Source organism: Spermophilus citellus, assembly GCF_964194105.1.
Source record: "Spermophilus citellus genome assembly, chromosome: 14".
Lineage (NCBI taxonomy): Eukaryota > Metazoa > Chordata > Mammalia > Rodentia > Sciuridae > Spermophilus > Spermophilus citellus.
The window spans coordinates 39,596,600-39,740,778 of NC_138194.1; the positions used below are offsets into that span (position 1 = coordinate 39,596,600).

Below are 144,179 nucleotides of genomic sequence, written 5' to 3' on the forward strand. Positions count from 1 at the left end.
AATTCAGGAGATACATGCTTCAGATGATCTGGAGTCTCAAGGAAGACATCAGACAGCAAAATCAGACAATGAAAGATCTCTTCAACAATGAAATACATAAACAAATCCAGGAAGCAAAAGATCAACTATACAGGGAGATAGAGGTTATAAAAAACAAACAAACAGAAATCCTAGAAAGGCAGGAAGCAATAAACCAACTTAAAAACTCAATTGAGAATACTACCAGCAGAGTAGAACACTTAGAAGATAGAACATCAGACAATGAAGACAAAGTATTTCAACTTGAAAAGAACATAGACAGCTCAGTAAGACTGTTAAGAAACCATGAGCAGAACATCCAAGAAATATGGGATAACATTAAAAGACCAAACTTAAGAGTCATTGGGATACAGGAAGGCACAGAGCTCCAAACCAAAGGAATAAACAATCTACTCAATGAAATAATTCGAGAAAACTTCCCAGACTTGAAGAACAGGACAGAATCCCAAATCCTAGAAGCCTACAGGACGCCAAATGTGCATAATCATAAGAGATCCACACCTAGACACATTATAATGAAGATGCCCAACATACAGAATAAGGAGAGAATCTTAAAAGCTACAAGAGAAAGGAAGCAGATCACATTTAGGGGTAAACCAATCAGGATAACAGCTGATCTCTCAACACAGACTTTGAAAGCTAGAAGATCCTGGAATAACATATTTCAAACACTGAAAGAAAATGGGTTCCAACCAAGAATTGTGTATCCAGCAAAATTAAGCTTCAAGATGGATGATGAAACTAAAACCTTCCACAATAAACAAAAGTTAAAAGAATTTGCAGCTAGAAAACCATCTCTCCAAAAAATCCTCAGCAAAACATTACAGGAAGAGGAAATGGAAAATAACAATGAAAACCAACAGTGGGAGGTAGGAAAGTAAAGGGGGGAAAATAATCAAAGAGGAAAACAAACCATATTCAGTAACATAAATAAACAAATATGGCTGGGGGGATAACCCATATCTCAATAATAACCCTAAATGTTAATGGCTTAAACTCACCAATTAAGAGACACAGGCTAGTAGAATGGATCACAAAACATGACCCAACAATATGCTGCCTACAGGAGACGCATTTGATAGGAAAAGACATACATAGACTGAAGGTGAAAGGTTGGGAAAAATCATATCACTCATATGGACTTTGGAAACAAGCAGGAGTATCCATACTCATATCAAATAATAGATTTCAAGCCAAAGTTAATCAAAAGGGATAAAGAGGGACACTACATACTGCTCAAGGGAACTATACACCAACAAGACATAACAATCATAAATATACGTGCCCCAAACAATGGTGCAGCTATATTCATCAAACAAACTCTTCTCTAGTTCAAGAGTCTAATAGACCACCATACAATAATCATGGGAGACTTCAACACACCTCTTTCACCACTGGACAGATCTTCCAAACAAAAGTTGAATAAGGAAACTATAGAACTCAATAACACAATTAACAACCTAGACTTAATTGACATATATAGAATATACCACCCAACATCAAGCAGTTACACTTTTTTCTCAGCAGCACATGGATCCATCTCAAAAATAGATCATATATTATGTCACAGGGCAAATCTTAGACAATATAAAGGAGTAAAAATAATACCATGCATCTTATCTGACCATAATGGAATGAAACTGAAAATCAATGATAAAAGAAGGAAGGAAAAATCATGCATCACTTGGAGAATGAACAATAGGTTACTTAATGATCAATGGGTTATAGAAGATATTAAGGAGGAAATTAAAAACTTCTTAAAGTTAAATGAAAACACAGACACAACATATCGGAATCTATGGGACACATTGAAAGCAGTTCTAAGAGGAAAATTCATTGCTTGGAGTTCATTCCTTAAAAAAAGAAAAAAACAACAAATAAATGATCTCATACTTCATCTCAAAATCCTAGAAAAAGAAGAGCAAAATAACAGCAAAAGTAGTAGAAGGCAAGAAATAATTAAAATCAGAGCTGAAATTAATGAAATCGAAACAAAAGAAACAATTGAAAAAATTGATAAAACTAAAAGTTGGTTCTTTGAAAAAATAAATAAGATTGACAGACCCTTAGCCATGCTAACGAAGAGAAGAAGAGAGAGAACTCAAATTACTAACATACAGGATGAAAAAGGCAATATCACAACAGACACTTTAGAAATACAGAAGATAATCAGAAATTATTTTGAATCCTTATACTCCAATAAAATAGAAGATAGTGAAGGCATCTATAAATTTCTTAAATCATATGATCTGCCCAGATTGAGACAGGAGGATATAGACAACCTAAACAGACCAATATCAATTGAGGAAATAGAAGAAACCATCAAAAGATTACCAACTAAGAAAAGCCCAGAACCGGATGGGTATACAGCAGAGTTTTACAAAACTTTTAAAGAGGAACTAATACCAATACTTTTCAAGCTATTTCAGGAAATAGAAAAAGAGGGAGAACTTCCAAATTCATTCTACAAGGCCAACATCACACTGATTCCTAAACCAGACAAAGATACTTCAAAGAAAGAAAACTACAGACCTATATCTCTAATGAACCTAGATGCAAAAATCCTCAATAAAATTCTGGCGAATCGGATACAAAATCATATCAAAAAAATTGTACACCATGATCAAGTAGGATTCATCCCTGGGACGCAAGGCTGGTTCAATACACGGAAATCAATAAATGTTATTCACCACATCAATAGACTTAAAAATAAGAACCATATGATCATCTCGATAGATGCGGAAAAAGCATTCGACAAAGTACAGCATCCCTTTTTGTTCAAAACTCTCGAAAAAATAGGGATAACAGGAACATACCTCAACATTGTAAAAGCAATCTACGCTAAGCCCCAGGCTAGCATCATTATGAATGGAGAAAAATTGAAGGCATTACCTCTAAAATCTGGAACAAGACAGGGATGCCCTCTCTCACCACTTCTGTTCAACATAGTTCTCGAAACACTGGCCAGAGCAATTAGACAGACGAAAGAAATTAAAGGCATAAAAATAGGAAAAGAAGAACTTAAACTATCACTATTTGCAGATGACATGATTCTATACCTAGCAGACCCAAAAGGGTCTACAAAGAAACTATTAGAGCTAATAAATGAATTCAGCAAAGTGGCAGGATATAAAATCAACACGCATAAATCAAAGGCATTCCTGTATATCAGCAACAAACCCTCTGAAATGGAAATGAGGACAACCACTCCATTCACAATATCCTCAAAAATAATAAAATACTTGGGAATCAACCTAACAAAAGAGGTAAAAGACTTATACAATGAAAACTACAGAACCCTAAAGAGAGAAATTGAAGAAGATCTTAGAAGATGGAAAAATATACCCTGTTCATGGATAGGCAGAACTAACATCATCAAAATGGCGATATTACCAAAAGTTCTCTATAGGTTTAATGCAATGCCAATCAAAATCCCAATGGCATTTCTTGTAGAAACAGAGAAAGCAATCATGAAATTCATATGGAAAAATAAAATACCCAGAATAGCAAAAACAATGCTAAGCAGGAAGTGTGAATCAGGCGGTATAGCGATACCAGACTTCAAACTATACTACAGAGCAATAGTAACAAAAACAGCATGGTATTGGTACCAAAACAGGCGGGTGGACCAATGGTACAGAATAGAGGACACAGAAACCAACCCACAAAACTACAACTTTCTTATATTTGATAAAGGGGCTAAAAGCATGCAATGGACGAAGGATAGCATCTTCAACAAATGGTGCTGGGAAAACTGGAAATCCATATGCAACAAAATGAAACTGAATCCCTTTCTCTCACCATGCACAAAAGTTAACTCAAAATGGATCAAGGAGCTTGATATCAAACCAGAGACAAGGCATCTGATAGAAGAAAAAGTTAGTTGGCTACGACCTACACACTGTGGGGTCGGGCTCCAAATTCCTCAATAGGACACCCATAGCACAAGAATTAATATCTAGAATCAACAAATGGGACTTGCTCAAACTAAAAAGTTTTTTCTCAGCAAAAGAAACAATAAGAGAGGTAAATAGGGAGCCTACATCATGGGAACAAATCTTTACTCCTCACACTTCAGATAGAGCCCTAATATCCAGAGTATATAAAGAACTCAAAAAATTAGACAATAAGATAACAAATAACCCAATCAACAAATGGGCCAAGGACCTAAGCAGACACTTCTCAGAGGAGGACATACAATCAATCAACAAGTACATGAAAAAATGCTCACCATCGCTAGCAGTCAGAGAAATGCAAATCAAAACCACCCTAAGATATCATCTCACTCCAGTAAGATTGGCAGCCATTATGAAGTCAAACAACAACAAGTGCTGGCGAGGATGTGGGGAAAAGGGTACACTTGTACATTGTTGGTGGGACTGCAAATTGGTGCAACCAATTTGGAAAGCAGTATGGAGATTTCTTGGAAAGCTGGGAATGGAACCACCATTTGATCCAGCTATTCCCCTTCTGGGTCTATTCCCTAAAGACCTAAAAAGAGCATGCTACAGGGACACTGCTACATCGATGTTCATAGCAGCACAATTCACAATAGCAAGATTGTGGAAGCAACCTAGTGCCCTTCAATAGACGAATGGATAAAAAAAATGTGGCATTTATACACAATGGAGTATTACTCTGCATTAAAAAATGACAAAATTATAGAATTTGGAGGGAAATGGATGGCATTAGAGCAGATTATGCTAAGTGAAGCTAGCCAATCCCTAAAAAACAAATGCCAAATGTCTTCTTTGATATAAGGAAAGTAACTAAGAACAGAGTAGGGAAGAAGAGCATGAGAAGATGACTAACATTAAACAGGGATGAGAGGTGGGAGGGACAGGGAGAGAGAAGGGAAATTGCTTGGAAATGGAAGGAGACCCTTAGGGTTATACAAAATTACATACAAGAGGAAGTGAGGGGAAAGGGAAAAATAATACAAGGGGGAGAAAATAATTACAGTAGAGGGGGTAGAGAGAGAAGAGGGGAGGGGAGGGGAGGGGAGGGGGGATAGTAGAGGATAGGAAAGGCAGCAAAATACAACAGACATGAGTATGGCAATATGTAAATCAGTGGAAGTGTAACTGATGTGACTCTGCAATCTGTATACGGGGTAAAAATAGGAGTTCATAACCCACTTGAATCAAAGTGTGAAATATGATATATCAAGAACTATGTAATGTTTTGAACAACCAATAAAAAAAAGAAAAGGTCACATAAAAATTAAAAAAAACAATGAAAAAAAAATAGTATTGTTTTTTTTTAAATCCACAGCAAAATATTACATCTTTTTGGCATTTGACTAGACAGTCTTCTTTCCCATTGTTACTGTTAATTATCAAGGTAATGATGTAAAGGTCTTACAACGTATGCTGAATGCTTGGTAATAATCAGAAAAGTAACTCAAAAACAAAACAAAACACAGTTCTCTTTAAGTTGTACTGATTTTTGAGAACTTTCTTGAAAGTCTTGTCCCATAAAACTTGCACAAACTAAGTTAAAGTTTACATTAACTGGTGTAATGAGCTAGTGTCATGAGCTAAGTTAAGATTTACAGAGCAATTCAAAATTTCACCACGGGAGGCTGATCAGGGTTTTATCCCAAAGAAGATTGCAATGAGGGAAGCAGAGGTTCCTGGCATTGCCCTCTAAGCAGAGATCTAGTGATAGCTGCCATCCTTTTGGAAGACTCAGCACAGGGGAAGGCTCTGTAGGCAAGTCGAGTTATTTTCTTGTGGGCTGTTTTATCAGACAATGCAGAAAACCCTGCAGTGGAGGAATTTCATAGATCCGTGTGAACAATCAGGACAAGGGAGCGATGCTCCAGGCCTCCTTCAGCAGACTGATCCTGAAGCCTTTGCTGAATACACGACACTAACACTCTCACAACCCACGATACATATTTAGCCTTCTCATCCATGGCATGGGGTTTGCTCCAAAATTTTATTTCCTGTTTCTGACAACTTCTGTATGGTCCTGCTCAGGCCAAAGCTCTTGAGCCTGCCACTCCTCATCATGTCTAAGACACTTGTGCAAACACACACACACACAGACACACACACACACACACACACACACACACACACACACACACACGTGCATGCACACCTTCCAGGTATTTTGAATGGCTGTAAAAACAATTCACATCAGCTGTCAGGATTTCTCTGATTTTGACATTCTTTTTTCTTTCTCCAAGGCTGAACTTCCAAGGAAATGGTGAATGACAATAGATGGGATTTACTGAGCATTTGCTCTATGCCATACACAGTGCTAAAACCTTTACATCTAAGTTCACTACAGTTCTTAAGAAGCTACTTCTCCTTGAATTTTCAGAAGCATCCTGTTAGGGAGGTTTTATTATTATCTTGTAGATAAAGAGACAGAGGCTCAGAGACAGCTTCTGCAGGGCACAGAGCTAACCAATCCTGCACTTGAACATAGGACCGTAAGACTTTGATGTTTGCATCCAGCCATGCTGCATTCTGGATTCACAGAAAACTTTTTGCTATGAGTTTGGTGTTTGTTCTTTTTTTTTTTTTTTTTCGTTTTTGCCAGATCGAACCACAAGTTAAAACAGAATAATCCTCTATTCCCCTCTTCCTCACTCCAAAATGATGTAGTGCCTTCATAAGCTTCAGCCTCTACAATTTTGAAGACAGGAATAACATCATGATTGCTTCTGACTTTTGAATTGGAATGTTTTGCAGAGAACAAAAAAAAAAGAAAAATGTTACCTCCATTGAATTTGATTTTGTTGTTGAACAGAGCCACTTTCATTTTACCTTCATTCAGAGCAGACAAAAATCAATTTCTGCCTATCTAAAAAAAAAAAAAAATAGCATGCTCCTCCAGGAAAACAAAGGCACATCAAAAAAGGAAGCATCTCAGGTTTTATGTTACTGTCACCAACAGTGGAGACTACCAAAGGGGAAGAAAGAACAAACTGGGAAAAAGAGAAGCATCGAAGGCAGGAATAGTGCTGAGCCGCTCCTAGTGGCTGCTTTAGATGCCCTTTTTGCTTTCCTTTCTTTGTGGTGAAGAAGAAAGTTGTCTGATTTACAGGGTCTCCCCCCCCCCCCAAGCTCCCTGGATGTTTACTCTTAAAAAAAAAAAAAAAAAAAAAAAAGACTGTTAAAGTCCCTGTAAAGATGGAAAGATTCAGTTATTTCTCTGCCTCTAAACCTCAACTAACTGTATTGGTGCAATTTTTGCTTAAAAATGCTCCCCTTACCAGTTTTGTGACCCTGCCAGGTGGCCTAAATTCATCCCTTCCCCTGTATCCTTGAGACTACCTGATTCACAGGACAAGTTCTGGGGCCATCATTTCTGCAGGGACAGATGGACAGTGAACACTGCAGGCAGTACTCAGAGTTTCTAGGCAACCTCAGGTTCCTTCACAAACCCAGAGGCCACTGGACAATTTCCCTGGGGCTGACACAGAGCCCTGAGCATGGACTGCATCCTTCCCCAGTCTCTCAGCTCCTCCACTGTGGTACAAACCTGCTCTTTGGTTTGTTTTTTATTCATATTATGGGAAGGTTTTATTTTTCTGTCTACCTGGCCAGCTGCCGAAAACCAAACAAAACAGCACTTCTGATTTTCTTCACACCCTGTGACCCTGGAGAAATCCTTCTCTTGCAGCCACCATCTGGGAGAAACCATGTCTCTCATTTTACTTGTAAACATTTTGAAAAAGCCTCGGAAGGCAGCCATTTGGCACAGCATTGTGACTGCTTTCCTGCAAACATTGAGACTTCAAATTTTAATTGCAGCTTCTTGATTAGGCATCATAAGTTCTCATTTGAGCTGGCAGTTCTAAAATGTGGATCTGTCCATTTAAAATGCTTATTTGGGATGGTTCAAATACTAAATTTGTATTGCCCATTTTGAAAATGTATTGCCATTATGCATGGAGAATATACTTTGGTGGTTTAGTAGACAAGTGTGAGAAATAGAAAGTCAGATGGTCCATTTTTAAAGTATAGTATTTAGCCTTAATTTGGATATATGGTCCAATTGTCATTATAATGATAACCCTTCCCTTTGCCAGCCTCAATTTTAAAATTAGCCAGTTGCATAGATTGTAACCCTGAGCTCCTCCTATCAGAGCAAGGGGCACCGCTGCCTTAGGGGGAAAACGGGCAGGACTTTAACCACACAAGTTTGCTTGCCAGATTTTCTCTGATTGCACACCCTTCTGCAGAAGTAAAGTTTGTCTTTACGAGCTACTTCCAAGCATGGGTTTGATTCCTTGCAGCACCCGGGTAGTTCTTATATATGGAGTCTTAGTCTTAATACTCACCACTTTCAGATAACAGTGGTGCTATTGACTGAATGCTTGTGTCCCTCTAAAGTTAATATGATGAATACCTGATGCCCATCTCAATGTTATTTGGAGATGGGGCCTTTGGATGGTGCTATAGCTTGAATGTTTGTGTACTCTTCAAAATTCATGTTGAAACTTAAACCCAATGCAGTGGTATTAAGAAGGGAGCCTTCTGGAGATGAAGAGTGCCTTATGAACTAGCTAGACCTTTTGCCATGGTATCTTTAGACATGTGAAGACTCAGTAAGAGGCACGATTTTGGAAGTAGAGGGAAGCCTTCCCAAGACACTGAATCTATCAATACCTTGGTTTTGGACTTCCCAGCTCCAGAACTGGGATACTCATGATAGTATTAGTACCTTTGGGAGAAAAGAGAGAATAAATATCTCTTGATGTTTCTACCAAAGATACAACAAGAAGGCAGCTGTCTGTGAACCTGGAAGTGAACTGTCACCACTCACCAAATCTGCTGGAGCAGATCATAGACTTAGTCTCCAGAAATGTGAGAAATATGTTTGTTGTTTAAGCCAGTCTATGGTATTTTGTTTTAGCAGCCAGAAATTTTTAAGAGATATAAATACTATTAACCCCATATCAGCCAATAGAAAAAGAAGAAGCATAAAAGAATGTGGAAGGGGAAGTTTTGAAGTATCCTCTCCCTGAGGTCTGTATACCATTCCCAAGGGAGAACAGAGATTGGGATGTTCATGTGAAACATATGATCTCCTCCTAAAGTTCTTCAACTCTTCATTCAGTCTCAATAAACTCCAATGTTAAAGACCTCAGATATGAAAATTGACAAGGAAAGGGTCAGTACTCTACTGTATCACCCCTCATAAGGGAAAAATATGAGTTGGAAGCTATTGCATTCAGTAAGCATTTGTGAACCAATTGTTCTATGTTAGGGACTTTGGAGGTCCCAGATGAGTCACCAAAGGGTTCTTGTACTCAGTTCGTCCTGAGTGGAACTCCTCATCTTTCTACTGTCTCCCATGAAAGGCACACCCTGGGCTTTCGGGCTCTCCCACACCACTTGCTCCCCCCACACAATGTCCTGTGTGGCACAGGAACACCCAGCCCTCCTCAGACTTGCTCTCTTGCTTTAGAAACTGTGAGGGTCAGGCTCAGTGTAGCACATTTATAGTCCTGACTACTCAGGAGGCCGAGGCACAACCCAGTAGGATCATGTCTCAAAATAAATAAGGGTTGGGAGTATAGCTCAGTGGTAGAAGACCCCTAGATTCAATTCTCAGTAATATATATATATATATATATATATATATATATATATATATATATATAGAGAGAGAGAGAGAGAGAGAGAGAGAGAGAGAGAGAGAGCGCAAGAGTGCAGGGACTTTGAAATCAGGTACTCTAGACTTCAAACTCTTCCTCTTTCTAACAGTGGGATCTTGAAAGAGTAACTTAACCACACACAGCGTTGTTGTTTTTTTCTTCACTAAAATGAGAATATCTACTTCATAGGATCCATGTGAAGATAAGATAATCTAGTAAAGAATATAGCTCAAGGCACAGCATATATTCAATTAATCTCAGTTTTAGCATTCTGACTCTTTCCCATTGTGTAGTAAAAATATCTAAAAAATAAAAGGCAGAACGTTTATTTTGACTTTTGGTTTTGGAGATTTCAGTTCATGGTCACTTGGCTTCATTGCTTTGGGCCTGTAGCAGTAGGTTTATCATGGCAGAAGTACATGGAAGAAAAGGATACTCATTCCATGGTGGCGGGGAAGCAAAGAGAAAGAGGAAGGGACTGGAGTCCCAATAGCCCTTCAAGGCCATACCCCAATAACCTAACTTCCTCCAAAGAAACCCCACCTCTTAAAGGTCCCACCACCTCGAAATAGTGCCACTGGCTAGTACCAAGCCTTTAACACAAGGGCACTTGGGTGGGGGCACGTTTCAGATCCAAAGCATAGCACACATTTTCTGGTTTAGTACCCTGGCCTCTGTCAGGAGCTACCTTTCTAAGGCAGCCATGTTGCTAACTACTTTCAGAAGGCCAGCTCCTACTTCCCCAGCCTCTCCATTGCCTTCCTGCCACCTAATGTATATTCAAGAGTTTGTCTCTGTCTCACCACTGGTAGCCAAAGCTTTAGATTTTCCTTACAAGTGACAGAAATCTAATTTTCTCAAACATTATCTGGTAATGTACTGACTCCCACAACTGAGAAGTTACACCCTGGCTTGTCCAGGACTCCCATAATGTCACCGGCTTTCTCAAGTTCCATTTCTCATTTCTGCTTTCCTTTGTGGGTTGGCTTCCTTCTCACCAGCTTTAGATTCTTATGACCAGCCAATAAGGTTTTTAGCAGCCCCGGATTCTCCTCCTCCCAGCACAGCCACAGAAAGCAGCTTGAATACCTGGTCCATCCTAGGAAGTATTAAGCCATGACCCTGATCCTCTGGGCTGCTTTGCTCAGTGCTTTCTCCTGCTGGGCCAGAAGTGAGGCAGTCTCATCCTTCCAGATGGGTGAAAGCAGAATGCAGGGAGCTAAGTCTTATCTGTGTCATTCAGCTTTTCATCACCGTAACCAAAACATTTCACAAGAACCACTTGGGGAGGAAAGTTTATTTGAGGCTCAGTGTTCCAGAGATTCAGTTCATAGATGAAGGACTCCATCGCTCTGAGACTGAGCCTGAGGTGACACAGAACATGGTGACAGAAGGGCATGGTGGAGGAAAGCAGTTCAGCTCATGTCAGCCAGAAAGCAGAGAGAGTTTGAGTGCAAGGAGTCAGGGACAATATAACTCCTGAGGGCACAGCCATAGTGACCTACTTCCCCCAGGTTCACCCCACCTGCCGATGATTATCACCCACCGATTCATTCAAATTTTTAATCCATCCAGGAGATTAATCCACGGATTAAGTTGTAACTCTCATAATCTAATCATTTCACCTCTGAACATTTCTGCATTGTCTCACATATGAGTTTTTTGGGTGACACCTCATATCCAGGCCATAACTACATCTTTCAAGGGGTTCATCTCACTGACAAAGGACTCCCTGACTGGCACCTTGCACTCAGTTGACTTTTTTTCTCTCTCCCTCTTTCCCTCCCCCATCTCTCTCTCATTTTACACACACACACACACACACACACACACACACACACACACACACACCACACACACTTTGGGCAAGATACAGGCAGGTACTGTGATGGAGATATTTACCAGGGACATGTCTTTAGAGAGAACCAGAGAGTTATTTGGCCTTTATCAGGTGCCTTTTATCTGGGATCACAGGAATACCTTTGAAATACTTAATTAGGTTTCAAATCACATCTGTGAGGGAGGTATTGTTACCCACCTTTCTCAAATGAGAACACTGAAATGGAAAGTTAAAAACGACTTTACCAAAGCTACTCAGAAGTGGGAATTTTAGCAACCGTGACAGTCACAGATCCTGAGCACAGTCACCTTCTCACCTCCCCCTCCACCCTCACCGCACTCAGTCCTAGCAGCCAAAGGGCCAGACCCACATGGTTTCAGCTGATAAGGCTGCATTGATGTTATAGAATGCTGAATTCCCATGGAGGGAGAGAATTTTTAAATACAAAATGTATTTTTAGCTTAATCTCAAGGTCAGAATGGAGGTGGTTTAATCCATTTCTTATTCTAGTCCTGAGCTACCACATTCTCTTTGAATATATCCACTTAAAAGGAACTGTCTCCAGAAAGAACTAGTTCCAACACCAGACAGCTACAGTCCTTAGAACATCCTACCTCACATTGCGTTAAAGTTAGTCTCCCCATAACTATATTCCTCACTTCTACTTTTTCCAATCCTCTGCCTCTCCTTCCTTCCTCTTCCTCTTTTTGGAAATTTTTGAAAATCAAATTGCTAAATGTACTAATCTAACTACTAGGCTCAGAAATTTCTTTATGGATCAGCTGACATTCTCCTTTGCACCCAACATTCTGATTACTAAGTATTCTCCTCGTTGACCTGAACTAATTCCACAGTAGAAACACTCACATATTTTCTCACTTCTGAGAAATAAAAGTGCCATCAAAACAAGTGAATAATCTAGAGGCGGCTCTGTTTTTATGAATTTGGCTTCAAGATGAGGTCGGGCTATCTAAAGCCCTTGCTCATCATTTGAGATTTCCCCAAGCTCGGGGTGAGATTTGCATTGAAAATACCTGGTTAACTTCCTCTCTCGGCTGGTAACTCCAACATGGAATTTCCAGATCTCTTCTGTTTTCATCTTACCTGGGAATCTATTCATCTTATAGAGGGGACTCAGTAGAAGGCGGTCCTCCTTAAGTTTATGTGTTAATAGGATTGTTCCTGACCTGGTACAATCAATTCAGTCACCAGGAGAGTAACCCAAAGAGTGTGTTGAACCTCTTAAGTTCAGATATGACCCCCAAATAACGCCTAAGGTGTGGAAGAAAACTAAGGTATTAAATCGCTGAAATTTTCCAGTCCTAGATGAGTGGCAGAGCTTCTGATTTAAATTGAATTTGTTTCTATCTCAACATATTTTCTCAGACCTGTTGTTATTTTCGTGCAGTTCAAAAATGTTTACTTGTTTCTCATGGCTCATTTCAACATGTTCTCCTTTGTAACTTACTAATGAAAGTTCTCTTCACCATCAACCTCAAACCTAAAATCTATTTCCTTGCTAAGTGCTACGTTATTTATATATATAAATGCTCAAGTATTTTAGATTTTCCCTAGATAAATTTTGTATAAGAAGTACATTTTTTTTTTTGGTATCAGGGATTGAACCCAGGTATGCTTAACCACTGAGGCACATCCTGAGCCCTTTTTTATATTTTATTTAGAGACAGGGTCTCACTGAGTTGCTAAGTGCCTCACTAATCTGCTAAGGCTGGCTTTGAACTCGAGATCCTCCTGCCTCAGCCTCCCAACTTACTGGGATGACAGGCGTGCACCACTGCACCTGGCGAAGTACATTCTTTAAAAGAGGGGAAAGTAGCATTCTAAGTCAAGCAAATAAACACCTTAAGGTTCAACCCACACTCAGTAAGAGTTAGACTGAATTCGAGCTGCTACGGAAGAGAAGAAAAGGGGGATGTAGTTGAGAGTGGGTGCCAGGACACAGCCTCCAAGAAAGAGCTCTGGGTAGTGCAGAGGATCTCCCTGGAAATGTGAGAGCTGTTCATGAAACCCACCCACCACGTCCAAGGAAAGCATTCTGTGGAGGACCTGTTGATAGACAAGATACATTCCCACCACTACCACCAAGGATTTGTGAAGGGCAGTTAGGAAATATATCATGGTGAAATGAATGATTATAGCCAAGTCAGAGGACCTGTTCTTGAAGGATTGCAGTTCAACAGATCATTCAGTTGTGGTCCTAGGAGATGATATTACTAATATTCCGAAGGCTCAGAATCAAGAGGAGAAAAACAGGATGGCTGACAGGGAACATCATTGAATTGGGGGTGACTTTGGGGCCATGCTGACTGAGCATCACAATAGTGTGGAACCATGTCCATATGTGTTTCCCATGCTCCTGGGCACTTCTGTGACTTGTCAGAGGGGTTGGTCATTGAAAAATCTGGAGATGGCTGAGGCAGCAAAGGATGGAAGAACATTCAGGCTCAAATGACTGGCCTGGACCAGGTTGGCAAACCAAGGGCTGCGCCACACTTGTCCACACACATTCAAAGCTACCCATCTAGAACTACTTGTAAGATGCAAATACGATGATGCATCTTTGTTTTTCATCTATTTAAGAAAACCAACAGAAATGAAATAGAACCACTGTCCCCATATTGTTCTGACCTGACTCCATTGTGAAATGTTTTCTTTTCAGCCTCCTGACAGCTGTATCTATGTTGACAAATACAATAGGACCTTCCCGCGTCCCTGACTATTGCTCTGATGTATGACAAAATGACTCTGAAGTGTGTAATCAAAACAATTCTCTCATATAATCAAAACATCTGTCTCAACAGGGTCTTTCTGACCTACATGTAGCTCAATTGTTCTTGTGGTTTTTGTAGGTTTTGCCTTTTTATAAACTCTATTTCCAAAATCCAGGTGCTGGGAAATTCTTTGAGCCTGCTCCCAGCCGCTTCCCTGCCATGTTCATTAAAAGACCCTTTTCCCTTTTAATTTGGCTTAATAATTGTGGTGGTCTAGAACTATTGCATACTTTGTAACACCAATTGCATGCTGACCCCAAAGTTTTTACTTCATGAAATGCATTTTTTAAAAATATTTTTAATTCAAAATTGTGATTGTGGCTTCTGCTTTGTCCCAGTAAGTATGGTGGGTCTCTCCCCTTTTTTTCTTTCTGTTTTAGGATTCAAAATAATCCAAATCTAAGGATTAAGATAACTGCCAGACTGAAGTTGGGGCTCATTAAAAAGAAAAATACTTAACTCATCTGATTTAGGTCATTCAAATAAAAAAAAGTTACCAATATGAGTACTTTAATAAAATGTTTTGGGTCTGTATCTTATTCTTCTCAGGTAGATAATCCTATCTTCCTCATTTTAGTAAAAATATGTCCACTCAAAAATGTCTAAGAGACCTGAAAGATAAATTCGCTTGCTTAGTGAAAATATCCCCGGATCCAAACAACCAGGGAGAAGCAATCCCTTGTGGCATAAAAGGATATAGATATATGTTTCCCCCTATTCACTACAATTGGAATTTTGTTCTTGTAACTTCATGGTGACAGGAAAAGTGTGAAGTCACTGCCCTCTGTTTCCACCATCCCCCACAAGGTTTCTACCATCCCCCACAAGGCCTAGACACACAGCACAGCCTGGAGAAAGGACAGGTGACATGCTGCTGAGCAAAGCAAGCAGTCTCACCTTCACTTGCTTTGTGACCACTAGACACAGGTGTCATTTTCTTCTTCCTCTGTTCTCTTGGTTATGATTTTCAACCAGTCATCAAGATTCAAGCCAGGCCCACTTGTGGCGAGGTGGTGTCCTTACTATTTTGAGAGATACAAAATGGGTACACACAAGTTTACCATCCATACATGGGACCTGGACACATCAGAAGCCATGCTGTAAAGGCAACTCTTGAGAAAAAACACCTGTGTCTAATAAGGAAAAAAACTGGGGGCCTGAACATCTAGAATGTCCCAGAAAGCAGAATCAAGGTCAATGCAAGCTCAGCTCAAAATAAGAGGACGTTTTTAAACCCAGTGTACCAGGCTGACTCTGGAGTTGTGTCATCAGGCTGACTCTGGACCAGCCCCCTATTGTGGAGAGAAGACAAGGACCAATATGTCAAAAATTATCAAATCGGAGGTGGAATGAAACCAGCAAAAACTCATCTGATTCTGATATTCTATACAAAGATAACTTATTGAAATATGTAAATATGTATTGAGCTTCCCAAAAGAGCTTTGCAGAAGTAGGTAGTACTCAGCTCCTATAATACCTATTACTATATATTCACCTCTAGAAGTGAAGGGAGGAAAAAAACAGACAAATTGAGTTTAGGGCTTCACTTCATATACATGCCAAAATGCTGACTGGTGGAGCAGGATTCAACATGCAAACAAATGTAGAAAGAAAAGAGAATACAAATATATGCATATATCATTTCCTAAACACTGTGACTTTTCTTAAGTATACAACTGAGGTTATAGGGCAGGCCTCCATTGTTTCAATGTTTATCTATGTTCTTCCTGATGAGGTTGTTTGAAGCTGTAGGAGACAGAGAAAGAAGGAGAGAGAGAAGAAAAAGAAGAGGAGAAAGAGAAGGAGGAAGAAAGTCAAGGTCAACATTATGGAGGATGTTTTAGTCAGCTTTTTCATTGCTGCGACCAAAAGACCTTACTAGAACAATTTTAGAGGAGGAAAAGTTTGTTTGGGGGCTCATGGTTTCAGGGGTCTCAGTCCACAGACAGCTGGCTCTATTCCTCGGGCTCAAGGTGAGGCAGAACATCATGGCAGAAGAGCGTGGTGGAGGGAAGCAGCTCACATGATGATTAGGAAGCAGAGAGAGACTCCACTCTCCAGATACAAAAGATATACCCCAAAGGCACACCCCCAATGATCCAACTCCTCCAGCCACACCCTACCTGCCTTTAGTTACCACTAATCTGTCAAGGGATTAATTCATAGACTGAGTTAAGGCTTTCATAATCCAATCATTTCACCTCTGACTGCTCTTGCATTGTCTCACACATGAGATTTTTAAGGGACCCCTAAGATCTAAACCATAACAGAGGACCAACTAGATGGTAAGTATTTTATATACATTTTACTTTATATAAATTTGCATCCATGATGAGACAGCTATTATTATTCTCATTTCCCTTTGGAAGAATTCAGATGAATTCAAATAAGTCAAATAATGTAATCAGTAAAAGGCATATCTGTGTATCCAACCCAATACTGTCTGATCACAAATCTCTAATCTTTTCACCACCTATTTGCTCAGTAACAAGGAAAGAGCTTCCTGACTCACTGGAAGTCCTCTGGCTGTAATGATCATGAAGGAGACAGAAAATTTTTTTTCAGGATATTTAATTCAAAGAAGAAAATTAAGGTGCATGTACCTAAATATGCTTTGGGCTCTTAAACTACTTTCAAGCATTTTCATTGCCTGTGCCAGGTGGGAATGTGGCCATACAACCAAACCCATCACTTCTAATCGCACAAAAGAAATACTTCACTTCCTATCCAAATCACACAGTAATAGGCATTTGATAGTGTTCCTGATTACCAGACAAGAGGACTTTCATCTATACAAGGCCGTGAGTGTGGGCAAAATTGGGGAACTGAAGGGTAATCATCCAGAGGGAAGAATCAATACTGTCTGTAAAGAAATAAAGTACACTGGGAACAGCAAAGCTGCTGTTTTCATAACAGCAAGGAACCTTCGACGGAGGATGAAATTATTATTTAATCGGACTGAAGAAGGAGGACCTCACAGCAACAGCCTCCCGCCCAGTTCTTGCAGCCCCAGTTTGCTGTTCTCTTCTTGGTCTCTATGGAATGTGCCCCTTCGGACTGATTGAACTTGGACAGCCCGAGGACCAGAGTGGAGACACAACTCAGCCTGTCTCCTGCAAGAGCTCTGCTGAGGGCCAGCCCAGATTCTGGAACACTGCCTTCACACCTGCTGCGTGGAAACAGAAAATGGAGACACGGAGATGCCTTCCCTTCTGGCCACCTAGGAAAGGATTCGGGGCGACTTTCAGCCTCATGCTATGCTCAGGAATCTGTCACTGCTCTGGAGAAGCAGGGAAGGGAGTGGCAGGGCGCTGGCGAGTCCGACTGAGAGGATGAAGGACAAAGAAAACACTAAAGCTTTGCTCCTCAAGCTCTCCAGCTAAACAGAACCAATATGTCACCAAACCCTCCCCTCATCTCCGCCCTCTCAGCTCCCTTCATGGCGTTGTGATGGTGCAGCGCTTTCCACCTGACCACAGCCAGCCTGGGATGGCGCCCGCATCCTCAGCGACCTTAACCAAGGCAGCTGCCTCCTGCCCTCCTTCACAGGTCCTGGGTTCCCAGGCCCTCATCTAGGCTGGCTTCTGCCTTCATCTCTTCAGTGCCCCCTGCCGCTGCTGGCGACACCCCCACATAAGCTTCTTGTTTTCCCAGAGCGTAGTGGCAAAAAAAAAAAAAAACGAGTTCACCAAGCCGCTGCACTAAAACAAAACCATCCTAAGGCTGGAAGAATGTGTCACCGACCGATAAAATGCTAAATGAGAACGCATTTTCATTTTGCAGAACAAAATTGTTTAATATTTCATTCCTATCACCTGCTCATTTTCGGGCAACCCACACACGGCAGGAGAGGCTCCCTGGGGAATTGCTTAAAAGGTTTGAGCCTCCAACAAGCGTGGATCCTGCAGCTCCGCTTCCCCGGGCGCGGGAAGGCTCCTTTCGTTGGTGTCTCGATGCTGCCCTCTGCTGGAGGACTGCGCCACTGGCAACGCCTGTTTCCTAAAAGGAACGGAGGCAAAACCAAAGACTTAGGGGGTTTTTGGTATGTGAAGTGGCACAACAGTAATTCACCTCCTTTGAGGGTATGCTGACTTCCATAGAAGGATGTTCAACGGCTCTTTTCGCAGCACGCGAACTTCACCATATATATATATGGTGAAGTTGCTAAGGTCTGCAATACAATAATTTGGAGAGGAGACAGACTACATTCACGTAACTTTGGTTACAGCATATTGTTAGAATTGTTCTATTGTGCTCTTAGTTATTGTTGTTAACTTCTTATTGTGCCTAATTTATAAATTAAACTTTATCATGGGTCTGCATGATAGAAAAATATAATAAATATAGGGTTCAGTACCTTGCACAGTTCCAGATATCTCCTGAGGGTCTTGGAAAGCATCTTCCACAGATAATGGGAGACTACTCTATGGGAGCTAAATTCTGGAAGGAATTTTGACTCATCTCCCTCTCCCACCCCCTATCCAATCGTTCTTGTTTCTTGGTCTCCCTGCCTCCAGTCTTTCCCCTTCCAGGCCCATCCTCCACTCTGGGCTAAAGATAACTACATTATATGGCTCAATTAATGTGATGTTCTTAAAATAGTGTTTGGCACGGGGCAAGCACTTGAGAAATTTTAGCTGTAAATTCATTTAAATCTGATCAGCTATTCCCTGCCCAGTGGACACTTTAAGGGGTTCCCCAACCATTGGATAAAATTAGAAGGTGCTGGCCTAACTCAGCCTCGTCTTCAGTGTCTCAAACTGTACTAGCCAGTAATGTAATTTTCTGGGGTTCTCCCTGCATCGTCTCTGTTGCAGATAAAGCTGGCCTCTTTGTCTAATAGGCTATCTCCTAGCTTCCTTGCTTATTTATTTGTCTTTCAGGACCCCAACTTTCCAGAAACTTTCCAACTTTCTAGAAAGTTTTTCCTGACTGGCATACTCAACCAATCATATTGCTTTAGGCAAACTTTTTTGCATTTCCCAAAATCTCTATCCTTTATTAGAACTTTCTCAGAGTTGCATAGTTGTCTGCTTTTGTGTGTATCTATTCTCTGAGTCTGAGCTTCTTGAATTCTAAGACTACCTAGTCAATCTTCAAATCCCCTATAACTGATGAAACTGATAGATGAATAAAGAAAATGTGGTATATATACACAATGATATTACTCAGCCATAAAGAAGAATGAAATTATGGCATTTGCTGGTAAATGGATGGAAGTGGAATTGATGGTGCTAAGTGAAATAAGCCAATCCAAAGGAAAAATAAAGGCCAAGTGTTCTTTCTGATATATGGATGCTAACATATAATAAAGGTGGGGAGGAAAGAACAAAAATTCACTGGATTAGACAAAGGGGAATGAAGGGAAGGAGTGAGGATGGGAAAAGGAAAGATGGTAGAATGAATTGGATCTAACTTTCCTTTATTCATATATGAATACATGACCAGTGAAACTCCACATCATGTACAATGTAAGAATGAGATCCTAATTAGAATAAGTTGTAATCCATGTATGTATAATATGTAATATAATACTCTCTACTGTCATATATATCTAAAAAGAACAAATACATTTTTAAAAATTTTTTTAAATAACCTATAACTAGCTGAGTCATATATTTGAGACTCAACACATGGTCATCATATAAATGAGTTGGCAAATGCAAGAAAGAAATGCATGAGTGAGAGGTCTCCTTTGCACCTTCCTGTGACCTGCCATCTGGAGAATCCTGTGGCTTTCTCTGCTTCTTTGGGAACTAGGTAGAGCAAAGCAATTACCACTTGGAAGGCTCTGGCCTGTCAAGTTCATCTAGAACATCAACTTCATTAGATGCTGATGGCAACATCAAGCCTAGCTCCTCAGAAGAGGGAGGTTCTTCTTGGAGGAGATGAGGAAAGAGAAATTCTGGAAACTGAGGAACATGGAGGGGAAGCATTCTGGCAGAAATGCTAGACTTCAGACTCAAAAGGTCTATGTTACAACAGTAGGCACAAAAAGAAAGGTTAGTACTGAAGTTTAAGAGATGGATTAAAAAAATCAACTTTTAGGTACCAAGTATTTCTTACATTCTGTCCTTTCTGATGCTACAACATAATACCACACACTGGATAGTTTATAAAGAACAGAGATTTAATTCATACAGTTCTGAAAGATGTGAAGTCCAAAATCAAGGTACTTGGATACATTTGGTGAGGACCTTCTTTGCTGCATGTAACATGGCATAGGGCATCACATGGTGACATAACGCAAGAGTATGTGAGCTTGGGTCTCTCTTCCTCTTCTTACAAGGTCATGCATCCCATCATGGGGGCCTCATCCTCATGACTTTGTCTAACCCTAATTACCTTCCAAAGATTCCTTCTCCCAATACCATCAACGTGAATTTGGTGATTAAGTTCCTAACGCATGAATTTGGAGGACACACTCAAACTATAGCTTATTCACACCAAACCAAAGAAGGCAGGCATTACTATCCCCACTTTCTAAGTGGGGAAAATGGAGGCTCAAAGGGATTTGACTCCATAGCTGAGGTCACAGCAGATAAGTTTTAGCCCCAAGTCACAAACTTAGGCCCTGGGAATTCCAAGCCCAGGTTTCTTCTCCTGTGAGAAGAAAAGCAAAAAGTACCTAGAGCAGGCAGTTACTGACCCCCTACATCTGGGTAAAGAAGTCCAGACTTCCTTAAGTCCATCCTCCTCTCCATCTTAATTAGGTATGCTGATGGGTTTCCCTGTCTCTGCAACGTAACTCGTTGAATTTGGGGCTATCACTTTGCAACTGTGTGACTTCAAATATGGAATCAAATCCTTCTGAGTCTCCATTTTCTCATTTAGAAAGTGGGGATGATAGTAATCTATCTTCTCTGATTTGGAATGAATAAGCTATGGTCTGAGTATTTCATGTGTCAGAAATTTAATCCCCAAATTCAAGATCCAATGAGTCCCATGCACCTCCAATATGACTTTTGACAACATTCAAAAGTAGCTGTGTAGGAGCAATTGTTCTCAAATTTTTGTGCATACCGTAAACATGTGGAAGGCTTATTCAAAACACAGATTACTGGGTTCCACAACCACCAGAGTTTCTCATTCAGTAGGCCTGGAGAAACCTGGAATTTGGATTGTAACCAATCCCCACATGATGCTGAGGCTCCAGTCCAGGGTTCAGGACTCTCAGGTCAACTCCTCCCTCCTCCCTGTGTATTCTACATCCCATCATGAGGTCCTGTTATGTCTACTACTTAAACATATCTCAGAAGAACCCATTAATTGTCCCCATCCTTCATCATCAGGATTCTCCATTGCAATGACTCCTAAAGCTAACCTTCAAAATTCCAATCTTGCCACTTTCCGATCCTTCCAACATATTTTGCAGTGTGACCATCTGCAGAGATGAACAGATTGCTATGCTGCTCCTTGATCTAAAGCCTTTCAAGTTGTCATTTCATTCACAAGATGATGTTCCATCTTCTTAATGTGGCCGCAAAGGCCCCCCACACAACCTGGCCCCCACCTGACAGTCCAACAGCTATAGTTCCCACCTCCCTGTCTATTACCTTTCATAAGGGGATACAGTTGTTCCTGGATATACTCTGGGAACTGGTGCCAGGACCCTTACAGATGCCCAAATCCAGAATGCTCAAGTCCCTTAAATGAAATGGTATAATATTCACAGATAACATATGCACATCCTTTCATAGACTTTCAGTTATCTCTAGATACTTATATCTAATACTATGTAAATGCTAGGTAAATAGCTGTTACAATGTATTATTTAGGGAATATGACAAGAAAAAGTCTGTATGCTCCATACAAATATTTTTGATCCTCTATTGGCTCCATGGATGTGGAACCTGTGACATGCAAGGACAACTGTCCTTGCAATTTTAAGACACATGTTATTTATACCATCATGTCTCTGTTCGCATCATAGCTTATTTTTTTTAAAAATTTTTGGTTTTAGTTATAGATGGACACAATATCTTTATTTATTTATTTTATGTGGTGCTGAGGATCGAACCCAATGCCTCACATGTGCTAGGCAAGTGCTCTACCACTGAGCCACAACCCCAGCCTCATAGCGTACTCTTGAACTTCCATGTCTGCTTGTCCACTGGTCAATTTATATTCATTCTTCAAAAGCCCACTCAAGGACTATGGTGTGGCTCAGTGGCAGATCTTTTGCCTAGCAAGTGTGAGGCCCTGGGTTTTATCTTCAGCATCACACACACACACACACACACACACACACACACACACACACACACACAAATCCCCAGTCAGGAGCTACATACTATGGGGAGATGTCCATTAGCCTGGCTCCTCTGTCCTCCTGTGTAGAATTGATGACTCCCTCTTTGTTCATATCCATGTCTTTTTATATCTGTCCTTTATGGAGATGTGTTTAACTTCATTGAAATAGTTTTCTTTCCTGTCTGCCTTCCTGTAGGCTAAAGGATCCTGGAGGGAAATATGTCATGATGATCCCTTGGGTGACATTTCCTTGGCATTTGTAGATGCTCTAACTTGTGGACTGACAGGACTCTCCCTTGGGACGATGAAAGAATGCTGCCTCTTGCAGGACTCAGATCTTGGCAGATACCATTGCTCCCATTCAAAATCTCACTGCTTTTCATCCACTGGGGCCTTTAGATAAGAGGAGGCCAGTCCCAGGTGAGGCCCACCTAACAAAAGGCTGCCTCTCATGCCTGGTTAGGCGGCAGCAGCAGGATGATGGTCCAGCCCCGTGAGGTGAAACCGAACACCCTGTGTCACCTTGCAACTAATGACACACTGCGTGCCTTCTAAGCTGGCCCTTTGGTATCATTTACTTATGGAGTCAGGCATCACATCCCAGCAGGGTTACTAGAGCCCCTGTCACTCAGCAGCTTACCCAGGACACATCCACGTGGGGGCATCTAAGGTTCCTGAAAGAACCTCAAACTTGAGGGCAGCCCTGGATCAGTCGGTCACTGAAACCTCGCTTCCCAGTCATTTCAGGGGGTTGTCCCCATGACAGAAACCAGCAATAGGCCTGAACTCTGCCACACAGAAGGGAAAATGCTCCAAGATGCTATCGATGATGGAAGGGAGGGCGGCCCAAGACAGGTGTTCTCATTTCTCTTTTGTGAAAGTTGGGACAGCTGCTCCTTGGGATCAGGTGTCTGACAGCCCTGGAAGCCTGCTGGGCTCACCAGTCCCAGGTCCTTCTTGTGTCCTGCACAGCCTCATCCTGAATTATTCTCAGGAGTGAGTTTCTCCAGCACCAAGTGAAAAGCCCTTTTCTGGAAAAACCCTTCAGACCACGCCTACCCTGAATAGCTCCTCCTCCCAGCTTCCAAGCTCTGCAACCTGTCCCAGCCCCTAATATAGATTTGCACCATCCTCAGCAGATCCTCCCCTCACCTCCCTACCCTCTACCCCCTGCAGGACCCCCCTCCCCAGCTCCCTCCCAAAGGAATGTAACAGGCAAGAAGATGAGACCAATCCAGGGTTGGGTTTTCATATCCTATTTTCACCTGTTGAAAAACACAGCACAGTAAATCTCCCCACACGTTAAAGTCAAAGACTCAAAGCATCCTAGGGGGAAAAAATGGGGCAGGTCTGGCCCCATTATTTCTCCAAGCAGGCTCCATGGGCCTTTGTAAGAGGTACAGTTCTTTTTCATGTGAGTATTTAAATGCTGTTGATCGCTTGGCATCCATGATCTCCACCCATGAAATGCCAGAGGTGTCCCCAACCAGTCATTGCGGCAATCAAATTACCCCTTTGCATCCCCATATGGCTTTAGGGGAAGAGCCCCTAGTTATGATCCACCTCTAGGAAATCCCCTAGCGGCAAAGTTCGCGCCATTTCAAAACCTCCAGTTCCTATTCGCTCACATCTCTCCTGGCTGAGAAAAATGAAAATAAAAAGCAGGTTCCTAGGCCCGGGCTTTCTACCTTTGTTGTGATCATTCATGCCTTTGATGAGGCACTTGATTTAAAATGGAAGTAGTCCAGACTTTTAAGAGGTTACACTCTCTTAATTCTTGTTATTTGAGTAACAATAGTTAAAGAAAGGATCTGCTCACATCCCATAAAAAGAAGTCGTTTAATGTAGGCTAAAGCCCTGGGTAAGTCCTGTTTCTTCTCTGCCATTAACAAATGGCTACATTTTCTACAGAATATCGAGGAGCAGCTTTCCCGGGTTCTATTTTTCTTCCACCACCCTGCTCAAGCCCCTTCCTTTCTCACCTAGTATTGCTTCCAGCCAGTCACACTCCCATCCACCCACCCAGACAGAAACACTCAAACGTGGTGTATCTCAGTGCTCAATATTGCCCCAGTCCCCAAACAATTCATGCAATTTGAAAACTGGTTCTACAAATGCATTTCACCTGCACAACCTCTGCCCTAATCCTGCCAGCCTGGCCTCACACCTGGCCTATTGCAGGGACTCCCCCCCCCCCCCTGGAGTCCTTATTCATTATCTCTCTTTGGGGAATCCATCTCCTCACTGCTACCAGAAGAGACTTCCTGAAATGCAGACTTGCTCAGGCCAAACATCCCGGATGTTAACAATCTTTGTAGATACATTGTTGTCAAGGTAATCTCTCAACCTCAGGGCCACAGATGTGGAGAGTCACCCTAGAGGACAATGTTAGTTGGTCAGCGAGGGACGTCTAGGTGGCCAGCCATTGTAGGCTCCAGTATAGAACCTTTATATAGAAGTATGCAGTTCAGCACACCCAGGAACAATCCAGAAGAAGAAAAGAACCCAGAACATTTGTATCTAAAATGAAGACCTAAAATAAATACTCCTCTGAAATTCCTTCTAATCTTAGGGTTAGTGGGATTATCATGATATGATGCATATGGAATTTCAGATACATCTTGGGCCTCTCCTCTGGCATCATTTTTTCAGAGAAAGGAGGAGGCTTAGGGAAAACACTTTGGATCCCCATAGCAACAACCTTATTTTGGGGGGGGGCGCGCAGGGAGGGTACCAAGGATTGAACCCAGGGGTGCATAATCACTGAACCACATCCCCAGCCCTTTTTTATATTTTATTTAGAGACAGGATCTCGCTGAGGTGCTTAGGGCCTTGCTAAATTGCTGAGACTGGCTTTGAACTTATGATCCTCCTGCCTCAGCCTCCTGAGCTGCTGGGATTACTAGCATGTGCCACTGCGTCCCACTAAAAATCTTTGACTCTCTGAGAGGATTCCAATGTTCCTTCTGCCGTGAGGGGCACAGTGGACTCTGCAGCCTGCATATACCAAACATTTGACTGGGTGTCTCCTAATGCGTTTCAGAAAATATTCTCCATCTTCGCCTTGTCACCAAGTCATGCAGTTATTTGAATATGTATAACTGCCTCTTAACTAAATTATATGTACAAATAAAACAAAACAAAGTAAAATAAATGCTATACTAATTATATTTTAGGAACATATTTCCTCACCCAAGATGCCAAGTTATAACTCATTCTGTTGGCTTCTAATCTATTTAGTTTAAAAGCTCTTTTGATTGATGACAGACATGTGAACTCATTCATTATATATTCATTCATTCATTCTGCGACTCTTTACTGTCCATAGAATCCCTAGTATGATTGGGCCAACGTGATATGCATGAAAGCTCCCTGCTGCTTATGACATGTCCCTGAATATACTGATATCCACCTCGACTTTATAATGTGTGTGTGTTTTAAACAACAACAAAAATATTGATCCATCCATATCACCAAAAAAAAAAGACAATTTTTTAAGATTCAGAATTAACAAATAAGCATTGTCTTAGAGAGGTGAGGTGTTTTTCAAATTATGTCTGCAGATTCTTTGACACTCTGGTCACTAAAAATTAAAAGTCTGAATCCTCTCCCTTGGACCCTGTCCCAATTGTGGTGACTGACTGAATAACAAGGATTGCTAGAAATGGTGTTATGGGACTTCTGAGACTGGGTCAAAAAGGTAATGTGGATTCCACCCATTCCCCTGAAACACTAGCCTTCATGTAGAAAGTCCTAGAACCCTGGGGCCACCACTGGTAAGGAGGCCCCAATTAGACCACATGGAAAGGCCACATGAGAGGCCCTGTGACAACACAAAGACAGAAAGAGAAAGATGCTTCTGCAGTCTTCTAGCTCCCTGCTGTATCTGCTGGTGACTATTTGGTAGACCCCAAGTCAAGTCTACCTAGCTGAGCCTTCCTGAATCCTGATGCTCAGAAACAGCGATTGGTTATAAAGCCATTGCTGCTAGAAGTCCATTACTTTTGGGAGTGACTTGTCACAGTCATAGAGGACCAATAGGGAAAGAAAGGGCAGGTATTCAATAAGAATCTCTCCTGTTGTCATAAGGAATGGTCCATAAAGCATTTTCTCTTCACCACAACAAAACTAGCCATGTTCCTTGTTTAATATTTGTCCAATTATCTCTCTGAGTAGTTAATGTTTTGTGTGCTTTCTGTAATACAGGGTCTCTATTCATGCTTGACTCTTAAGAAGAGAATTATTCATAGACAGCTAAAAACTCTGCTAAGATCTGAATGTTGGTGTCCTACCCCAATCCCCAGGTGATGGTATTTTAATGTGGGGCCTTTGGAAGGTGACAAGATCATAGATAGGGTGCATCCCTGGTCAATGACACTTATACCCTTATAAAAGGGACCTAGGAGAGCATGCTTGTCTTTCCATGACCTGAGGATGAAGATAGAAAGTATCTCTATGAAGACTGGACCCTCCCCAGATGTGAAATCGACCTTGGACTTACAGCCTCCAAAACTGTGAGAAATAAATTTCTGCTTTTTATAAACCACCTGGTCTATGCTAGCTTATTACAGCAGCACAATTCAGCTGAGAGAGACTCCAACCTGCCTACATTTTAAGAAGAGAGATTTAAAGGAAGAATCAACATCTGGGATTTTTTGTTAACCTCCTGATCCCTATGGTAGCAAGACAGAGAACCTGGAGCATTTTGTCCTCCTTGTAACAGCTGCACAGCAGGGGCACAAATCAATGCTCCCTAATCACTACACAACCTAAATGGCCAAACTTCATTCACCCACAGGAAAAGCTTCCGCTCTGTCTCTCCTTTTCCAAGACAGAGTAATGTGATAAATTGCTGTTAAATTGTCAGGGCAACAGCGACCATGAGTTACTATCTATATAGTTCCATTTAGCCTCAGACGATTCCATCTCTCTGTGTGGCTTGCCTATGACCTACCTTGCAACAAATGAATCAGCTGAGGGTTATCATTCTAAGGAAACCTGATGTGCTTCAGAAAGGGGATCTTGTTGGTGCAGAAATACGACTCAATGAGCGTTATCCTGGAAAAAAGCTCAAACAGTATCTAATGCAATAAGAAAGAAATCATTCACTAAAGCATCAAGAATCTCAGTAACAACTGAGAAGACTTATGGGGAGAGCAGTGGAATTTGTCTCTTTAAAGACAAAAAGAAGAAACTGCTGAAAGAAAGACTGTAAATTTATCTTCTATTCTGAGACCAGGTCATCTCATGATGGTGAGATCACGGGTGTATTGAGTGGCTTGATATGGGAGGTGTTGGTTCAAAATGCAGTTCTCAAGGGGTTGGGCTAAAGAGTGAAAAGGAGGGTATATACTGTAAGAAAAAAAAAAAAAGGAAAAAATGAATTCATGTGTGATTCAGCCACTGAACTTCAAGCCCAACAGAAAGAGCATAAACAGGTGGAGAAGCACCAGGGTAGAGACGAAAGAGCACAGATGGGGGGAGGCCACCCAAGTGGCAGCCCTGGCACTAAGCCTGTGTCCCATTCTCCTCCAGAATCCTGGATTTCATGCCACCTGACAGAACCTACAAGTCAGGCTTCTCATGGTAGGAGACTGTCATAAGATATAACAATCGTTAAAACAACAACAACAAAAAAAAAGATATGGAGAAAAAAGGTATCTTCCTCGTGGAAGGGAAAAAAAAAATCCAGAAAAGGCGGAGATAATGAAGATGAACTGGACACATTCCATTCTGCAAACTGCTCTAAGAGGTTAGGAAGTACACACCGTCCCCAGTTTATGAAGTCTCTACTTAAATTTTTCTACTTGATGGTGAGAAATGTACCCATAGGACCATTCTGCTTTGTCATATCAGCACAGTATTCAATAAATGACATGAGACATTCCACACTTTATTTTTTTAATTTTCATTTGTTATATATGACAACAAAATGCATTACAATTCATATTATACATATAGAGCACAATTTTTCATCTCTCTGGTTGTACACAAAGTAGAGTCACAGCCTTCATGTTTTCATGCATGTACTTAAGGTAATGATGACCATCGAATTCCACCATCTTTCCTACCCTCACGCCCCCTCCCTTCCTCTCCCTCTCCTTTTCCCCTTTGCTCCTCCTAGAGTTAATTTAATCCTCTCATCCTCCCGCCAGCAGCATATTATGAATCAGCATCCTTAAATCCACCCTTTATTTTAAAATAGGCTTTGTGTTAGATGATTTTGCCCCACTCTGGACAAATGTAAGTATTGTTAGCATGTTTAAGATAGCCTGAGCTAAGCTATGGTGTTCAGTAGGTTAAGTGATTTGATACTCTTCTGAGTTAAGATATTTCCAACTTGCAATGGATTTAGTGGGATGTAACCCCATCAAGAGTCCAGAAGCATCTGTAATTTATTTGAAAACATACAAAAGACCATGAAAAACAAACCTAATCCATGTGGCTAGAAAGTAATTTAAGCTTCACCCCTCAGTATCCAAGTAACATCCTGGAAACAAATAACATTACTATTACTTTCAGACTAGATGTATTTGTGCATAAATCTTGGTATCATTGCTAGGAAATCACTTTAGAGATATTAGTTTTAGGTAGTCATCCACCGTAAATATTCAAAGAGTCAGAAAATTGGTTATGCTGACACCAAACATCTTGCTTTAAAAAAAAAAAAACAAAAATGAGTGAAACCAATCAACTGAATACCCCAATCCAGCTGGTTAGTGTTTTCAAAATAACCATTTTCCTCACTATTTTTGCTTTCTATATATTCCATGCTTATTTAAGACCCATCCAACAGGCATGGTTTGCTAGCCCCAGTGGCAATAACCAAAACAATAAGTGTCTCTTGTCCTATCTCCTAACTGGAATTGTCCTCTAATCATAACAGTTTTGTGATAAAGAAAGATGAAGAAAGCATTCTTCATGACAAACTTGGTTTTTAGAACAAAATATACAGCTAGAAAAAAATGAATGAAGGGAAAGGGTGGTTGTTTAGACTTTGCAAAGGTATTCTTTGAAAATAAATATCCACTTGGAATGTTCAACTAAAACTGTATATAAATCTAAAGGTATAATACATCTCAATGATTTATCAATTCATCCTAAAGTACTGAGTGCTAGCCAATACATATACAAGATTTTAGAAGAGATCAGGCATACTGTAATTAAAATTTTATTATAAATGTAATACTTGTTTTGTTTGCCCACACTTTGTAGATACTTTTTCATCTTAAAACATGTCAATCTGGGGCTGATTTCTAAGGTAAATCCATTTATTTATTTATTTACTTACTTACTTACTTAATTACTTATTTTAAAGAAAAGGACTGTGAGAACTCTGGTTGCTAGAGTTCTTTAGACAGCATACTGACCAAATCCCTTTTTATGGTTCCTTTGGGGTGCTCGTCTATCATGGTAAAATCATAACACTCATCTCAAGACCACCAGCAACCCCATTCCCACCCTTTAGCAGGGGAAACATCTGTAGGCCAATGGTGGAACCAGTACCCATGGACCCAAGGATTGGCTCAGAGTGGTCATGGGATCCAGGTTGGCCAACCAGAGTATTCTGCACTACTCATCTACTCGGCTGGGAAGGGAAACCTACCTTTTCTCTTTTTACCTGATATATAAATATCAACACAAGACTTTTCAGCAATGTAGAGAAAAACTGTAGGAAGCAGAAAAAAAATCCAACATGCAAAGAAAAGACACAGAATCAAGAGGAGCAAGAAATAATAGGAAGAGGAACAAAGGAAGTGCTAACATTATATGAACCTCTGGATTCAGCCATGCAAAAAAGTAAATCTTTGTCTGGACTTCAAATTAGATGTGTCAATAAATCCCCCTTTGCACATAATTGTGTTGGAGTTCTGTCTCTTATAATGCAAGATCCCTTATTCATACAACTTGTATGATTATTGTGCTTTATTGCTTCTTAAATACTGTCAATTCACTGGATAAAAAACTAATATATGATCCCAGTCTTATAAAATAATAATGTATGTGATAATAATAGTTATAACAATAGCAACATCATTGACCACCTAGAAATGTGTAAGGTGGACACAATACTTATTTTATTTATTTATTTTTACGTGGTGCTGAAGATTGAACCCAGTACCTCACACATACTGGGCAAGTGCTCTATCACTGAGCCACAACCCGTGTATGCACTCTTGTATGAGTGTGTGTGTGTGTGTGTGTGTGTGTGTGTGTCAAGATAACGAGAAAAGTGAATGTAGGATAGTGCCCCCAACACGGGAGGGCATGCTTCCACAAGGCTCATCCTGGATCTGTAAGGAAAGCTAGGAAAGCTTAGAGTCTGAGCAGTGATATCCATTTTCTTGTATCCTTATTGAAGTTCATTACCAAATCTTCCACAACCAACTGCTCTACATTTAGAATTAGAAAAGAAAAAAAAATGTCCTTGAAAAATACTCCATTCCATTTATCAAGCCAACAAGGCTATTTCTCATTAATTGTTGTTTTAATATTAATTAAGAACATTTATATAACATTGAAAAATCAAACTAAAATATATTATCTGTCATAGTATTTCATTTTGTGTGTCCCATAGCTATGTCTTCCTATTAATCTCCCCAGTATATTTGCATATCTTGTTTCAATATTCCCTCCTAGAAAACCTCTCTGGGTACTAAGTAGGAATTTATTCTGACCCTGGATTAAACAGTAAAGTTCTTTAGAGAAAAATTTCTTTGGACTGTATTTAAACAATAGCTGAAGGTTTAATGCTTGTTTATTGAATCCCTCCAAGAAGGAGGGAATCCTTCCATTTGCTCCTATTGTGTGACTTACTATTCTTTTTACCTCGGGCTTTAAAGGGGTGTTAAATTTTTTTAAATAATAAATCTGTATTTGGGGTAAAAATGGGAGTTCATAACCCACTTGATTCTAATGTATGAAATATGATATGTCAAGAGCTTTGTAATGTTGTGAACAACCAATAAAAAAATAAATAAAAATAAAAAATGAAAAAAAAATAACAAATCAAAAAAAAAAAAAAACTTCACCATTGGCTTTTTCAGTCATCTTGAACTAAGTAAGAAAAAAATATATTATCTGGAAGAGACAAACCAAAATGAGGAAGTAAACTGATGTCATGATTTTAGTTTTGGTTTTGAGTAAACCTTACGGGTAAGGCCCACTTGGCCCGGGGACCACACTGTTCTCTCCCTCTGGCTCACCCCATTCCTAGTACCCTTCACAGCTACATGTCACTGCCACCCTGGAGAAGGCAGGCACATACTGAGTGCTTCCAATAATAAAGCAAAGAAGAAAGCAACAGCTTTAGTGCTTAAACAGGAGAGTCCCAGGTGCTATTGGCTAAGGTAGAATCCCAGGGTTGTCATTTCGGTGTGTGACCCGTAGCAAGTTGCTGAATCTCTATAGGCCTCAATTTCCTCATCAATTTGGAGATAATAATAATAACTACAAAAGATATATGTTGAAGAGATGAGATGAAGAGTCCTTTGAGTGCCCAGGCCCAGTACCTAGCACATAGTAAAAATCTCATGCTTGTTTGCTATTATTATAAGCCAAGTAAACATTACTCACTCTCCTCTGTTGGTGTTCCCTGGTATCACTGACCAGCTCTCACTTGGTCTATGAGGCATTTACAACATCTTAGGACATTTATGTCATTTATATTGGTGTCTCTTCACCACAGCAAAACTCACGATGGCAAGGATCATGTTATATCTGTCTCTGTCATTGTGCCCCCATGCCCCTCATCTAGGAGACAGTTGTAACTTTTAAAGAAATGAGTGGATAAATATTTGGCTCTCTAGCAGATGAGGAATTTGAGGTTTGGCAGTCATAATTGGCTTTCATAAGTTCACGAGCTGGTAAGTACCATTTCCATGCTTTTATTAAAGGTCAGAAGGAGCAAGAGGAGTATTTTTAATGTCTTAGAAAGAATAGATAAACTTGACTGTAAAAGAGAAAAGATTTAAAAAATAACCAATTTTGAAAACAGAAAAAAATAGCAAATTTTGATCAACCGTGACAATAGCATGCTCCATTTATAGGCAAGGAAGGCCTTGCCTAGACATGCTCGAACCAGCTTTAAGACAAAGAAATGCAATCAAGCCCAGTCAGACAAGTGACTACTTCAGAACCGATTCATCCTGTTCCAGGGAACCATCAGCAACTAATCCTGGAAGCTCATGTGAAGTAGGTTGCCTGTTTTTTAAGACCTTCTAAATATTGTTGTTTGATTATTTAGTCCCTGCTTAAATTCCAATCATTGTCTTAAAACTCATCAGTGATTTCAGATTGAATGATGATGTTCTTTTGCAAAGATCTGAAGGTGAAGTATAACCAGCAGGACATGGTGATCCTGCTCATTGCTCACCATGTGGATATTTTACTACAGTGTCAGCAGCTTTTGTAAAATGATTGATTCTCATCCATTTCTGTTTTGTTTTATTTATATTTTTAAGACAGATAATTTTTTGCTTTGAAAGTAGGTTTTGTCTCTGTCTTTGTCATGCCAGAACAAAACATTTTTAAATCCTTCTTTGAGAAGCAAACCGAAGTCCATTCTTTCTTCTTTTTATCTTTGGTGCTAAAGAAAAAAAAAAATGAGGAGGAGGAGGAGGAGGAGGAGGAGGAGGAGGAGGAGGAGGAGGAGGAGGAGGAGAAGAAGAAGGAATTGCCTCTTCCCCTGGCTACCCTTGCTCCAACTCCTTTGTCTGGTTTGATGATCAGCCTGTTTCAAAACAAATGCAGACCTGCAGGGGAAGAAAGTATGCCCAACAGAAAGAGTGGGGGTTTCTTCCACCCCATGGCTGTTCCAGCAAAGAGTTTAGTCCCTGGAAACCAGTTGATCTGAAAGCTAGAAAGTTCTACAGAAGAATGAGCCAAAACGAGCCTGACATATACATCTGTACTTTTCTGAAGCAAAGTTTCCTAAACTAATAATAAAGAAAACAGCATTTCCAGTGATTTTGAAACCATGGAAAGTTTTTAACATTTTAAATTTTTTTTTAATTTGAAACAATTTTTGATTAGAAATGAAAATTTGGGAAACAATTTGAAACATATTTACCATATGTACATTTTATTTGGTAGCATAAAAATGCATTTGTTGTAAACACACACACACACACACACACACACACACACACATCCCATAAAAAGTTACAGCGACTTTGACTCTAAGTCAGGAAACAGGGAAACTTTAAATAGTTACAAAGTAACTGATGGGATTTACTTTTAAATATCTTTTTGATTTCCAGAAAGAGGGGCCCAAATGATAAACTTTTTAAAACAGTAGCTATCTTCTTGGTTTTTACCAGTTTATGAAAAGCAGGCAAAAATATGAAAACTGAAAAAAACACAAAGAGTGTCACTGAGCTTGGAAAGTCACATTTGTTGGTACTTAGAGCCATCACAGGGTCAAATATTGTTTTTCATCAAATGAGCTCGAAATCTGCAAAAGGGCTGGGGCTACTTGAAAGCACCTTCATCATTGTGGCTAGTAGCATCGAACCAGGTTTCTTTTCTGAACCATCTCCATGTCAGTCTTAGCCTCCTCTAGTACTAAAGTTTTATCACTTTCATGGGCTTCTGAGAAGTTCTAAGATCAGGCTCTTCACACTTTCACATGACCTTTCAATTCTTGCTTTTGCTGTTTTATTTAGGCCAATGCCTCTCACATGTTCTAAGAAATTCGAAAACAGGATTCAGCAACAAGGGGAGTCAAAAGTTGTATTTGAAAAGACTTGGTGCTCAGTGTGTCATGGGTTTCCTGACAAGTTATATTCCTACTCTATGTACCTGGAAGTAATCTGAAATCTGCAATGATTTTAAGGATCCTGAGTTCAGGCCTTATTAGCCATTGGTAGTGATGACACGATTTCAGAAACTGTCTTTGGGTCCTGCATCCAAATGGTATGCAGTAGCAAGAGCTTGCAACAAACCCATCACTGTCTTTATGATGGTCTTTCTTTCTTCTTTGCTCTGTACTTATAAGCAGATGTAGTTTTAGAGTAAGCAAATCATCTCTTTAACCTAGCTCACTTGTCTAAGTCCATTCTCTAGTGGAACCTTTAAGAGTTAGTTGGAGCCTAGTGAAATATATTCAGTTCACCAGAGCATACCTCTCAATGAGATAGTAGGACCCCAGAGCCATCCTTCTCTCTCTCTCTCTCTCTCTCTCTCTCTCTCTCTCTCCTCAGACATGATGTCAAAAACTTTCCTTCACCATGTGCTTCCATTATGAGATGCTGCCACAGACCCAAAACATCAGGGCCAACCAATCATGGACAAGAACATCTAAACTGTGAACCAAAATAAACCTTTCCTCTTCATAAGTTGATTATTTCAGGAATTTGTTTTAGCAATGGAAAGGTGACTAATACACAGTTATAGCTAAATAAATAAATAAATAGCTTCGGATTCTTAAAGTTTTATAATTAAACCAAGAAAAGATTTTCACCAAAGTTTAGTGGGGTTTTGTTGTTGGTGGTGGTGGTGGTGTTGTTTACTTATAGGTCCTTCAGTACCTTAGTTCTGACTCTTTACCTTCCACCTGGTTGAGTCTCACTGTTGCCTCGCAGTGTCTTTATTTTCCTAGAATCCTTTTCTTCTGGAAGGCAACACCTCCAAGAGAGCAGTTTTTGCATATTCATGCATCTTTCTATTCTGCCCTGACGCTCTCAAGAATTTCTATCCTGTGCTTTCTTAAGCAAGCATAAGCCATAGAATCTACATCCAACTGCATCTGCATCTGCAAGGGTGGGCGTGTTTTCTGTCCTGATCTGTCCTGCTGTTTTTGTGTATACTCAGCTTTGACAGTCAGCAAAGAGCATACATAAAGTCAGCAACTCTTCGATTTCTCAGGCCACAGTATCTCTTCACTCAAATTTTGGTTCTTCTGCAAAAAAATCTGATGAACTGTGACACAATCACGAAGTCTGTATGAGAGCTTTATTTCCCAGAAAGATCCATCCATGAGTGCTATGAGATGAACATCTTTCAATGATTCTTTCTTTTAAGAATATTTTCAAACACAACACACATCTACCTATTCTCTCTCTCTCTCTCTCTCTCTCTCTCTCTCTCTCTCTCTCTCTCACACACACACACACACACACACACACACACACACTTCTAATCCAAGAGTTGAAATAATAAGAATTGTCCCTCTTTTGAATCCTGACTCTGTACCAGATGCTATAATAAATGTTTTGCACACAGTATTTCACTTTATTTCACAATGATGGTGAAAAATAACTATTATCAGTTTCCTTTATTCATAAGAACATTATGGTTTAGAGTAAGTTGTCCAAAATCACAAGGGGCTAAGTAACAGAACTGAATTTTGAGGCAAGGGTTCTGTGCTACAAAATGTGCCCTAAATGCTATGCTTTAATGTCTCCTCTCCCAGGTCTGGACTGGTTCCAAAAATGTCTGCTGGGAAAAAAAAATAAATACAATCATTTTAGCAATTTACTAATGTCCAGCTTCTTATGCCCCTTCTGGAGATGAAAATGACAACCCAGAAAAGACATGACCCTTTTTAGAGCTTCAAGAGCATTTTCTGATCTTTTCATGCCATCCTTTACTAACATTATGATCCCAGAAGATTTTTGTTTTCACTTGTGTTTGGTGGGTTGGTTGCTTGGTTGGTTGGTTTAATATAGACTTGCATGTGGCAGTCAGTGACTTGAGAAACAAAAGATGAATCTTGAGGTTTGAGAGAGTTAAAAATATTTTTATTCACTTTCTTTAAGTGTTTCTATTTCATGTATCAAGAATTATTTTAGCTATTCTAGAACTCTCAGTAAATACACGTTTTATTTGTGTCCATGTTTTTTAACCTTAGATTGATATATGAGAAGGTAGTTTCACCATCTTGTTCAAAGAAGAAATATAGTTTAGCAGTTAGATTGCTGATAAACACTGATTCAACAATGCAAAAAAGTACTGAGTATTGGGGATATAGATCAGTAGTAGAGCATGGGCCCTGGATTCAATTCCCAACACCACAAAAAGAAGAAGGAAGAGGAGGAGGAGGAGGAGAAAAAGGAAGAAACAAAGAACCATATGGAGAGTTGTAGTTTTTCTTTTGAACTATTACCCACAAAAGTGGTTTTATTTAAAAATCTGGTCTTTTTTTTACATCATTTCTGTTAAATTCATTCTTATAAGCACTTACATAGAAGATCCAGCCAGCTTGGAGGTCTTTCTGGGCCACTTGTCGTGGATGATGCTTTACTAGATTTGCATCAAGTTCTTCTGCTATTTAATTATGTCTGTGGGTGGATTTGATCTTACCAGAGGACTATACAGTGACTTATAAAGCAAGTGGGTGTCTCTGGATAAAGCAGGGTGATAAACCCATGGTCTACCAACTTGTTGTTGGAGGCCTACAAACAAGGAATGGCTTTTCCCTCATTTCATAGCTTGTGAAAATTATCCAAGATTCAAAGTTCAGTATCCATACATAAAGTTTTCCTGGGACACAATTAAGGTCATTCATTTACGCATTATCTGTGGTTGCTTTCACAGAATGAGAATAGAATTGAGTTGCTGCTAAAGGACCACAAGGCCTAAATACTTACTCTCTGATAACTTACACAAAAAGTTGGCTGAACCCTGTTGTAAACAATATACACAATTATCTGAATGACTGTTTTATATATCAGTAGGCTTCAATACTTTGGTTAGTCCCCCCACCCCTTCCTGGGTAGCTTTTGAAATGTGCAGTTTAAATAGCTTAGCTCTTTCTGTGGACAAAGAATCCAAAATCTTAGCACATTAAATTGTTACACAAATTATAGAATTAATTAACTCGGAGACAGGAAAGAGCCTTAGAATCATCTCTTGTGATAAACATGCCAAGAACTGTCTTGTCTTCCGAAAACAAATTCGCTGGCCATACCACAGCCTTTCCCTATTGACTGGGATCATCTTCATGCCAGCTGTGATCCGAGGTAGGGGTGGAGCTGGACGCCAGTACAGGGGTCATGAGCAGTGTCGTCCCTGCCAGATGACGCTACACTGCATGGCAGCTGACTCTGGAATTTGTTTCTGTGAAGCCAACATGTTTTTCACTCCTTGGCCTCTTTTACAGAGATGGAGTGATCCATGGGCTGCTGGGCAATCTCCCGGATAATGTGACAAGGAGCTGCCTTCCTGCAGATGGAATGAGTCAAGGTCAAAGCTAAAACTGGATTTCCCACCTGGCTGTACCCACCACCACCATCTCAAAAACAATCCTCTTTTCTTTTGCTCTCAGTGTCGATTGATCCAACTCTTGCACACCACGGCAAAACCTAGTGCTTCTTCATCTAAATGTGCCCCAAAGCTACGTACCCTGTGGATGTAAACAAGGTCATTTTACCACATTTAACCCAAATCACCTATTCTTGGACTGCTTCTCACAAAGAACTTTGGTCCCCACACAGTCCCCCAACACCCCCCAATGTATCTCTAAAAGTCTCCAGAAATGTCCCCATGGGCTCAGGGGCCAAACTGTCACCCTGGTCACCCAGGAACACACAGCTCACTCCCCTGAGGCTCTGCTTCTGACAGGAGGGACCTTAGGCTGCCCCTGTAAATGATAACCCCTGGAGTTTCCTGCATCCCAAATCTTCTCATCCTCCAGGCACCAGAGCAGGACAGCAATCTAGGTAAAAAGGGTGAAGGAGGTGACCATCTTCCCAAGTTGCTGCCTCTGCACCAGGCATCCAAAACGTAGTGCGTGTGTCTAGAGCCGCCCAAATATTCCACACAAACTGTTTATTCAGGTATTACTTATTTGAAAATAGTAATATATGTATTACTATTTTTATTAATATTTATTACTATTAATTATAGGTGAGCCCAGTATCATCTGCTGGTGGCACAAGGACCTAAACCCAACTCCAGAGCTTGCTGGTCCTGTTGCTCCTCTGGGATTTTTGTCAGTTCTAATTTTTTTCTACCTCTCAAACTTATCAGAATCTAACTTTTTGCCCTAAATTTTTTGGAAAAGTGAAGCAGCAATAATTTATTTCTAATCTTTTACAAAAAAATAAATAAATGTTGTAATGACCTACAAAGCTTTAATTGGTTAATCATTTCAAACCTTTAAGGAAAATGTAATCTCTCTGCCTACTTGAATTATTCCAAAATTTTAAAAGGTGTAGAAATCTTCATGATTATTTGACAACAGAGCAGAGCTCTGATGTAAAATCTTACAAATACTGAAAACAAGTGAAAATGATAGGCCAATTCTCATCTCCAATAGAAATTAATGAAATCATACATTAAGTGATAGCAAATTTAACCACGTATACATTAAAGAGACTAAAACACCACATTAGGGTATGTTTTATTCTAAGAATTCACTACAATTGGAGGGGGGAAAATGAATGGCTGTGTGTGTTGGGATAAAAAACTTTAAACTAGAGTCATAACAGGGTTTGCCATGGGCTGTGGAATTATAGGCTTTGTTTTCATTTCTCCCATTCCTGACAAAAGTCATTTAGAATAAAATAAGATTTTATTCATAGGAACAAATGAAAACATAACATACCTAAGTGATATTTAATAAGAAATCTACAGTACTGATTTGAAGCAACTTCTCATGTTCCTGAAAAGGGACTCTAGCAGTTGGGGAGATCTTAGTGCAAAATTAATTACCAATCCTCTTCAAATTAATCTATAAATTTAATAAAACTTCAATGAAAATTTCAATGAAATATTTTGAAGCCTATAACTCTCTATGATTCCATTTAGGTACTGAGAATCCTCCAACTCCTAGAGTAGAATGTAGGAGGCAGCCGCCAGGGGCTGGGGGAGGCAGGAAATGGAGTTGTTACTTAATAACTATGGAGGGTCAGTTTTGCAAGAGGGAGCAATTCTGGACAGTGGTTGCACAACAAGGTGAATTTACTTCATACTACCAAACTGTACATTTAGAAGCAGTTTAGATGGTAAAATTTATGTTGTATGGTTTCTGTGTCACAGTTAAAACTTTTTAAATTTTTAATAAATTTTTTCAAATCCCACTTTATTTTAGGATCTTAGAATTTTTTTAAATGTCTTCATATATTTATTAGTATATTATAGTTAAACATAACAGTGGACAGTGGGGTTCATTTTAACATATACATACGTGCGTGTAATATAATTCGCTCCATTTCCTTAGAGTTTTTTAATCATAGGATTGGAAAAAAATCCACATTCTTTGATAGCAGGCTTTAATTGGCTTTCATGGGGGATTAAAGGTTGAGATGGGGATTCTGTGAAATGACTGAGAAAGTATTCTCAGAAAGGGAGAGAGCAAAGAGGCGGGAGAGAGACAGAGACAGGGAGGGAGGGAGAGAAAGAGGGTGCACAAGAGAGTTGGCAGGAAGTGGTCTTGGCTGGAGTCTCTTGGCAGCCTGGACCCTCTCAGCAATTGCCAGATTGGTCTCACCTTGAGAAAGGAGTTGGGGGGTGGGAAAGGGTGGGGAGGTGGCCTCTTGTGCCTCCTGCCATCAGCCAGGGCCACAGCCTGCCCCATTGGTAGAGCCAGTCTTAGGGAGGGGGGATTGATTTCCCAGGTAGGCGGCTTGCATTCAGTCAAGGGCAGCAGCTGAGAGGCATTAGGAGCCAACATAGCAGCTGGTAGTGAGTGCATAGGCCCAGTGAAAGGGGTCAGGTAGGACTGTGTTGCACTTTGAATTTCAGGTGAACAATGAAGCAATTTTTAGTATAAATAAATCTCCTGAAATATTTATACCAAAAGATATTTCATACTTCTGTTTTATCATATTACATATTCTACAGTCTATTTTGTTATCCATTAAAACTAAAAAAGTATTTGCTATTCATCTGAAATTCCAGCTGAAGTGGATGGCCTGTATTGTATTGCTGAATTTATCAACCCACGATGGGACCTCAACATCATCCTCTCTGAGATCCTGAGCTCTTTTAAGGAAATGACTTTATTTAGATTTTGAGAGAACTCTTAACTTTTCCTTAACCTTACAAATAAAGAAACTGGAAGCTCACATAGAAATAACTAGAAGAAGCAGAATGTAGATTCAAACATGGCCTCCCATCCCTCAATCCTTTCCCACCATCACACCAGGTCATCCGGCCAGGGTCTAGTCAAGGAGAAGAAATATGAAATAGAAAATGATTTATATGAATCCTAAGGAGGGAAGAACAAAGCCCCTCCTCACTCTCCCTCTATTCAGGCATCTGGTGGAATAGATTGCTCTCTGGACATGCAGGGGGTGCTAGTGTCCTGCTGAAGGCAGTGTGGCTTGGGATCAACAGAGATGACCATCTGAAATACAAGGACTGAACTAGGAACATACTCAGGCCCCTGACTCAGCAGGGCTGCCTGTTCCACTGGGGAAGAAAGAGCCTTCTATAATGTTAGGTCCAGACTCAAGGCTAAGCCATATAGTAAACAGATAGGAATGTATATGTTGGAAAGGGTGGAGACCAGAGGAACCACAAAATGAGTATAAAATAACAAACTCTGGATTAGGCTTACTTAGGCTTACACATGTAAGTAAAATAACATGGGTCCCTTCCATCCTTTCTTCCAAATGTTCTTAGGGATCTGGTTTATGTACAGACAAAGCTACAGACAGACACACAGATACAGACAGATACTGAGAGAGACAGGGATTGAGATAGGTCACAAAGGAGATCTACAGAACTATTCGAAGCTTTTTGGTACCCAAATTATAAAATCAACTAAGTAGTTCACAATAATGGGTGGCATAGAAAAGTGCCAATCAAATGTCACTCCTTTTGTTGTAAACAAGAAATTTAGATACCATGGTATATTTGCAAATTTAGATACCATGGTATATTTGGTTGGTTGTGTTGCTATAGCATTTGATTTTTTGGTGGGTTTTGTTTTGTGTGTGTGTGTGTGTGTGGTTTTTGGTGTGTGTGTGTGTGTGTGTTATGGGGGGTTGAACACAGAGCATCTTGCATGATAATCACAACCTCTACCACTAAGCTACATACTTAGCCCTTTTTTAAAATTTTTGAGACAGGATCTCACTAAGTTGCCCAAGCTAGCCTCAAACTTGAATCCTCCTGCCCCAGCCTCATAAGTAGCTCTCTGTACCACATCTGATTATACTGCAGATTTTTTTTTTCATTAAATGTAGGACCTATGAGGGCGGGGACTTTTTTCTGTGTTATTCCCAGATAACTCTGAGTGCCTGAAGCAGTTTTTGGTATAAACACTCAGTAAATATTTGTTGAATGAATGAAATTTCAATTTTAAATAAGCAGAGAACATAGAAACATGTCAGATCACAATTATACATAATTCAATGGAAAAGTCAATAACTTGATCACTAAAAGCTACAAGAATGGAAGGAATGTTTCCAAAGAAGTACAACTGTCATTTTGGTTCGATCCAGCAAGCAAAATTTCTTTACCTAATAAATTTGTTCCCAGTGATGGGGGGATGCAGATGAAGAAGAATCAATCTTTTTCTTCACAGAGAAACATCCACCATCTCTCGTTAAGTCTTTGCTATGCTCTGAATGTTAGTATGTCGCCAAAACTTATATGTTGAAACCTAATCCCCAAGGGGGTAGTATGAAGAAGTAGCACCTCTGGTAGGTAATTAGATCATGAAGGGGAGCCCTTGTGAATGGATTAGTGACCTTCTAAAAGGGGCCCAAGGGAGCATTGTCCACCCCTTCTATCATGTGAGAAGGAATGGGCCCTTACAAGACACTGAATCTGCCAGAGCCTGGATCTTGGACTTCCCAGCCTCCAAGTCTGTGAGCAATCAATTTCTAATGTTTGTAGGTTACCCAGTGAAATGTATGTTGATACAGTAAGAGCCCTCGTAGATTAAGAACATCATTAAAATCAATTTGGTTGTGAAATGTTTCTGACATGAATTCTGTTTGGTCTTCAGGTAGTTCCTTTCTCACTCTAATTTACAAAATAGTCCTTATGGTTTCAAATTTTCCTTCTAGATTTTATCTGGTCTGCTTTCTCAGAGTAACAGGGATGTAAAATTGGCAGAAGTGCCTAATATCCATCAAGACAGCTCATGGGGGAAATGTGCCCTCATCCCTACACATAGATCCAAGGTCACCTTTTGGAAAATCTGGGACTTCCCATGAGGCATGCTATCACATGGAACCATGTTGCCATGTGTTCACCGTTTCCTCCATCACCCATTCACTCCAACCAGTGTGGAGAGCCTGGCCCCTCTGCTCACCTCTAATTATCTGGAGAAAAGAAGCCCCATCTTTCCTTTCTTAGCAAACCCCTTGAGCACAGTGGAGCTGATTCATATTTATGAGCTTCCCAGTACCTGGAAGTCTATCCAATAAAAATTTCCATAGTCATCTCTCTTCTGAGTGCAGGGGAGCAAAATTCAGGCATCGCTATGGGCCTCGATCCAAGCCACCTGCAACTGGGCTGCTTGTCAATTTGCCCAGGGCTCAGACACCCAACACCATCCACTGTCTACACAGAGCTGCCAACGGCTCCTTCCCTGGTGTGTGATGCAGGCCTGAACCCATGCTCATTTTCCTAATCTCTCATCTTACTAACTTATTTTATGCCTCCCCAACCCCCAGCTTGTGTATGAAATCCTGTTCCCAGGATCGCTTTTTGTCTAGGCTTCCAAAAGATACTTTAGTCTTGGCTCTAAGTTCTTTTTAAACCTCAGGCTTTCTTTCTGTGCAACATCCTTTTTGTTTTTGTTATGTTTTGTTTAAAATTTTCTATTTCACTCTCAAAATCAACAGTGATCATTCACCTATGGTTGCCACGTGCTTGTGAGTTGTTTTTGGCTTTTTGGGTTTTGGACAGTTCCGTTTATGGCCTTCCCCCACCATTTTTCAATTTGGATACTGGCTTTACGTTTCAAAATGTAGTTCATTTAAATAACCTAAACCAAGAGCCAACAAAGTCCCTGCCATTCCTCTGGGGATAGTCAAGGGAGATATTCAAGGAGGGAAGAGTGACAGGATCTGCTCCCAGTCTACTGAGGCAGATAGGCAAATAACAACAGCAAGATATCCTGTATGCCATATTGTACAGGGACACAGCCATGCTGAGTCAGAGGAGGGAAGCCTCAGCTTTCCCAGGGGTATTACAACAGATGTCCAGAAGGAGATCGCTGAGAGCCAACAGAGACCATCAGGTGGGTAAGAGAGGTGGAAGGAAGGAAGACGGTTTGGTGGGACCTGTGGATCAGATTGGGTTGTGTTTTTACTTTATCCTAGGTGCGGATTCCTGGATTCCTAAGTTTTCAGACTATGAAGATTTTGTTAAAGTAAATATACATATATATATTGTATATATTCTATATAATGTATTATACATTCCATATAATATATATATATATATATTATATGTATGAGTATATATACATATATATTTGTAGGTATATATTCTAGGACCTCCTAATGAAAATAATTACGTTTTTAATATTTTGTTTTTTTGTGAGAGAGAGAGAATTTTTTAATACTTATTTTTCAGTTTTCGGTGGACACAACATCTTTATTTTTATGTGGTGCTGAGGATCAAACCCAGCGCCCCGTGCATGCCAGGCAAGCACGTTACCGCTTGAGCCACATCCCCAGCCCACATTTTTAATATCTTATAACTAAGAAAATACACGTGAAAACAGATAAAGTGAAACATGCTTTAATTTATTTATTTGCATGTTACAGTCTCTACAAGCATTTGATGATGCTTGGGGTCTAGAAGGTGCTAATGTCCCAGCCACCTTGGGCCTGTCCTCTATTCCCACTCCATAAAATGCCCAGGCTCTCAGGTAGGGAACCATGAATGCTTCCCCCATTGGAGTTTTAAGTAAGGCAGGAATCAGACATGCTTTCTGTTTTAAAATATGGCTTCTGATTTGGTGTGAAAAAATGGATTGAGTGAGGAAGAACCTGAGATAAAAGAAACCAGTTGCTGAAGCTACTAAATTTCAATGATAGAAGCTTTATGCAAAATTGTGAATGCGTTTATTTATGTAAAACTTGCAAAATAGCTCTATGTATTACCTGTAAGTAATTCAAGTTTATTTTTCAAATTCTTTTCATTCTTTTTTCTTCCAATAAATACTGATATAAGCTACTTTATGAAAGTATACATTTTTAAAATGACCCTATTATAATTGGTATTTTGCCATAAAAGAGATGTTAGAATTTTGGCCTAATCCTTAATTTTTTTCTAAATATAAATATGTGTGTGTATATATATGTGTGTGCATGTGTTCAAAAAATATACATTCTATAAGAGAAAACAAGTTTCCAAATGATGATTTGAATGTGCTTCCTAATTCTTAAAGATCACTAAAACTAATAACATTAAAACAGAACAATATATGTCTTTTACAACCTAGATAAATTATTTTTCTCCTACTTTAATTGCATCTATTTGAATGAAGGACTACATGAAATTCTCTTGGATTTCCCATCACTTCCGGCTTCTGAAAGAGACACATACATACTTTCTCTGTATCATTAAAGTATAGAAGTTTAAATATATTAGAATAACTATTTAACTCTCTTTTCAGCCCAAGAGCTTTAAAGTTAACCAAACGATGAATCCAGTCTGACTTCTTTTTTTAAATGACCAGATTTCTTCCTTCTGCCACCTGCAGCTCTGGTTTTCATTATCAATAAGTTTTTGGAAAAGGAGAAATTTTGCAAGAATGATTTTGCTGTTTAAAAAACAATGGCTGAATTTGCTTAGTTGTATGCCTGTTAAAATCCAAATGTCTAGTAGATTGTTAATCATTTTCTCAGTACAGGAAATGTGCAAAGTGAAAAACAGAAATGAATCAGATTTTATGATATATGTTGGTTATCTATTGTATCATGACTCTGACTACCAAAAAGTCAAAAGACTTTGTAGTTGATGTTTTGTTAAGCTTCTGGAGGAGGAGCCCAGATGAGGGATGCCATAATAGGATCTATTCTTCACTCATAAATCCCCACCCATCCAGGCAAGAATAGACCCCTAATGTTTGCATTCTTTTAAGTCATCCCTTGCCTAAAGTTCACCCCTTCCTGAAATTCAGCTCAACTGTTTAGCACATGTCGACCCTGCAGTAATGAATTGGCACAAGCCTAATTCTTATGATGATTAATGGAGCTCCTCAGATGCAGCCTATTATTTCATCCAAAGTTAAAAGAGTGATTCATCATTAATCACTATAAGAAATGGGCTCAGTGATTCATAATTCTAAGCCAGCCCATTTCCTTACGGGTCCTGTTTGCCTTTTGTTATTCCAGAAGTGCCACAGTTCGCAGCCTCTTGCTGCCTGCATTCTGATGTGAACATATTCTGATTAATTTCCTTTAAAAAGTCACAAACCCCAAGGATATCTCCTTATAATCCCCAAACCTCTGACAAATCATACTTCTTTCAGATACCAATCCTCTTCTGGATCCAAAGACCCTCCTCAGTTTACCCAATTTAAAATAAGCACTGTCACCCAGAGACCGAACACATCAATCACAAATCAATAATCCTCATGGCTACCTTTCGTCCTCAGCAAAGAACAGTAATTGGAGTGGAGCCATTTCGACAAAAATTTATTCCCCTTGCTTACCTTTTCACTACTACCCCTCAGATCTCCACCAGGAGCCAAGGAAGAGTACCAACACAAACAGGGCTGCTCAAAGTCATATCAGACCCACTTGCAAAGGAAGTGACTGTTCTCCACATGGACACTTACATCATTTGTCAAGCTGATGCTATTTTCTCAAAAGCTGTCTATCTTACATAAAGAATTTGAAACTCCTCTACTTCAGGTAAAGGAAATGAAAATCTTCCTTCATGCACACCACCCTGGTAGCAGGTAGTCCTTGCATAAGAACTAAAGCTTCACTGCCCCCAAGGAGCTGAGGAAGGAAGCCACCTCTTTATTTTCTCTATCCTTTTCCTCCTCTTTCTCCTCCTACCCACCTACCTCCCTCCTCCTCTCTCTCACTTGTCTTTCTTTCCCCTCCCACTTTCCTCTTTTCCCATTTTCCTACACTTTTAGAAATCTGGCTACAGATCCCAGATCATAACTTGGCCCAGAGATGACATTTTGGAGTAAAGAGATTGGGAGGGGTGTGGAGCTTTTCACTGTGGTCCATGATATTCTCTCAGGAAGCAATAATTCACAGCCAGGGTGATTAGGCAAAGAGACAAAATAAAAGGCATCCAGGTTGAAATGTAGAAAGTAAAACTGTCTCCACTCACAAATGGCATGACCTGGTACACAGAAATCCCTTAGGAATCGACTAAAAAACAAACAACTAAAAATGTATAATAAAACTTATAACAATAAATGAATCCATCAGGGTTTCAGGATACAAGATAAATATTTTTAATAATTATTTTCCCTTGTAGAAATAAGCTAACAAAAAAGGAAATTAAGAAAACATGGTAGAACATTTGCCTAGCACAGGTGAGGCACTGGGTTTGAGTCTTAGCACCACATATATAAATAAATTAAGGTGTGTGTCCATCTACAACTAAAAAAAAATTTTTTTTAATTCCATTGATTCCAGGCATGGTGGCACACACCTGTAATCCCAGTGGCTCAGGAGGCTGAGACAGGAGGATTGCAAGTTCAAAGCCAGCCTCAGCAATGGAAAGACGCTAAGCAGTTCAGTGTAGACCCTGTCTCTAAATAAAATACAAAATAGGACTAGAGACATGGCTCAGTGACTGAGTGTCCCTGGGTTCCAGTAACACTTCCCTGCCCTGCAAAAAAAAAAAAAAAAAAAAAAAAAAAAAAAAATTCTATTGACAATAGCACCAACAAGAATAAAACATTTAGAAATAAATTTGACAAAAACATGTAAAACCTATACTTTGAAGTTAAAAAACACTGACAAGAATTTAAGAAGAATTAAATAAATAAAAGGCATTCTGTGTTTATAGATTGGAAAACTTAAGACTATTGTATAGATGGTTACAGATTCAATGCAATACTTCTCAAAATCCCTGTTGACTTCTTTGCAGAAATTGATTAGCTGATCCCAAAATTCACATAGAAATTCATGGGACTCAGAAAGGTCAAAACAATCTTAAAAAGGAGAACCAAGTTGGAAGAGTCACACTTCTTAATTCCAAAACTTATTACAAAGCTATGTTAATCAAAGCAATGTTGTACCGTCATAAGAGACACAATGATCAATCAATGCGGTGTATTTCGAAACCCAAAATTAGCCCTCACATTTATAATAATTGATTTTGGACAAGAGTTCTTCAACAATTAGAGGAGAAAAAGATAGTCTTTTCTTAAATTGAGCAGCATAACTGTAAATCTATATGAAAATAATAATGATAACAATACTGATAATATAGAACACTTCCTCACAGAGTGTGAAAAAGTCAACTCAAAGTGGAACAAAGACCCAAGACTTCTAGAAGAGCGCTTCAGAGTAAATCTTTGGGATTTTAGATCAATCACGGTTTTCTAAAAATGATACCAAACAAAAAGAAAAAGAACAATAGATAAACTGAACATCCTCAAAATTAAAAGCTTGTGTTTAAAAGACCATAGTAAAGAAAGTAAAAGCACAACCCATGGAATGGGAAAAGTTTGCAAATAACGTATCCAACAAGGCACTTATATCAAGTACATATATAAAGAACTCTATAATAGATAAGTAGGGCCTGGGGGTAGGGTAGCGTAGAGGTAGAGTGCTTACCTAGCATGTGTGAGGCCCTGGGTTCAATTCCCAGCACTATAAAAAACAAAAATTTAAAAAAAAAGATAAATAGATAACCCATTTTTTAAAAAATGGGCAAAAGGGCTTAGCAGACATTTTTCCAGAAAGGATATAAAAAAGGTCAATAGATACCTAAAAACTGCTTAACATTATTAGTGTCAGCCAAACGCAAATCAAAATCACCATGAAATAGCACTTTACACCTCTAGTATGGCTGAAATCTAAAAGTATTGGGGAGGATGTGAAAAATTGGAAACTTCATACTCTACTAGTATGAAACCACTTGGGAAAACATCTGTTAATTTCTCAAAGTTTAAGCATTTATTTAAAAATAAGATCATGTTACCATATGACCCAATAATTCCATTCCTTAGGTATACACTGAAGAGAAATGAAACATAGACACACAAAAATACTTATATGCAAATGTTTATGGCAGCATTATTCCTAATGGCCAAAAAAAATCAAACAACCCACATGTCTATTAGCTGATAATTGGATAAATAAAATGCTAGCTATGACATGGATCATCCTTGAAAATGTTATGCTAAGTGAAAGAAGTCAATCAAAACAACCATCCACCTATATTAGATGTCCAGAATAGGCAAAAAGTAGATTAATGGTTCTGAAGGAGGAAGGGGAGGGTGATATGTGAGAGCGTGGGAAGCAACAAGCTACAGAGCATGAGGTTTCCTTTTAGGGTGATAGAAGTATTGATCGTGGTGATGGATGCACAAATCTGTGAGTGTACTAAAAGTCATCTGATTGTATACTCAAGTGAGTGGATTGTATACTGTGTGAATTATACGTCAAGTTGTTTATGAAAAAATTAAGAACAATTTTCAAAAGTCATGACTTGAAAGTTTGCACCTTCAAAGCTTTTGAGAAGACAAAGAAACTTCAAAGAGTATCGAGAAATTTTAAGACATCATTTGAAGTTCTGATGTAATTTCTAGTGCTGGGATTTACTCAATGACTGTGACCATTCACTTGTTTTATTTGTATTATTTTTGTCTATGTCATCAAAGAGTGATTAATGAAATAGCCATCAATGGCTCAAAGAGTCAATGCCTAGTCATGGAAGGTCCTGACCATTGTCATTGGTAGGTACTGTCATAGTCATTATTCAAATTGTTCTGTCCAATGGAAATATTTAGAAGTCCACCTTCCCAGTTAAATTCTGTTAAATTCTTTCTTTTTTTATTCTTTTTTTTTTTTTTTTTTTTTTTTTTTTTGATAGGAGGGGAGGACCAGGGATTGAATCCAGGGGCATTTTACCACTGAGCCACATCCCCAGCCATTTTTGTTTTTTTATAAATTCTGTTAGTTAAATTCTAAGAAGATATTTTTGAAGGGGACCTTCTGTCAGGTATAATGGTTTCTTTTTCACTCATCCGGACACATGCAATAGTACTTAGTGGGACTGGTACCTTTGAAGAGTGAAAGGGGAGATAGCACAGGTGTCCCCTATTTTTCAGGTTTCTCTTTGCTTAACTTCCCCTTGCCTGGGCAAAACTGGAAGATCACAGGAAACTAATATTATTCAACAACTCACCCAAATATATTTTAGAAATACCTGCATGTCTCTAATCCCTTTTTAAAATGTCATTTTACCCATGGTGACAGAAACTAGTCTCTCAATACCTTTTATGTGACTCTTTTTCCTTAGGAAGCTGTGAACAGGGGAGTCTGAAATAACACTGCATACTGATCATACCCTTCAAGTAGGTGTGGCCATGTGGCTAAATTCTGGCCAGAGGGACAGTAGCAAGAGTGGGGGAACAATTTATGAAATCTCTCCTTAAAGGGAAAGAGTGTGTCCTCTTTCTACCCTTCTTATTTCCTAATGGCAGAAATGTGGACTTTAAACTGCACCTCCAGCATCCATCAAAGCCCAAGGCAGATTGACTAACTCACCATGTAAGTTAGAGTCACGAGAGATCAGGAATCTTGGTCTCCCTGATGCAATTCTTGGATGATCAACTTCCAGACTTTTACATGAGATAGAAATAATTTTTTTTTCTTTATTGAAGCCACTTCTATTTGGGGTATTCACTCACTGGCAACCAATCTTTTTTTTTTTTTTTTTTTTTTTTTTTTTGCTGGCAACCAATCTTAATCCTAACCATTAAACTTGGCTGATCTTTGGGAGTTCTCGGTTCTCTAAAACGAAAGCCCAACTTTTCAGCCTGGAAGTGAGATCTGAAAGCTGCTGTGCAACTTTTCTGGGAAAGACTCAAGTGATGATCAGGCCTGTCAGCCATTGTTAGGGGAAAGGGCACAGCATGAGTCAGATTCATGGAGCATAAAGAGCCCTGCCCAGGCTCTTGTATTTGTATCTCTTACATCAGCCAGGTCTTGGAGCAACATGCTCAATGTGGACCTTGGAGCAATTTGCTCAGTGTTTGGTGTACTCAACATCTTACCCCTCACCTCTTCTTTTTTCCTCTTTCTTTTTCTCTCTCATTTCCCCCACCCAACATTTCTTCTGCCTCCTCTGTTAAGAGCCACAGATTCTTATATGGCTCTTGTTCTTGTGTTGGAAGTATAAACTTTTTTTTGGTGGTGCTAGGGATTGAACCCAGGGCCTTGTGCAATGCAAGACAGGCACTCGACCAACTGAGCTATATCTCCAGCCCTAGAAAGGTAAACTTAATCCCCAAATTCATATGTCGATGGCATTTGGAGGTAGACCCTTTTTCAGGTAATTAGGATTAGATGATATCATCAGGATGAGGCCCCAGGCAGGGATCGAGCTTTTCAAGGAGAGGAGAAAGCTGAGATTGCAGATCCCTTGCTCTTGCCATATAACATCCTCCCTGTTATGAAATAGCAAGGCGGCCCTGGCCAAATGCTGGCTCTTTGATATTGGACTTCCCAGACTCCAGAACTGTGAAAAATAAAGTTCTCCTTCTTTTTAAATTATCCAATTTGTGGTGTTCTGTTATGGAAGCAGAAAACAGACTTAGACAAGCCCAAGTCAGTCTCCTGTAAGTGCACTTCATTCTGACATTCTGACTTAGGAGGCTCTTTTCTTTAGTTCTCTATGTGTTCTGAAGCAGCACTCACTATCATATCCTGCTTTTAGAAACAAATTATAATTTGCTTAAGGAGCAAGATAATTTCTGGTGCATCTCTGCATCCCACCAGCCCAGAATAATAGCTTACACCTACTATAAAGTCAGTAAATGCTTGTCACTGCTGTGAATGGTGTCAATCCCCAACCAGTGCAACAAATACATAAACATTGAAAGTTTAGTCCCAAAGATCCTCTCAAAAACTCTCATCTTTCAGACCTACCCTCTGGAGTGGTTTTTGAGAAGATTTTCTTTTGGAAAACTTCTCTAAGCCATTCGAGCAAATTTGCCCTGACCATACTTTGTAAATATCTCAGCCATTACTTTATATAATAATTATTTATCTTTGTTCCCTGGTTGCAAACTTCTAAAGGATGAGTATTAATTCTCATTCATTTTAGAATTGTTTTCACCCAGCCAAGGACTGGCCTGTAATAGATCCTCAATAAATGTTTGTTGAATAATAAATGAATCATAAATAAAGACAATGGTCCAAGGAGACTCATGACTTCCCATTGAATTTGCTACTCTGCCTTTCAAGCCAGTCCCTGGAGCCCTTTGACCCTAGGTCCCAGGCTTTCAGCAGCTCCATGAACATTAACTATCCCCTTTGACTCCCACCCAGATCACACCACAGCCCCCTCCCCTAGCTCCACCAAAATGACAATGAAGTCCATGTGAAACTAGCCTCCATTCAAGTGAAGCCAAGGAGAAAAAGTTGTTTGTCAAACTTAAAAGACAGATGTTAGCACTTCTCGGTTTCAAACTGAATCCTAACCCTTGTGAAGTTCAAGTTTCATTTCTGCTTGGCCAAATGGAATTTCCTGAATCTATGTAAGAAAAGCATAAGGGTCTACATTAGAAGTTGTTGAGGACTTTCAGGGCTCTAAGTGATGACCCAATTTTATATTGGTGATTAATATATACCTATCTCTCTCTCTCTCTCTCTCTCTCTCTCTCTCTCTCTCTCTCTTGAAGAACACAGGTTTTACATTTCCAGAAAATGAATGTATCTTTGGCTATGCTCTTGGCAAAATATTTAGTATGTTAGTCTGTACTGATATTCAAAAAACAGCCAGGAACAATTCCCCAGACCGAAATATTACTAAGTTTCTCTCAGAGGAGAAGGTTCTGAGAGGCAGACTGGGGGTGGAATATGAGTAGGCTCTGTTTTTTTACCCAACTCTGATTCATGTCACCTTAGGGAAATTGCTGAAATCCTCTGCGCCTCTATGTCCCTGTCTGGAACATGGGTTAATAGTGTTGCCTCCAATCGGCCTCCCAAGAATGTTGCAAGGTTTAATGAGTTAATAATGCTTGAAGAGCACTTTGAGCTTCGGATGAAAGTGATACCCAGAACAAAGTGTGGTGGTGATTATGCATAATTAAAAGCTCCAGCAGAAATGTTGGTCTGAGTTAACCCCCAATGCCACCACAACAGAACTCAGACATGGCCTAGAACCAGTATGCAAATCTTTATCACTTTTCCTAAAAGGGAATTTTAATCTGATTGCATGATTACACTAAACTAACTTTCATGTTTCATATGCAGAGCCTCCATAATCACTATGCATAAACTTGTATTTCATTATCACCCTGAGGTCACTGTCTGACCCATGGATTATGCTAACCATGAGGGTGATGCTCACCTAGCCCACTGAGCTTTTAAAATAGTTATTTTTAATTTTATGTTTTAGAATTGTTAGTGCCTTACAGTTGTACATCATAGTGGGGTTCATTCTGACATATTCATGAATGCACTTAATATAGTTTTCTCCATTTCAATCCTAGTACTACCTCTGCCCTCTTCTCTTCCCTCAGAGACACCAAGAAGATTCACTACCCTCAAACCATTCTCCCATGTGATCATGGATTCCCAGGGCTCCTTGAACAGAAGAAACCTCTTCTCAAATTATAAAGTAGACTTAAAGTACAAATACTGCTGAAAGTATACAGTAGGACACTTGGCCTGCAAGTTAAATCCACATCATGTAAATGGAACCCTTCACGCAGCATAGGTTTGATAGAAAAGAAAGAACAGATGACCTTGAAATGCACTGTGGAGATAAAGTTTTCCAAAATAAAAGGGGCAGAGTGTCAGAAGAAGACGCTCACATCCTAAATGCAGACACAACCTCCCATACCACAGTCTGCAAAACATAGGAACTACTTCTTGCACCAGAAAATGGCCCATGCTCACCCCACCCTACGGAACAGCACAGACATCACGTACTAGAAACTCTCAGGAGGAAAACAGCCACTAGTGCTGTCCCAGCTTGTTTCTGAGGGCACAAAGGCACAGAGCCCTGAGAGCTCATCAAACATAATCACACTTACTCACCACACTTCTCCCCAATGACCGTATACACTCAGTTTTTAATAGTGGCCTCGGAGCACTTCAGCAGTGTAAAGTGCTCTTTTTGCTAGTCAAGTTGATGTCTGAATTGGAGAGAATAGGAGGCAGGGTTCACATAATCCTGCAGGGTCCACTAAGGACACTGCAAACCAACAATACCAATACAGTGCCAGGGGAGAGCACCAGCAATGAGCTGTCACATCCAGAGAAACAGGCGACCAGGTGGCCATGGGCAACAATCTGGTCTATGAGGGGAGGCAACAGAATTAGGAACAAAAAACCCTGGGAGCTACAATGACCATCTTCAAAGATGTGAGGCACTGTTGAGGGAGAGAGGGAACACATTTCACCTGTCATTCCCAAACAGTCCCAGGCCAATGTCCATTATGGGAACACATTTCTGTTCAATAGAAGGGCCCCTCTCTAATGACACTAACTCACCATCCGGTCTAAACCCAGGCCCAGGTGATGGAGCATGCTCTAAGCCATGTTCATGGACATTTTACAATGGGAAGCATTGTTTCATAAGAGGGGGAAATAAAGTGTGAAGTGTCTGCATTACTAGTTCTTCAATCACTTTGGGAATTCGTCTCTCAAGACTTCTCTTTCAATGTTCCTATCTCATTTACCACATGGGGTTTAGGGAATCTGGAGATGCATTACAAAGAATCCTAAGAATCGTTTTTTTCCTACATAATATAGGGTTTTCTCTTTACTTTTCAAAGCAAAATCGTACAAAAACATACGGATTCTGATTTCCTGAACCTTATGGAGAAGGGGTAGAGACAAAAAAAAAAAAAAAAAAAAAATGGAAATGTGTTGGAGACAGAAGGGACTGTGCTGGTGTTGGTATTCCTGCTGTCTCCTGTAGGTGGCAGCATTTATTTACAGCTGTGGCTTCCACATTCAATGGGGGCTGGAGGGCGACTGGGTTGACTGAGTTGGGCTGCTTCAATTTTCAGAACATCGAGCATAATCAATTAAAATTTTAATATCATTAGGTAAGTGACTTTGCTGCAGGAAGAAAAAAAATAGGTGGATTTCAGTTCTGCCTGACGAAAGGGGAAGCGGCCTATTGATTATACTCAAGGTCGCAGCTCACTCAGACTTGGCCACCAAGATCACATTTCCTTACCTCAGTCAGACATGGAATCCTTTTTTTTTTTTTTTCCCCTGTTGAAACCTACATGAATGCATCATCAACTAGGGTTTACTATTCTTTTTCATTTTCAGGTAGGTTTTTTTTTTTTTTTTTACCCCCAAAGAAAAAAAGAAAGAAGTAGCTAATGCTACACAGTAAAATCCAGACAAGTTGTAACTAAGATCAGGATATCAGGCTAATGTTGCTTATTATAAACTAGAAAAAAAAATCTAAATAATGTAATAAATTTTATAAATAGAGAGCCCAGTGTGTCTTGAAGTGCCATACATTCTGATCCCTAGACTCAGGGTCTCTATTTATTTATTGATGTGAAGCCATAGGCGAGTCTCCAAGTGCCATTTGGTTCAGTCTTTAGGAAAACACAGAATACACAGTTGTGTAAGATTCTTTAGGGCAAGTATTCTCAACCAGTAGATCAGGATCAACCAGTAGGTTGCCTGGTTTACCTGGGGCAAGGCCAAGGCAAGGCTACCCACACCCCTCCTGCTTAGCCAGGTTCCCATCCAGTACTTTACAATTGGGAAAAGACAGTCAGGCAGCCCTGCCCATTCCTCTCAGGCTCTGTGTGGACTTTCCTGCCCCAGTCCTTCACGGTCCACACTCCTCCAAGGTTTCAATTTGGGGAGAAAACGACATTTGCTCCACTCCTCTGACAGGCTGCCTCCTGCTCAAGGTCAGGAAGCCCCACTCAGTGGGGAGTTTCCAAACCTTATTGTTTGTTTGGCTTCCTGAAACCTGCCTTCTACCCCCAAAACCAAGAGCTATTTTGCATAGTTGTGTGGTTTTTTTCCCTTTAATTAAAGAAAATTAGGTAAGTTTCATTTTGAAAAATTTCACATCTCACCTGGAGGTGACTAGAGACACCAGGGTAGCAGGCAGTCAGTTCTGGGAGTGACTCCTTTCAAACTTTGTCAGTAACTGTGAGTATGAAAGAAAACAGAGACATGCCCAGTGTTTAAAAGTGTGTCCTTTCAATGCATTAACTAAATGTATTACTGAAGACATATTATACAACAATCATCAGGTTTACATTGAAAACATGACTTTACTATCAGGCTCCCCAGGAGTGTGAGGCCTTGCAGAAGTTTCTGTATTAGTTTTCTTGTTTTCTTTTTCTTTTCTTTTCTTTCTTTCTTTTTTTTTTTTTTTTTTTTTTAGAGAGAGAGAGAACATCTTTGTTTGTATGTGGTGCTGAGGATCAAACCCGGGCCGCACGCATGTCAGGCGAGCGCACTACCGCTTGAGTCACATCCCCAGCCCCTCTGTATTAGTTTTCTAGGGCTCCACGGACTGGGAGTTTAAACAACAGGAATGTATTGTCTCACAGTTCTGGAGGCTGGAAGTCCAAGATCAAGGTGTCAGCAGAGTTGGTTTCCTTGAGACCTTTCTCCTTGGCTTGCAGATAGATGGGTATCTTCTATCTGCATCTTCATAGGATCTCTCTGTGTGTGTCTGTGTCCTAATATCTTCTTATAAGAACACAAGTGATATCAGATTAGGAAACATCCATGGGACCTCATTTTACCTTAATTGTGTCTTCAAAGATCCTATCTTTCAATACTGTCCCATTCTCAGGTACGCAGGGTTAAGACTTGAACATGTAAATGCAGTGGGGAATTCAATTCAGCCCATAGCAATTACTCAACCTGTTAAGCCTTGGTTTACTTATGCCTAAAAAGGAGAAAATAACATTAACTGCCTCAGAGTTTTTTATGAGGATAAACTGATACAAAGTTACAAGCACTTTAGCCCTGATACAGCTTAGAGAAGACTAGCTACCAACTGTCATCATCACCAAAAAGGCCCCATTAAGGGGCCAATACACATGTGCACATTCAGCCTCTACAACCCGCATCCTTGAATCAGAAAACTGTGAATATATTGTGGTGGGATGGACAAGGAAAAGAAGAAGGATGAAAACATGATTTCTCTCTCTCTCTCTCTCTCTCTCTCTCTCTCTCTCTCTCTCTCTCTCTCCCTCCTGCTTCCCACACATTGGTAGCTTAGCACAGAGCCTTCTGGGGCCTCAGGAGATTCAACGGAAGAGGGTTCATTCACAGACCCAGCTTCAGTGACTCCAACCAAACTCAGGCTCAGAATGAAGGCCAGAAAGATGCACTTTCCGGGCCCTCGGCTCCTGAAGCCCGAGGCTCCTATTCCTGCTAACAGAGCTGGTGGTAGAGCAGAAAATAAGCCACAGCAAAATGACCCAAACCCCATGGCTCCCAGGCACATTGTCTGGGATGAAGTTTTAAATCCAGACCTCTCCCAGCAGAGACAAAGGCAGGCCTGTTTGTCCCTGCTTCTCCAGGGAAAACAGCACGGCCATTAACCCAGTCACCCTAGTCGTTGTGACACCTGATGCTGGCATGGCAGCGAGTGCTGAAACAGCATTGCTGAGGTAACACAGAGAGCCAACCACGCATAAATGCAGTGACTTCTTGCTGGGGGAGGGGCGGGCAGAAAGCAGCCAAGCAAGTGTGCTTCAGAAGGAAGGTAAGCGGAGATCAGCTTGGTGCCTGGCTATTTTCTCCTTCACCAGGCCCTCTCCCTGGCTCTGGTTTCTAATTTATGACATGCGGTACTAAAGGGACCATCTATAGATTTAACATTGACATTTCCTTCATGCAGTAATCCTCTGAATCCCATTTGCTGTAAATTTCTGCAGAATGACAGAAAAGTGACTTCTTTTTTTTTTTTTTTTAGTGAACACATTATAATGAGGTTTTTGGTTTTTTTTTCCCCACAGTATTTGGGAAAGATTTGAATGAGCCACACGGATTTTGGATGCCCAATCTTACCTCATTTGGCCTGTGCTTGGGAAGAAGGCTACTGCTATAGGGTCTGGATTACAAACCATCACTCTACTATAGGTAGGGAACATGCTCCAGCAGATTGGCTTTAAATACGTGATTTTTTTTTTCTCACAAAAATAACTCATGCCTGTAATCCCAGTGGCTGGGGAGGCTGAGGCAGGAGGATCTCGAGTTCAGAGCCAGCCTCAGCAAAATTGAGGCGCTAAGCAACTTTATTTAGAAAAGGTGCTCAAGTTCTAATTTTTGAAAACTGTGAATGTATTGTGGTGCATACAAAGAGGTTGCAGATGGGATTAAGGTGGCTCATCAGCTGGCCTCCACATAAGGAGGTGATCTGGGATTATTCAGGTAATTGTCAGGGTGCTCAAATGTGGAAGGGGAAGGAGTCCGTGTCAGAGGGATGTGATGTAAGAAAGACTTAGTTCGCGGTTGCCTACCGTGAACATGGAGAAGGGGCTACAAACCAAGGCAAACTCTCGAGGCTAGAAACAGAAAGAGAACAGATTCTTCCTTAAAACATTCAGAAATGAAGAAAACTTTGTCAACACCTTGATTTTAGCCAGGGAGACCCATTTTTTGGACTTCTGAATTATGAGACCAAAAATTGTGTCCTTTAAAACTGCTGAGTTTGTGGTCATTTGTCATGGCAGCAGTAGGAAATGAATCTACCTCCACCTGTTTCCCATCTAGCATTAGTTGAGCTGTTGCTCTCCTACAGGTCTTCTGGTGTCCTCAGTGGGCTTCAGGTTTCTCATTGCATGTAGAATGTGGCATCCTGGCAGGACCATGACTCATTGCAGGCACCATAATGCAAATTGATATTTAATCTAAAAAGCTCAAATGCTAAAGAGAAACATTGCTAGCTTGTAGTTAGTTACCCCTGCAACATAGACATGACAATGCCTAAATGTAATTTTCAAATGGAAACATTCATAATTCATTTTCAATTAAAGAAGGCACATCCATACACCAAATGTAAATGAATTAAATGTTGTACGTTTAGCATCTCTGATCAATAAAAGAGGGAAATTAAAAGATGAAAGTAAACACGCAGGTGAAGACCGCTGAGTGAAGAACTTCTGAATTTCCTAAAGTGAAACACTCACACATTTCCCTTGGGTCATGCTAGCTCTAACCCAGCATAGACACAGCTCACAAGCTATAACCATGGCATTTTTCCCTATCAAGACTTCATAGGAAGGCTAAGCATGGTGGTGCAAGCCTGTAATCCCAGTGCTTAGGAGGCTAAGGCAGGAGATTCACAAGTTCAAGGCCAGCCTCAGAAACTTATCCAGGCCCTAAGCAACTTAGTGAGACCTTGTCTCAAAAGCAAAAGAGCCGGGGATGTAACTCAGTGGTAAAGTACTTCTGGGTTAAATCTTCAGAACACAACCCCCCCACAAAAAAAAAAAAACAAAAACAAAGATTTCATAGGAATATTAAGGACAGAATCTCCCTGCCAATTAGGTCAAAGCAATTTTATGCCTCATGTTTAACTTCTTTCCTAAAATGCCTTCCATCTTCTAGAGAAAGAAAGTTCTTTTTAAAGGAATTAATTTAGATATTTAATCAAAGCTGAAGCATTATACCCCAGATAGTAGCTGCTAAATTAAAGAAGACTTATAGACTTTAAATAATTGTTTCATCTTTATAGCTTGTTTAAGGATATTATTTGGTTAAGAAAAAAAAATCATCAAACATAATGAAATGGTCCACTTGGGAAAAAGAAATCTACTTCCTCATTCATTTTCGCACATCTGCTCTAGCTGGTATTCTTGAATGTACAAGAACATTTCAGGATCCTTGTCCAAGAGAGTGTGTTAGTTTTCAATTGCTGCTGTAACAAAGTCTCACAAACTGTGTGGTTTAAAACAACACAAATAAATTGTCATGCAGTTCTGAAAGTAACAAGAGCCAGTGAGTCTTATAGGGCTAAACTCGAGGCCTCATGGGACTGATTATTTTTGAAAGCACAAGGGGAGAATCTGTTTCTTTTCTCTCTGGAACCTTCCAGAGGCTACAGACATTCCTTGGCTCCTGGCCACATCATTCCAGTCTATTTTACATGGCCCTCCCTCTGTCTCTTGACTCCTCCTTCCTCCCTCTAAGAAGGACCCTTATGGTTACAACCAGTACCACCAGTAAAATGTAGGATGATCATGGCATGTCAAGATTCTTAATCACATCTGCAAAGTCCCTCCTGCTATGAAAGGTAATAGTCACAGTTTCCAGGGATTAGGATATTGACATATATGGGGGATTCATTATCCAGCCTACTTCATTCCACCTTCTGACCTTCAAAGAGTCAAACCCATCTCAGTTGCAAAATACATTCACCCTCACCTCAAAGTCTTAACTCATTACAGCTTCAAGTTCAAAATCTCATCCAACTCTCCCATCAGTTCAAAAGTTACAAATCTCATTATCTAGTAGGTGTAAGTGAATCTCTGCATATAATCCAACCTGGGTTTCGGGTTGGGGGTGGGGAATTCTTCTGTCTGTGGACTTTTGAATTTAGAAAGCAAGTCACATGATTGATTAAAAAGATAAAAGGTGGGTCAGGCAGAGAATAACCGTTATAGACATTGCTCTTCAAATAGAGTAAAATAAAGGAGAATGGGAGCCTCTTCTCCCAACCAATTTCTGAATGCAACCAGGCATTCCAAGGTCTAGAATGATTCTCTGAGGCTTGTGGCCCACAGTCACTCTTTATTTAGAAGGGTAGCACATGTTTACAGCTGGGTAGTTTTATCAGCCTGTTTCCTGCCCGTAGAACTTTGGAAGTCTGGTAGCTGTCCTCCATTCCATCCTCTCTGGGTCCTTTTCAGGCCAAGCTGGCAGTGTTCCTATTGGTATTGAGAAACTGATGTGAATCCATTTTTTAAAATAAATAAATAACAGCAGCTTCTACCTCAAGGCCTATCCTAAGGAAGGGGGCGTGACCCTGGTCCTTGGAAAGACCCACAGAGCACTCCTAAGCACATACTCACCCTGCTGAGTTGTTTGTCTACAAATAACAGGAGAGATCTATGGCGCCAGGTGTCCCTGACTCAGTTAGGCTAGGTGGGGACCCATAGCAACCCCCCTAGCAACCTCCAATCAGCATGACACAGGGAAAATACCTGGAATGCCAGATGACCCACAAGTAGTTTATGGTGGTTGATAACATGTTGGGAAACCATGTAGTTTAGCTTGTACACCCCTCGTGGCCTAAGCCAATCAGTTCAAAGGAATCCCCCTTGTACTAACCAATCACCCCTACCCAACTTGTTCCCATCATTGAATGTGCTAATCAATGTTAAGAGTTGTTGTTTGATTTTCCCGTGGTATGGAATGATTTGCTGTGTGATGTTGTGACGCATAGAGTATCCCCCCAAACCTATAAAATTTCACTGGACAAAGGACCGGGGCTCACTCCCTGGGACCGCTGTGTCGGGAACAGTTGTGAGTCCAGGCTCGAGCTTGCAGTAAAGACTCTTGTGTGATTGCATCGGATTCAGCTCTTGGAGGTCTATTGGGTTCCCACGAATCTGGCATAACAGTATAACATTCTCAAAAGCCATGGAGTCCATTATTCAGTCCCAAACAAACAGCATGGACAGGATAGTTGATAAAGGAAACGGAACATCACTTCTGAAAAACGGGCTTGCCGATGTTCTAGGAAGCTACACTTGCAGACCACAATCATTCAAAGTTCTAAGTGTGCATTTAATGCATCTCAGGTCTTCAAATCTCAAGCTAGAAACATGATATTATCTGAAAGTCCTTTGAGCTGTGATCTATCTCCTTACAGGAAAAAGTCAAAATGAATGTTAAAAAAAAAAGAAAAAAGAAAACTTTAGAGAGCAATCCAAAAAGGAGGGAGCTTTTCAAGACACAGCAAGGAAGCACAAGGGAGAATCTCTCCTAGGAAACCAAAACCATATCAGGATGTTGAATAAAGCCATGGAACTGCTTCCCAGGAAACTGTGAATGACTAATTTTCAGAGTGGCACCAGAGACTTTATTGCCTGAACCAGAGTTCCCAATCCTGGCAACCCTAAAAAAGGGACAGTCGAGCCAGCCCCTCACTTCCCATTCACTGCTTCAGCTACAAGATCACCCTGCAGGGATGCGGGCACGGGTGTGATCAGTAGAGTGTTGACTGCTTAGGCATCGAGACAGGATGACCACATCATGGACCAGTCCTGCTAACTGTAGGTTGACTCTGTCCCATAAGAATTTGTCATACGTTTTGGTAAACCACTTGTTAGAGTATAAATTGGAGACAAACAGTAATCCATCTGTTCTGCCTTTCCATCTGACTTTTGCAACTCCCATTTCATTAAAGTACAGAAATGGACTAATTTATAACAATAAAATATAGGTTCATTAACAATCAAAAAAATGCAAATTACAGTTGCAATGAACACCATGCTAAACCCACTTGATTGAAAAATATTTTTTAAAAATCAGACTATACCACGTACTTCCCAGGATATATAGTGATGGAGTTCTTGGGGTGGGTGAAGAAAACTGGATTTTTGTCCAAACTTTTGAAAATGATTTGATAGGAATTAAAATGTGATATCATAAATCCTGCAACCCTATTCCTAGTTATATGCCCTAAACAAACCCTTGCACATGAGCCCTTTTAAACATGCTTAAACACTATTATAGGGCTGAGGCTGTGGCTCAGTGATAGCACACACTTGCCTGGCATGTGGAAGGCACTGGGTTCGATTCTCAGCTCTGCATATAAATAAATAAAAAATAAAGGGATTCAAAAATACACTACTGTATGTGACAGAAAAATGTCAATCATCCAAGTATCTATTGACAGGAAAATTTATCATTACATTGCCATAGATTCACACAATGGAATATTGCTGTACAATAGTGGACATAAAGAAATTATGGCTACATGCTTCAATGTGGATGAATCTTAATAGCAGGTTAATATCAAGTGAAATACATAAGCCATGGAAAAATACATAGTTTGATACCATTTAATACAGTTCAAGTCAAGGGTTGTGGCTCAGCGGTAGAGCACTCGCCTAGCACATGTGAGGCCCTGGGTTCGATCCTCAGCACCACATAAGAACAAATAAACAAAATAAAGGTATTGTGTACAACTAAAAAATAAATATAAAATTAAATTTAAAAAATTTTAATATTTATTCTTTAGTTCTCGGCAGACACAACATCTTTGTTGGTATGTGGTGCTGAGGATCGAACCCGGGCCGCACGCATGCCAGGCGAGCGCGCTACCGCTTGAGCCACATCCCCAGCCCAAATAAAATTTAAAAGTTCAAGTCAAACAAACAAATTCTAACATATCTAATAAAATTTTTTTAATGAAAAAATACTAAATATTCAAATACCAATTAGCTGGAGGTCAGATGAAATTAGGGAGGGCCAAAGGGCACTTCAATTCAAGGGTTTCAGACATTTTTATTTCTTCAAATCGTGGGTGCTCAGGCACTTTTTAAATAATAAAGCATGTGTTGGGGTGTATATCACACATTGTTAAAGTGTTACTAGAACTCAAAATAAAATAAAAATTCTTTCATTGTCCTTTTAAAATAAAGTTACAGGCCTCCTCACCACTCCCAGCGGCTGGGGAGGCTGAGGCAGGAGGATCGTGAGTTCAAAGCCAGCCTCAGCAAAAGCAGTGCACTCAGCAACTCAGTGAGATGCTGTCTCTAAAACACTAAATAAGGCTGAGGATGTGGCTCAGTGGTCGAGTGCCTCTAAATTCAATCCCGGGTACCCCTCCCCCATAAAAAAATTAAGTCAAAGGAGAGCTCTTCCTCTCCACCACTGGACTTAAAAGCTGCAGGCCCCATGACTGATCATAAAAATCCCTCCAGTCACCTGGTGTGCCTCAAATCAGAAATGAGAATGTCTTCAATCTTTGTTCATTGCTGAGATCCATCTATCCTCCTGCCTCCTGCCAGGCACATCGTGGTGTACCACTTAAGGTCAGGCTCCCCTTCCTACACTCAGCTCCAATGCCAGTATTTCCCACTCAGCCCCTGGTTTCCCAGCTGCACACGGCATAGCTTCTCTGTTGGGATCCCATTACTCTCCCAGGTCCTAACAGGGCTCCACTGCTCCTGTCATTTGTGCAGTCTACATCTGTTCCACTCATGTGCCCCCTGGCCGTAGCCAAGGCGGTGCAGGCCCACTCTGCTCTCCTCTGTCCTGCCCCTCAGCACCTCCTAGACAGCTCTATGTCACTCTTGGTCTCTAGGCTGCAGAGTGGAGGTCAAACTTTAAGTACTACAAGTTCCATACCCTGAGCTTCTGTCTGTCACCTTCTACCCATCCTTTTGGTGAGGAGTGGGGTGAAGAAATCACAAAATAGCATTCAATAAAGAAATATTTAAAGCTTCCCATGAATAACTAACTACTCTCCCTTTTATAGGCATGATCTGAATGAGGAGCCCCTGGGTAGAGGGACCCAAGAGTAGGTAACATTCCTTGGTTATTGGCTTTAGAAAGTTTCATCCTGCACATCCGTTTCTCAATTCACTTGGTACTTGGTATCTGTATAGATTAGTGCCCAATATTCTACTTGAACATCTTGGGACATGCGTTATCAAATATGTCATTACTCAGGTGGAAGAGAGCAGCCTTGTGATAGATTGCAAAACCCACCTGACTTCATCTGCTCCGTTGGGCTCATGGACAGTTCAGCCTTTTTTTGATTTCTTCCTTGTGCTGTTTCTCCTCCATCATATCACACAGGCACAGCAACTATCATGAGCACAGAGTAAATTTTGACCTCATTTATGAAGTGGGATAATATTAGCCGGTGTACTTCAGAGGAGAAATGAAATCACCATACAATGTAATTTGTCATTGCCACTGTGATCACAGCACTACCTTGACAAGTTTGGAGGTTATGTGGTTCCAGAAAATAACCACAAGAAGCAGGATCAAGTTCTCTTAGAAAATACCATATTGGAGGGAAAGTAAGATATAATTAAAAAGACACAAGAATAAAAATTCTAGATGTTATTTACTGCTAAAAAATTAAAATATTGGGGCTAGGGTTATGGCTCAGCGGTAGCACTCTCGCCTAGCACATGCAAGGCACCGAGTTCGATCCTCAGCATCACATAAAAATAAATAAAATAAAGGTATGGTGTCCAACTACAACTAAAAAAAATTAAAAGATGTTATATTTAAATGATATTTTAAATACCAGCTTTAAAAAGTAATCATTTCCTAAATAATCTTCTTTAGCTATTCAAAAAATATTGCTGCTACCTAGGTCTTGGATAGAGTTGCCCTGTAAAATGTGAATTTCAGATAACATACAAGTATGTTATAAGATATAGCATTTATTCTTTTAATATGAGTATGTTCCTTGCAAATTTAGGGTATACTTGAGATTTATTCATTTATTCTAACTTAACCAGGTATCCTGTATTTGTATTCGTTAAGTCTGGCAACCCTAGCCCAGGGAGGAAGTCTCTTTTACAAGTTTTGTATTTCAAGCATTGAATATCTTTTTTTGTGGTTTTCAAGCAGCCTTCACTGACCTGGAAGCTCCTGTATTTTGTGCTTACATTCTCCTTTGTTTCTTTTTCATAAACCTCAGAAAAATGTACAACCTCCGGGACTTTCCACAAGATCTATGTCGCTGAGAACTTTTTCTCACTTATACCACACCTTCTAATCATGGATTGAGAGGCTGCTATTTATTTGTTTGTTTGTTTAATAAATATTCATAGGTCATTAGGGATGCAGTGAAGAGCAAAGGACATGAGACCTATCTTCATGAAGACTTGGCTCTAGGGAAAGAGACAAATATTAACCAATAATTACTACCCCATAGACCTACTAAATGTGATTTATGAGACAAGGAAAAGTGATGGCTATTGTTGAAGTACTTCATTAAGGACGTTGAATTAAACCACACATATTTATTAAAAGACTGGATTTTTAGTCTCTGGATGATATACAGAAATAAACTGTGACATAATTCAACTGTTTTAGAATGACATTTTGTAAAACTATAGTTGGAGGAATTCACTCCCTTTCAAAACTCATACCATTGCTCTTTCTCTCACAGGTCTGATCAAGGTGCTGCTTAATCCCTGTGACCTTTTGCTAATATGTGAGTTCTGATGTATTTTTCTATTTCATCATTTCTCTTTCCTGGCACTTATTAACATACCTTTTTTTCTCTATTATATAAAAACAGAATATTTATGACTTTTTTCTCTAGGATGTCTAATACCCTGATCATTTTCATTCATGTCCCAACAAATGGATACCTTAAAATATTTTAACACCCCATCTATTTTATCAGCCTCCTCTCTATGCCCATGACTAGGTTCTGTAGAGACAGTTTCATACATTTAAATCATTATTAGGATTTCTCTGAAGTTTCCTTCTTCTATTTCAAGAATTTTTAAAATAAATGCTTATATTACAATTCCTAGATAATCTTTCACTGCCTATTTACATTTAAATTGTTTATAAAAAAGTATAGCTTCTCATTATTAATCCCTAACTCAGGGTTTCTCGACATTGGTATCACTGACATATTGGGCAAGATTAATGTTTATCATTGGGGGGGGGGGGCTCTCCTGTGTATTGTAGGATGTTTAGCAGCCCCTCTGGGCTCTGTCCGCTAGATGCCAGAAGAAAATCCTGATTGTGACAATAAAAAATTTATCTCCAGATATTGCCAAATTTGGAGGGAGGAAGAAGGTCTCAGGGGAAGGAGGCATCAGGTGAAATGAGAGCAAAATCACCCCTTGCTGAGAACCCCACCTCAGAGTCTCTCTTCTTTTTTGTCTTGATGTTGATTTTCTTCTGGTGGGGTCTATTATACAGTGACTACTTGTCCCAGTTTGCCTGGGACTAAGGAATTTCCCAGAAAGCAGAACTGTGTGTGCTAACATAGACAAAGGGCTGAGAAATCCAAGACAAATTGATGACCCTCGTTTAAATCCCTGCAAATTCACCAATCTCTTTCCTTAATTCTGCCTGATGAATGTTATGTTGGCAGGATATTGAATTATTGGTCTCAATTCTATCTTCTTAGTAGTCTATATGTGTCATTACCTTACTTTCTAGGACACAGAGGGATAGGTAGAAATTTTCAGTTTAGTCTGATTATATTCCCTTTCTTAATAACTTTGTTCTTCCCAGATGGAAACTTGTAAGAGTATCTCTTTATCCTTATAACTTAGAATTTTTACCAGCAAATGTGCATCTTTATTTTCCCATCATCAGTCCTTTTAAAATATTAAATATTATTTAATTTATCAATTAATTTATATAATTCTGTCAAATTGCTGACACACACACATACATATTTTTTCACTGCTCAGAAAAAATGTTCTTCTATTATATACTTAATTATTATTTCTCTTCCATCCTTTTTTTCTTTTGGAATTCCTTCAACCCATATATCAGGTCTCAAAAATCTATATACTTTATATCTTTCACTCTTTGCTTCTCAACAATGACCACTATCTATTTAATTTACCTATACATTGTATAACATTACACAAATGTTAAGTCATGTCACAGGATTTCATCCCAGAAAATATTCTTGGCACTGTACTTGAAAATATCCTCAAGGCTTCTATTTTTGTTTAAATTGCTGCCTGTTTGCTAAAGCAGCTCAATTTTATTAGATACCAAGTCTAAGTGTCCTTCCTAGCTATTAATTCCAACCCCTGAATTTCTCCTTTATGCATTGGGACTCCAGTTCAACTCCATTGGGACCTGTGGAATGGTAGGAGATAGTCAGATCTTCCCACGCGGAACAGGCAACACACAGTGCCTCTCTGCCCTCTGGCCTCTGCACACTCACCAGCTCAGATATAGAGAAAGTAGGAGCCCACATATGCAGGACCACCACCGTACTTTGGGAAAGAGGGAGTGTATGCCATATATTCCTAGCTAATCCAGTATCCCTGTCCTTCCTTCTGTTTATCTTCATTCATTCTTTCTCTAGCACTCTTCCTTTCTTTATGTAGACTCAATTTTGGGACCTACATCTTTTCTCTACTTTTTAAAGACACTTTCACTTTTCATGCAAGGTAGTTTTACTGAGGACAGATTACCTGAATTTTTGTCAGTCTGAGGATTTTTCTGAACACAAAATTCTAGGTTGGTATACTTTTCTGTCAATACATTAACTATTTCACTTCTATCACTTATGTGGTTCCTGAAGAGAAGTCTGACATAAGTCTTCTGTAGGTAAGTTATTCCCCTGTCCCCCAGTGCCTGGCTTCTTTCAAGATTTTCTCTTTGTCTTTGATTCTCTTCAGTTTGAACACAACATACCTACATGTTGTTTTGTTGTGGTGGTGGTAGTAGTGGGGGGCGTTTTTTTGAATATGTGGGTTGGGGGCGGTTGTTTGTTTATTTTTGATATTTATCATGCTCAGTGTTTTCTGGGCTTCCTTGATCTGTGGTTTAGTGTCTATCATTAAATTTAGGAAAATTTCCATCACTATTGAGATAAATATTTCTTCTGTCCCTTTTTTTTCCCTGTGTAGGTACTACATTTTTGTCGTTGTCCCACAGTGCTTATAATTCTGTTCCTTTTTTTTTTTTTTCATTCTTTTTTTCCTTTGGAATGGTTTGAAATACCTATTGATGTTTTTTCAAGAAAATATTTTTCCTCGGTCATGTCTAGCTTATTATGTATCCATCAAAGGCATTCTTCATTTTTTTTATTGCTGCCCTTTCCTTTTGATTCTTGGATTTTCCACCTTTCTGCTTTCTTTATTCATCTATTCTTCCATGTTGTTTATTTTTCCAAGTAGGACCTTTAGTGTATTTGTCATAATTGTTTTAAATGCCCAGTTTAATAATTCCAACATTTTATGCCATATCTACTCTGGTTCTGATGTTTGCTCTGTCAAATGGTGATTCTTTGCTTTGTTTTTGTTTTTGGTTTTTTTTTTTTTTTTTTTTTTTTTTTTTTGTCTTTTAATATGCCTTGACACTTTTGGTTGAAAGTTGGTTGAGTTGCACTGGGTAAGAAGAATCCAATATTGGTTCTCAGAATTTCCCTGTTCCTAGGCTTTTACTTTGATAGTCTGTGATTTTTCTGTACCTACCTATTTTTGTAATTTGGGCCACAATGATTTTGTACTATGACCCCCAAGCCTTCATAGAACATAATGTGAGTTGTTGATTTTCAGTTGTTAAGTTTTTATTGTCAAAAGGATGGAAGTAATGACTTCCAGTTTTCTTATATGCTAGACTGTTTATCATTAAATTGGTCTGCCCATCTCTGCAGACCCTATACAATTTATTTTAGTTGTCTGACCAAGGCTCTTCCCACTAACTTCAGTCTCTTGTAATGCCCCTGAGAGAGAAATTCTGCAGCAGCCCTCTCCAGTGGAATCAACTAGCAATGGGGCCATTCTTATCTCCATCCTTATGCATGGCAATTTTAGCATACATACTTGCTTTAGCAAGCATTAGCTCAGGATAGGGATATATACTGGGCGGGGGAAAGCTTGTACATCCTTAGGTTGCCATCTTGCAAGATTTCTTATTCAATCCACTGGCACATATTTAATGGCCAAATTGTGTTGCTTTTGCTCCTTCTTTTCTTTTTCCCTCGGCCACTGGCCCAGCCCAGGCCCTCATTCCTTTTTCTCTCTCTTCTGCACAGGACACCTTATCAACTTCTCTCTTCTGGTCTCTTCCGTACCACTAGGTTCAGTTCAGTTTTCAGTGTAACTCAACTTAGGTCATTTCACTGCCCCTTCAAAAACCTTCAGTGTCTTCCCAGTGCTTTCTGAATTAAAAACAACTGTGTTAATCAGATTTACTTCACTGCAACAGAACTAAGAAAAGTATATTATAAGGAGGAAAGATTTATTTTGGCTCATGGTTTCAGACCACTGTTGGCTGCCGACATTACTTTGGGGCCTAGGGCAAGGCAGATAATCATGGTAGGGAGCATATGGTGGAGCAAAGATGCTCACCTGGTGGCAGTTGGGAAGCAGAGAAAGAGAAGAAGAGTCTAGGGTCCCAGTGTACCTTCCAGGACACACCCCTAGTGTTATAACTTTCTTTCACTGATCCCACCTCCCAATGTTTTCACCTCCTCCCAATAGCACCACTGGCTGGAGACCAAGCCTTCAATACATGGGCCTTTAGGGGACATTCAAGATCCAAATTAGAACAGTGACACTTGTTACATTCACAATACCATATAGCCATAATAACTGTCTAATCTCAGATCTATTGACTTTTTCTTTTCCTTATGGTTTTTTTTTTTGCCAAAATAAATTAGTATTTTTTTGTAATGTAAGCAACTATTAATTTTAGGGAAGTGAATATTTTTCAATGTCTTAGACTCAACAGTTCTGTCACTCAAAGAAATAAATAGGTCAAAAGAAAGAATCACTATTCAGTTCCTCTGTTGATCTGTGCAGAACCATTCTGAAAGCATGAGATTCCTCCGATTTGGGAGGAAGAGGCAGCAGTGTGTCTGGCTCTTAGCATTGTGTTCCTGGGCCTATAGCAAACCTGGATGAGGAACAGGAGACCCAAGCAAGACCTTGGCACATTTTCACCTACACCAAGTAACACCATTAAACCTCAGTTAGGAAATATCAATAACTTTCAAAAAGTGGATTGCAGTTGAGCGTATAACCAGCTGTCAGCACCTCAGGAACTAAACTGAATAGCCAGAGAATTGAGATACGAAAGGGGAAGAAAGAAATCACCTGGGCCTCCTCGAATATCACTTGTGACATGTCGCCCGAACTCACCTCACCACCCTTCCCCAACAACTGGGTAAACCATAAATAGTAAAAACAGAGGGGCTTGCTTTGTTTCGTTTTTAAAGAAATAAGGACAGTGAGATTATAAAATTCTAGAAGTGTTAATGCTGATATCTCAAAGACCACTACTCTTTCTACTCCTGTATTTTATAATCTAAGACAAATGTTTTGAGCTTTTTCCCAAACATCTTTCAGAGAAAAATAATGCTTTATTATTCCTCTGAAATAATAAATTATACTAACGTATTATAATAAAGCATTATAATATTTATATTAATATATAATATTAATTACATAAATATATAATATTAATTAATATTATAGTGTGTTTATGTTAATGTAATATTATAATAAATAATGCCTTGTTATTTATAAATAAAACTTTAATAATTATTTATAAATAATAATGCTTTATTATTAGATCTTAGGATGGTTATTCCTGCCTAACTTTTTTCCTCAATCTTTACAAATATTTTCAGAATATTCTAAGAGTAATTATCCCCTAACTGGCAATTTGATTTTGCAGCTTTCCATTTTAACATTGAACATCACATACTAGAGTAATTTTTAATGGGAATTTAATATCAAAATGTATTAATATAACTCCTTTGACCCAATGATATCTTTTTAAAAAAAAATTCTTGGGAGATATCACTAGACCAATAGGATTAGCTGGCAAATTAACATAGGAGTTGTTAAATACATAGACATCTCTGACACCTCTTTAGTGGTCGATTTTGTTGACTAACACCAAAAAAGAAGAAAGGAAAATTAATGGACTCAAAAGGTGTCCCCTAAACTTGTTAGATTTATTATTAGAGTAAAAATCCAACCAGTGTTGGAATGATTTAGATTAGACCATCTGAGTTCTCACTCTGAATCTTCTGGTTTGCATGTCTTCCAGGCTCATAGAAAACCCAATGGTAACACAAATCAATATGGCCATAAAAAGAGATATAAGCTGAAACTAGAAATTTCCACACTTCCTGACCAAGACACTGGTCTCTAACCACACAGAGCCTCTTGCCCGGAATTGATTGCCAAACATGGCAGATCAACAAACACTCTAAATAGCCAAGTGTCCTAATCCAAATCAGTCCCAATTTAGCAAATAAAAGTAATCACTTGGCCCCGGTCACATCACATAAGCCAGCAATTCCATTGTGTGTGTCAAGGTCACAGAGACAGGTTAACATAATCACACTGCAGAATGCAGAACAAATACAGCCCTCCGCTTCCCACAGCCTGTACCACACAGCTTATTTTATCAGGGATCTTCTTGTACCCGTCCAACACACAGCCCTATCAAGCAGACTGGCTTGCCTGCCTTGGAGACTGACTTGGAGACTGTTTTAGGGAAGCCTGCACTGGGTTTCTATTTAAACTTCAGATCAGCACCCCCTAGGCTTCGTCTGCCCCAGTACTACTTATTAAGACAATAGGACAGCAGGGGAGGTCTGATCCTAAGTCAAGCCAGCCCAGTCTATCTCAAGAACACAAAAGCTACCCAAGGAGCAGAGCCCCCTTCCTTCCCACTGCATGGCAACCCCACAGCTCTCCCATCAAGAGGCTTGCAGACCAACAGGCCCCGCTGAAATCCTCAAAATCCTCGCAGATGGCTCCAGCGTGGTCTTGGGTCTGCTCCTGCCAACCCTGTGTTCTGCCAGCTGCTGGGAGGGAAAGCCAGAGCATGTGTTCTGCTTTATCCAGAGCAGGAGCGTTTCCTCTCTGCTTCTCCCTTCTCCTCCCCTTCCAGCATCAATTGCAAACATTGGTGTGCTGGCAAAAGCCTGAAGATACAGTATTTAATGCAAGAAGGCCCATTGACTTAAAGTAGATCATCCGGTTTCTAGGCCAAGACCTGGTCCAAGCCCCACAATACAATACATGTGAAAGAGGAGCAAGCCAGAGCCTCAGAACAAAGCATCGTACCACACCTAGGGGAAGGGGCAGATCATCCGCCACAGACTCACAATGGCTTCATCAGGGGCTTGCAGGGAGGAAAAGGATAATATAGGAACTATACAATTACCAAAGGATGAAAAATGGGTCTGAATTTTGGTGTAGGGGCTCTGGCCTTCTTCCAGTAGACCATATTAAAACCAGTATCAGGGGTGGTACAGCAGGGGCTGTAGGAGTTTCTCCTCCTGACGGATAGCCACCCAAACAGTTGGCAAGCTGCCCTGCTCCACCCGTCTTCGTGATCTCACCACAACATGTAAGCATCTGGCACATTCATCATCTTCTCTGGGGCATGAATGAATGCTTAGGATGTAGATAATTTAGCAGAAATATATGTGTGTATTATCATGCAGATAAGACAATTATTTCATAATAGAAATGGAACCCGAATCGTCTTTGCCTGACTTTTGATCCTGCCAGCGCTGCAGAAAAACACACACTGATATGTTAGATAGTCAGGAAATGGAAGCACAGAAGGACAGAGAGATTACAGGCTACTCTGTGCATTTGCTAACACGTGCTGTGATCTTAGCCCTTTCTTGTGGATATCTGATTTCACGGGAAAAGGAAAAGGCAAAGGAGAGACAAAGAGGTCCCCACCCAGCAGGCACGCATTTTTTTTCCCATACAAGTGTGTATCTGAAAAATAAACATAATCATATAAATAAAGCAAAAGGATATAAACAGACCCAATGCTACAAAATAATTTTTAACAGAAAGAATAAATCCGTGTAAAAAAAAAAGACTTCATGACAATATGATAATGAATGGGCAACTTTCTTTCCAGTCCTATGAACTTACCTCACTTTGTATCATTTCATGATGAGTTAATGTATACATAGATGAAAGAAGCAAGAAAGATTGTCTAGATTTTAAAGTCAGTAAGGGTAGGCACTCTGTATTCCTTATTGAATGCCATTGCATCAAACTCTTGGTAGAAAAACTGATATTAATTTTTCTGATCCAATTGGGCAGGAGTTGGAAGGTGTAGGGAAAGAAGGAAGGAAGTTGAATAGAATGTGTGAGAAAAAGTTTGTGCCTGAACTAAGTAAGGGTCTTAAAAGGAAGAGGAGAGGGTCCCAGTACCAGGAGTCCCTGAGTCAGCCATCCCACCTACGTAACCAGGAGGTACCACCTGCCCAAGACAAAGAGGGAAAGCAAAAGTAACCAGGAGGTACCACCCGCCCAAGACAAAGAGGGAAAGCAAAAGAGGAATTGGGACGTGTGAGGGGAACCAGTCAGTGCCCAGCCAGTCATTCATTTGTGGGACAATCAGAAATTCAGAGTTTATATCTTAGGCAATGCCTTCGTTTGCATCATTCCTAGAGAAGTTTCAGTCTCAGTTTAAGGTGAAGAAGCTGTGACCAATGTAAAAAGTATTTCATCATAATTTGGATTCATTTCCCACTTTTAAGGGGGTGTAACAACCCTCTTAACTTAGCTCCAGTTCTCCCCCCTTTTCAGCCTTTGCAGATGTCAGAGCTTTGTCAACACTGGAGGGTGCTTATGCATTCTTATGCAGATAAACTTGGGGGTGCTGAACTGATCCTTCATAATTCCTTTGAACTTTTGGTCCTGTTTTGGATCAGCCCATTGCTCTTTCAGCTGGAGAGAAATGAACAGCCTCTGGGGAGAATGATATCCACACACCTCTCTCATTTGCCACTGACTGCTATGTGAAAATAGCCACCTGCCACCATCTGGCACTGATTCATCCTATCTCCCTTGAGCAAACCATGGTGCCTCCCATTCCTCAGGCCTGAAGATTGCTGAGCGGTCTTTAGCTACAACCTGGGTCATTGATGACGCGCTACCCTCTGAGGCAGCGTAAGAAAAGATAACACAGAAACTGTGCATATCCACTTGAACAAGAGGGAAAAGAAATAGAAAAGTATCTGAAGGGGAGGGGGTGTTGGTGTTCCATTTCAAAATTGTGCCCACTCCCTAGATTCTCTAAGATCAGATTGTCCCTCTAGGAACCTTGCTGTTAAAACAAACTGATTGTAATTTTTTTCCTTGTCTTGGATTTCCACAATATTTATTCTTTTGACATTCGTTAAATGACTACTGAGTGCCACGTGCTTCATATGCAACTTCATTTTCAAATAACTTGCAAGTTAGCTATTATTATCTACCCCTCTCCCCAGCAGCATCACTTTAAAGATGAAAAAAACAGAGATAAAACAAGCTGAGCAAGTTGATAATAATTTTGATGTCAAAAAGTGGAAGAGTCCAGGTTCAAATCCAGGTCAAGTTCAAACCAAAGATCTTACTCTTACCAAACGGGCTGAGCTATCTGGCTCACAGTTCTCACATTCTATTGGAGAAGAGAGAAATGATTCGTATACTCTGTGTGTGTGTGCGTGTGTGTGTGTGTGTGTGTGTGTGTGTGTGGTATTAGGGAGGGAACCCAGGGACACTCTACCACTGGGCCACATCCCCAGATCTTTTTATTTTTTATTTTGAGACAAGGTTGTGCTAAGGTGCCCAGACTGGCCTCAAACCTGAATCCTCCTACCTCAGCCTCCCAGGTAGCTAGGGTTACAGGTGCACAACACTGTGCCCAACTGCATATTCATCCTTATTCATAATTGTTATGTCAAGTCCTTTACTAGGGTATTGGTTCGTGAAGGGCACTCTATGCCAAGTAATATCTCTCTCCTTAGGGACACTCATGCAGTGTGTAGCACCCAGCAGACACTGAGTAAAGGACAATAAACAGATGTGTGAACAGGGAAGGAGCAAGAGAGCAAATAGACTTGATGAAGAATCATCACCCTCTTTCGAATGGTGATTCTCAACTGTGGGTTTGTTGGTTTTCTAACAAACTCATCTTCATGATAGCTGTGTTTAAAATGTAGTCATGCAGCTTTTCTAACAAATGGTCCTGGAAAAACTGGTTATCCATATGTAGAAGAATGAGACTAGACCATTGTCTCTCTCTTGACACAAAAATAGATCAAAGACCTAGGAATTAGACCAGAAACTATGCGACTTCTAGGAGAAAACACTCCAGCATATAGGCACAAGCAACAGCTTTCTCAACAGGACTCCAAAACTCAGGAAATAATGCCAAGAGTTAACAAATGGGACAATATCAAATTTAAAAGCCTCTGCACAGCAAAGGAAGCAAATGAGAATGTGAACAGAAAACCTACAGAATGGGAGAAAAAAATCTTTGCTAGCTACTCTTCTGACAGAGGATTAATATCCAGAATATCTAAATAATTCAAAAAACTTAACACCAAAAAAACCCTATTTAATAAATGGGGAAATGAATTAAACAGAAACTTCTCAAAAGAAGAAATACAAATGGTCAATAAATATGTGGAAAAAATTTTCATCATTAGCAATTAGGGAAATGCAAATCTAAAATACACAGAGATTTCATCTCACACCAATCAGAATCATCAAGGAGTCATCAAAAGTTCTCTATATGTGTAATATGAATTGTAATGCATTCCACTTTCATATATAAATAAAAAATAATAATTAAAAAAAGAAGTCACCAAGAATATAAATAATAATAACTGCTCAAGAGGATGTGGAGAAAAAGGAACACTTATACTTCTGGAGGAATTGTAAATCTGTACACCACTATGGAAATCAGTATGGAGTTTCCTCAAAAGACCAGGCATGGAAACATTGTATGACCCAGCTATACCACTCCTCAGTATTTATCCTAGAAAATTAAAGTCATCTTACTACAGTGATACCTGCACACCCATGTTTATAGCAGCACAATTCACAGTAGCCAAACCATGAAAACAGTCTACACACACACACACAAGGGAGTTTTTTATTCAACCTTACAGAAAAATGAAATTATGTCATTTGCAGGAAAGTGGATGGAAATTGATAATGTTATGTTAAGTGAAATAAGCCAAACTCAGAAGGCCCAAGGGTTGTATATTTTCTCTCATAGGTATAAGCTAGAGAGAAAAAAAATAAAGAAAAGAAAAGGGGGGAGTCATGAAAATCAAAGGGAGATCAAAAGAGGAAATACTAGGAATGACATTGGCCAAGTTATATTGTTATATTTTGTGCATATACTAATGTGCAACAACAAATCACTTCATTATGTACAACTATAAATCACCATAATAAAAAAAAACTATGGGGAAAAAAAGGCAAAACCCCCACCCCCACTCCCCAAAATATAAAATATAGTCATGATTTTAGGCACTATCAGAACAAATCAACAGAAAGAAATATGAAAGCCAGTGATTTATATAAACCTAAATTTGTCCCATTTTACACTGTTGAATATGGTCAATTTCCCAGATGCAGAAATTATGATAAACGCAGCAGCATTAGGTAACTGGTCTAATATTGTAACAATTTTTTTCTTGAAGCGATTCAGAAGCAGAGATTATATTTTGAGCCTTCCCAAAATTGATAGCCATTTAAACAGCAAATAGACTGAAATTTACAATGGGTGTAAACTTTCACTTCAAAAATGAAACCCAATACCACACAACAACTCCCATTCTTTAATATCATAAATATAATAAACGTAAAAATTCAGTGGAAGGAACTCAACTATGAAGAAGTGTTAAAACCTTTTGGAAATATTATATTATGAATAAATGATAGCCCAAATACAGTTACAGCCTTCAATGAGGGAAGGCTTATCATTTCACTTGGACTTCAGTATTCTGTCTCACTGGGTTAAATTTTCCTAGAGACTTCAGAGATTTGACCGAGAAGCAAAGGCCAAGCAATTCTATTTGGAAAATGGTTTGTTCCCCAGCAAACATATACTTATGGTGTGTGGTGGTTGTATTTTATGTGAAGGTTTGAGCTGGGAAGGGTGATCTTATTTATTGCATGAACACCCTTGTCAAAACCCCTTTGCTGCTATATATGGGAAACAAGGAATGGAGTCCTAAGCTGTGTTTAAATCTGTGTGCTAAATTTTAATACTCAAGATCAAGTTTATGTTAGTATAACTTGTCCCAGATTTAAATGCATCTTTCTGGTTTATCTCTTCATTTAAGTAAAGTAGATAGCCCACCAGCATTAAGGTGTGTATTGGTTCATGGTTATAATAAGCAATGCAAGAAAAATAGGTAGGGAGGTCAAATCACCCAGACAAATCGCAAGACACTAAGTGGGAGGCAAGGTCAAAACCCAGGAGACTCACCACTGAAGGACAAGAAGCAACCAAGGAAAGAGGAAAGGAGTTACCCCAGTACTAGGAGGAAAACCAGGGGAGCACATGGGGAATCTGAAGGGCAGTAAGAGCTACACAGCCAAAAGAGCAGAAAAAGACTGAGCAAGTATTGACCCTGGAGTGAGACGTGCACAGTGTGGGAAAGGAGACAGAGGGCAGGGACGAGACAGTGAACCAGCTGAGCAGCACAGGAAGACACAGCCTGGCCACCAAGTCAAGCTGTCTCCACACTGCTGTGTCCCATCTGCTATAGCATGCACCTGAGAAATTTGCTAGCATTGACGAATAATGAAATATGCAAGGGACATATTCTCAAAAGGAAGGAAGAAAGAAAAGGGAGGGGGAGTAAGAGAGAAGAAAGGAAAAGAAAAGTAGAAGTGATTTAATATCCCTTTTTGAGTTAGCAGACTATTTCTGAAACCCAGGAAAGCCACAGTGGTAGCAAACCTTTGTGGGGCAGGTGAAGCGGGGGGGACATTGGTAGAAATGAAACTAAGAAATTAGGAAAACTCCTAAGAGATTGGAAGACAGGAAAAGAGATGGAGGAAGGAGCTCAGGGCAGGAGGAAACAGACCCTGGGAGAGGCTTGGTGCAGCTGGAAGGAGGCCACCTTCTCATTGCCAGCTGGACTCCTGGCGTGGGTGTAGGTAAATTGTAGTAGAGAGTGGGAAGTTTCCAGAAAGCACACTGATGACCTCAGTTTTCTCAGTGAGTCATGAGGTGAGGTTGTCCAAGGGGCATAAGGGAAACAGAAATCAAGAATGCACCTTTAAAGGAGTAGTGAGGTCTAAAATAGTCACTCAATAAGCAACACTGAAGGGTCGAGTATGATTCCATCTGAACCCAATGGAAGCCAAAGGGCAACCATGCACCCAGCACTGTGCTGAGTGTGTTTTACCCTTCACCAAAATTAGTGTGCCTCACCAACAGAACTTCCCAACCGCCAAAGAAGGAGCCACGTTTAAATTATATTAGGATCTTGAAGAAGCCATTGATTCTGACATGATAGCTTTTTAAAAAATTGGTTTGGACTATAATTGTGTATTTATTGTGCTCTCATAGTATATAGTTGTGTGTGTGTGTGTGTGTGTGTGTGAGAGAGAAAGAGAGAGAGAGAGAGAGAGAGAGAGAGATTTAACAACCATTCATTCAACTTAAATTTGATGAGTGTCTTCTTTGTGCAAAAACTAAGCCAGATACTGGAGAAGCAAAAATAGATAAAGCAATAAAGCGTCTGCCATCGTGGAGTAAAGAGTTTGATGGTTAATATGAGAAGACATTCATGCTAATGTAAAACTATGATATGATTAGTGCTGTAAAGGACAGTCCACAGAGCTTTGAGAACATGCAATTGACACAAGCGAGGGACGACTGATTTCATCCCACCTCATGTCACCCATCAGTGTATCCTGTCCTCCCTCACTACATTACATATTTCTTTGAAGGATGGACGTTATTGTCTGCTTCTCTCTCTTCACAGCGCTTCAGTCAGAACCATACACATAACAGGTGCTCAATATGTGCTGAAGGACCACACAGGTGCCATGGGACAGTCATGGTGACAGGAGGCATCAGCCTTACCTTTACTGAAAAACTACAGATGGACATCTATGGTGATAATAGAATATTCCCATAATTTGGTAGGGGCAATGGACAGATTTGGTGTCTGGTGAGAGTGTCTTGATCTTGGGCCTCGCAGTTTTAATATCTGTAAGCAGTTTTCATTTCCCAGGGTAAGGTATTTTGTTGTAGCAGCCTGAACAGACTGAGACTTAACCATAAGTGTGATCATAATGTATGTCGTGTTCTGGGTCTTGCTTTTTTACTTAGCCATGCATTTTGAAGAGTGTTCCATGTCATTGCATACCATTTATTGATCTACTACCTGGTATTCCATAATCTATTAATTATTTCTATATTGATGAGCATCTACATTATCTCCAATTTTACCAACAAAAAAGCTTCCCTACCACACAATCCACAAAATTTTCATCAAAAAAAAAACACTGATATAACTAGTCTTTTCTATAGAGTCTTGCACATCAAAGGACTTATTTTATATACTTATGTCTTTTCAATACTTTCTTACCTTGCTCAGAAAGATTGCCTGTTGCTTCTTACATTTGAAAAAAAATTACTCTGGTGATATACAATTAATGAACAAATATATGAAAAAATGTTCAACATCTCTAGCAATGCAAATCAAAACTACTCTAAGATTTCATCTTACTCCAGTCAGAATGGCAGCTATTAAGAATACAAACAACAATAAGTGTTGGTGAGGATGTGGGGGAAAGGGCACACTCCTGCATTGCTGGTGGGACTGCAAATTGGTGCAACCAATCTGGAAAGCAGTATGGAGATACCTTGGAAAACTGGGAATGGAACCACCGTTTGATCCAGCTATTCCACTCCTCAGTTTATGCCCAAAGGACTTAAAAACAACATACTACAGTGACGCAGCCACATCAATGTTTATAGCAGCATAATTCATAATAGCTAAATTGTGGAACCAACCTAGATTTCCATCAGTAGATGAATGGATAAAGAAAATGTGGTTTATATATACACAATGGAATATTACTCAGCATTAAAAGAGAATAAAATCCTGGCATTTGCAGGTAAATGGATGGAGTTGGAGAATATAATGCTAAGTGAAGTTAGCCAGTCCCAAAAAACCAAATGCTGAATATTTTCTCTGATATAAGGATGCTGATTCATAATGGGGATGGAGGGGGCATGGGAAGATTAGATGAACTCTAGATAGGGCAAAGGGGAGAATAGATGAACTTTAGTTAGGGCAAATGGGTAGGAAAGATGGTGGAATGAGATGGATATCATTATCATAAATACATGTATGAAGACACAAATGGTGTGACTCTACTTTGTGTACAACTTGAGACATGAAAAAATATGCTCTATAAATGTAATATGAATTGAATCGCATTCTGTTCTCATATATAACAAATTAGAATAAATAAAATAATAAGACAAAAAACAAAATCTCAATATTCTTGGTTCAAGAGAGAAATAAAAGAAAAAATACAATAAAATCAGTGATTTAGTCATATTTCTACTAATATACAGAACTAAAATTACATGGTTTCATTCCCTTCTACTCCTGATTCATTCAATCCCATATCTACTATCTGAGCTATAACAAAACCTCCTCAAATTCTGCTACAGCAATATTTCTAGGACACCATTTAATCTGATCAATATAATGCCTGGAATATACTAGTCATAAAAATTATTAGTTATACCTACAACCCAACAACAAAATAAAACAAACACCCCAACTCAAATATGGGCAAAGTACTTGAATAGACACTTCTCAAAAAAAATTTTTTGCAAGTTCTACAAATGACTAAGAAACATATAAAAAGATGTTCAACATCACTGGTTATTAGGGAAATGCAAATTGAAACCACAGTAAAATACTACTGACAGCACTAGAATGGCTAGGATGAAAAAGGCTTGATGGGGGCTGGGGTTGTGGCTCAGCAGTAGAGCACTCGCCTAGCATGCACGGGGCCCTGGGTTCAAACCTCAACACCACATAAAAATAAATAAACAAAATAAATGTATAAAAAAAGGCTTGATGAAGATGTGAAGAAACTGGGGTCCTCACACATTGCTGGTGGGGATATAAAATAATGCACACTCTATGGAGAACAGCTTGGTGGTTCCTCAAAAATAAAACATAAATTAACCACATGATCCAACAATTCCACTCCTTGGTATATATCCCAAAGAATTAAAAGCAGGGATTTGAGCAGATACTTATACACTAGTATAGATGTCATGGCAGCATTGTTCACAACAACCAAAAGGTGAAAAAAACCCAATTTTCATCAACAGATGGATAGATGGGCTAAATGTGGTATATACATACAGTGGAATATTATTCTGCTCTCAAAGGGCAGGAAATTCTAACATATTACAATGGGAGGAACCTCAAAGATATTACACTGGGCAAAAATCAGCCAGATGCAAAAGAAGAAATACGGTATGATTCCACTTACATGAGGTAATTAGAGTAGTCAAATTCATAAAGGCTGAAAGCAAATAGAGGTTGCCTGAGGATGGGGAATGGAAGAATGTGGAGCTAGTATTTAACAGATAGTTTCTATTTGGGATGATAAAAAAACCTTTCTGGAAATGATAATGGAGATGATAGTACAACTTTGTGACTGTACTTAATCACACACTTAAATGTTTAAAATGCAAATTTTATGTCATATACATATATGTGCATATATATGCATGTGCATACACACATATACATGTGCATATGTATACATATACATATATATAACATATATATATATGGATAAGAAATCCAAAAATGTTAAAGCTTGGAAATTAAATACGGGTATGACTGTATGAATAAATGTCACCTTTCTTCTTAAAACTCTTCAATGGCTCCCATTTTCTCCCAATCAAATCCCTCTCACTGTAGCCTCGCTTTTAATGGACTGGACCCTGAATGCGTTCTCCTATGTCTGTCCCTCGGGAATCCTATGCTCTAGCCTAGGCAAACAGCTTGTGATTTTCCTTCTATGCATTGCTTTTACTTGCACAGGTCCAGCTCTGGGATGCTACTCTCAGCTCCCACCATCCAGCTGAACAATCCCTTCTCATGCATTTTGGCTAAGCCACCTCTAGAGAATTTTCACCAACACCATTTCATCCCTTATCCTCCACCAGGAAAATGACCTCTCTCTCTAGAGTGTGCTGTCTGTCTCTCTCTCTCTCTCTCTCTCTCTCTCTCTCTCTCTCTCTCTCTCTCTCCCCACACACACTTTCCCCTATATAGATGATCATCACAGACAATATAACATTTAATACCCTATTTATAGGTCTGTCTTCCTGTATTGCACCAGGGGGACTTTGTCTTATTTATGTACATGCTTAAACTCTCTGGCTCTAGCTAAGTGACCTTGGGCAAGATATTTAAACTTTTTTTAGGTATAAGCTTCATCTTTCATACAATGGGAATAATAATAGTCTCTGTGTCATCGACCAGTTATGAGGAATAAATGAAATCATGCATGTGAAATGCTTAGCAGAGAGGCTGATACACAATAAACAATAAAATGTTTGGAGAAAGGAAGTGCATAACTAGTAACAATTGTTCAGTCATTGAAGGCCTCAACGTTTAAGGTCAAGAGTTTGCAAGAAGAATGAATAACTTAATCACAGACATTTATTTAGAAAGACATATGGAAAAGAGGAATGCCTAGAAGAAGGAGCGAGACCAGGGAGCTTCTTTGGACCTGTATACCATAATGCAGTTGAAATATTTCCACGGATGTCCAAAGTTTCACATTTCTCTTACCCTCCCTCCAAAACCAGCCAGATCCCACTTCAGAAATCTTTGTAACTGGAAAGCATAGTCCTTCCGGAAAATAAAAACAAAAGCAAAAATTCAATGAAACAGATAAGAAAGGCTTATCATAATTTTGGCTTTAATACCAAAGCAGTAGAAGACCTTCCTATTTAGGAAGATAGAGTAGTTCTCTTGTAGACTTTGGAGAAATTCCAGAATGAGTTTTCTGTAATGATGAATTTACACAAAAATGTTGATGAACTACCTTCACTCCTGGAGATTAAATCAGTAAGTATCCCTTTTCCAACTCAGGCTGAATTTGGGTGTAAATTCTTTTCTCATTTTTGGTGCTGGGGCAGGGTGGGGGGTTGTGCCAGGGATTGAACTCAGGGACACTCGACCACCGAGCCATATCCCCAGCCCTATTTTGTATTTTATTTAGAGACAGGGTCTCACTGATTTGCTTAGCACCTTGCTTTTGCTCTGACTGGCTTTGAACTAGTGATCCTCCTGGCTCAGCCTCCTGAGCTGTGGAGATTATAGGCATTTACTACCTCTCCCAGCTGGGTATGAATTCTTTACAGGAGTGAACACTCCTGGAATATAGTTGACAGTGGAAAAAGAAATTATATGACACATGCACATCATTCCTTATAAGGCAAAATTCACTCAGTGAACATCAGCAGTGTCCTGATAACTATACCCAATTTCCATGCTGTTCCATTAAAGCTGTGTCCATACCCTGCCCCAGGGATGGAGCTTGTGACTCAGGCCTAAGCCATTAGCACATGTCATTTCCCTCTCCATTGATGTTCATGGATTGTACTTGACCTAGTCAAAGCCAATGATTCAAGGACATTTTTCACTGCATAGTCTGAAAATAAGAGACGCAGATCTAAAACATAAGGTAATGAATGGTTCACACAGCTCTTTTTGGTGTCCATAAGGTTCAAACTGAAATCAACATAATGAAAAGCAGAACACAGAAATAAAAATAAAAATGACCAGGTGCCACTGATATGCTGAAGTCCCAAATGGAGTTAGACCTGGAGCTAACCCTCCTCTTTTCAGCTTCTGCCAATCAATCAATCAATTCCTTTTATGACTAAGCCAGTTTGGGTTGGGTTTTTCTGTAACTGCAACTCAATAACCCCAACTGGCATTCATCAAAGCTACCCTTTCCAAATAGAAGCTCTACACTCTGATTCCACAAAAAAGATAACTGGTCTCTCTAGAGAATTTGCATGTGAATGAATCGGGCACATTCAAGAGGGCTTTGTGTCTGGGTAAAGGAATCGCTCCTTTAAGGATGCCCGTGGTTCGCATTTCTGTGTGGGCCAGGAAACTTCTATAAATTTCACCTGTTGACACATTTTCTTTGCAAGCATTTGTGCTACTAAAGGGGGAGGAGCCGGAAACAGAGGTGGAGAAGGGGAGGCATGAGGCAAAATATGAATGATTATACAGGAAGCAATATAGCTGACGGCTGTTTAGCAAAAAGGCTGGCATGTGGGCACATGCGGTGTGAATTCATGCTGGAGGAACTAATCAGGCAACGTTATCTGATCAGGAACAACAAGCAAAAGAAAGAATCTCTTTCCTATTCCTTTGATTTGATATGTCTGAAAGCCCTTAGGTGTCGAGCCGATATTGGAAGTATCCAAAAACCCTGATTTCAGATGGTGTTCACATCGGGAGCTGGGAGCTGGGTTGTTTTCCAGTCAACAGATGTCATTTCATTTTCAGAATAAGGCTGGATTTTTGTTCGGTGAAATTCAGGGCAGGTTCTGGGTTGAATACAAAAGTCAAGCATGCTGAAGCTTGAAGGTAAAGACAAGGGAGTTTTCTTAAGTCTTTCTGAGTAATAGAAGCTGTCCCTGGGGAAGAGGAGGTGGTTGGAGCCAAAGCAGAGTATATGAGGTTACTGCATCTATGAAAAGAAAAAGCCCCAAGCCATACTCTGAATAGTCCATAGAAGAAGGCAGGGTGTGCAAGTCTGGGACTCTGACATTGGCCTAGGTACGAAGCTTGCTTCCATCCCTAACTGGCTCCATGGCCTTAGACAAATTAATTTATCTCTCAGAATTTGTTTCCTCGTCTGTAAACCTAAATTAGATTCTTGGGATTAGTAAATTAGCTAAATTATATTAAGGCTGGTAGAATCCACTCTAAGAAGTTTCATTTACACAGTCAACAGCAGTCTGAAAATATTGAATGGAAAAATTCCAAAATCAAACAACTCATAAATTTACATTACACGCTTTTCTGAGGAGCATGATGAGATCTAGCACTGTCCTGCTCCTTCCTGCCTGAAATATGAGTCACTTCTTTGTCCAGTGTGTTCACCCTGTATGCACTACCTACCTATAAAGCACCTAGTAACTGTCTTGGTTTTCAGATAGACTATCATGGTTGCACAGAGTCTGTACTTAAGCAAGCTTTAGTTTACTAAATAATGGCTCCAAAGTGCAAGACTAGTTATGCTGGCCATTTTTTATAGTATATTGTCATAAAGTATTCCATTTTACCATTAGTCCAAGAGTTCATATTTATTGTAACTAATTTATAAATTAAACATCATCCAAGGAAGGTAAGTATAGAAAAAAACAGGGCTTAGTGGTAGAGCTCTCACCTAGCACGTGCGAGGCCCTGGGTTCTATTCTCAGCACCACATAAAAATAAATAAATTAAATAAAGGTATTAAAAAAGAAAAAAAATAGGTAGGATTCAGTATTATCCACAATGTCAAACATCTCATGGGAATATTTTTATTAATTTTTAAATTTGTTTTAATTAGTTATACAAGACAGTAGAATGCACTTTGATACACCATATAAAATGGAGTATAATTTCTCATTCTTCTGGTTATACATGATATAGAATCACACTGGTCATATAGTTATATATGTACATAGTGTAACAAAGTCTCATTCATTCTACTATCGTTCCCACTACTCTCATACCTCCTCCTCCATTCACTCCCTTCTACCTAAAGTCACTCTATTCTTCCCTAGCTCCTCATCCTCATTGTGAATTATCATACACATATCAGAGAAAATATTAGGCCTTTGGTTTTGGGGGACTAATTTTTTTCACTTAGTATGATATTCTCCAGCTCCATCCATTTGCCAGCAAATGCCATAATTTCATTCTTCTTTGAGGTTGAGATAATATTCCATCCTATCTATCTATATCTATCTATCTCTCTCTCCTCTCTCTCTCTCTCTCTCTCTCTCTCTCTATATATATATATATATATATATATATATACACACACACACATACACACACACACACACACACACACAATCACATTTTTTAATCCATTCATCTTTTGAAGGGCATCTAGGTTGGTTCCATAGTTTGGCTATTGCAAATTGAGCTGCTATAAACATTGATGTGGTAGCGTCACTGTACTATGCTGCTTTTAAGTCCTTTGGGTATAGACTGAAGAGAGGGATAGCTGGGTCAGATGGTGGTTCCATTCCAAGTTTTCTAAGGAATCTCCACACTGCCTTCCACAGTGATTGCACCAATTTGCAACTCCATCAACAATGTATGAGTGTATCTTTTCCCCCACATCCTTGCCAACATTTATTGTTGCTTATATTCTTGATAATTGCCATTCTGACTGCAGTGAGATGAAATCTTAGAGTAGTTTTGATTTGCATTTCTCTAATTGCTAAATATGGTGAACAGTTTTTCATTTATTTGTCGATTGATTGTATTTCTTCTTCTGTGAAGTGACTGTTCAGTTCTTTAGCCTATTTATTGATTGGGTTATTTGCGGGTTTTTTTTTTTTTTGGTGTTAAGTTTTTTGTGTTCTTTATATTTCCTGGAGATTAATGCTCTATCTGAGGTTCATGTGGTAAAGATTTTCTCCCATTCAGTAGGCTCTCTCTTCATGTTATTGATTATTTACTTTGCTAAAAAGAAGCTTTTTAGTTTGAATCCATCCTATGTATTGATTCTTGATTTTACTTCTTGTACTTAAGAATCTTGTTAAGGAAGTCAGATCCTAAATGACATGGTGAAGATTTGGGCTGACTTTTTCTTCTATTAGGTGCAGAGTCTCTGGTCTAGTGCCTAAGTCTTTGACCCACTTTGAGTTTCTTGCAGGGTGAGATATAGGGGTTTAATTTCATTTTGTTACATGTGGATTTCCAATTTTCCCAGCACCGCTTATTGACTAGGCTATCTTTTCTCCAGTGAATGTTTTTGGTGCCTTTATCTCATACGAGATAATTATATTTATATGGGTTTGTCTCTGTGTACTCTATTTTGTGCCATTGGTCCATATGTCTGTTTGGGTGCCAATACCATCCTCGTTTTGTTACTATGGCTCTGTAGTATAGTTTAAGGTCTGGTATTGTGATATCTCCTGCTTCACTCTTCTTAATAAGGATTGCTTTAGCTATTCTGGGTCTTTTATTTTTCCAAATGAATTTCATGAGTGCTTTTCCTAGTTCTATGAAGAATGTCACTGAGATTTTAATAGGAATTGCATTAAATCTGTATAACACTTTTGGTAGCATGGCCATTTTGACAATATTAATTCTGCCTATCCAGGAGCATGGGAGATCTTTCCTTCTTCTAAGGTCTTCTTCAACTTTCCTTCTTTAGTATTCTGTAATTTTCATTGTAGAGGTCTTTTATCTCTTTTGTTAGATCGAGTCCAAGGACTTTCTTTCTTTCTTTCTTTCTTTCTTTCTTTCTTTCTTTCTTTCTTTATTTATTTTGAAACTGCCATGAATGGAGTAGTTTTTCTAATTTCTCTTTTCAGTGGATTCATCACTAAAGTATAGGAAGACTTTTGATTTATTGGTATTGATTTTATAACCTGATATTTTGCTGAATTCATTTATGATTTTTAGAAGTTTTCTGGTAGAATTTTTGGCTCTTTGAAATATAGAATCATGTCATTGGCAAATAATGATAGTCGGAGTTCTTCTTTTCCTGTTTGTAGCTCCTTAATTTCTTTCGTCTGTCTAATTGCTCTGGCTAGGGTTTCCAAGTCCATGCTGAATAGAAGTAGTAAAAGAGGGTATCCTTGTCTTGTTCTAGTTTTTAAAGGGAATGCTTTCAAATTTTTCTCCATTTAGATGATGTTGGCCTTGGGTTTAGCATTGATAACTTTAATAGTGTTGCAATATGTTCCAATTATTTCTAATTTTTCTAGTGTTTTGAACATAAAGGGATGCTGTATTTTATCAAATGCTTTTTCTGCATCTATTGAGATGATCATATGATTCTTATCTTTAAGTCTACTGATGTGATGAATTACGTTTATTAATTTCTGTTTGTTGAACCAACCTTGCATCGCTGGGATGAACTCTACTTGATCATGGTACACTGTCTTTTTAATATGTTTTTGTATGTGATTTTCCAGAATTTTATTGAAAATTTTTGCATCTATTTTCATCAGGAATACTAGTCTGAAGTTTTCTTTGTGTGTCTTTGTCTGGTTTTGGTATCAGGATGATATTAGCCTCATAGAATGAATTTGGAAGTATTCTCTCCTTTTCTATTTTATGGAATACTTTGAGGAATATTGCTGTTAATTCTTCTTTGAAGTTATTGTAGAACTTGGCTGAGAATCTGTCTGGTCCTGGGCTTTTCTTGGTTGGTAGGCTTTTGATGGCGTTTTCTATTTCATTACTTTTAATTGATCTGTTAAATCGTGTGTGCCCTCCTGATTCAGTTGGGTATGGTCATGTGACTCTAGAAATTTGTTGATGTCTTCAAGGTTTTCTATTTTACTGGAGTATAAATTTTCAAAATAGTTTCTAATTATCTTCTGTATTTCAGTCATGTCCATTGTGATGTTTTGTGATATTTCCTTTTTACCAGTTATTTTAATAATTTGAGTTTTCTCTCTTTTTCTCTTCATTACTTTAAGTGGGGGTTTATCAATTTTATTTATTTTTTCAAAGAACCAATTTTTTGTTTTGTCAATTTTTTCAATTGTTTCTTTTATTTCAATTTCATTGAGTTCAGCTCTGATTTTTTTTTTAATTTTTTATTGATTATTTAAAGCATTACATAGCTCATGATATATCATCTTTCTTACATTAGACTCAAATTGTGTTTTGAACTCCCATTTTCACCCCAAATATAGATTGCAGAATCACATCTGTTACATATTCACATTTTTACATAATGCCATATTAGTGTCTGTTGTATTCTGCTACCTTTCCTAACCCCTACTATCCCCCCTCCCCTCCCCTCCCCTCCCATCTTCCCTCTCTATCTCCCCTGCTGTTGTTCAATTCTCTCCCTTTTTTTTTCCCTCCCCCTTGCCCCTCATAGCCTCTTATAATTTTATGTATCAGCTCTGATTTTAATAGTTTCCTGTCTTCTACTGTTTTTGGTGTTGATTTGTTCTCATATTTCTAGGGCTTTAAGTTGTAATGTTATTTTAATTTATTGTAATGTTATTTAATTTATTTGTTGACTTTTTATTCTTTTAATGAATGAACAATGAACTTTCCTCTTAGCACTGCCCTCATGATGTCTCAGAGATTTTGATAAGTTGTATCACTATTCTCATTTACATCTAAATCTTTTAAAGACTTTTTATTTTTATTTATTTATTTTTTTTTTTGGTTATAGTTGGACACAATACCTTTATTTTTATTTATTTATTTATATGTGGTGCTAAGGATCGAACCCAGGGCCTCACACATGCTAGGCAAGTGCTCTACCACTGAGCCACAACTCCAGCCCTCTAAATATTTTTTTATTTCATCCCTGATTTCTTCTTTATCCATTCATCACTCAATAGCATATTATTTAGTCTACAGGTGTTACAATAGCTTCTATTTTTTATTCTATCATTGACTTCTAATTTCATTCCATGATGATCTGATAGGATGCAGGGTATTATCTCTATTTTTGTGTATTTGATAAGAGTTGCTTTATGGCATAAGATATGCCATGTGCTACTGAGAAGAAAGTGTATTCACTTGTTATTATTTATACATATGTTAAGTCTATATTATTGATTGTATTATTTAGATCTAGAGTTTCTTTGTTCAGTTTTTATTTGTAAGGTGAGGTACTGGAAATCTTGAGGGATACTGTAAGTCTGCAGGGTAGAATTTTTGCTGCCTTAGATCCATACTGCTAGATGGGAAAACACACGAACAACATGAGAAACCAAGGGAATAAAGAACCCCAAGCAAACCAACATGCTCCAATAACAGAATCCACTGACAAAACAGTAGAAGAAATGTCAGAAAAGAAGTTTAGAATGTATATAGTTAAACTGATCTGTGAAGTGTAGGAGAGTATAAGGAGTGAAATCAAAGAAAAAGTACAAGAAGTGAAAGGTTACTTCAATAAAAAGTTAGAGGTTTTGGAAAAAAAACACAGAAATTCTCAAAATGAAGGAATCAATAAACCAAATTGTAAATTCAATAGAAAGCATCACCAACAGACTAGATCCCCTTGGAAGATAGAACCTCAGGCAATGAAGATAAATTATACAATCTTGAAATAGGGTTGACCATGCAGAGAAAATGATAAGAAACGATCAACAGAACATCCAGGAATTATGGGATAATATGAAAAGGCCAAATTTAAGAGTTATCAGGAGAGATGAAGGAGCCGAGACCCAAACCAAAGGAATGTACAATCTTTTCAATAATATAATATCAGAAATTTCCCAAACCTAAAGAATGAAATGGAAAATCAAATACAAGAGACTTACAGAACCCCAAATGTACAAAATTACAGAGGACCCACACCAAGACTACGTTATAATGAGAATGACTAACACAGAGAATAAAAATAAAATCTTTTTTTAAAATTTTTTTAGTTGTTGATAGACTTTTATTTTATTTATTTATATGCGGTACTGAGAATTGAACCCAGTGCCTCACACATGCCAGGCGAAAGTGCTACCGCTGAGCCCCAGCTCCAGCCCCTAAAGATAAAATCTTAAAGACCATGAGAGGAAAAGACTAAATTACATATAGGGGGAAAACAATTTGGATCTCAACTGATTTCTCAGCCCAGACCCTCAAAACTATGAGGTCCTGAAAAAATGTATTTTAAGCCTGAAAGAAAATGGATGCCAACCAAGAATTTTATAGCCAGCAAAATTAAGTTTCAGATTTGAAGATGAAATAAAAACTTCCCATGATAAAACAAAAGTTTAAAGAATTCACAACTAGAAAGCCCGCACTACAGAACATTCCCAACAAAATATTCCATGAAGATAAAGTGAGAAGAAAATAGAAGTGAAAACTAGCAAAGAGACGAACAATGCTAAAGAAACAGTTAATCAAAGGAGAAATCAAGTCAAATTAAAAACCAGAAATAAAACAAATGACCAGGAACACAAATCATATCTCAATAGTAACCTTGAATGTTAATGGCCTAAACTCATCAATCAAGAGACACAGACTGGCAGATTGGATTAAAAACCAAAACCCAACAGTATGCTGTCTCCAAGAGACTCACCTCACAGGCAAAGACATCCTCAGACTAAAGGTGAGAGGATGGGGGAGAGCATACCATTCACATGGATTGTGCAAACAAGCAGGGGTTTCTAACCTCATATTAGACAAAGTGGATTTCAAGCCAAAGTCAATCAGAAGAACAAAGAAGGACATTTCATACTGATTAAGGGAATTATACATCAGCAAGACATAACAATCATAAATATGTATGTTCCCCAAAATGGAGCATCTACATACATCAAACAAACCCTTCTCAATTTCAAGAATCAATAGATCACAACACAATAACCCTGGGTGACTTTAACACAACTCTCTCTCATGGGAATTCTGAAACATGTCCCTCATGAATATAGAGGACCCACTGTGAATGGCAACAGCACCATATCTCTTAACCTGTGGAGATACATTGAATATGGAGGTGTAAGTATCTAGACATTAAGACATTTATTCGTTCATTTGACAGGATGAGGAGTTGAATTTAGTTTTTATTAATGTGATTTTTCTCTAGAATATCAACAGAAAAATATCCATCCATTTGAAGCCAAATTTCTGCATTTCTCCAGGCTCCTCTAAGCCCAGCAAAACCCTTATCACTAGACTGCTGAACAACTAGCTCTATATCAGACTAGTTAGTTACATATAAACCTAAATCAAAACATTTTCATTATACCATCAGTTGCTCAAGAACAAAGTTTAAGTTTTAGTCCTCTTTGTAGGTCAATTACATAGAGCAATACTTGTTTCTAGAATATATAAAGAGCCCTTAATACTCAATAGTTGGAAAACCAAACACTCAAAAACAATGGACAAAAGATTGGAATTTAAACCAAGAAACACAGACAGTGCACTGGATGTCATGGCATAAATCTGTAATCCCAGCTACTCTGGAGACTGAGGCAGAAGAACTGCAAGAATTACAGATGGGACAATTTAGCAAGACCTTCTCTCAAAATAAAAAATAAACAAAAAGGGATGGGGATAGAGTTGAGCAGTCAAGCATACCTGAGTATGCAAATCAATTCCCAATACTGCAAAATAAAAAAAAGAAAGATAGTATAAGCATGTGAAAAGACATTATGCACCATTAGACATTAAGAAAAGGCAACATACCACAGCACACATTTTACAAGAGTTACAAAGACCAACCATATCAATTGTTAGTGAAGATATGGAGTAACTAGAACTGTCATGTAGGAATTTAAAATTGTACAATCAAATGAAAACCTGTTCACTTTCTTAAAAGATCAGATGTATTACTACTCTATGAGGCAGGCTTTCTGCCTCTAAATATTTATCCAACAAAATCGAAAACATGTCACCAGGTGCAGTGGTGCACACCTGTAATCCCAGTGACTCGGAAGGCTGAGGCAGGAGGATCTCGAGTTCAAAGCCAGCCTTAGCAAAAGTGAGGTGCTAAGCAACTCAGTGAGACCTTGTCTCTGAATAAAATACAAAATAGTGCTGGGATGTGGCTCAGTGGTTGAATGGCCCTGAGTTCAATACCCAGTACCCCCCCCCCTGCAAAACAAAAAGAAAAAAAAACATGTCCAAATAAAGACTTGTATAAGAATGTTCATTGCAGTCTTATTTGTAACATTCAAAACAGAAACAAAAGTCCATCAAGAGTCAAATAGATAAACAAACTCTATGATGTCCACAAGATTAAATAGTGCTCATCTCTAAAAAGGAATGAACTCTTGAAACACAAAGAGCATGGAAGAATCACAAAATAATTACACTGAGCCAAAGACGCCAGACCCAAAAATAAAAAGAGTATGTACTATATAAAACCATTTACATCAAATTCTACCAAATGCAAACTGATATAAGAGAGAGCAGACACAAGTTTGCCTGGAGAAGACCGGATGAGGCATAGAGAGTCAGAGAACAGTGGATGGGGAAAGTCCATGAGGTTAGAGTGATGGATAGATACACCACCTTGAGTGGTGTGATGATATCACAGGTATATACACATGTCAAAATGAGTAAGTCATGCACTTTTAAAATGTGCAGTTTGTTGAATATCAATTCTACCCTTGACTTTTGTGGCTAATGGGGAGAACAGAATTTGCTGGTTAATTAGAAATATTCCCCACTTATGGTTTATTTTTTATATTATGCTGGCTTGAGTGTGATGTGCCCCCAAGGGTTCACTTATTGCCCCTAAGAATTCACTTAGTCCTGAGTGTAAAAGTGTCAAGCAGGTGGAACCTTGAAGAGATGGGCGTACTTCAAGGTAATCAGGTCCTTTGAGACATGGCCCTTGAAAGGGATCAATGTTGTACTTGCAAGATTCATTTATTCTTTTTTTTTTTTTTAAAGAGAGAGTGAGAGAGGAGAGAGAGAGAGAGAGAGAGAGAGAGAGAGAGAGAGAGAGAGAGAGAATTTTTTAATATTTATTTTTTTTTAGTTCTCGGCGGACACAACATCTTTGTTGGTATGTGGTGGTGAGGATCGAACCCGGGCCGCACGCATGCGAGGCGAGCGCGCTACCGCTTGAGCCACATCCCCAGCCCCCAAGATTCATTTATTCTTGAGAGAGAATATTGTCATAAAGTAAGGCCACCCCAGGTGTTTGGCTCCTTGTAACCTATTGCTGTTTCCCTTTTCTTTCTGCCATGTTGTGATCCAGGCAAGAAGATCCTCACTAGAGTCTGAAAAGATAGTCTTATCTTGGGCCTTAAGCCTGCAAAACTGTGAGCTAAATAAACCTCTTTCCATTATAAAATACCCAGCCTCAAATATTTTGTTATTGCAACAGAAAATTGACTGATACAGCTATCATGTTCTGAGCCATTCTGAACCAGAGAAAGGAAGACAAGGGAAAGAAGATTCCTGGGGATGAATAAGACTTAAGAGAATGATCTGTAGCTCCCACCACAGCTTCTGGCTCATGAGCTTCTCAAACACCAGCCAAGTTTCCATCTCTGGTCTTGATCCCTTAAAGCAAGCACATCTCACCCCACACAATCCCATTTAAACCCTATACTCACTAGAAGCCTCAATGCCAGCTGCCAATGACCTTGCTCGCCAGCCTCAGCCCTGTCTGCCAGACCACTCCTTTCACTTAAGCTCTGCTGGCATTGTGCCCCTCTGAAATTTCAGCCACTGAACAAGTTTCTAGCTAGATCAGTGCTGACCTGACCCAGACCTGGCTCCTGGTGTCATTTTGCTTTCTCTGACATTTTCAGCAGAGTAAAAAATAAATAAATTACTGTATCTGTGTCCCATTAAAAATTACTTAAAATGTCTCCCCAGCCTTTTGAGCAAACACCAATAGAACTTTTTCTCCCAGCAGCCATTCAAAAGAGTTTTTAAGCCTAAGCCATCTTGCAGCTGCCGGGCTCCCCGCCTCCAAGAGCTCAGCACGTTTGTTTGGGTGGCACTCTGGAATCTTCCTAGGTGAAAGGCTGAAACATATAAAGGCATCATAAAGGAATTCTAGAGGGCTTGGGCAGGATTACTCTAAGAATTTTATCCATCCACTTCAAGCCATTTCTTCTGTTGATCTTTAGGATTACTACGGAAACAGCCCAGGCTTTTGCTGATTTATTCCAATATCATCCTTGTTGGTGCATGGTCCTGTGGTACTACAAATGCGAAGGGCTGTTTTTTTATTTCCTCCGGCTGGCTCAAAGTGGGATACTGAACTAAGTACAAAATAAGCCTATATAAGAATGAGAAGATTTACGGATTATAATTGATTCTCATCAACTAAGTTCAGGAGAACAGGGGGAAGCGACTCTCATCTTCTTCCAACATGTGCTCAGGCATGGCCCACAAAGCAGAGTGTATCTCCTCCCTTCATTTAGAGGGAAAATGTGTGCTCATGTGTGTGTGTCTGTCTGTCTGTCTGTGTCTGTCTATCTGTCTCTCTGTGTGTTCTTGGAGTATGCTGGCTTCACCTGGCTTGGTCAGTGGAAACTGTGCTATCTGGAGAGATTGCTAATAAATCAAGAGAATATTGAAGAGGCGAGGTGGAGCGTAGAAAGTGCCAGAGGTTATCAAAGTTGAATTAAATCACAACAGTGAGATCTGGGCTGTCCGGGGCACTGAAGGCTTTACCTCTTGGGTTCTTGGAGAAGCATTAGCAAAACCATACTGCAGAAAAACATTTTCTGCTGCCAGAATTCTTGGTAGGCAGTCATGTGGGGGTAATTGAGCCTTTGTCTGGCTTCAACTCCCTTCTCACCCTCGCACTCTCTGATTTCTGCCTGAATGGAAAGAACTATCGCTGCAGTTTGGATCTTGGATGATTCTGTGGGGGAGGAGATGTGCTTCCCTATTACGCCAGCAGGCACACAGCCATCTGACAAAGACCCCCCATCCCTGGCTTACCTTTCCCTGCACCAAGAAAGAAAAAAGACAGGGAGGAAGACCAGGTCAGTGATTTGGCTGATGTCAGGCCTTGTGCTGAGGGTGATTTATCCTTCAATGTCTAACTAACGTAATTCTCACATTGCCCCGTACGACAGGAATTATAAACTCCATTTTCACAGGGTAAAGAATCAAGGAGAATAATTTTCAGCATAAATATAAGCTCATGACAATTAAATAAGTTACTGAAAACTCACATCTTCAATATGGTGGGTTTGAGATTGTCTTTCACATCTTTCCAAGGGTGAGGAGTAGACTCTAGTGAGCAGAGGTATGTTGGGCTATGTGAGGTTCAATATTATAAATTATGAGATGGATTCTTGGTGATCAGTGATATCCAGGGCTTAGAGAAACAGAGACAGAGACAGAGAGATCCTGTTCCTGCCTGCATCGGGTCACTACGATATTTTGGTGCCAAGTTTACAAGATAATGGGGACGGATAGACATCTTTTCACTGTAGACTTTCATTTTTTAGGCTTGTGTTTTTTTTAAGATGCTATTGAAGGCCAAGATTTAAGATGTTTAATTCTAGTTGGGACACCAATGAGATAAAAATAGAAAGGCAAATCTGAGTAGCCAATAAAGGAAATCAAAAACAGAATTTGATCCATCTTGAGAGACTCACTGAGTATTTCTGAATTTTTTGAAGTAAGAACCAGGTCACTGCCAGAGTCAAAAGCCTCTTGACTGGGGCTACAGAAGGCAGGGACATGACATGTTTGCCCCAATACTGGCACATGACTGAACTGTATTTCCCAAGCTCCCTTGCGGGGAGACAAGGCCACGGTCCAGGGGAAAACAGGCAGAATTGACACATCAATCTCAGGTCTGGATCATAAAATCACGTGCAATTCACCATGAACCTTTTTTTTTTTTTCCAGCTGGCTGGCACAAGAGACTTCTGAGACCATGTTGAAGCCATTTGTTAGACCTGGTAAAGCCACAGGGAGGAAGGAACCTAGGTTCCTGCAGAACACCGTGCAGGAGACTTGCTCAGCTAGAACAACCAGCCTTGGAGTGTTCTGTGAGCAAGCTGATAAACAGTGCAGGATCTTCTGCTGTGGCAGCTAAGCCCTTCCTTGACCCATATACAAGAGGCTTCTTTTTGCTCACCTTATAGACATGACAATGTAAGGCCCAGAGCACAGGAGCCACAAGAGCAAAAACCCCTCTTCTCAGAAAGGAAGTCTTACCTACTTCTGAACCTCCAGGGATTTTTCTCTCGAACTTTGTGTCCCATCTCCAGGAAATGTGGAGTTTAGAAAGCATTTTCAATGATTTAGAAAGCAGAATTCAATCATGACACCAAGTGGGTACCCTATGGAAAGGTAGAGTCATAAAGTAAAACATTCCTTGTCAGACTGACTGTGGAGAAGACCATAGTAAATTAACCCAAACTGGTGAAGGATAGGGTTTTTATGAAGTTTTATTTCAGTAAATAAAAAGTAGGCTAAATAACTAGAGACTGCCAGAAATTCTCCAAGACCTGTTTCTTGTGAATACAAAAAAAAAAAAAAATTATTGTGGACCTGGCTTCGATTGCTTGGGTGAAAATGTGACATTTAAATTGCTTGAGGGTGTTTAAAATAGTATTTTTTTTTCCCCTTCGATGCTTTAATTTTACCCTTCTTGCAGATGTGTTTAGTCTAGTAATAATTATCTGAGCAATGAGTAAATTTTCATTTTAGCTTCTGTCAAATATTACAAGTTCCAAATGTGTGGCCCTATACTTAATGAGGTTGCATTTCACGTGTTGAACTGGTATTGTTTTGATTCCATGGTGGGAGTAAAGGACATGAAGGGAATAAGTTGCAACCTCGCCTAGATGATGAAGGGTGTGTCTTCTCTTAAGAACAAAAGAAACCCAGAAATAGAAGCAAGCAATGAAGTAAGGATTTTAGACAGGAGGGATTTATACCAAGAGCTTTGGTGCACAGACACTGAAGGCCCTGAGGTCTGACTGGTTTACGTAGTGTAGGTATCCAGGGATGATCACTGGAGCATGATTTATCTGTCAGGAGCAGGATGAGCAGCTCCGAGCTCTTCCCAGGGCTGACTCAGGCATTTATTTGCCCAGGGATGAAAGACAGATGAGACAGGCTGAGCAACCTATCTATCTGCACGGAAACTCTGAAGAACAGTAAAAATGAATGGCTTTCCCTTCTAACACACCAAGGAGACACCCAAATGAGGTGGCAATCTGGTTCTTCAGAGCCAAAAGGCAACATGAGTTGGAGCCATGACCCAGGGTCTTTAAGACATTACAGTTTGTGGGTGACTGGCCCTTTAATAACACTGGGGCCAAAGAAACCTCACCCAGCAGAATTAGTCAGTTTGTTTTAGCAACTGCTTCCCCTGCCCTGGTCTCCCATTACTTGGTCTGCATTCCCCACATGCTGATCCCATCCTCCTCTGAGCCTGCCACGGTTCCCCACTTGGTTTTTATAATCTTCTGGGGAACTCCCAGTACTGAGCCCTGGTGGCCTGCAGGCCACCACTTGGGTCATGGGTGAAATCCAATGCCTTCACCCAGCTTCTCTGGTTGCAACCCTACCTGCCCCAGATTTCAGGCCTGCGTCAGAGGCTGCTTCAGGAGGAGGGAGGGAGGTGACCCTGTTTGGTCGTTCCCAGGCCAGCCTTCCCCAGGCAACTCCAGGCAGCTAAGAATAGTCCTGAATCCAGAAGTTGCTTAGTAAGGTCTCACGCAGAGGGCTGGATGCCCACTATTGGGTAACAGCCTCCCGCAGGTTCAGAGAAATCTCCTTCCATGAGTTAGGATATTTTGGATGCAAGAGATAAAAGCCTGGTTCAAACTAGCTTGAAATACAGGATTCATTAGCTGGGAAATGAAATGTGGAAGTTCATGGGAGCAGCTGGTTCCAGGGACAGCCCAGACCCAGAAATGACTCTAATGCTGCTGTCAGGGTTCTCGCTCTGCATCTTCTAAACAGTGCATCTGCTGGAACGGCAGGATGTCTGCAAGAAGCCAAGACTGGAATCCTGATACACGGTGACTCCAGAAAAATTCAACCAGTCTTTCCTAGCAGCTCGAGGACAAAATGTCCAGACAGAGCTCTCACTGGCCATGTCTGAGACTCGCTCTGAACCCATCAATGAACCAATTAATGTGGCCAAGGGGAAGAGAACACTGTCCACTGGCATTGGCCAGTCCTGGGCCACCAACCCACCACTATGGCTGAGAAGCCCCAATAAGCCCTACTGAAATGGTTTTCCAAGTAGAAAATAGATTCCACAGTAACCTCCACTCTGCTCTGCCTCATTGTCATTTTTAGTCCTTTTCTTAGTTGATGTGGATAAACACTCCTACCTCATGGACATACCCATTACCTTCCACCACACCCCATTGCCTTTCATCTCATTTGGACTGTTCTTTCCCAGATTTCTCTGGTCCTCTTTACCTTTCTGTCCTCCTCACACAGGAGAGCTCAGAGCTCAGTCCTTGATATCTATTTTTCCCTCTCTCTCTCTCTCCGTCACTCCTTCTTCCATCTGCACTCCATCTGTAATCTCACTTTGCCTTGTGACCTTAAATGCGATTTATTTGCTGAGGGCACCCAAGTTTTTATCTCAAGTACCGTCCTCCCGTGAACCCCAGGCTCCAATCCTCCATTTGGATGACCTGCAGGCATCTCACACAGACCTCCACCCCTGGGATCTTGACCACCTTCACCCCAAACTGCTCCTCTGACCCCTTCTTATTATTATTAACCAAATTATTATTAACCATTTTGTAGTCCAAAATGCCAAAGAATGCTTGTCTCTACTCTCTCTTTATGCCAAATCTAGATCATGGGCAAATCATGTCATTCCACTTTTAAGACAAGAGTGGGACCTTTGCTCACCCACTTCCACCACTGCCAGTCTGGACCAAGTCTCGCCTATGTGACCACAACTGCCTCCTAACGGGGCACCCATCTGTGCCCTGGTCCTCTTTTAGTGTTCCTTCATCTTAGCAGTCAATTGAACCTTGTCAAAATTCTGAGTGGCCCTCAACTCACTCATAGCACAACTCTTGCAAAAGTCTGCAGAACCCTACACCATGATCGCACCACACCTTCTGTTCCTTCTCAGATGCCGTCTACTACCCTGTCCCCTTCCCTGGCTCCAGGCACACCAGGTTCCCTGCCATCCCCACACTCTCCAAGCATAGTCAGGCCATGGGGCCTTTCCACTTATTGTTACCTCTCCTGGAGTCCTATTCCTACAAATCTCATCCCTCTGTCAATCAAATATCCTTTCTCCCCAGGGTCTTTTCTGACCTCGATAAGACTGCAAACTCATCCTACCTGCTTTCTAACTCATATGTCAGTTCTACTACCTTTGTTCATTTAGTTTAAATGCCATTATTTATTTATTGAATTTTTATTTTACTTGTTTGCTTATTTATTTCAGTCTTTTTCCTCAGCATTGGACTTCACAAAGGAAGGTGGCTTTGTCTGCAGCAGGTTCTGTGACTTTAGCTCCTGGTGATAAGCCCTCAATCATTCAGGGAATGAGTACAATCGGGTGAGTTTTTTCAGTCCCTTCATTGGACCCCTGCTTCACTGTGACGGCTTTCAATCCCACTCATCTGACTTTCTGTCCTCCTCCTGGACAGTCCCCCATAAAGGACAAGGAGGCAGCACAGAGTCAGCAGGCTGAGGCCAGATGGCAACATCCGACCAGCAAAGGTGAGGCCAGCCAGAAGAACAGGACAGCAGGCACAAGTGGGCAGGAAATCACACTCCAGTCATGGGGTGGGGCCCAGTGGGAGGTGGTAGGGCAGAGCCCTTTGGAAAGGGTGACCTGGTTGCTGTAGGGGGCAGAAGCTCCATGCCACAGCCCTCTGCTGGGTTAGCAAAGGGTAGATGCCAGGTCTCAGAAGGACAAACAAGGCAACAGAAAGCATGAAACACACCAAGGTCAAAATGGATTGGAGCCAAAGAACAACACTCAGTGAGCTCGACTACTGAGGCAGGACTCTGTCACCACCCCGTCTAGCCACCGCTGATGTGAGCTTCCAGGACACCATGCTCCACCACAGGCCAGCACTTTCTCTCATGCTGCAGCCTCTGCTTTTTGTAGCTCTTACTGGACAAGCTGCACCTCTGAGGGCAGGACCCCAGTTGCTGGTTCTAGCAAGTCCAGGAGAACTTCTATCCTGCCCCACACCCCTGAGAGACACAGGGGAGTGGAATGCAGGGCCACACCACCCACCTGCCCCAGCTTCAGCCAGGCCCCCTGCTTCAACAATACCCAACTCCCACACCCAAAACAGTTTTTCTAGTATTACAGAATTTAAGGGTAACTTAGGGGCCCTCCAGTTCAGGGTCCTCATTTTGCTCCATCATAAGTCAGAATGCCACAGGTTGAGTTGCCCAAGACTTCTACCTGGCCGTGGCCATGGAGGGGAGAGGCTTGGTTGAGAATTGCTCACACACCACCATACTGTGGAAAGTGGTCTCCGTCTTGGAAGACTGTCTAATCAGAGGGCAGGCCTGGTGCTCTTCCTGTAATCTAGAAGCCCTCTAATGCTCTGGGAATCTGGAAAATGTGCCAGGAAAAATAATGAAGCTATGCTGTGGAGGAGCCTGTTTACTTCACCCCCATGGTTTTCTCTCTGCTCCCCATTTCCTGATGGGATCAGGTGAGGTCACTCCTCAGACAGATGAAAATCCCTGCCCTCCCAAGCTGCTCTCTCTCTCTAAGCTCATTATCTGACGGGTTTGTACCTTCCCAGGGGCTGCATAGAGGAGGAAAGGTAATTAAGTGTTTTGCTTAAATGGCCTTTTTAGTCGACAGAAATAGCTGCCCAGGGATGCAGTGGCCTCTCCTCCCTGGTTCTGTCCTTGCCATTGCTGGGCTGCAGGCCACAGATGATTGCCAAAGGCACGGGAGAAAACCAAGAATGAGGCAAAGACCAAATGGACCTAAGGCTGCTGCCCTCCCCAAGAGAATCCCAGAAGTGGATCATCCGTAGGCAGATGAAGAAGAGGGAAATAGCTCAGAGGATCCTGCTTGTGTCCAGGTCAGCCCTTCTGTGCATGGTCACAACCCAACACGTTTGCATACAGACACTTGGGTGCTGGTGTCCCTATCTGGGAAAAGAAGAATCAGGATTTTTCTCCTGCCCTGCATGGACCTCTGTTAGACCAGCATACTAAAACCAAGTACAGTCATTAATGATGCTTAATGTCCCTGTTCAGCCCCGAGCAGACCCTTTTGCTCAGAGAAGGCATCATTGGAGAGAAATGCTACTGGCTGCATAGAGTCCTTGTAGGCAAGTGGTAGGATGGGGAGCCGGGGGACAGGATGCTGTATGAATGACAAGATAAATCAAAAATCCTTCAGATAAATGGATAAAATGTGCATTTCCACATAAAATAGAATGTGGATGCAAAAAGGAGTCTTTATAAACATACTCAAAGAGAGCAGGAAAGGCAGAGAGAACATAGTGAAAAAGAAAGTAAAACAAAAGATGAGGATGGGAATTTTCAAGGTTGGAAATCACTGATAATGTTGTATGAAGCTGCTTAAATCAGACCCCAAAGAGTTAAGTCCAGTCTTAGCCCCCAGCACCTCCCCGATAAGTCCAGAGCACATTCAGCATCATTGTGCTAAAGATAATGGCAGCCTTATTACAACAGAGTGCTCCATATACATTAGTGCCCACACAATGTCACCTGTCTGTGAATTCAGCAGAATTTTGTTCACAGAATAATACAGGATTGCCATTGTTACAGCCTAGAACTGTAGGCTCATTAATAGAAACCCAGTATCACTGGCACTTCTGTGCAACCCATAAGTCCCAAAAAAGGACTCATTATGGAATGTGGCCCCAAAGCCAGTAATGGCTGTCATTACAAGAGCGCACATCAATATCAAAGGATCTGTAATTATTTTTACATTTTCCCTCAGATCATCAGTGGTTTTCTAAATTGTACGCCTCTCTTGGTGTAATCATATGTCCTTATAGCTTCTATCTATGAGCAAAATTTCAATGCAATCTGTTAAAAATTGCAAAGATATTCCCACTAGAAAGTTTATTAGTGACCGTTTTGTTCCAAAATTGAACATCAAACTATAATTAAGGTGACTTTACTATCAGTTAATGGAATACTAAATTTAGCCTAAATTAGATCAAGTCTTTCAGAATTTATCTTTGGAATAGATCGATAGAATGTAAAGTCTCTCTTCATCTGTATATCAGGTTGAGATGGTATAAGCTGGTCACCCAAACAAGGAAAGTAGAGAAATTGACACAAACAGGCCAGCTCAGTGGGGAAATAAATTGTTTGGCCAAATTTGTGTTTATTGCTGTAGGAAGTTCTAGTCTTGCCCACGTCCAGCTCTCCCCTCCTTTCATAGGTGGATCATGTGACAAGCTCTAGCCTCTGAGGTGGCAGTGCATGTGCTGTGGTTATTTCTGGGGCAAGTTGAAAAAGAGCATGTGCCACGTGAACCCTTTACCTTCCCCTCCTTCAGTGTTCCTGTGAAAACTCAACCAACTGTACGTTTTGATGTACTTTTCTGTGCACACATTATGCATCCATAAGAAAATGTAAAAATAAGAGGTACCCCTGAGTAAATTCTGTTCTGTAGGGATTATTCTGATAATTTTTAAATTAAAAAAAAAATAATAGTAAATTATCAGAATAATAAAATTATTCTGATAATTTTGCCATCTGGTGGTTCATTTCACCAGGGTGTGTATTTTTGTTCATGAAATAATGAAATGAATGCTTTCTCCCCAGGCCAGATCACAAAGGAGAGGGGAGACCAGAGCCTCAGTTGGAAAGTCAGGTACACAGAGCGTATAGACAGAATGCTTTACAGAAAGGACCAAAGAGGAAAGAGCTAAGCCAGGCTGCTGTCTCAGGAAAGTCAAGCCTTGGCCTGATCCATGACAGGAGTGGGAGCAGCCCAGAAACACAAACAGAACTGCAGAGATGTGTCCCCCTCTTCCCCTGCCCCCGCGACCACCACCTGATGTAAGAAGACTTATTACATCTCCATACCAGTCAAGCTGAGGCCTGTGGGCTTTCTAACCCCAGAGGGACAGTATGAATTTTCTGGGCCAAGCTGTTTCCATCAGCTGAATGAGATGCACTTGGGAAGAAGAAAGTGGATCGCTGTTCAGCTGCTGAATATAAGCAGTTGGGACACTCAGCCCAGCAATGGAGATGTGAGCAGCACCTACTGCAGTTCACCCCTTGAGCTGTTCATTTCCACTTGCTCCGTATATTTGAGTTCACTCCATACCTACATGGTTCCCCTAGGATCCGGTGTTGCAATTCCTAAGGGAACTCACAAGAGAATTGCCAGCAGAACAAACTTTAGCCCCCACTGCTGTAGCTGCTTCCAAGGCCATCACTGATAATCATCATGGTTCTGTACTATAACTATATTGGTCCATTTTCTGTTGCTATAATAAAATACCTGAGGCCAGATAATTTATAAAGAATGGAACTTAATTTAGCTAGAGGCTGGGAAGTCTAAGAATATGGTACTGGTGGCATCTTGTCAGGGTCTTCTTGCTGCATTATTACATGGCAAAGGGCACCAAGTTGGGACAGAGACAGAGTGCTGATCTGGATTTTTTTTTCACTTATACCATCATGGGGGCCCCACCCTCATGACCTCATCTAATCCTAATTATCTTCTCAAAGCCCCGCCTCTAAATACCATTAACATACGAATGGGGGGGTTGAGTTTTCAACTCCTGAACTTTGGGAAAACAGTCAAATCCTAGCCACCACCGGTTCTGGATTACCATATGCAGGATCTGAGCCATTTTAGCATTCTCTTGTCAGGCACTGTCCCAACCACAAGTGAAGCTGAGCCAGAGGACACCAAGAGCCATCTCAGAGGCTCACGAAAATGTCCAACATGGGCCTGCCTGTCCCCAGTGTGAAGCAGCAGAGGCAACACCCTCCTGATGACCAGGACCGCTTGTTCCTCCTAGTAAATGTCAGCATAAGGAAACCTACATGATGGAGGGCAGCCACAATGTTACATTTACTGGGATTCTGCCAGGGTGAAGTTCTTGAATGTTCCCTAAGGCCCAACTGTTAGGGGCTTGGTCCCCAGGGTGGTGCTGTTGGGAAGTGGTAGAGCCTTTAAGAAGTGGGGTCCAGTGCAAGGCCCTTAGGTCCTTGGGAGAAAATCCTTGAAGGTGATCACGGGACCCCAGCTCCTTCTCTTTCTCTTTTCCCTGTTGGCCATGAAGTGAGCGGTTTTGTCTCTGCCATGGGTCCTGCCCTGAAGTGCTGCCTCATCAAAGGCCAAAAGTAATGAGCCAACCAGTGATGGACTGGACCCTCCAAAACTGTGAGCCAAGATAAAACCTTTTCTCTTGATGAATATATCATCTCAGGTATTTTGTTACAGTGCCAAACATCTGACTAACAGATCCCAACGGTGTTCTTTGTTAGAAGCAGCCACCTCCAGAACCAAGATATCTAAAATCATGTGAATAAAAGATAAATTTCTTCAGTCAACTATGATGATAGAGACAATGAACAAAGTTACCTCTACTTCCTGGAGCCAGGTTTTTGTTTGTTTGTTTGCAGTATTGGGGATCGAACCCCATGCCTTGCACATGCTAGATAAGCACGGAGCTACATTCCCAGATCTTTTTAATTTTGAGACAAGGTCTTGCTAAGTTGCTGAGACTGGCCTCTAATTTGCTATCCTCCTGCTTCGGGCTCCCAACTAGCTGGTATTAAAGGCATGTGTCAACACATCTTGCTTGATGAGTCAGGTTTTCTACCTCTTAGAGATTCAGCCATGTAATAGCATGAGTTTAAAAAGTCTTCTGAATCCTGAAGTATTTTCTCATGCACATTAGACTCCCTTCAAGCCAGTGAGTTGAAAGCTTCTTTAGGGAACTCTTTTACTATTCTCAGGCAAACAGTGTCTGAATGACATGGAGCAGGGTAAAACCAGTGAATCCTGAGGACGTGTGCCCACTGCTGCATGGCCTTTGCCATAAAGTGAGGGTTTAGTCTAAAGAGATGTTAAGTGTGACCCCATGTCACCGAATCTGATGTCCTAAGTCCTTGGATAGTGTGAAGGCCAAGGTTCTGTGAGCAGGAAAGACAAGTAATTACACAGAATATCTGTCAGTCTCGGTGAGTAAGAGTCTTTTCTGTAACCAGGAAGGGATAGGTTTGCCACAAGAGCCATGCTGATCTGCTCAAGGAGTTCAGCTTGTTGAACTGACAGATCTGACGATTAGCAGCAGCAGAGTCAGCCTGGGAGAGAGGAAGCCCATGCCCCTGGACTTGTTCTTCATCTCCATATCTGCCCTCATGGCTGCTCCACCCATGAGTCCTTTGCTGGGAATCCAAGAATAGGGGCTCACATCCACTGGCCAGTTTCTCCAATCTGGTTGCTTATACTTTTGCTACAATGGCTCATGGGGTGCATTTACACACAACCCAAAGATGGTCATCCTTCAGGACCTCTCCCATAGGTCCATCTACATACTGCTTCCCAGAATTTTTTGTCCCCACTCCTTCTATGCCCCTTTTTGGTTGCTTCCCAGAGCCCATGTCTGTTCCCACCTTGACTCACTTCTCTTCCTCTACAAAGCGGGCAGTCAGAGGAAACTGTGGTATGAAGTTATTTCCACGGAAGGGTCCCTTCCATTCAGTGATGTTTTTCAAGGTCACAAGAGAAGCAGGAGTGTCGCAACAGGAGATTTCCATCTTGCATCAATATAGCTAGCTAATTCAGGTGTGAGCCAAGCTCAGTTTTTCTCTTCCCTCTCTGATCACAAGATAATCCCCTATGTGGCAATAGGTGTGAGATGAGGGAAAGACATTGGTGCAAAGTAGCAGGTTGCATTGGAAGGCCGGGCCACCTGTTTATGTAGCCTATATGTCGCCTCCGGACCAGCTCAAGCCCAATCCAGGTTGTATCGCTTCAATCTTAAAATGCAGTATCTCTGGGCCTTCCTGACTTTTATCTTGTTGGGGCTAATAATACTCAGCTCATGAAAGACAGTTTGGCATGTGGGCAATTTATAGTCCATCCATCTTTGGATGTTCTGTCTCTACCACTACCCAATAGCAGGGCAAGGGATGTTTTTCAAATGGTGTGTGTAGCACTCTGATATAAATGTCATGACCTGGCTCCAAAACCCCAGAGTCTGTGCTGGAACTCTCCTTTGAGACTTTTTGAGCCACTCTAGGACCATTGTATCTGCAGGATCACATAGTTCAAACAGCAAGGATGCTTGTATTGCAAGGACTTGTTTTACTCTGGAGCCAATTCAAAACTAGCAGCCTTCCATTCCCCTTGAAAAACGAGTGAGAGAAATATTCTCAAGTGAAGAATATATCACTTCCAAAGTCAAAGAGTTTTGACAATTGTGGTGCTTCTCTATGTATAGTCATCAGTGCCAAGTATCTACTTGTTTCTGACTTTGCACTTTACTAAGAACATGGGGTTCCTTATTTTGAAGGGACTACCCTGGCATGCCCCAGATGACAGAATACTTATAGCCTTCAACAATGTGGCAGGACTCTGAGTCTTTGATGAGTTTATGTCCCATTTTCTGGAGCATTTTTCTTACTGAGGCACCCAGAGTATTTGACCTAATGGATCAATGTTCTGCAGAATGTCAGGACAGTCTAGGTCCTTTCAGAATATCTTAGGACAGAGTGCAGAAGAACTGACATATCTCTATGAGCAGATCATCACTATGCACTATTGTCTGTCCTAGATGAATGATAACTGCTTTTGTTCCTCGTTCCTGATAGAAAACAAAGCACTCACCAGATCAATATCTGCATGCCCCATACCTAAAGGCTGTGATGACCTTCTCAGTAAAGATGGCACTTCTGATAAAGCAGCTGTGATGGGAGCCATTGCTTGGGTAAGCTTTCCATAGTCCATTGTCTTCTCCATGATTCATCTGGTTTTGGAAGGACTAGACTACCAACTAAGCTCTTCCTTCACTTTATATAAGTCATTTAGTGTACCAAGGACCTCTCTCATTTGTTCCAGATACCATACTGCTTTTGCTTTACTACCCTGATAAGGAAAGGCAGTTTCCAGGGGCTTCCACTTGACTTTTCCTGCTATAATAACTCATTCCACAGGTTAAGAAACCAATAGGAAGATACTGTCAAACTAAGTATGTTCTTACTGATTATATATTCAGGCATTTGGGGATGACCACCAGTTGATCTGTGGACCAAAGATACCCACCATCAGATGGTCCATGACTCTATTTATTACTTGCCCTATAAAAGCCTTTCACTAATTGCAACATGATAATGGTGCTTTGGGTCTCCAGGAATCCACATGAATTCAACCTTTTAACCAACAGCTTTAGAACAAGCTATTCTTAAGAGATTAGTTATTCAACTACATGACCACAGGTTCCTTGAAGAAAAAACTGAGGACATCTCTAGTGCACACACTAACCTCAGTGTCACAGAATCCTTCCTTGTTAGGACTTGGACCTTTAACCAATGGGTTCTGTGTCTGAGAACAGGCCCGTGTTTGGGACTTGGCTAATTGATCATGAGTTTTCACTGGGACTTTGATCTTCTGTTTTCTTTTTCACTGTTGTTCCCTTCTGATGCCAGATTTATAATGTGTAGCCCATGATGGCACTATAGATATTAGGGTAGAAAATAGGTATAGAAAAGACACAGTTTGGGCTGGGGATATAGCTCAGTTGGTAGAGTGCTTGCCTCACATACACAAGGCCCTGGGTTCAATCCCCAGCAACACACACACACACACACACACACACACACACACACACACAATACATTCCCCAAACTCCTGGAAATATTTTCTCCTACCTAGGTTTACTCTGAAAGTCTATGTCCCCTCAAAGTTCATATGTTGAGATCCTAACCCTCAAGATGATGGTATCAGGTAGTGCAGGCCTTTGGGGTGGTGATTAAATCATAAAAGCAGAGCCATTCTGAATGGGATAAGTACCTTATAAAAAAGACCACAGAGAGCTAGGTAGCCCCTTCTACCACGTGAAGACACATGAAAAGATGCTATCTGTGAACCAAAGAGCAAGTCCTCACCGGACACAAATTCCACCTTGATCTTGGACTACCCAGGCTCCAGAACTTTGAGAGTAAATTTCTGTTGGTCATAGGTATGTAGTGTGTGGTACTTTCTTATAGCAGCCTGAATGGATCACAACAACCTTTTCTGGAACACCTTCTCTTAACATCACAGGCTGAAATACCAGAATTTAAAGACAGAGAATACTGTGGATTTTCAGCAGCTGACAGATTTGAAAGCAAAAATGATAATATGAGTAATGGTCAACATTGAGCAAGTATATTACTAAACATTCTAAGGTTTATCCTTCATTCTTTTATTTAATCTTTACAATCTGATGAGAGACATTTCCTCATTTTGTGGATGGAAAGGTAACCAGGATTCAAATTGCCTCCCGAAAGTTGTTTATGACCACCCGAATAGAAAAATCAACAGAAGAGAGAGAGAGAGAGAGAGAGAGAGAGAGAGAGAGAGAGAGAGAGAGAGAGAGAGAAGGGAGGGGGATTCAAACTGGTGATAATTTGACTAGAGGAAGTCAAATTCTCCAGAACTCTTTAATTTACAGACAGTGCCTATCTAAACAATTTTACCCCCTTATGATTCAAGCCAACCTAGGAATGCCAGGAAGTTCAAAACTCAAGAGATTCTATTATCTAATTGAATGATTTCCCATTGAAACACCTGCCATGTACTGAATCCTCAGAGAAGACACCCCATACCGTCCTGAAGGAACCTGCCCTCACTGAACAGGAAGGGGCCACAGAGTCTCCACAGCCTGACTGGACACCAGTTTTCAAACTGAAGATCTCAACCCACTTTAATAGATTTTGACTCAGATTTTTTTTAAATGAAATAAATCATAATTAAGGATAATATTCCTAAGACAGAAAACTAGATAGATAGATAGATAGATGTCAGACTATATATCTTGTAGTTAGAATAAATATTGGATTGTGAAATTTTGTTACTTCAGGTAAAGTAAAGTGTATTTTTATTATAGGTTGAGGTAAAAAGAAAAAAAAAACTCTTGAAAAAGACCACATAGAACATATGTAAAATTATGCTCATAAGCAAACAAGCCAAACAGGCCAGCCTCACATCAAGGGGCAAAGTAGGCCCTGAACTGGCATAATTTAAAAAGAAAATTGAATGACTAAAACAGAAGCAAATTCCTTGGCTGAGATGAATATAATCATAAATCATAAGTATAAATGTTTCTATAGCCTAAAGAGTCATATCACTGAAAATTAGTGTGGGGAACATTACATTTCAACAACAACAACAACAAAGAGCCATTTAGACCTGTGATGACCGTGACCTTGTCTCATGGACCTAGTAGAGACAGGCGTTGTGAGAGCATGAGGCCTTGCACATCATAAAAGACCTGCTCCCACCTCCACTCACACATGCTGAGCACCTATCTCAGCATAAAGTGGGTTGGAGAAGATGGCGTTAGTGCAGAGGTTTGCTCTGCCAAGCTGTACGTGAACAATAGTGTGTGTGTGTGTGTTAGATTCTCATCACTGTGGCAACATATCTGAGAAGAACAACTTAAAAGAGGAAAGATTTATCCTGGTTTATGTTTTCAGAGGTGTCAGTCTATAGTCATGTGACCATGTCACTGTGAGCTTGTGGAGGAGGAGGCAGAACATCATGGTGAGAAGCATGTTGGGGAGCCAAACTTCTCCTCTCATGGAAGCTGGGGAGGAAAGAGAGAGAGAGAGAGAGAGAGAGAGAGAGAGAGAGAGAGAGAGAGAGAGAGAGAGAGACCTACCCACTTTCAAGGCAGCCCCCAGTGACCTACTTCCTCCAACTTGGCCCACTCCACTTCCTACAGTCTCCACCACCTCCCAATGGTCCATTCAACCATGAACTAATCAATGGTTAGTCCACTGATGAGGTCAGAGCCCTCATCATCCAATCGCTTCCCAGGAGACCCACCTCTGAACATTAAGGCACTGGGGACCAAGACTTCAACACAGGAGCCTTTCAGAGGCATATCCAGATGCAAACCATAACAAATAAGGACCCAGAAGGCTCATGTGGACTTGAGATGCCTGTGACTTGTGCCTGAAGAAGGACTTTCAAGACCCCAAATGTCATTTCGTATTCCCCAGTGCCACTGTTTTGGTGTGCTATTTAGTTGGCCACCAGATACTCAGGATTTCTTAACAATCCACTCACAACAAAGTTTCCTGACTTGCAATGTATTCTACTCCAGTCAAAGAAAAAAAAAAAACACAGCATAAAAGGGAAAGGAAGAAACTTATAAGTTTTCAGAGCACTTTTCACTCAGGAAGGGCTCTCTATGAGTCACACTTCATATTAAAAGAACACCTTCCTTCTGAAAGGTCCTGAGAGCTTTGCTCTGCTTATCGCTGCCTCCCACATGGGATGCACCAGCAAGAATCCTGGTTATGGACTCCTTAGGTGCCCAGAGCCTAAAATAAGGGTGGGTCAGTGCGCCTGGGGAAGAAGGATATTCATGCTTCTATCCATCCTAAGATGCTGCACTTGCAAAGTCACAAATCATTTCCATAGCAGGCAATTTCATGCTTGATTCATAAACCAAAGCTCTGAGCTGCTGGAATGGAGGAAGTCAAGTCACGCTCTGCGATGAGAAGCACATTCAGAACTGATCTGCAAAGTGGGCTTTAGAAAAACAGTCCGGGAGTTTTATCCAGAGCTCGCCTGGGTCGTGTCCTTACCCTGAAGGGTCTTTCCTCCCACTCTTCACTGGCCTGGTTTCTTCTCATCCTAAAGCCTCAGCACAAATGTCACCTAATCAGAAAGCTCCTCACTGACCACCCTGCCAGAGCAATGTCCCCCAAACAATGCTCCCAACACATCCTCCTCTTTACCTTGGCAGCTCTGATTGCAATGAATAATTACATATGCTAATTGGTGTGCTCACCTGTTTAATATCTGCTTCCCCAGGTGACTGAAACTCTGCGATAACTGTGGGTTCTCCCTGGACACCCAACACCTGGCACTCAGACAATAGGGAATGCCTGTTTCAGTAGTAAACGGGTCCTCTTTATAAAACTGAAGAGGCTGGGGGTGTACGAAGTGGGAGGGTATTTGCCTAGCATGCATGAGACCCTGGGTTTGATCCCCAGCACCACAAAAAAAAATGAAATTTTGTTATCTGTATTTTACCATTAAGCAATTATTTTTCCTTCACTTTTTGATAAGATTATATTATTATCAAAATATTACTTGTTGATATACATAGGTTCACAGCAACATTATTCACAATAACCAAAGGTAGAAACAACCCAAGCATCCAGTGAGGGATGAATTAATGCACAAAATATGGACATTCAGTAGGAATACTACTGATGGTATTCAGCCTTCAAAAGAAATGGAATCATGATACAAAGTACAAGATGCACCAACCTTGAAGATGCCATGCTAAGTGAAGAAGCCACACACACAGAAGGACAAATACTACATAATTCCATTTATATGAAAATTACATATTTTAACTACAACTAAAATTATAATTAATTAATTAAATCACAATTACAATTTTTTTTTTTATCTACAGTGGTCAAATTCCCAGAGACAGAAAGCAAATAGTGGTTATCAGGGGTTGAGGGGTGGGAGGAGCAATGAAGAATTGTTCATTGGGTGTAGAGCTTGGGTTTGGGATGGCAGAAAGACCTCTGGAATGGATGGTAGTGATACACACCGTAGTGGAGTTTATTTACTATCATGGAGCCATACACTTAAAAATGTTGAAGATGGTAAATTCTAGATCATGTATGTGTATTTTACCATGCTTTTTAAAAACATATTTTCAAAATGAATTTTAAAATATCAAGTGTTTATTAACCCACAAATGCATGTTTTATGTGTCATGGTAGCATGGTGCATATTTTATATATGGTGCACGGTGCATGTTTTATATGACATATAACTACTAAAAATGTTGGCCACATACTAAAGGAAAGTTTTGCATTCTGCCTGAAACTCTGCGATAACTGTGGCTTCTCCCTGGACACCCAACACCTGGCACTCAGACGATAGGGAATGCTGGTTTCAGTAGTAAGGGGAGCTTGCAGATTTCCTCTTCTCTGATCAGAAAGCCAGGTGTGGAGTCCCATGCCCCACACATGGCAGGTATTAGAAATAAATACTCACTGGATAGACAGAGAATCTTGAATCAAGAAATAGTTTTGAATCATATCACACTAGTGTATTCTGAAAGATGTATTTTATTCCCAAAGAGTAAAAAAAAAAAAATCACAATTTTATTCTTAATGACAAGCGTTTACAAAGTAGCTCTGATGATTGTCCATGCTGTACAGAAAGATAATCAAGGCAGAGAAGGTTCCGTGCCTTGATTAAGGGTGCACAGATCGAGAGCACAAGGGTACAAACCAGACGCCATGATCTTAACCAGTGAGCTCTACTAGTTCTCCTGAGGAGAAACAAAAAGAGGGGAAATCAAATCCAGATTCTTAACATTTAAATCAAGTTATTGTCAACATTTTGGCCTCTTTTGATGGACACATATTCACTCCAGTAGGCTTCTGTGTCTTCCTCCAGTTTGTATCTAGTGTCACCAGGTGGAGTCTGCTCTTGTTTCCCAGGGTGCTGCCCCCCTGCAGCTGCCATTAGAGCCTTGGCCAGAGGCCCCCCCTCCCCCTCCCACACATTGCCTCACTCACTCTTCCTGTCACAGAGGACAACTTCCCTTAACACTCCGCAGTTTCCAGAAGGATGCATTGTTCTCAAATCCCCATTTTGGAGTTCCAAAAGACCTCATTTCCTCTTGTTTTTCTTTCCCCTTCCTTGGGTAGGTAGGAGGACAAGATCAACTCTTCCTTTCTCCTTTGCTCTAGTTCACTGTCTCTTAAGGAACCCTAGAAAGTATAATTAAAGTGATAAGGCCACCAATATCATCAATACAAAAGCTTAACCCCACCCACATGCACAGACCCAGAACGTCAGCGTGGCATGGGCAGGGATGAAGGCAGAGGGGGGATGTAGAATGTTCAATGTGGAAAATGAGGAGGGAAGTTGTGGAGAAAGAACTACGCCCCCAAATTTATGGAATGACTGGCACAATGGCCTGTCACATCCCAGTAGCTCAGGAGGCTGAGGCAGGAAGATTGCAAATTCAAAGCTGGCCTGAGCAACTTAGTGAGACTCCTGTCTTAAAATTAAATGTTAAAAGGGTTGCAGGTGTAGCTTAGTGGACGAGCACTTGCTTAGCATGGATGAGACCCTGGGTTTAATCCCCAGTAATGGAAAAAAAAAATTTAAGAGGAAGAAGAAGAAAACAAAGAAAGAAAAGCTTTGCCTGTACCCCAAAATCTGATTGAATTGGAATTTTTTCAGATAAATATGTTTTATTATTGATGTCAAGGCAGGTCAGTTTGTATGTAAGGATTCGAGGAGGGAAGGGAAAAGGGGGGGCGTGGGGGGGGAGGGGGTTACTAGCACTCTGCTCCCTTTGAGATGTAATTTATCACCATTGTTAAGGTGTCTGCCTGGTCTCCATTCTTTAAACAAGTCTAAGGGAGGCTTCCTGTGCCTGAGAGAAATGGTATTTGTGTTCTTCTGGGCAGACACCTAAACAGACCTTCCTTTCCCCCCCCCCCCTGAATTCTGGCCATCCCCAGACAATGCAGACCAGTTCTCTGTAATGGTGAGACAGTCAGTCACCAGAGGGTCTGGCCACAGGAGCCTGGGGCCATTACACACCTATTCTTCAGGATCAGATTCAAAGTGCTAGCAACCTCTCTCCTGGCCTTTGAGGCTACAAAATCTTAAAAATCACCATTTTGATGTCTTTCCTTTATTTTACCAGCTGACTTTCAAAAGAAGAAACAAAAAACATAGAATATCAGAGTGGAAAATGCAAACAATGGAAGGAAATGATGGAGACACTATGATATTTTAGCTCTTAGGAATGGTGCAACTTTAGTAAATGAGTCTCAGACTCTCCCCCCACCCTCCCCACCACATAACAATATTGAGGTCAAAGGAGAACACTGAAAGGTGCAGATCTCATCCTAAGAAAAAACTAAAGACCAAAAGGTTTTACTTTTGCTTGATGCAATTTGCATCTCTATTGTCAATCTTCAACAAATAAATTTCAGGGTATCCAAAAAAATCAGAACATATCGGGTAAATTAAGTTTTAAATAATACGCTCAATATTTCCTTAAACCTCCAGATCCCTTGTCAGATGAAACACTTCTGAACTTAAGGGATTAAGTCTAACCATTAGTCTGAGAAAGCAGGCTATATGTACTATTCAAAACATATACAAGTACGGGGCAAGTTGTGTGTTTGCTGTACTTGAATCCAGCATGCCCTGTTTTTTTGTTTGTTTGTTTGTTTTGTTTTTTGATCCCCTGTATTTCTACCCCACCCCAAATCCTTTTCCAAGTCATCTGCTTCCTTTTTGCAGTCACTGTGTTGGTTTTCTCCAGGAACCACTGAATACAACTTTCACGAAGAAAAATTGCAAATAAAGTCTCACTTTATTTGCAAAATAAATAAAGTGCAAATAAAGTCTCATTATGCTGAAAGTAATGCCTGATTTTGCAATATGAAGTTGACCCAATGACATAAAAGGGAGCCATCCTTAGAGCATTGGAAAAAACTTCTGCAACGATATCACTTGTTGGGAAACCTACGGCAATCCTGCTGATAAAGGCAGGGAGCAATATGGTGGGGGAGGCATGGTGTAGACAGGGAGGCAGGGGGGGAGGAGGAGGAGGAGGAGGAGTTGGTCACATGGTACAAAGTTTCAACTAGATAGAAGAAATAACTTTCTTGAGATCCACTGCACAGCATGGTGGCTATAGTTAAAACAATGCATTGTATATTTCAAAATTGCTAAGAGAATAAATTTCCAATGTTTTTACACACACACACACACACACACACACACACAAAAGGATAAGTATTCCAGGCTATGGGCATGTCAATTAGCTGGCTAATTCACTTAACTTAATCATTTCATATTGTCATATCATAGCATCACATTGTATCCTACAAACATACACGATCATAATTTTGTTAATTTATACTCAATCAATCAATAAGATTGAAAAACTCTGCAACTTGTTAGTTAATGGCTTTTGAGTAGCCCAAGGGTAGAAAGGCCATTCCCAGACCCAGGAGCTCTGGGCAAGGAATCTCTAACCTCTGAACTGTGGGCCTAGGGTAAAACCTTATGAGACCCTGGCTCTGAACTTTCCCCTTGAACTTATGGATGATGGAGCAGACTCGGCAGACCTGACAGCACCAGATGGTTTCTTGACGGTGTGGACCCAGCTGAGCCTCTAAGTCAGTGGATGTTTGATGGGCCCAGGCCTGTGACTTACTGGGAATGCCGGGAGATGTCAAACAAGCAAAGGGCGGTGACTGCACTTCTGCCATCCTCCTGAGAAGAAAAAGCAGTCAGGCCTGCTGCACCAAGAAAAGAAGTGAAACTAGGCCAAAACCAGGCTGGAGCTCAGACCCTTACATTTGTAGAAACTAACATGTGGCCGTTGTTTTAAATTCTTGAGTTTGGAGAAAGTGTGATAGAATATTGAGACAATAGCTTAGTGATAGACATCCTGTTGGGTTTGCCCTTGGGGACACATTTTGATCCACTGCACTGCAATTATACTTAAGAAGAAGCTTGAAAGTCAGAAGGCACTGGAAGAAGAATTAAAGAACCTGGCACCTGTTCTCTGCCCTTTCCCTGTTGTCTCCCTTCCTGAATCTCACATGCTGGATGTTCAAATGGAAGAGATGTGTCACACACAGAAGAAGCATCCCCCGTCTTCCTTTCTTCGAACTCTAGAGGCCTACCATATTCCCTGAATCCCCTAAGGCCTAACTGGTAAAAAAATGTCTCTGTTGATGGTTTCTGGGCTGTTTCAGAGCTGGTCTGCCTCACTCACACCACCCTCAGAGAGGTGGTTCCAGAAAAAGACTCTAAGGTGCAGATGTCATCACAGGAAAGGTAGCTGCTAGTGAGGCAGCCACTTGTAATGAAGTCTTGTTCCTGTTTCCCGCTGACATTGGTCTGAGAAAGCAGAGCAATAGGCATTCAAATGCTGAAGACCCACCGAGGCAGGGGTGTGTTAATACGTAGCTCATCCCCAAGCCCCGGGGCCCTTTTTAGCTTCTGTCACCCCAGGGCCTTGACTGATCCCACCTTCTGGCCTCTCCCCTTGGGATGGAAGCAGCTCTAGTCAAGGGTAGAGTTTCGTCATCTTTGATGCTACATATACTTCCCAGGCCTAGAGCTGCTTTCTGGGCTAGCTATTTCTGGCTGGGTTGCCCCACCTGTTCCCCTAACATACAATATTTCTGAATTGACACAAAGATCATATTTGTTTTACTGAAAACCAAAATTTCTACTGCTACACTGTCCTAGGATTTATCTTATTTTTTTCTTTAAATCCTTCTACCCAAATCCAGAAAACTTTCAATCCTCTACCTTCTGTATTCTAAAATCTTCATTTTGTAACTTTCCCTCTATTTTCTCCCTTCATTAAAACCTACACCAATTGGTATTTTCTTGCTTCAATTGTAGTTTGCTCCTCCTGAAACCCCACCTGTGCGATAGAAGATTTCATCAGTAAAAGCCACTAATCACCTTGCCCCATTCTGTATTGAATTATTTACGCCACCCACACTGCTAGATTTCAAGGTTCCTCAATGGCCAGGAACTTTGCAATTTGTTTGGTTTATTTTCTCCGCTGTGCCGTTCTGTTCATTCACTGCTCCAAACAGGGAATAATGAGGAAATAACAATGTGAAACTCAAAGGAATAAAACGATGATTTTCTTCAAAGGCACAGAGAAAAATTGGGGCATTATGAATTATTCTGCTGCTTTTCACTTCCACGGTGGCACAAAAGTGGACAGGTTAGCATTTTGCTCTGGATGAATCTGGATGTGAGCACAAAGAGGGCTGGAGGTAGAAGAAAGGAGGTGAGCTAGTCCCTGGATGGGGAAGAGCCTACTCCCTGGGAAGATGGCCACAGTAAGCCCAATGAGAAGTATTGAGCAAATGCCATGGTGCAGTATGGGCTTCTCAGTGACCAGAAAGACAGGCCAAGGGCACAAAGCCTTTTTTCCTAAGACTCTCCTGCCCCCAACTCACTCTCCCTAAGCCCAGGCTAAGGACTCACTGACCAAGTACCCAGCCCTGGCATCCTATCCTATTCTGTTCTTGCAGAATCTTTCTTTCCTTAAATCACTGAAATTCTTAGTTTCTATCAATTATTATAATTAAATTAAATTTACTGAGTTGCTCATAACTGTATAGACTCTGATCAAATATATTCTGAATCTTAAATAAATGAACTCATTTAATCCTCACAATAAGCCTGCAACAAAGTGGGTGTTATTATTATGAGTCATCCTTATCCTAAATGTTTGGGATCAGAAGTGGTTTAAATTTTGGATTTTTTTTTTTGGGGGGGGGAATATTTGCATATACATAAGGAGGTATCTTAGGGATGACCCTCAACTCGAAACAAGGAAGTTCGTTTGCTTCTTATACACCTTCTGCATGTAGTCCAAAGATAATTTTTTAAATTTTTTTTTAGTTGTAGTTGGACACAATACCTTTATTTATTTATTTGTAAGTCATGCTGAGGATCAAACCCAGCACCTCTCACATGCTAGGCGAACACTCTACCACTGAGCCAGAACCCCAGCCCCGCCCCGCCAAGGTAATTTTTAAAAATATTTTTAATAATTGTACACATTAAACAAAATTTTGTGGTGTGGAGTTTTCTACTTATGGTGTCATATAGTCAAAATGTTTCCAATTTTAGCTATGTATGGTAGCACAGGCCTATGATCCTAGTAACTTGGGAAGCTGAGGTAAGAGAATCACAAGTTCAAGACCAGGCTAATACCTAGCCTCAAAATAAGATAAAAAGGGCTGTGTGATAGAGCACTAATCTCTAGGATATATAAATAATTCAAAAAACTTAACACCAAAAAAACCCAAATAATCCAATCAACAAAGGGGCTAAGGAGCTAAATGGATATTTCACAGAAGAAGAAATAAAATTGATCAACAAACATGAAAAATGTTCACCATCTTTAGCAATTAGAGAAATGCAAATAAGAACTACTGTAAGATTTTATCTCACCCCAATCAGAATGGCAGTTATCAAGAATACAAGCAATAAAAGTGTTAGTAAGGATATAGGGAAAAATGTACACTCATACATTACCAGTAGGACTGCAAACTGGTGTAACCATTATGGAAAGCAGTGTGGAGATTCCTCAGAAAACTTGGAACAAAACCATCATTTGACCCAGGTATCCAATTCCTTGGCATACACCCAAAGGACTTAAGATCAGCATTCTATAGTGACATGGCGACATCAATGTTTACAGCAGTTCAATTCAAAATAGCTAAACTATGGAACCAAACTAGATGCCCTTCAACAGATGAATGGATAAAGAAAATGTGGTACATATACACAATGGAATATTACTCAGCCTTAAAGAAGAATGAAATTATGGCATTTGCAGGTAAATGGATAGAACTAGAGAATATCATGCTAAGCGAAATAAGCCAATCCAAAAAAAACAAAAGCCGAATGTTTTCTTTGATAAGTGGATGCTGATCTACGGTTGGCCCAGAGGGGGTGGTGGGATGTAAGGGGAAGGGTGGGGCTGTGCAGATGGGAAGGACAGTAGAATGAGACATTATTACTCTACATACATGTGTGATTACACTACTGAACTGACTCTGCACCATGCACAGCCAGAGGAAGGAGAAGTTGTGCTTCATTTGTGTACAATTTGTCAAAATGCATTCTACTGTCATGTGTAACTAATTATAAAAAAATATAAATAAATAGATAGATTAATAAATAGATGATTGGGGGCCTACTGAAAAAAGGGGGGGCTGTGGGTATAGCTTAGTGGCAAGATGCTTGCCTAGCATGTTGAGGTCCTAGGTTCATTCCCCAACACTGGAGAAAGAAATGTTTCAGATTTTGGAACATTTCAGGTTTGGGAGTTTTGGATTGGGTTACTCAATCTGTAATTTTGTTTTACAAATGAGAAACTAAAGAGCATTCATAACTCACCCAGTTACAAATCCAGCTGAGACTTGGTACCAGGTGACCATATCCCCAAACCTACACCTTTTCAGTGATTTGCATTTCTCTTGCACAGTGGCTGATCTCAGTGAAGTCTTTCAATGGTGTGGCTAAGGTTTATGAGGATTTTCACTTAGTAAAACAGTCATCCTTTTAGGCACAGAGCTTCTTAGCAGTCTAGAAAGCCTGATGCCTGTATATGTGCTCAATAAATACCGGTCGGATGAACAAATGAATGTCCTGCTTGTACGGTAGCCACCTTCTCAGCACAAAATTGCATCACTGGGCAGATCCTATCTTAATGGGACTTTGTCATGGTTTCCTGGAAGCCTAGAGGAGCCCAGGACTTTCCCCAGCATTAACTAGTCACTACATTCATAAAGTATAAAAGTACAAAGTACATCCATGTGTGCAAGGATGCCTTTACTTCTCCATAGCTAAGCTTAATGATCTCTCTGCACCCCCACTCCTACCCCCACAGATGAAAAATTTAGTCTTGCCAATTCATGATCATTTTTTTTCTCAAACACTTTTGGGTAAAGACAGTAAATTCAGAATTTCCTCTGGCCTTCTGCTTCCCTTCTCACAGTGAGTGATCTAAGTTCCTTGGAGAGAAACATTTCTCCAATAATACTGAAATTATTTCTGAAGAAAGGATGTTCCTGTCCCTGCTGTGTGCTTGGCCTGGATAGAAACAGACATGTGAGGGTCACGTGGTCAGCACAGCGCTGCTTGGCCCAGGTGTTGATCTGCAGCCCCAGGGCCATCATCAGCTCATGGGAGAGGCCAGAGGCCAGGCTGAGCCAGGGCCTCAGGAAAATTCCAGTGGCATCTGGAATTTCTGCAGGGATACCTCAGATGCAATTACATCTTCTGAACTCTTTGACTCAGAGGCTAGGTGTAGGAAGACCCTTCTCTCCCAGGAAACTGTCACTGATCATAACATGATTTTCCTGCTTTGTAGGAGTTATCAAATCACACTGACTGAGCCAAATGAGAATTCAAATCACCCTAGACCTGCATTCCTGTATTCCTGTTTTTCACCCTACAAATGTTAAGGGAGCAAAGAACCTCAACATTTTTGTGACCTAACATTTGAAAAATATTTCTGATACAGAATACAATCCAACACCAGAGCTTCCTGTTGCCAGGCCCCCCTCATCTGTGGTTATACTGTGCCACCACAGACGGGAGATCAGACTGGGTAAAGGTATCCCTCCTTTCAAACCCTCAGCCTAGAAGTGATACCTTTCATTTCCACTTATGCCACTTTCTCTGCCAGCCTCTTCTGCTCTTCCCACCGATGACCCAGTTTCCTGGTAGAGTTACCGGGGCCTCTATAACCCAGTCACTCCCAGGACACCCTGTCTCACCAGCGCCAGGTGGAACCTCACAGCTGCTTGACAGTCTGGGGGTTCAGAGCCAAATGTTGGTGACGAATGAACAAAAGTTAGAGTTCCTAACCCTCCTCTAACTTGCTGTGTGTCCTTGAGCACCTTATCAGCTTGTATGTCACAACTGTAAAATAGATACGATCTCCAACTCAGAGGGATATATCAAAATACACCTAGAGCATTTAGCACAACCTTTGGGTCTGTGTAAGTTGTTAATAAATGTGAGTTATCATGTTTATTGTCTCTTGGTCAGTGTAGAAATGAGAGCTCTGGGCTGGAGATGTCCAGATGGGGGCTCCTGTGGAAGTCCCTCCACCTCTCTGCATTCCAGCATGAACCTATGCACAATGAGAGTTTTACTAGATCCCCACACAGATCACAGAAAGCTTCCTGCTAGGATCAGGGAGAAAAAAAGAAAGATCAACCCTGATTTTCTCAAACTCCAAATAGAACCTCAGTTCTAGAACCTTGAAAAATTCCATGTTCACCAAGAAGGTATGGTTTGCTTGGCTGGTCAGCCCTTTTTTTTTTTTTTTTTTTTAAGGGTCTGCATAAGGAGACTCACCTCAAAGATTGAGGAACCTGTGGAATTGAGCTTAAGGCGACCCGACCGCTCGGTAGTAGCCATGACATTTTCGACCCTCAACATTGTATTTTAATGCTTAGAACTCTAAATGTCCTGTCGTCACTAATTTATTGGGTATTCATTGTAATTATCTCACTTGTAATGAATTCATTTAGTATTAATTTCAATGTCATATGTACAGTACTTTCATAAGAATTACTGTATGATTCAGCATTAATTTAATCTATCTTTAAAGTAAAATGTTAACAATCAATTCATATTACTCGGTTCCTTAAACCACTGGCAGAGCCTTTATTATAATTATTATTATTTATGAACTGTGCAAGGCATTTTCTATTAGCACATTCACAAGTTTCTCGTGACACCCCCTTCCCCTATCTATACATCACTGTTGCCTTGCCAAATAGATTTGTGGAATCAATACCTCAGTGTCCTTATCTTTAAAGATGTCACCTTGTGTTTGCAGCTGTTAGCCCATCATTACATGTAAAGATTTCTGAGCGGCTTCTGTAGCAATGAAACGTATCATATTTTTGCACCACATTCATCTCGAGGGCCATCAAGAGAGGAAAAACATCAGGTTCTTTGCTATTAAACTATGAAAATATTCTCTTGATTGCTTAACACACATTATCACAGGATAGTCGATTCACCAGTAAACAAAATCAGGTTTTTAAATGTGAACATTGGAATGAGATTACCCTGAGAGAAATGATATTTTAAGGCATATGATTTCATAGTAGTATATCTGGCATATAGCCTCAAATATCCTGATGACAAGTGAAAAATGAAAAACAATACAGATATTTGTCACATTATTCTAACCAGGTACTGGATATTGAAAATACACAGCCCATCAGTTCTCTGGTGCAGATGGGGATGGAGAGAGACAAAATACACCAATCCTAAACAAAGATATTCAGAAAAGAAACTGGAAACAGTAAATCATTATAGTACTAATACTTCTTAAACTTGACCTTAAAGACATCCACAGCAAAAAAGAATGATTTTTAAATGGGTCAAACTATGAACCTAATTTATGTAGGGTCTCGAGGCTTAAACCTATGGCAAGGGTGATATACATATATCATTTTGAGTTAGACAACTCAATTTTATCAATTCTGTTCCTATTTTCAACATTTGATTAGCTCTTCAGTATTTAATCCCCAAATCCCAAGAGCAAATGTCTATGTCTATCGAATTCTGTTGTATTCTATGATGATGGTATTGGGGTGTGTGTGTGTGTGCGCGTGCAAAAGACATGACCTAACACAGCGCAGTGAATAGTTTATTATAAAATACAAGATCCCTATTAATTCCCATTCTTCTTAGTTTTTAACCAGGAAGACAGTATGAGCCCCCCATGAGTTAATTTCACTCTTGGGGTGTGACAGAATATATATATGATGCATCATGCTCATTTCCTTCACGCATTCGTTGCCCTACTAGAACAGGCATGATATAATGGCTAATGGATAAAAACACAACATGACTTACTTATTACTAAAGGTTTACTTACGCCTGGCATCATGACCTATATCTATTAGTAATCTCTCAATTTCTTACAGGGACATTGGTAACAACACCTGATTTTTCAAAACTTCTATGAAACTTCAATAAAAAGATATTGCTTTGTTCTGCTTCTCTACTGCCTTCCTGAGATTCATTCTGAATTTTATCCATACTAAAAAAAATAAAAATAAAAATAAGTACACTCTTTTCCAATGGGATTAAATTCTCATGATTTGATTTAGTTTTGAAATGTGCACTCACTGACCTAGAATGAAAAAAAATCCAGCTAAATGTTGTAGCTGTGTCTCTTCTTATCTATGAAACTTAAATCCATCTTTGCTGGACTTATTCTATTCTCCAGATATCAAGCTAGTTTAGCTTCCGTGAGGTTACCACACACACAATACAGAATCAACCCAATGTCCATGGCATCCAGCAAAGAATCAGCATTGACCAAGCGTTCCTGGGAGAAAACAACTGCAGTGATGAAAAGACTAATCAAAAAAGCCCTGAAAGAGCATTTATTGATAAGGCCTCACCTTTCAAGTGCACAAGTAAAAAGTTCTCTTTCAATCAAGCCTTCCATCTGGGTGGCAAAGAAAGGGGCATCAAAACCTCTGGTATTAAAGTTTGCAGGTCTTCAGGGTATAACCCTGTACAAAATCATGTTCAGGATTTGCAAGAGAGAGCCATAAAGCACGAAGGTCTTGAAGTATTTCGTTCCTTAGCAGGAAAGTGCTTTTTGTGTCCAGGTACATAAAGTTACATAGGAGCCATTTGTTCCCATTAATGGTTACGATTTGCTCGTGGCCATAGTGTTCCATAGACTCCAGTGCTAAGTTGTGGTTTACAGAGGATTCAGAGGATAAGTTAGGCAGAGCCAGACCAGAGACCACCAAAGACCTCTAGTGTGCTGTCAAGGTCTTCCTCAAGCAATCTCTCTACCTGGGAAGGTAAGTCCCAGGAACTTTTGAAAAATAGAAATTATTTTGAAATACCAAAATATATACATGACTGAATAAATTTCTTCACCATCTGTGGAAGTTTGCAAGGGCTACTGTAAAAAAAGACCACCGACTGGGTGGTTCACACAACAGAAATGTACTGTCTCACAGTTCTAGAGGCTGCAAGTCCAAGGTCAAGGTGTCAGAGTTGGCTCCTTCTAAGAACTGTGAGGGAAGGACTGTGCCAGGCCACTCTTCTTGGCTTGTAGACGGACAGCCACCTTCTCCCTGTATCTTTATATTGTCTTTTCTCTGCACATGTCTGTGTGCACAGTTACTCTTCTTAAAAGGGCACCAGTCATACTGCATTAGAGTCTACCCTAAAAATCACATTTTAACTTAACTATCTCTACAAAAACCCTGTCTCCAAATAAGGTCTCATTCTGAGGTAGTAAAAGTTAGGATTTCAACAGATAAATTGGGAAGAGGATACCATTCAGCCTATAACACTGTCTCATGTGTGTTTTGGTTTCAGAAAGCATAAAGTCACAAGGTTAGTTTTGGTGGGTTTTTTTTTTTTTTTTTTTGGTTTTCTTTATTAAGGAAAAAACAGAGTAAAGACTGAGTCTGGGGTAGCTAGTTAATGCCTGTTTCTTTGTCAATTCTTTTAAACTCTGAAAAAAGAAAAAATAAATAAGTAAGGGATTACTGGGGTAATCTAGAACCAGAAGGCCACAGCACTGAGGTAGGTCAGCATGAGGTGGGCAAATCCAGGCTGTAGCACCTGGGTCAGCACAGTGGCTGGTTGGTGAAGCCTTGTAGAACCTGGACTAATGCAATGCAGGCTCATTCACACCGTGGCAAATCTTTAACAAAAGCCACCCTAATAATAGTGGTAATAACACTAAATGACATGAACTATGAGGCCAGGATCTTAGAAGAACTAGCCTTCAGTTAACAGGTAAAAGAAGGATGGTTCCACCTTGAACTTAACAACCTACAAGAAGAGATGGTTTTTCCTCACATTACTGAGTAGCAAAGAAGAAAGCACTCAGGCAGTCCTTTTGAGAATGGCATTTTCTTCACTAAATATAATGTCAGTAACAAGAGCCCCCAGCACCATTCAAACTTTTACTTTATTGCAATGCTGGGTATCAAACCCAGGGCCTTGCACATGCTAAGGGAACATTCCACCACTGAACTACATCCCCAGCCCTCAATCTGGATCTCTTTTTTTTAAATATTTACTTTTTTGGTGTAGTTGGACACAATACCTTTATTTTTACTTATTTATTTTTATGTGGTGCTGAGGATCAAACCCGGGGTCTCGCGTGTTCGTGGCAAGCACTCCACCTCTGAGCCACAACCCCAGCCCTCAATCTGCATCTCTTGAATTAAATGTTATGTTTTGTTTTGTTTTGTGACTTTAGTGTTAGTTTTTGCTTGGAAAATAAAATGATCTTGAAATCTCTGGAGATTTACAACCTAACACATCTAAAGAAACCATAAATTGTCTTTCTTCCAATCTGTCAATCTTTTCTTACATTTCTTTTCTGCACAAACATAGAGCAAAAATGCTTAGGAACTATGGGAGTGGAGAAACAAGGTGGGAGAAACAATTTCCTTTTAAGGAGAAGGACAGAGACTTCCTTTTGAAGATGAGAAAAAATAGATTAAAAAACTTTGAACCAGGAGACTGTATGAAGCATAATTTTTAAGAGGAGGTTTTCACTTATTAATGACAGAATAGAATTATGGTCACAGTTCTCCTGAGAAAGCACAAAATAGATCATCTTAAACTCACCAAAAGCCCAAAACACCATCTGTTGCTATGTTGAAACATTCGACTTGGGGGGAGGGAGGAAGATGGCTGATAAACTGGAAAGCACTCAGACCCACACATATGCACTCTGCTCCCTCTATATTAAAAGCCTAGAGAAAAGGAACTTCCTGGATGCCTTTTGGGGATGCTTGAATAATTCTTTAAAATATGGAAAGCACATAAGTGGCACATTTATGTGACTTTACGGTAGCAAGATAGAACAAGCAAAGGCAGCAGAGAAGTTTGAATTAAAAAGAAATATTTTAATGCTGTTTGGAAAGGATTTCCCTCCTTCAACCAGATCACCATTATCGGATGGCCGTTCCATTTGTTAAATCATAATTAAACTGAATGTAAATTTAAACCAGCCTCTAAAACAATGCATGGCTTGCCATTGCCATTACCACCCCGTTTCAAAAATGTTAAAAAAATATTTCCCCGGAAATGAATTATTAAAAATAAAAATCGAAAACACAACAAAATTATCACTGTCTTTATCTGGGGGGGGGGGGTCTTTTAGCACAAGCAGCCACTGTCTCTATGCACCAAATGGTCCCTTTGAACAGTAGTGTGGATGAGCAGAGAAAAGGTTTGGGTAAGGAAGGGACGGCTTGGCTTTCCAGATCTGTCCGGAAAACGTGGTTCAATTAGTCATTTGGGCTTTGATAAAGAAAGGGAGCCTCAGAACTCCACCAAACGTGTTGGCTTTGCAGGGGGAACCCAAAACACTCCTCCAGGCTCCGCCACCGTCTCTCTGGGTTGTCTCCGGGACATCAAGCGAACCCACACTTGCAAAGCCCAGGGGAGTAGTCAGCACAGTAGCTGACAGCACCGTCCAGTCTATGATTTTTATAGGAAGTGCAAAGTGGTCACCCTGGCTTTCCGGTCGGCTCCCCCAACTCCGGAGCCGGTGGCTGATGTGGGGACCTCCGGACGCGGTACCAGAGGCGACCGGTAGATGGCGCACCAAGCTACCGACTTAGCCGAGAGAACCCTGAGCGGCTGCGAACCGCGAGGCAGGCGAAGATTTTGATTCATAAAAAACATAAATTCTACTTGATGAACAATAATAATAAAGGAAATTGACTACTGGGCATCATAGAGATGAATTTTTAAAGCCCCGAAATCAAGTTATTTGAGATTATTTAATTTAATTTACTAAATTTGAATAACTGTGCGATGTAATGGTGCATGGCAGGGCACTTAGGTTTTATAGCTTCTAAATGCTTCTCTTTAGGGTGATTGCCGTCAGTTGCATGGTCGCCAGAGAACCCTGTCCCCGTCTCCAAGCTGTGTAAACAAATTGAGGAGAGAATAATTACATACTGGGAGAAAGGCAGGGACAATCTATTGAGGGCAGAGAATGCCCCAGCTACTAAATATCCCACTTTCACCTAATAAACTACCTCAAAAGTACTCAAACATCAATGCTAAAGACTTTATTAAAATGAGCCAACAGCCAAGCCTAAGCTAAGCACTTTTCAGGTGCTTCTGGTAGTAGGCTCCTCATTTCTTAATAAAACAAATAAGATCTGTGACCATATTATATGCCCCTTAACATTTTTTAAGTTGATGAATATATATTTCCATTATATTCCCAAATAAAAGATGAGCACACTGAAAAAAAAATCTAAAACTTTGATCAAAGACAATTTTCTGCAAGAAGATATACAAATTCCTTTTATAAAAATGTAGCCCTCACATTCTCCTAAGTGTGGCTCCTGCGTGTTTGCATGAATGGGTGTATGTATTTGCACAGAGGGAGTTGCACACACACATTAATTCAACTATATTGGTGCATGTGTATACATAGACGAGTATACATGCTGTCTGTGTACCACTCTCCTCTATTGTGTTCAGCATAACTGATTTTGGCACCAGCTCGTTAGCACTTTGGAAGGGCCTTCATTAGCACTGGGATAGTATCCAAAAAGAATCCAGAAAAATCAACACATGGCTGCTCTTGTTCTCACGATAAATGACAGCTTTCCTGGAAAACAACAACAGTCAAGAAGCAAAACAAAAACCAAAAAGCAACAAGAACAGCAATAACATGAATAGAGGAAGTCAGACATCACTACTCAGATTTTTTAAAAATTTGGGGTTTTTTTAATTCATTTTTTACAACTGTCTTCCTTTGTTGCTAAGCCTGTGGATATTTTCAAACAATTAAAAATAGTTGTATGATTAAAAAATAAACAAAAGTTTACTAAGAACCCCAGGAAAAGACAATTATGCGGGCTTTGTCTCTTTGCAGACGCAAACATGTTAGGGATATGTATGGTGTAAACTATCCAATAAACTACACCAGCCCCTAAATGGAGGGTTGTCCTTTGAAACTTCCACACCGCTAATCCACAATTCTTTGGAACCAGAGTCCTGAAGAGATAAGCCTTTCTTGGAAATCAGAATCTCCTTAATTACTTGAAAAGTCTTGTCATGAAACTGCTAGTAAGAACTCAGATTGTTCAGATGCCATGAGAATGTGCAGTGATATCTAAACTAACCAAAATCCAGTAAAATCCAGGAGGTGTGGATCTACATGAGTATGGCCTTACGTCATGCCTCACTTTGTAGATAATGCATCACACTTTGAACAAAAGCAATAACCAAACTACAGACGATATTGACTCAAAGGATATTAATTCATTTGGACTTCAGCTGTCAAAACAATAGTGGAAAACTAAAGTGAGTATGGACCTTTAAGGCTGGTGACTCTTCACAGGGGAACAGTCATCCCCGTGGGTCTCAAGAAAAGAGAAATAATCATACTCTTTACTCCTTTGATTCTCTCTCCTTAGTTTCTCAGATTTTCTCAGTTGTTCCCATTGGAGGATCTTGAAATTTTTCAAGAAAATTGGAAAAGGAATGAAAAATAGTGAAACATTTTTTAAAAATATTTTTTAGTTGTTGATGGACCTTTATTTTATTTAATTGTATATGGTGCTGAGAATCGAACCCAGTTCCTCATGCATGCTAGGCAAGCACGCTACCACTGAGCCACAACTCCCCGAAACATATTTTTTTGGAGGGTGCAAGTACATAGAATCTTTAGACACGTGCTCCAGAAAAGAAAAATGATATGTGCAATATGGGCTAGAACAGTCTTCACAGGGACTCCTCCATGATACAGGTGGTAAGGTATTAAGGAGAAGAAAGCTGGATGAGAACTGGTAGCAAGAAAAAGCATATGAAAGAGTCAGATCTTAAATTTAAGACATCTTAAAGTGTGGCTCTAGAGTAATTCAAAATATGGAAAGAGCCAGAGATTATGAATCACAGCAGAGAAGAAGCCAAGCATATCCAAATTCATTCATTCAACAAATATTTATGAAGTGCCTCTGATGTGATGGGCACATATCAATCACTAGACATGCAAAAGTGAGAGAGATATTTCTCCACACTGCCTTCCTTACTTAGAACGATGGCCACCATTTTGTCTGACTTCAAACTCAGTCAATGCACAAAATTCTGTAACTCAGGAGGCAGGAATTAAACACCTCATGAATCTGTGGACTGAGGAAAATTGAGCCCCAGAGCTGAGTATTCCTAAAGTCACTGTCCAGCACCTTAAACTGCCTTGGAGTTATTGGTAGGCAAAATGAACCTTCTTTCAGGAGCTAAGCCATTTTTTCAAACTACAGCTGAAGTATCTGTTGACAACGGTTTGTCTTTAGAAATGGCTCCATTTCAGCCTATTGCTGATAATTATTATGAATAAACTAACACAATCTCATGTTTGACAGAATTGTCTCACTCTCCAATAGGGGCCAGAAAGCCAACTGAAAGATTTCCAAAAAGGGGAGAGATTCCAAGTAGAATTGAGATTACTTCTCAGAAACCTATTCAATAACCCTTTTCTCTTTTATCTCCCCCAACATGAAGTTTGAAACAGACTGGTGTTTGGCAAGGAGACCAGCGTCAACACTCTCTATATTTACTTATTTATTGGCAGATTGGAAGGCAGCCACCATTTACAGTCCTTCGTTCCCAAATAGAGGGAGCAATGGTTCCTGCCAACAGTGTCTCCAGGCCACCTGACTGGCCTCTCTCTGCATAAGCCAAGAGGGGCCTGGGTCCAGGACATTAATTGTTGGCCTCCATGTTCCTAACACAGTTAATGTTTCCTATACTCTAAAAGGCTCCAACCACAGAAGATGGTGGGCTGTGAGCTCCCTGAAATGGTTTCATTCTCATGGAAGCAAGGCTTGGAAAGGCAGAATTTCACTATATCCATACCCAACCACATACTCCGATGCAGTTAAGCCTGTGCTGTGGTTGTATTTAGATGGTGCAATTACAGTGTGATGTGAAGACTTTGGAGAGGGTCCCAAAGTTTCACGGCCATATCCATGATGATATATATGTCTGGGGAAAATGACAATTCTGAGAAAAATCCAAATAAATTGGGATTTGTTTAATGGAACTAAGAGAGAAAGCAAGAATGGGAATGACATGAACCCTTATAACAGTCTTTCGAATGATAATGAGAAAGTAAGATTATCCGATTGAATGAGAGTAAACAGCTGGTCTCAACTTCCAGCAGAGATAAAATAAATCAGAAAAATTCTAGAACTGATAGGTCCTTAGGGATCATTGAGTCAAACCTCTTCATTTGACCAATGATGAAGTTTAGGGGAAGATTCTGAACTAAAAGTTGCCCCTCTAAGTCTCAATGGAGTGTTATTGGCTATCATCAGCACCAGAAGGATTCATTTAAACATTATTAGAACCATGGACTTGTCACCAAAGGTACTCCATACCTCAGATTAAATTCTAGACTGAAGTAGATAAGTTTGTTCAGTCAGGAACACAGCACACTCCTTTTCAGGAACCAAGAGGTTTCCGGAATACTTATGATGGAATTTCACCACTCTTGATGAACTGCCTGTAAAGTGTATAAGAAATCCTGTCAACTTTCAGAAGAGGGTACCAGAACAAGCACATCTAGTCCAAGGCATAGGAGAGGGCAGTTGTATTAAGGCTAGAACAAGCCTCCTTGTGAAATCCATAGAGCCTTCTAGAGAAGCAGCTCAGCTGCAACTTCCCAGGTTGTCCACGCTTATGGGCAATTTCACGGGAAGCAGGTTGTGGATACACCATGTAAGTTACTAAAGCTCAGTTGGCTGCCACCACGGCTGCAGCATGAAATTTCCCGTTTGCTCCACAACCTCTGAATTCAGAGCAAAATTGCCACCAGCTGTGTTCAAACTGATTTTCCCAATTGCATGTAAAGAGAAAAATATCTCAGATGATAATGTAACTGGAGAAAAACTGAGGAAACACCTTTCGACTTAGTTGCTCAAGGTTGACCAAAGTCAAAATCAATCAAACCACTCCTAAAGATGCCACCTGATCTCAAAGATGATCCTGTCAGCCCAGTAGATGGAAGGATGAGACCAGACTTGGGGTCTAGAAAACACACAATGGAGATATGATTACTTCCATAGGAGAAACAAAAATCTCAAAAAAATTTCAGCAGGGTATGCATTAGTCATTGTTGTCAAGTGAGGTAAAGAGTATATTTTCTGTTCCTGAGATATTTTTCTCTCCTTTTTAACTCTGTATCTTTGCACACACCATTCTCTCTACCATCTGCAACCCATCTTCCATCTCCACTGGATCAACTCCTGCTCGTCCTTCAAAACCTAAAACAAATATTATTTTCTTCATGAAATCTCAGCGTCCCCAAAGTAGAATTAGGCTCCCCTTACTGTAATTCCAGATATAAAATATTATATATTATGTATATAGGGTTAACACCCATCCATCACATTAAATTATATAAAATAGTCAGGAAGACAGAAAATAACATGAGCTTTGGGGTTGGAGAAAAGAAATTCCATATACCAACTCCTTAGTTTACAAATTCTGTGTCCTTGGGTAGATTATCCAATCTTTCTGATTTTCAGCAAAATTTCATTTGTAAAATGGGGGCAATGATGTCTACTTTAGAGAGTTCTTGGGAAGATGACATGTGATTGGCAGATAAAGACCTTAACACTGTGCTGGACTCAGCCAGTACTCCATAAATTAGTCCCCTCCCCTTTCTCTTGCATCTTTCCTCCAAAGGCAAAATCTCTGTGTCCTCAACATTAAGCCAAAACCTTCAGCACAGTAGGGACTTAGTACAGATGGTCCTCGACTTACAATGGGTTTGCATCCCAGTAACCATCATGAGTTGAAAGAATCAAAAGTCAGGAAAGCATTTAACTCACCTAACCTGCCACACATCATGCCTGAGCTACAAAATGTGCCATAGTGTTGAAGTGTTGGTTTTCATTTGTCACTGACCTCTGGAGGTCCCAGGGCTGACCAGGAGCTGCGGCTCACTGTCTCTGCCCAGTATCATGGGAGTGTATTGGACTGCACATCAGTATCCTGGGGAAAGACCAAAAGTCCAAGTGCAGCTTCTACTGAATGTATCTTGCTTTTGCACTATTGTAAAGTCAAAAGATGGACCCACAATAAGGCAAGGTCTGTCCACACAATCACAAAATGAAGGTGATAACTAGGGTCAAATAAGGGCCAGTTTTTTGTTTGTTTTATTTGTTTTGCTTTGCTTTGTTTTGAGTACTAGACCCCAGGGGTGATCTACCACTGAGCCACATCCTCACTAAATTGCTAACAACCTCACTAAGTTAGGGCTGGCCTCAAACTTGCAATCCTCTTGCCTCAGCCTCCCAAGATGCTGGGACAACAGGCATGCACCACTGTACCCAGCTAAGGGCCATTCTTTAATTCATAGAATAGCAAACCTAGAACGGCACCTAAACCAAAGGCATTTGACCAGATGATCAAGGAGGAAGAAGTTGAGAGACAGCAAATAGCAAGCAACCAATGAGCCCCACACACCGCCCATCCTGCTCCCAGACCAAGGCTTCCCTGCTATTTCTCACTACCAACACATGCTTCCCTGCTTCAGGGTTTTGCAGATCCAAGCCTGAATGGCCCTTCCTGGGGATGCATTTCCACTGGGTTCTTTGCTTCTGGACCTGGAGATTAGTACCAGCCTTTATGGCTGCTTTTATATGAATCCTGTCCAGCTCTTCGTGGTTAAGGGCAATTTCTCATCATCCACACTAATATGGCTTCATTCAAATTGGAAATGATAGATGATTAACAGGCACGAGAAAACATGTTGTGCTACATTCAGAAAGGATGCAAATGACAAAAACATGTTGCCTTCTGGATAGGCAGGGAAATGGCATTCAGCAGAATGCACCCGGCTTCTTGCACCTCCGTGTCTGGCTAGACGGTTTTATGGCATTTAGCAGCACTGTTCGAAGGCACCCACAGCATACCATAACTCTCACAAAACAGCATTTTCATGTGCTAATGGCAACTGAATCAGAAACACATGGTTTTAATTTCCTTCATAATACCCACGGGTATAAAAATCAATGCAGGAAAGCCATTTGGCTAACTATATTGGGGGCTTTTCTGAGCCCAAAAAAATTGTGAGAAATTGTTGGATATGGCTGCCGAGCTCTAAATCCCACCAGGTTCATCCCTTCCCCAGCACAGCCCCAGCCTAATGTGATGTGAAGCCCCGGCTGTCTTTTTGGAGAGAGGCAGGTGCTTGCTGTGTGGTACCTTAACGGCTGCCATCTCTACAGATTTCCTGCTTTGTTCATTTGCTCAGCGTCCCTCACCACATTGCCGTCAGGGAGATCTCATTTTGGCAGCAGATCGGGATCCCTGCCTGAAAGTTGATAGAGGTTGAGCTATTTGCAGAAATAATGCTTTCCAGACGTACCAAACAGCACCCCTCTTTCCAGATGGAGTGGCATTAGTGTTGCTTCCAGCCATTTCCTCTCACCTTCTGGTATACTTGTCAGTTCTCCCATATGCACCACAAGCCTCCTGTATTCTGGGGAATCTCGGAAAACTGCTCAGACCCTCAGCTTCTCATCACTTGTGTGCAAAAATGCACGGGCAGGGCTGGGGATGTGGCTCAGTGGTAGAGTGCTTGCCTGGCATGCATGAGGCCCTGGGTTCGATCCTAGCACTGGATAAAAAATGCACACACACACACACATAGCTGGAGAAATAATGCGCGCGCGCGCACACACACACACACATCTACATAGCTTCCACTCTTACATATACACACACAATTTTCTTTCTCCCTGCTTCCTTAGTTTTTTTGACAAAGCTGATCACTGAAAGTAATAGTTTAGCAACTAAGGGATTAGACAGGAATGAATACATGGGACATTGAAGAAGTCCCTTGGCTTTGGTGGTTATTCCCACCATCCATAGCCATCAATGACTCTATTATTCTTGTTGCCTTTTGGTAGTCTCTAGTTTAAACTTCAGAGGGAGCCCTTGGTGAAGAGGTTGTTGCCTGGCCCAAGAGGAACCTCAGGAGATGGTTTAAGCCCCTTCCTGGTATGACCCTGCTATAGTTTGAATGTCCACTCATGTGGAAACTTACTTGCCCTTATGACAGTGTTGGTGGTGGGTGGAGAGTGACACCTTTACAATGTGATGAGGTTTCGAGAGCTGTCTCTCCTGAATGGATTAATGCCTTTATCCTGGGAGTGGTTAGCTACAGCGAGAGTGAGCCCTAATAAAAGGAAAAGATCAGTCCCTATACTCTACCTTGCATACTCCCTTGCCTTTCTGCCTTCCATCATGGGATAACAAAACACCAAAGCTCTCACCAAATGCCACTGCCAAGATTTTTGGACTTCCCAGTCTCTCAAACCTTCTAATATCCATTCCTGGGTATTCTGTTACAGCAGCAGAAAAAAAAAAAAAAGACTAAAAAAGACCTATCTCTAAGATGCTTTGGATTGCAGGATCCCAGATTATTGCATCCATATGCTGTTTCCTTAATGAGAAGTTGCCCAGCTTGCCATGTTTTATTAATTCTGGATGGTTTAATCATGCCCAGGCCAGATAGCAGGGACTTCAACCAGTTCATGCACTGAGGTCCTTCTCAGCTATGCAATTCAATGCTCTCAGGACCCTGATGAGCTACTGTCCCACACTCAGTCCATCTATCTTTAGCCATCACCTGGGTCAGACAGGCCTAGGATGGGTGGCCAGGTTGAAAGCTATCACATTTTTCTATAATAAGTATCTCCTTCGGTTTGCCATTCGGTCTTCTTTTTCAATTCTCTCCTGAAGCTCGATGTCCCTTTTTAAAAAAGATAAGGTAAGGAAAAAGAGTTTCATACAGTTTCTCCTCCCTGTTACTCTCATGTTTTAATTTGCCTCACTTTTATCCCTGAATGTGTTCAGAATGGGAGGGTTCTTCCAAAAATCTCAGATCTACCCTGCTTCCACTCCTTCATGAGGAGGAAAGACTCTGTGTCCCCAGGCGGATGAGGGGTTGGGAAGAGGGGAGTTGAACACCATGAGTCAGGGTGGCCAGCTGAGCCTAATTAACACAATTAAAACAAGATGAAACAGAGAAATACATTTAATAAACACAAACCATGGGATGTAACTCATATCTCCCTTCGTCACTCAACTCTTCAACTATTACTCAAACAGTACGTCCTGCGTGACCTGAGACAAGGTATCCTCTCTGTGTCTCAGATTCCTCACCTAGTAAATAGCTCCTAGGTCTATCGTGAGGATTTAGTGTGATGAAGCATATAAAGTACCAGGTGTTAACTCGGGAGTGTAGAAAGTGGTCTCTAAGTATGGGCTCCTAACCCAACCACCAATTTTCCTTTATATCCAGGAAACCTTACTTCCGTGCTTTTAGGGATCGAAAACACCCTAGCTCTCAACCCAGCAATTGCCACTGGTAGATTTGATATTTATGACACTTGTGGGTCATTGAGGTCATTGGCTTTCTTGTCCTCTCCATGTGAGTCAAGTCACTGATGGCCGGGCCCACACAGACAGGCTGCTTCTTCCAGAGAGGCATGCTCCCTGGTCATGTTAGAAAGGAACTCATCCATTCTAGTCTCATTTCTTGATCTCCACATTTATTGATCTTGCTAGAAAAACAGAGAGAAGATCATTTTGCAATCGTTGTGCCCAACTGCAGTATGTCCTTCCCATCAGGGGGAAGTCATCTTAGTAATCAAGTTTATTGGATCAACTGTGCTTCACTCCACCCTCACCGAGTCTTCAAACACCCTCAATCTTACCCAAAGCTTTATGGTTTGGGCATGCTTCTTAGAAACCCCAAACCTTTTACTTTGATCACATAAAGCACATGAAAAACAACGAATGAAAGACTTATCACAAGTCATAACAATTTCTTTTAACATTTCAAAAGGTACTCTGTTGCTTGATTGACATGTACAAAGAGCTTAAAGGTACTTATCAACTGGTCCTTTTTAATTCCTGGAAGTTGCAAAGAGCAAAATATTATCCTTCCTTATTCTTTCAGCTATGGCTATTGATAAAAGGAAAATGAAATGTGTTTGTCAATCTCTACCCATCAACTGAAGCTTCTGATTACATGTGAGACATGCTCATTAAAGCAGGTATGGGATACAGAGCAGGAAGGAGGGGTTCCCATTTAGCCGGTGATGGGAGTAACAAGTTGATCAGCATGACACACCAGCTCCACGAGGGGGAATACCTTAAACAATTCCATCAACATTGATTTACTTTAACCAGGTGATATTTTAATGAGCCAACCTCCATGCTCCCTGGATGACATGACTCCTCAAACTAAGAGAGCAAGCCACCTTTACAAGAAAAAAAAAAAAAAAAAATCTCTAAAAAAGGCAGAGCGTTGACACTTGCAGATGAGTCTAATTCCCTTTGTCCTGTGGATATGTGCCTGTTGGGAGACCTCCAAGTGCATCGAGCTGATTTCTGCTGTCATCAGAACTGACCCTCAGTCCCCCAGGAGGCCCGCGGCCTGTCTGCTACAATGACAGGGAAAGGAGCCAGGCTTCAACTTGGGGCCCTCAGATGTGCAGCACAACAGGCCATGTCCAACCCCGACGGGGGCAGCTGGATCACATGAATTTTTAAAAGTAAAACAACTGATTTGGGAGAGGGGGAGGGAAGGGGGATATATTCTTACTTTTTCCCCCTGTGAAATCCCCATGGAGGAAATGCACGGACCAGCGTGTTGATTTTGGCATCGGCACACACAGTGCCTCTGTTCTGAAGAGGAGCTGACGCGTGCAGATGTGCAGATCAGCCATTTCCAAAGGTTAATTAAATATTACCATTGTTTTCCAAGCTATTAATGTCTGTTCTTTTATTTCTTCATGTGAAAGGCTTTGCCCCACTCAAAAAGCAGGGTTTGAATTTGCTTCCCAGTCCCTGCCCCTTTGTAAAACCCAGAAAGAGAATGACCAAGGGGGCTGAGAGAGAGAAAGAGCTTGCGAGGAGAGAGAAGCAGAGACTCCCGAGCTAGAGGCAAACGGTAACTCAGAGCTGGGGAGGGAGGGACAGCAGCCACCATTGTCTGAGGTAGGGAGCCTCTGAAATCCTCTCTCAGCAACAGCCAGGGATCAGATTCATGTCATTCAAAGAAGGTTCTATGGGCGCCTGGAAGGAACCCCATGTCTCTCAGACTTTATTTACGGGTGACATAATTGATTGTGTTGGAGCTCAGGAACACAGCAGGTCTTTGCCTTCCGTGGTTCTAGGGGAGGATCGAGATGTGGGTCATCTGAATGGCCAGTGAGGACACAGGCAGAAACATGTAAAACTGTTTTACATGTCTATATGTCCCCTGCCACCTCCAAGTGACACGGTTCTTTCCCTGCCTGGGATAACCTGATGTTTGTAGGATGAGGACCTCTGTGCAAATGGGAGAGGGATTCCAAGATGGACAACAAGGGATAATAAGACAGAGGTCAGGGAGAGGACAAGGCTCCCTCTGGCAGGAAGTGCCACCCTCTGTGACTGCAGTTTACAAAAATCCTGAGCCATGAGCACAGCAGTCTGCAGGAAATCTCTACAGACAACCCATCTTCCAGGGTGAGCAGGACATGTTTTGTTTGCAAAATAATAATCCCTCCCTAGATGTGGGAGGAAACAGCAGACCTACAGCGTAATGAATGAAAAACAAGGGAGCAGAATGAAGGCAGGTGATGATGGAGTGCCATAGGTGGGGTGGGGCTGGCGCAGATGGAGAGAGGAAGAAAGAGCATAGCACCAAGTCTGGTCAGGGATAAAGGTGGAGGAGTGTTCATTCAGTGCTGCACAGGACACCCACCCCGCCTACACACATGCCATGCCCCTGAGGTTGCATCCCTTGAAGGCTACACGGTGGTACAACCTGGTGCCCACAAATGCAGGCTCTGCAGTCAGAAGATCCATGTCCAAAGCCATCACCTCACTCCTCTGGCCAGATTTCCTTAATATGTCTCATTTCCTAACAATCCCAGTTTCCATTTGAAAAATGGAAATAAATATGTTCATGCTGTAGGATTGTTAAAATGATAAAACTAAAACCAAAGGTATGTAAGATACCCACTATATAGTAAGTGCTCTTTGGGAGGAAAAGGAGAGAGAAGGGGAGAGTCAGAAAGCTCAGGAAAGCAGAGAGAAGACAGGCAAAAGCAGAAGAAGGAGGAGTGTTAGAAAAAAGGTAATAGGAAGGGCACTGGGGGCATGCAGACTTGGGATGAAGGAAGAGAGAAGGGAAGGAATGAATGCAAGAAAGGGAGGGCTGAGATCCCTTTGCTCTTCTGGGGCCATCTGTTAACAAGAGCCCTACAACATGCTGGGCCCTGGCTCCCTATGCGGGCTGTGCCTAATGTCTGGTGGTCTGACCCATGTCCTGTCTGCTGCATCAGCCCCAATACCAGCTCCTCTTGCTAGAAGGCATGTGCACCTTCCATAATGGCTACCCCACCAGAGCTAAGTCCGTGTGGGTATGAGGCTGGGTGATAACAGTAGCAAATATAAAGGGATATTTGTGCAAACTAAAACTGTAAATTAGAAAGAAAAATCATCTGCGCAACCTCTCCAGAGAAAAGTGCTGAGTCTCTCATAATCCAGCACTGGAGGGCAGGTGTATAAGGAAAATCATGTAATCATAGGGGAACTTAGACAGAATTTATACCCACCAAGTGTGCCCTGCCACCTAATGCATGCTGGGCTCCATATGCATAAAGTGTGGGGATGCACTAGAGAAGTTTCCACCAGGCCTAGCTCATCATATAACTTGGTATCATGGCACAAAGAACAGGGACCAAGATAGTGAACAATGACAGTGAATCTGAGGGCTGTCCACAGCACCAGAAGTTGCCCTGAAAACCAAGCAGAAAAGCTCACAGAGAGCTCATGGATACCTGAAGTGCCTAAAATTTTTATGAAAAAAAATATTTATAACAAGTAATGGAACCTGGGTTCATGTCCTAGCATTTCCCAAAAGTAAGGAGATCTTTGCAAAAGAAATATACATTTCTAATGTTCAACCTCATTAATAAGCAAATACAATTTTTAAAAATATAAAAATATTGGGAGCATGGTTGTTTTTTGTGGGGGTTTGTTTGTTTGTTTGGGGGGTTTGATTTTGGTTTTTTGGTTTTTGCTATTTGGGGGTTTTTGTTGGTTGGTTGGTTGGTGCTAGGGATAGAACCTAATTGCTAAGCAAGTGCTACACTTCTGAGGTACATCCCCAGTCCCAAAATACTTTTTTTTAAACTGTTAACTTGCAAAATAAGGAAAATCAATTCTACTGACTGCCAGAAAGTTTGCAACAGAGTGGGTACTCTCTGGCACTGAGATCCATATCCCCAATTTACAAAGAACATCCACAAAATAACAAATATAAAGAACCAAAGAGAAGAATGGGTGGAGAGTTTGAACAGACAATTCACAAAAGAGATGCAAATGGTTGAGACAGATTAGGTATAGATATCGACTCAGATGTGATAGAAACTCAGATATACACAAATGTTTCCCATCACAATTAGAGAAGGTCAAAGTAAAGCAAGCTAGCAGTTATTGACCTATGACATCATAAGTTTGGGAACTTCTATTCCTGAGAAGTTACTGTGGCTTGGAAGAGTGTTTTCCAAAGGTTCAGTGCTAAAGCCTTGGTCTCCAGCATGGTGCTATGGGGAGGTGCTGTAGAGCTTTAGGAGTGGGGCCTAGCAGGAGGCTCCTAGGTCACTGAGGATTGAGGGCATGCCTCATAACTCTGAATCAGACTGTGGTACCCTGATTTATCCTCTTTTTTTTTTTTTCGTTTTTTTTTTTTGTTTTGTTTTGGTTTCTTTATTTGTTGATAGTATTATTGTTTATTTGTTTTCCTCTGTTTTTTATTTTTTAGTTTTGTTGTTGTTGTTATTGTTTTATTTTATGTTTTGTGTTTTTGCTCCCTGGCTTGTGATGTGAACCATTTTGCTCCATCACCCACTGCTGCCATGACATGCTACCCTTGCCAGAGTTCCAGAGCCATGGAACACATGAGTTCAGAATGGAACCTCAGAACTGTGAGACAAAATATACCTTTTTTTCTCCTCACAAGTATTTATCTCAGTTATTTTGTTAGAATAACATAAAGCTAATAGAGAAGGATTTGGGGAAACAGCTAGTTCCTCAAACATTATTAGTAGTTATATATATCACTACAGCAGTTTTGAGGGATAACTCATCAGTGTCAGTCAAAATTACCTGAAATCTCTGATGTCTCTGTGTTTCTTCCTTGAAGATGGAAAACTGTTATTTAGAACTGGGGGTGTAGCTCAGTGGCAGAGTGCTTGCCTAGCATGTCCAAGACTGTGGGTTGCATCCACAGCACTGGGAAGGAGAAAGAGAAGAAGGACAAGGAGAAGGAAAAACTGTTATCAACACTCTTCCTTTTAAAAGTAAATTTCCAATTCTTCACTGTTTCAGGAAATAATCATTACCCCAAAGCCCTCTCTTTGCTAATTTAAAAAACACATTTAAATTTTTTTTTTCAAACAATAAGGTTGTTTTCCCTGTGTTTTGATCCATTTCACATCTCTTCCAGGAAGAGTGATGAATCATCTCTCATTTTTTAATATTCTATTAAAAGTACGAGTATGGCAACCAATGTGATGCCATGGCCTTTTTTTTTTTTTTTTAATTTTGGTACTAAAGATTGAACCCAGGACCTCGCACATGCTCAATATTCACTCTATCTCTGAACTGCATCTCCAACCCCATATTACTCTTAAAAAATATATAATGAAGTAATAATATATTCTGCAATGATTGGAAAATAATGACTGTGTTTGAGTACACAGGAACTCCTGCATCCTGGGCATCCAAGTTGGCCCTGCTAATATCTGGCCTGTTTCTCCTTTTCTATCCTTGGAATTTTTCCCACTGCCCTTTCATCTAAGCATATATTCCCTCCTTCAAGATTTCCTTGGTTCCTGGGCAGGAGTCCCTGTGCTTGGAATCCTGCCCCATCCCATCCTGTCAAGCTGTCTCCTGTGATCATTCCAGCAGCTCCTGAAATCCTGCTTCCTCCACAAAGCCCTCCCCAGCTGAGAGCAAAGTGATTTTCCTCCGGCTTCCCACCTGTTCTGAGCGTGGGCAGCTCCCTCCTTCCTCCTACCCCGTGTGCACCTAAGGGCAGCAGGCTCAACAATGTCCTGCTACTAAATGGCTGCAATGTCCTGCCTGTCCTTTTCTATGCATCTGCGTCCACGATGGCAGAGGCTCGTATTTATAAATGTGTTTTGCTTGTATCAGCAATGCAGGAGAGCTGAGTGGTGACTGTTTATGTTCACTGGAAATGACCTTGCGGAACATCACCAAGTTCAAAGTTCCATGGTGCAGTAATGGAGTTTTTGCATAAGGGGCCAAGTTTGCTGCCTGTGAGATTTACTTGAACCCTTCTCCACCTGTTTCAAGTTTCTATAGAATAGGGTAATTATCATGTAAAGTGGCAAGATCTGAACATCAAAGTGGGGGATTTGCTTTTTTTCCAAAATGGTTAAAAATACTGCTAGCCATCAAATCTGAATTTTAGAGTCTCCTCCCATCAAATCTAAAATTCAGCATCAAATATATTTCAAAATATGATTCAAAATGATATATTGAAATATATTTCAAATATGATTCAAAAACACTTCATTAAACTGGATCCTACAAGGTTAGAAATCTAGTATCTAGAGCTATAAAACACCTTCAGGTGCTTTTAAAAAAAATGTGAGTTTTTCTTTAAATTCCTTTCTCTGATCTTGTCTCTGCCCACCATTAACGTGAACTTCACAGTCTTTTCAACATTGGGGAAATGCTTGCTTTTATAGCCTTCTCCTAATGTCAAAACAAAAGTTCCCTTTTACTTCTTAGCCTCTCCTCTTTTTCCGTTTAAGAGGAAAACAAATGTGCTTGAATTTAGGCAATTCAGGAATACTAAATCCCAGCAGAACCAACCCTCTTCAATGTCCACGAATTGGTAGCTCAAATATAAACAGGCAACATGAAACAAGGCAATGCAGGAATTGTATAATTTTCTGTTATCTTATCCTTAATTTTTCCTTCAGTGTTACATGGATTTTTCAAAGCCCCATTTTTGAATCTGTTATAGTATAAAGTGAGATACAAAGACATTTTTACATTATCGTGTAAGATTGTGCTCTGTAGTCAGCCGCTCTATAGAAAAGCAAAGGATTTTCTCTCCCTCCTTTAGGAGGGAGCAAGAGAAACTGAACAAGCTCAGGTTCTGAATCTTTGGTCCACGCCGGTGGTATTTTTCTATTTTTTATATAGGTCCCTAAAAATATCCCCAAGGAGGGCAAGCAAGAATAATACACAAAACATTATAGATGTTAGAAAATTGGGAGCATAGTAGGCTTTAGCATTTCTGCCTTCTAAGAAACCAGTGGGAATGAGATGCCCTTCTTCATCTGTCTGACCACCTTTTGTGCTTTCACACCCACTGTGTCGCGGGTCACCCGCACAGGACCTCAGCAGACAGACAGTAAAAGCAGGTGAGTGACCGCTGACTGCTGAGCCCCGCCTCTCCCCTCCTCGGGGGCCATCTGACTGGATCCAAGGGCATCCTTGAGAGTGGGGAGAGATGAAGAATGGTTCTCCTCTGGGTGGCAAGGAGGGGCACTGAAAACCCGCAGATCCCCCCGTTTCTGCCTGACCTTTGTAGGCATCAAGGGTCCTCTTCCCTCCCACGCCAAGCAGACAATCCGTCCCCCAAATCCAGAAGATCAGCAATAATTGATTTGGCTTCTGGCCCGTACCCTTCTGGTGCAAACGCAACAGCACAGTTCACTAGCTCTTTCCGATTTGTCCCTGCCCTCGCTTCAAGTGACTCCTCACGTCTGATTAAAATCGGTAATGCGCTAGTCCTGGAGTGAAGAGGCGCTATTTATTTCTGTCAAGTTCTGCTTGGAAGGTTTGAGACTTCCTCCTTCCAGACATTTTACTAGTAAACAGAAAAGTTACCCATATTGTCATGCTTGCCCTGACCTGCAAGCTAGTGAACAATAAATCTTAATTATAGTTAAATGCCAAAATCTGCGAAGAATGAGGCAGCACTAGTCAACTGTGAATTGGTCTGACTCCTCCGCCTGCCTCAGCCGGGCTGCAGCTGCAGGAATACATAAATTAGTTTGTGATTTGTTTGTGCCGGAACAATCAGTCGAGGCTGTTTCTTAAGAGCATTTCCAGTATCAGTGGACGCACTGGCATTCATCCTATTGCCATGTCAGATGCAGGTGGCATCTGGGAAGTTTCATTTTAAAGTACTTTCAGCATTATGCTTGGGTTAATAAGAAAGCGCTATTTTTAAAAATATCTCGGCAGTTTTCCAAAGTAGCGCTCAGTCTCCTGACATCTGCTCCGTCCGTCCGTACTGGTTACCTTGGGATTTTTTTTCGGGGAACCGTTGAATGACCTTTTTGTTAGCAATCGCCTTTTTCTGCACCATGCAGGACTAGTGGAGTTCCAGACGAGCATCCATACGGGGGTTCCCCCACCCCTTTTCCCTTCTACTGTAAAGTTTCTTGGTATTCAAGCATCTGCTTGTCATAATACTAAATAAAGCCGCCCTGTTGTCCTTTTGCCTGGGTCCTCTTGACATATTGGCACCTATGTGCAAGAATTAGAAAGGTGATTGCCGACATAACTCTGTTCAATGGCTTCAGGCTGTTCTATCAATTTTGAAACTGTCAGGAG

The 144,179-nt window shown here is 40.5% G+C and overlaps 1 long non-coding RNA gene across 1 annotated transcript; it reads right to left on the bottom strand.

Moving 5' to 3' along the window:
- Window positions 1-18,126: 18,126 nt before the first annotated feature.
- LOC308633438 lies at window positions 18,127-98,372 on the bottom strand. Its single transcript, XR_014018784.1, has 3 exons — window positions 98,281-98,372; window positions 96,920-97,044; window positions 18,127-18,292 (listed from the first exon to the last, which is right to left on the bottom strand). It is a non-coding gene; the product is annotated as an uncharacterized lncRNA (long non-coding RNA).
- Window positions 98,373-144,179: the final 45,807 nt, after the last annotated feature.